This window comes from Meles meles, chromosome 7 (assembly GCF_922984935.1).
Source record: "Meles meles chromosome 7, mMelMel3.1 paternal haplotype, whole genome shotgun sequence".
In the NCBI taxonomy this organism is placed as follows: Eukaryota; Metazoa; Chordata; class Mammalia; order Carnivora; family Mustelidae; genus Meles; species Meles meles.
Window position 1 is genome coordinate 79,862,333 of NC_060072.1, and position 144,179 is coordinate 80,006,511.

Below are 144,179 nucleotides of genomic sequence, written 5' to 3' on the forward strand. Positions count from 1 at the left end.
AAAAAGAATCTATGATATCCAAATGATATTTACATAAATATGAAAGAGCTCAACTGTTAATCTCCTTTGTCAGGAGAGATTGCAAACTAAAGGTTTTAATAAAAATGCTCCTTAATATTATAGAACCAGGTATCTTAGACCTTTTTGAAAAGAGGCTATTTAGGTTTTATCTTTCAAATTTCTTTTCTCATTGTTATCAACTAGTTGCCGAAATTGACAGACACAGAACTCCCTAAGAATGTAATTTTAGAACTTAGGTTACATTAAAAATAAAATTACGTAAGTTGAATATACTTTAAATATTTGTTTTCATTTAGGGAGAAAATATTGCTGATATTTAAAAATACCACAAATACGGGGGTGGGAGGTTGGGGGAACCAGGTGGTGGGTAATAGGGAGGGCACGTATTGCATGGAGCACTGGGTGTTGTGCAAAAACAATGAATACTGCTACGCTGAAAATAAATAAATAAATAAATAAACAGTCAAGTTAAAAAAAAAAAAATACCACAAGGATACCACATCTGTTTAGGTAGAAACTTTTTGGTTTCCATTTCATGGAACAACAGTTTATGCCCTGATTCCTAAACAGTAAAGATATACTTTGTGTGAGGTTGGAGGCCTGGTCAGATCCTGTGAAAGGAGCAAGATAGTTTCTCTTGAAGAGAATGAATGCCAACTTTATGATAGAAAAAGATCTGGGACCAGGGGCCAAGGGACTGTGGAGTCCAGGGTTGGAGGACGAGTTCGAAGAGGCCAGGTCCCGAGGAATTAAACTGGCCACAGTCATACATCCAAGGCCTGAGGCTGAGAAGCTGGTCTGCAATAACTTAAAATTAGAAAGGCCAGGGTATTTGAAATCTAGGAGTGCTGATTTTTCTCACTGAACTCTGAATTTTCATATTGTTTCATGACCCTATTATGGAATCCTCAGATCTTCAGGGAAATTTTCTTAAAACGTCAGTTCTTAGTGTTGTGTTTGGTGGATTTATGGGAGAAGCAAACTTGGGATTCCTTAGGACAAAAGAAGGAAATAATGAAAAAGCATAAGCAACTAACAGTATTTGCCTCAGAACTGAACCACAAGCACTACTGTGGGGGGAAAAAAAGCAGTGTTTCTCTTGATGGTATCCATAAATATTGTTTTGCATTTCAAGTTTTGACAGTCTCCATTGAATTTTTCAAATTATGATCATATTAAGCCAAGCTGCCAAATGGATATGTTATCAGCTATGTAAAATCAAGAACACATCGTTTCAGAAAAAGAGGTAAGTATTGCAATTTGTTATACTTATATTGATAAAACAATACAATAGAAAATATACTCCTGTTCTTGTTTTAGAATTATGAAAATGAATAATAAATGAGCATAAAAGGGAACTCATAGCCATCTTATATTCATTATAAAACAAGTTGTTGCATATTTTGAGATTTCTGTTAAACTGAAACATCTTTATATTTGCAAATCAGGTTTTTTAATCTCTCGAAAATTATTTTAAGAATTCACATTTCTAAAATGTGACTCACTGGAACCGATTTGGAATTTTTACAAAGTCTTCTGCTATTAGACTTCAGAAACACATAATAATGTATTAGCTCATGTTATCCTTTAACCTGTAGGAATTAGGAAATTAAAATTTTAAGTGCACTCAGTTCAGTAACGTTTCAAAAGCTAATCAGTGCTTTCAACTCTTTTATCTTTCTTGGTCCTGTCATATAAATATATGTTATCAAGAATATTAAGGTCTCAGAGTTAAAATTCTGAGATGAATACAGATTTCTCAGGCTATGAACTCAAATGTGCAAATCATGTCAATTTAATTTTCTACAATTGTGCTAACTTTCTATTGAACCTCCTTTCTACCCAATGAGAGCAACTTAATTTTAGTCAATTCAGAGTAAAATAATAATAATAATCCAGAGTTTTCTCAGTCAATTTATACTTTTTCTCAGTCAAATTTATTTCCCTTGCAGCTCCTGTGGTGGTGTACAAGTTTCGAGAAGGTTCACACAATTGAATCTTACTCATGTCAGCTCCTCCAGCTGCCCTTGAGCCCGGATGGTCTCCAGGTTTTGGAGTCTGAAGGATATCTAATTTCTTATCCAATCTCCAATCACAGATTGAAGGCATTCTTGCTGCCACATTATTCTCCTAAAAAAAAGAATGCAATGCTATGGTCTATAAAATCTTCTTCCACTGCTGTTATATCACTCTCTGCAGCATGGGAAATATTCAGATGCTCTCCAAAACTCCTCCGGGTCCAAGAGAAACATAGTGAGCTATCTCCATCCTTCTTTGACCAGATACATGAAGGGTTAGCCCTTTGACTTAGGTTAGTCTTTGTGTGACTCCCTAAGATATCTGGGTAATTGACTGTGGTCTTCTTCCCCCAAGACCAGTTCAGGAATGTGCTCACAGGAGGCTGCATTCATGAGGAGAGGCTATGAGTGATGACTGAGAAGTATCAGACCTCAGGGGTCTGGGTACTGTTCTTTAATAACCATAAGTTCATTGTATACTCAAAACTCCCACGGTGCAAATCCAGGTGGATGGTTCGTTTTCTTGTACCTAGGAAAACACTAAGTTCTTCCTAGGTATTCACTAGCATCTAAGCCTCCTCTTGCTCAAGATTTGCATCAAAATTTAGACAAGTTTCTCCCTATAGAATTTCTATCATCTTGAGGGTAGGAGACATTGCCTGATATCACGTATTTCTCTTAGGAAAAAATTGTTAGCCATAGGGCTCCAGGACCATGGATTTTTGAAATCAGAAAGGAAAGGGTGCGTAATCATTGTGTAATGTATATGTATATCAAATCACCACATAGTACATTTTAAAGATACAAAATAATGTATTTGTCAATTATTCCTCAAGCAAATTAGGGGATGGGAAAGACAAAAGGCACTGAGACTCAAAAACGTCTTCTATCAAACTTTTGTCTCTGCCAGGATTCCAAAAATCATTAGATGATTCAAGGATTTATTAGATCATTAAAAAAGATTATAGAAGACCATAATTTATATAATTGAGCATTCAACCAATTTTGCTATCAGATACCCTTAGTTTAATAACCAGCAATTGTATAGATAATTTTCTCTGAATTACAAATAATTTCAACTTAAATATGAAGTGTGCTTACTTGATTAGAGAAAGTGTGTTCTTATTTTTAAAAAATTATTTTTTGAAGTTTGTTTTCAAACTCTTTCTCAGCATAAGCTGTTTGCCAGTATTTAGAAGAAATCTTTTTTATTTTTTTGGCACAGTAGATAGTTTTAATTATAGAAATCAGTTTTATAACACTGTTTGGAAAATGCTCTCTGGAATCTAATTTTTAGACCGTCTTCATGCAATTTTAGATTTCTCACATACACTTGCACCCTCCTTGGTGTTGCATTATTTCTAATAGTTTTGTATCACCCATACTTTCACTTCTCCAAAGGTTTGGGCTTATTTTATTTCAGACTAACTTTCACAGGGAAGGACTGAGCCCAGCTTTTCCTATTTATTAAGACTGGGAGTTAAGATTTCTCTCCCATGATATAAAAATTACTTTCCTAGATATTTTCTAGGATGTGGATCTTAGGTTGTTCTTTACTAAATCAGCAATGACTACAGATTTCTCAAAGTGCTCTTCACACAAATACTCTCCTCCCTGCAAAAAACAAAAACATGCAATTCTGATCTATACCAAAAAAGAGATTAAATGACTGTGGACGATCTATACTTTCTAGATGAAAAACCACTGATGATGAGAGTATCAAATAGTATGAACACAGGAATAAATAATTCAGCAGCATCTAGAAAAGTGAAAATGAGTTTACCTGAAGACCCAGCAAACCCATGTCTAGGTAAAATACCTTGAAGGGACTTACATATGTGTAATGGGAGACACTTACAAGGATAACATGGCAGCATTATTCCAATGGTGACACCTGATATATTCTGAATGACGTTCAATAGAGGAATAAATAGATTAAATATATCAATACTTCAAAGCAGCTAAAAATAAACTTGATTTCTCTCTGACATTGGTAGATCTCAAAAGAATCTTGCTGAGAATGCAAGAAGAAGTTTCAGATTAGTACACAGAGTGGGATACAAATTGCATGCATTTAAAAGCACACAGAAGGGGCGCCTGGGTGGCTCAGATGGTTAAGCATCTGCCTTTGGCTCAGGTCATGATCCCTGGGTCCTGGGATAGAGCCCTATGTTTGGGTTCTGGCTCAGTCTCCCTCTGCCTCTGCCTTGCCCCCTGCTCATGTTCTCTCTCTCCCTCTCTCTCTCAAATGAATAAATAAAATCTTTAAAAAGTAAGTAAAATAAGAATAAATAAGTAAAAACACACAGAAATATGCAACTAAAGAATCGTCGAACACTGCATCAAAAACTAATGATGTACTATATACTGGCTAACAACATAATTTAAAAAACCACACAGAAATAGGAATAACACTATTCATGTGCACATGTATTTATAGGCACAAAAATTAAAATTGGATACACATCAAATTCTTCCTCTAAAATGTAAAATATTCTTGGATAGAATTTTTTTTTAACTGATGTAATTCAAACATCTCGAACTCTGCCTGACACATAGTGGGGGTTCAATAGATACTTACTGAAAAATGCATTCATGATAGTGGTTGTCTGGAAGTGTGTCTGGGAAAGAAATTAAATAGGGAGTGAGAAACAAGCGTTATCAATTTCATCTGCAATGTAATTTTCTTCTTATTTAGAAAGGAAGAACAATACAGAAAGTGGGGTAGAGGGAAAGAGTGCGGTGAAGGGGAAAAGGGAGGGAAGAAAAGACTTGCAAAAGTGAAAAAGTCACCAAGTTTCAGTTAATCAATCTGTACATGTCTTTTATAACCATCCCAATGTTTTCCTGTATTGTTTATCTTCTTAAAAAATGCAACCTGTGCTTTTATTTTTTAAGATTTTATTTATTTTAGAGAGAGACCAAGAACACAAGTTGGGGCGGAGGGGAGCAGAGGGAGAGGGACAAGCAGATCTGTGCTGAGTGTGGAGTCAGATGAGGGGCTTGATCCCCGGACCCTGAGATCATGACCTGAGCCGAAATCAATACTCAGACATTCAACCAACTGAGCCACCCAGGCACCCCTGCAACCTGTATTTTTAGAAGCCATGTGACTTAAAAAGTAATAAGGAATTTAAAAAGAAATTCCATGAGAGCATCCTCACCCTTAATTCTAAACCCTTGTCACTCTTATATTTAAGTTCGTATAGTTTCATGAGTATTTATTTTGTTTTCCTCTTTAAATTGTGAGTAACTTGGATAGACTCTCTCAGATCTTTAAGATTATGTTTCTCCTAATCTCCTGATTCAAAAGTCAGAATATCTGGGATGCCAGGGGGGCTCAGTCAGTTAAGCGACCGACTCCTGGTTTGGGCTCAGGTCATGATCTCAGGGTCATGGGATCGAGCCCCATTTTGGACTCCATGCTCAGATAGAGTCTGCTTAGGATTTCTCTCTCCCTCTCCCTCTGCTCTTCCCATCTCCTGCATGTGCTCATGGGCACGTGCTCTCTCTCTCTCTCTCAAAATAAAAAATAAATAAATATTCTCTCAAAAGTCAGAATATTTGGCTTCTGGCTTCAGTTCCACCTAAAACAAGCTCTGTGACCTTTACCAGTTTCCTCAATTACTGGGGAACTTTGTTTCCTCATTTGACAATTAGAGACATTGCAAGTGATCTCTCTTAAAGCCCCACTCATATTTAAGGTTTAAGAACTTTATAATCTACATTTCCTTTTAGTTCTAAAATTTGATACTGATTTTCCCACTAAATTTTATTACCCGTATTTTGTACTTTTCCTCTAGCATCAAGTACCCTCCCCCTACAATGACTACACAGTACCCAATAGGACACAATAAATATTTCCTGTTTTAAGGTGAATAAGTCCTAGAATGCTAGTTAAATTTTTGAAAGAATCAAATCTAATATCAGTTTCGTGTTTTGGGTTCACAAATACTGCCTTAACTCAAGCCACAAAGTTATGAGAGAAGAGGCTGTCACTGGGTTGTTTGCTTACCGCCAGTCAGCGGTGGAATACATACAGTTTTTCTCTTAACGTTGCAACATGTTGATAGGAACTCACATACTGCCTTCCTCTTCCCCTGTGCCTTTGAGTAATCACAGATCAAATGGCGCGCCGCCCGTGAATCTTTGCCTCCCTCCAACATGATCCTTTTGAAGCCAGTGCAAGGTAGACCTGTTTCTGTGTGACTTTTAAGTTCCATTTCGACAGCCCTGCTTGAAAATCCAGTTACTATGGTGATAGGTACCACTGCAAATAATCTCCTTCTCAACAACTGAAGTTATACCCTCCTCAGTAAAAGCCCTATCTATGGCTTAATGGTTCAGCAAAAGGCCGACAGATCTATGGTCTTATTTCCAACTGAGAGGCTTTTAATAAGTAGTTTTGAGCTCCTGGAACCTGAGAAAACTGAGCAGGCTCTGTCTAAATTTAGCAGGGTCAGTCTTAAAAGACGTTGCCTCGACAGATCAAGTCCTGTATGAATTGGAATATGCTGCCTTGGCATACCAATGTTCGACTCTCTTTGGAGGCAATGGAAAGAGAAACAGACACTCCCCTTTCTTTTCAAAGCTAAACAGGGAGTACACAGCCGTCCTCTAGTGGGATTCTCCTGCCAAGAGCCCTCACTCAGTCCAGGGCTCCCCCAGCTGGACTCCCACCAGCCTCTTGGAGCTGTGGGTCTCCCTCTCCCTCTCTCAAAAGAGAAGGGGAGTGGAAGAAGAGCAGGTTTTCTATGACTGCAGAGAAGTGATCTTCTTGGCCTCTTCCTTAAATACATATTATTTCACATAAGGATTAGATCCGGTAACAGCCCACATCGCAGGTTTTACAGGCTTGTGACTGACTCGTCGCATAAACCAGCTCAGGTCCAATTTATACGGCAAATGACATTCTCAGTTCTGAACAACCGCCTCAAGTGGAACTTGGGGGGAAAATACATATTCTACTAGATACCTTCGTGCACTGCTACAGTGGGAATATCTCAAAGGTCCGAAACGGCTTTCTTCTCTTCACACACCCCCCCGGCAGTCTGCATATGTCGGGCGAGCATCACGGCAGGTACGTGGTGCTCAACAAGGTGAGGGGCTGAATAAGGGAAGGGGATAACACATGAATGAATTTAATCCAAAAATCTACTGATACAGGAGACATTTTCAGAGATGTTCCATATGTTTATCACTGGTCATCTTTAGCTGTTTTCAGGACAGATTTTTTTTTTTTTTTCTAAAGCTTCCGGCAAACAAGGAATGCAAGGAAGCTATGTGTTCATGAAATGAGCCAATAAAAATTATGATTATAATCACGGGCTTCAAATTAACAGGGTCGCAGTCTGTAAATAAGAACATCTGATGACATAAGCAGTAACATCTTAAATTAATGTCTGCTCTGAGAGAAAGACACAGCTTGAGGCGAAATGCAGGCTGCTGGCGATCCTCTAGCACGCGCTGGGGGCAATGAGGCCTGAATCAGCAAATATTGTTGTCATTAGATGATACCTCTACCTTGGAGACTACGGTTTTAATTGTCATCTCTAATTACTAATCAAAATGCTGGGAATCAAAAAGAGAAAAAAAAAGTCTCTTAACCATGCGGCACCGTTATTTTACTTTAAGAAAAGACATGTTCCTCACTCAGAGTGTGTGTGTGTGTGTGTGTGTTTTCCAAGGTTGGCTACACAGTTTCAATCAGCCACAACCCTATGTTTCTTTGAAACCCTTCCTGGGTTGGTAAATTGTAAATAACTCCAGATCAAAATGCTGAGAACCTTATTACCTAAGCACAGTGGCCATTCTCCCAGATAACTTAGTGATAATCAGTCTCTTTGAATCTAATTCTAAAAAAAAAAAAAAGATTTCTGAACACAAAATTCATGTATTGTATGATTTTCCATCAAATCATTTTGCAAAACATATTAAAAACAGGTTTCTAAAACACTGGGTTGATTTGGCTTCTCTCCTTCCTTAGCTTCCCAAGGAACCCACAATCTTAATTTTTTTCCTCTGTTGCTGTGATCCCTCTTCATACAGTTGCATTCATATAAGTGCTGTTCACTTTCCTGTCCCAGAGCTCAGCAAGCCACATTTTTTCCCTCTGCCATCTTGATTCCCCATCTCTTCAAGAATAATGCTACAGGGGCACCTGGGTGGCTCAGTGGGTTAAGCCTCTGCCTTTGGCTCAGGTCATGATCTCAGGGTCCTGGGATCAAGCCCTGCATCGGGCTCTCTGCTCAGCAGGGAGCCTGCTTCCCCCTCTCTCTCTGCCTGCCTCTCTGCCTGCTTGTGATCTCAGTCTCTCTGTCAAATAAATGAATAAAATCTTAAAAAAAAAAATAATGCTACAGATGCAGCTCCCTAAATCTGCATTCTAATCCTACATTTTCTTCAAATTCCAGATCTGCCATCTAGAAATCTTTATGAAAATAACATATCTGAGTGATATGTTATCTTCCCCACAAATAATCTCCTCTTGACATCTCCTTGCATTATTAATGCCTTTTCTAGGTGCTGAAGCCCCAAATTTCAGAATCATTGTTTATTCTTTCCCTTCCTTGACCCCCCCCCCACATCAAATTAGTTCATCCCACAGGCTATGAATTCAGTCTTCTATTTCTTTCTCCTTGATCATTCCTGGCCCAGCTGTCTTAGTTCAAATTATTAGCTTCCATATATGCTATTGCTGGTCACCCGACTGATCACTAGATTCCGTGCTCCAGTTAACTAAGCCAGGGTTACCTAAAGTAACTCAGCTACATAATATGTACTTTATATAAATAAATTATAATATGGAGTTATATAAAACATTGAATTTTTAAGTCATTCCCCCTATTGTAAGTGTGTGTGTGTACCTCTAGTTATAACAGTTGACCGTTCAGAGCTTTCATGCCATTCGCTGCAATAACTGGAACCGTCATACACTGCTGGTGGGAATGTGAAATGGTACAGTCACTTTGGAAAGCTGTTTGGAAGTTTCCTGTAAAGTTAGATGTACACTTACCATATGTCTCAGCCACTCCCTTCCTGGGTATTTATCCAAGAGAAATGATTTAAGTCATTTTGATAAGCTCCCTAATGTATCAGATTAATCAGGTTTTTTTTTTTTTTTAAGATTTTCTTATTTATTTATTTGACAGAGAGAGAGAACACAAGCAGGGAGAGTGACAAGCAGAGAGAGAAGCGGGCTCTCCACTGAGCAAGGAGCCCAAAATGGGACTCAATCCCAGGACCCTGGGACCATGATCTGAGCTGAAGGCAGACGCTTAACTGATTGAGTCACCCAGGCGCCCCAAGATTAACCAGCTTTCAAACCAATATTTTTCAATATATAACAGTGATGCACAAATGCAATTTTGGAATACTTTACAGCTTTCTAAATCAAGCATTTTAAAAGTTCTTGGAAGAAACAGGACTTCTCAGAGAATGGTATATTTGGAAGAGGGAAAGTTTATATCTTTTTAAACTACATTTAAAAAAATAGGCAGGAATATGGTGCTAACTTTATTATTTCTCCCTCCCAAAGAAATTGAACTTGTCTTCCGTTTAATTGGCAGACTTGAAATGGGTGAGTTTACTCACCAGCTCATTGACGTGAAAGGTTACATTTACGGCACGCAAAACTAATGAACACAGGGAAGGGGGAACAGTTGAGAAGTAGCAGACAGAACTTTCCAGTCATTAAACCTATATAGATGGTATCGAGCTCCTTTCTCTGGATACCTGTTTTACAACCATCGTCTAATAAATCCATCCAAAGCTGATGCAAGTCAGGAAAAACTGCAACACCACATCTTTTTTAGAGTTAGGAAAAAGAAAATACCTCTGGCAGGACAAAGAGGAAGATGCTTATTTCCTGAATGAGCTAAGAACAAGGAACAGCATGGAAGCTTGTGCCAAGACCTACAGCCTTCAAACCTCAGATGTGTAACAATGAATTCCGTTAGGGAGAAGGGGAAGGGAGTTAGTTCATTATTGAACCAAATTTTTATTTTTTCAATTATCGTATCTTTCTTTGCATCACCCAATATGTGGCACATGATAGGTACTCCTTTTTTAGGAGGAGATTATTACAGTTTTATTGAGGCATACATGATATATCATAAAATTCACTCACTTAAAATATATGGGATGATTTTTAGTACATTTACATAGTGACACAACTACCATTGCATTCCGGATTTAGAACCTTTCTATCATTCCTGAAAGTATTCATGTGCATTTGTAGTCATGGACGTTTCTTCCTTTTGTCCTAGGCAAACGCCGAGCTGCTTTCTGTTCTTACAATTTAGCATTTTCTAGAAATGTTAAATTGAATGATGCAATACAGAGTTTTAAACTGTCTGGATTTTTTTCACTTAGTGTGCATTTCTAGGTTTATCCATGTTTTTGCATGTCATGGTTTTTCTTCATTTTTATTGTTGAGTAGTGTTTGTACGAATATACCACATTTTGTTTACCCCTTTGCCAGTTGATGAACCTTGAATTGCTTCCATTTTTTGGTCTGTTAGGGATGCAGTTCCTATGAACAGTTGCATTACAAGTCTCATGGGTATATGTTTTTATTTCTCTGGAATGAAATCACTAGGTCAAATGACAACTGTGCTTTTAACATTTTATGAAACCGCCAAGCTGTTTTCCAAAGTAACCAGTAACCATTCTGCATTACCACAAGCAATGGATGAGGGTTCCAATTTCTACACATTTTCTCCAACACTTAGTATTTTCATTCTTTTTTTTTTAAGATTTTATTTATTTATTTGACAGAGAGAAATCACAAGAGAGGCAGGCAGAGAGAGAGGAAGGGAAGCAGGCTCTCCGCTGAACAGAGAGCAAGATGCGGGACTCGATCCCAGGACCCTGAGATCATGACCTGAGCTGAAGGCAGCGGCTTAACCCACTGAGCCACCCAGGCGCCCCTCATTCTTTTTTATTATAGTCATGCTAGTGGGTGGGTGTGGAGCTCATTGTGTGTGTTTTATTGGTAGCTTTATGGAGATATAATTAAGATACAATAAGTTGAACATGTTTAAAGTGTATAATCAGTTAAGTTTTGACATATGTATACAACCATAAAATAATCACCATAATCAAGAAAATGAAGGTGCCCATCACTAACAAATTTTCATTTTCCCTTATAATTCCTCTCTGCTGCATTGCCATCCATACTCCATGCCCAAAAAGCACTGATCTGTTTTCTGTTACTGTGAATTGGTTGCATTTTCCAGAAGTTTATATAAAAAATTAAACCATACAAGGTCTTTTTTGTCTAGCTTAATTCATTCAGTATAATTATTCTGAAATTTACTTTTTGTTGTAGATTCTATCACAGTTTAATCTTCCTTATTGCTGAATAATATTCCAGTGTGTGGATATCCCATAGTTTACCCACTTACCTGTTGATGAGCATTTGGGTCCCCCCCCCCAAGTTCTTAGCTATTACAAATACGGTTTCTATGAACATTAATGAATATGACTTTGTGTGGACATAGGCTTTCATTTCTCATGAGTAAATACCTATGCTTAGAATGGCTGGGTTGTACGGTCTGTGTATGTTTGACACTTCAAGCAACTGCTCTACTGTTTTTCAAAATGGCTACATCATTTTATATTCTCACACAGAGTATTAGAGTTCTAGTTACATCATTCTTGCCAACAGCTGGTATAATCAATCTTTTTAATTTTAGGCATTCTAATAAATGAGTAGTGTTACATCATTGCAGGGTTTTTTAAGAAGATTTATTTATTTATTTTAAAAAGAAAGAGAGCATGAGCACATCCAGAAGTGGGGGAAGGGGCAAAGGGAAAGAGAGAACCTCAAGCGGACTCCCTGCTCTCACGACCCTTGAGATCAGATCATGACCTGAGCCAAGATCACAGGTTAGATGCCTAACTGACTAAACCACCCAGGTGCCCCTACCATTGTGGTTTTACTCACATTTCCCTAATGACTAATGATGTTGGGCATATTTTCACATCCACTGATAAAAAATACTTGCCAATTAATATTTGAAGGATTTATATCTAGAATATGAAAAGAACTTTCAAAACCCAATAATAATAATACAATCCAATAAAAAAATGGGCAAAATATTTGAACAGACTCTTAGCCAAAGATGAAATACAGACGACAAAGAAGCAAAAGAAAAGAACTGGGTTCACGCAGATGATCTCCTTACCTCAAGATCTTTAAGTTAATCACATCTACAAAGTCTTATTTGCTGTGTAAGGTAACATACTGTTAGGTTCTAGGGATTAGGATATGGACATATCTGAGGAGCTACTATCTACACAAGTGGCATCTCGCAAATTTTGATATGTTGTGTTTTCACTTTCATTCTATTCTATTTTTTAATTAACATACAATGTATTATTTGTTTCAGGGGTACAGGTCTGTGAATCATCAGGCTTACACAATTCACAGCATTCAACATAGCACATACTCCCCAGTGTCCATCACCAAGCCATCCTCTCACTGCCTCCCAACGTCCCAATGACCCTCAGTTTGTTTTGTGAGATTAAGAGTCTCTTATGGTTTGTCTCCCTCCTGATCCCCTCTTGTTTCATTTTCTTCCTCCCTGCCCCCTCATGACCTGTCACCCTGCCTCTCAAATTCCTCATATCAGGGAGATCATACGATAATTGTCTTTCTCTGATTGACTTATTTCGCTTAGCATAATACCCTCTAGTTCCATCCACATCGTTGCAAATGGCAAGATTTTGGGGGTTTTGATAGCTGCATACTATTCCATTGTATAAATATACCACATCTTCTTTATCCATTTATCTGTTGATGGACATCTAGGCTCTTTCCATAGTTTGGCTATTGTGGACATTGCTGCTATAAACATTCGGGTGCACATGTCCCTTTGGATCACTACGTTTGTATCTCTAGGGTTAAATACCCAGTAGTGCGATTGCTGGGTCATAGGGTAGCTCTATTTTCAACTTTTTGACGAACCTCCATGCTGTTTTCCAGAGTGGCTGCACCAGCTTGCATTCCCACCAATAGTGTAGGAGGGTTCCCCTTTCTCTGCATCCTCGCCAGCATCTGTCATTTCCTGACATGTTAATTTTAGCCATTCTGACTGGTGTGAGGTGGTATCTTACTGTGGTTTTGATTTGTATTCCCTGATTCCCAGTGATGTTGAGCACTTTTTCATGTGTCTCTTGGCCATTTGGATGTCTTCTTTGGAGAAATGTCTGTTCATATCTTCTGCCCACTTCTTGATTGGATTATTTGTACTTTGGGTGTGAGTTTGATAAATTCTTTATAGATTTTGGATACTAGCCCTTTATCTTATAGGTCATTTGTGAATATCTTCTCCCATTCTAACAGTTGTCTTTTGGTTTTGTTGGCTGTTTCCTTCCCTGTGCAAAAGATTTTGATCTTGATGAAGTCCCAATAGTTCATTTTTGCCCTTGCTTCCCTTGTTTTTGGTGATATTCCTAGGAAGAAGTTGGTGTGGCTGAGGTCAAAGAGGCTGCTGCCTGTGTTCTCCTCAAAGATTGATTCCTGTCTCCCATTGAAGTCTTTCACCCATTTTGAGTCTATTTTTCTGTGTGGTGTAAGGAAATGGCCGAGTTTCATTCTTCTGCATGTGGCTGTCTAATTTTCCCAGCACCATTTATTGAAGAGACTGCCTTTTTTCCATTGGACATTCTTTCTTACTTTGTCGAAGATTAGTTGATCATAGAGATGGAGGTCCATTTCTGGCCTCTCTATTCTGTTCCATTGATCTATGTTCTGTTTTTGTGCCAGTACCCTACTGTCTTGATGATTACTGCTTTGTAATAGAGCTTGAAGTCTGGAATTCGGATAATGCCAACTTTGGTTTTCTTTTTCAACATTCCTCTGGTTATTCGGGGTATTTTCTGGTTCCATAAAAATTTTAGGATTATTTGTTCTATTTCCATGATGGTATTTTGATAGGGGTCGCATTAAATGTGTAGATTGCTTTAGGTAACATAGACGTTTTCACAATATTTATTCTTCCAATCCATGAGCATAGAAGGTTTTTCCATTTCTTTGTGTCTTCCTCAATTTCCTTCATGAGTACTTTATAGTTTTCTGAGTACAGAGTCTTTGCCTCTTTGTTTAGGTTTATTCCTAGGTATCTTATGGTTTTGGGTGCAGTTCTAAATGGGATCAACCCCTTAATTTCTCTTTCTTCTGTCTTGCTGTTGGTTTATAGAAATGCAACTGATTTCTGTGCATTAATATTATATCCTGACACTTTACTGAATTCCTGTATGAATTCTAGTAGTTTTGGAGTAGAGTCTTTTGGGTTTTCCACATAATAGTATCATATCATCTGCAAAGAGTGAGAGTTTGACTTGTTCTTTGCTGATTCAGATGTCTTTTATTTCTTTTTTTGTCTGATGGCTGAGGCTAGGACTTCTAGTACTATGTTGAATAGCAGTGGTGTTAGTGGAGAGCCCAGCTGCGTTCCTGACCTTAGGGGAAAAGCTCTCAGTTTTTCCCTATTGAGAATGATATTCACTGTGGGTTTTTCATAGATGGCTTTGATGATATTGAGGTATGTATCCTCTATCCCTACACTGTGAAGAGTTTTGATCAAGAAAGGATGCTGTACTTTGTCAAATGTTTCTTCAGCATCTATTGGGAGTATCATATGGTCCTTGTGCTTTCTTTCATTAATGTATTTATCACACTGATTGATTTGCAGATGTTTAATCAAACTTGCAGCCCAGGGATAAATCCCACTTGGTCATGGTGAAAAATTCCTTTAATGTACTGTTGGATCCTAACGGCTAGTATTTTGGTTAGAATTTTTGCATCTGTGTTCATCAAGGATATTGGTCTGTAATTCTTCTTTTTGATGGGGTCTTTGTCTGGTTTTGGGATCAAGGTAATGTTGGCCTTATAAAATGAGTTTGGAAGTTTTCCTTCCATTTCTATTTTCTGGAACAGTTTCAGGAGAATAGGTATTAATTCTTCTTTAAATGCTTGGTAGACTTCCCTTGAGAAGCCATCTGGCCCTGGGCTCTTGTTTTTGGAAAATTTTTGATGACTGCTTCAATCTCCTTACTGGTTATGGGTCTGTTCAGATTTTCTATTTCTTTATGGTTCCGTTTTTTTAGTTTATAGTCTTTAGGAATGCATCCATTTCTTCCAGATTGTCAAATTTGCTCATGTATAGTTGCTCATAATATGTTCTTATAATTGTTGTATTTCTTTGGTGTTGGTTGTGATCTCTGCTCTTTCATTCATGATTTTATTAATTTGGTCCTTTCTTTTTTCTTTTTGATAAGTCTGGCCAGGGGTTTATCAATCTTAATTCTTTCAATGAACCAGCTCCTAGTTTCGTTGATTTGTTCTACTGTTCTTTTGGTGTCTATTTCATTGATTTCTGCTCTGATCTTTGTGATTTCTCTTCTGCTGGGTTTAGGCTTTCTTTGCTGTTCTTTCTCCAGCTCCTTCAGGTGTAGGGTTAGCTTGTGTACTTGAGATCTTTCTTCTTTCTTGAGAAAGGCTTATGTTGCTATATACTTTCCTCTCAGGACTGCCTTTCCTCTGTCCCAAAGATTTTGAACAGTTGTGTTTTCATTTTCATTTGTTTCCATGATTTTTTAAAATTCTTCTTTAATTTCCCGGTTGACCCATTCATTCTTTAGGACGATGGTCTGTAGCCTCCATGTATTTGAGTCTTTCCAAATTTCCTCTTGTGATTGAGTTCTGGGTCCAGAGCATTGTGGAAAACATGCAGGGAATGATCCCAATCTTTTGGTACCAGTTGAGACTCGATTTGTGACCCAGGATGTGATCTATTCTGGAGAATGTTCAACATGCAGTAGAGAAGAATGTGTATTCTGTTGTTTTGGGATGGAATGTTCTAAATATATATGTGATGTCCATCTGGTCCACTATGTCATTTAAAGCCTTTATTACTTGTTGATCTTTTTCCTCAGATTATCTGTCCATTTCACTGAGGGGGGGGGGTGTTAAAATCCCTTACTATTATTGTATTATTGTTGATGTATTTCTTTGATTTTGTTATTAATTGGTTTATATAATTTGCTGCTCACATGTTAGGGGCATAGATATTTAAAATTGTTATATCTTCTTGTTGGACAGACACTTTAAGTATGATATAGTGTCCTTCCTCTTCTCTTATTATAGTCTTTGGCATAAAATTTAATTTATCTTATACAAGGATTGCCACCCCCAGCTTCATTTTGATGTCCATTAGCATGGTACATTGTTTTCCACCCCCTCACTTTAAATCTGGAAGTGTCTTTGGTTCTAAAATGAGTTTCTTGTAGACAGCATATTGATGGGTCTTTCTTTTTTATCCATTCTGATACCCTGTGTTTTTTGATTAGGGCATTTAGCCCATTTACATTCAGAGTAACTGTTGAAAGATATGCATTTAGTGCCATTGTTTTGCCTGTAAGGTGACTGTTACTGTATGTTGTCCCTGTTCTTTTCTGGTCTGTTACTTTTAGGCTCTCTTTGTTCAAAGGATACCTTTAGATATTTCCTGTAGGGCTGGTTTGGTGTTTGCAAATTCTTTTAGTTTTTCTTTGTCCTGGAAGCTTTTTATCTCTCCTTCTATTTTCAGTGACAGCCTAGCTGGATATAATATTCTTGGTGGCATATTTTTCTCATTTAGTGCTCTGAATATATCATAGCAGTCCTTTCTGGCCTTCCAGGTCTCTATGGATATGTTTCCAATATAATATTTCTACCATTGTATGTTACAGACATCTTGTCCCATGCTGCTTTCAGGATTTTCTCTTTGTAAATGAGTTTTGTAAGTTTTACTATTAGATGACGGGGTGTGGACCTATTTTTTATTGATTTCGAGGGGGTTCTATGTGCCTCCTGGATTTTGATGCTTGTTCCTTTTGCCATATTAGGGAAATTCTCCTTTATAATTTGCTCCAATATACCTTCTGCCCCTCTCTCTTTCTTCTTCTTCTGGGATCCCAATTATTCTTATATTGTTTCATCTTATGGTATCACATATTTCTCCAATTCTCCCCTCATGGTCCAGTAGTTGTTTGTCTCTTGCTCAGCTTCTTTATTCTCCACCATTTTGTCTTCTATATCACTAATTCTTTCTTCTGCCTCATTTATCCTAGCAGTAAGAGCCTCCACTTTTTATTGCACCTCATTAATAGCCTTTTTAAATTTTAACTTGGTTAGATTTTAGTTCTTTTATTTCTCCAGAAAAGGATTTTATTTCTCCAGAAAGGGATTCTCTAATATATTCCATGCTTTTTTTGAGCCCAGTGAGCACCTTGATAATCATCATTCTGAACTCGAGTCTGACATATTACTAATGTCCACATTGATTAGGCCCCTAGCCATTGGGTACTGCCTGTTATTTTTTTTTTTTTTTTTTTTTTTTTTTGTGGTGAGTTTTCCACCTTGTCATTTTATCCAAATAAGAATAGATGAATGAGACAACAAAACACTAAAAGTGTTGCAATGACCCCAGAAAAATGTATACTAACCAAATCAGAAGAGACCCAAAACCGGGGGGCGGGGGGGGATATATGTATATATATTAGGCTGGTAAATAGAACAGAGCCACACACTTCATTTTGGGTGTATTTTGGTCTGTTAGAAGAAACCACTTCCCAAAATTTTAAAGAAAGGAAAAGTTATATATATAAAAAGTAAGGGTAAGCATGATGAAGGAATAGAATATGACTATCAAGATGAAGGTTAAAAATGCTTAAAAAGGAATTGGTAAGATAAAAAGTGGGTTGAAAAAAGAAAAGGAAAAAAAAAGAGTGTAAAGAATGTGATCAGGCTGGAGACCAGAACAAAGTCATGCCCTAGATTTAATGTATATTTTGATCTATTAGAAGAAACTGTATCCCAAAATTGTAAAGAAAAAAACCCATATCTATACAAAAAATAAGGTTAAATACAATGAAGGGATAAAATATGAATATAACAATGAAAATTTTAAATGATTTTTAAAAAGTTGTTGTTAAGATAAAACAGTTAAAAATGTTAAAATAGGAAAGAGGAAAAATTTAAAAATAGAATAAGAAAAAAATAAAATTAAAAATATTTAACTTTGAAAGACTAAAGTATCATGGGGACAAAGCCATGAATGCTGTGTGTTGCTTTCCCCTAGCTCTGGAGTTCCACAGTTCTCACTGATTAGTGTACTTGGTCTTGGCTGGATGTTCTTGCTAATCTTCTGGGGGAGGGGCCTGTTGCAGTGAGTCTCAAATGTCTTTGGCCGAGGCAGAATTGCACCACCCTTGCCAGGAGCCAGGCTAAGGAATCTATGCAGTTTTGGTCTCAGAAGCTTTTGTTCCCTGAATGCTTTCCATACAGCTTTGGAGGATGGGAATGAAAATGGCGGCCTCCCAATCTCCACTCCCAGAGGAGCTGAGAGCTCAGGGCCCCACTCTTCAGTGCACCCTCAGAGAAAAGCAGTCAATCCTTCCTTCTCCCTGGTCTCCAGCCAGGGAGAGCTCAGCTGAGCTCTAAGCTCACCTGGCCTGTGAGGTGAGCATTTCTATCTTTGGCACATGCCCCGTTCAGAGTCTCCAAACTGAACAGATTCCTGCCACATGCTCCTGTGCCACTCCTCCCAGAGGAGGAAAGTGAATCTCCTGCCACTGCTGATTGTTGGGTCCCTGCTCAAAGAGCAGTGGCCTGTCTGTGCCTTGGATCATAGTTCAAGGTAACCCCAAGCTGAGGGCCCGCTTTACAGCTCTGTCTCTACAGCTGGTTTCCCCTCTCTGATACCTGAGTGCTCTGCCACACTCAAACACCCCCAGTCTTTCTGTGACCCTGCAAGTCCTGGTGCAACACTGTCATGGCAAGAGCTCCACCCCCTGCTTAGCCTCTGGAGCAATGTCCCTCAGCAAAGCAGACTTTTAAAAGTTCAATTTTGTGCTCTGCTGCTCCACCACTTTCCGGGAGCCAGCCCCTCCCCCAGCAGTCTGTCTTCCCAAATGTTGCCTCAGACTGACATCTCCAAATATCCTACCTTCCATAAAGTGTTGGGTTTTCTGTTCCTAGAATTGCTGCTCTTCTCTTCTTTCTCCTGTTGAGTTTATAGCTGTTCCGAATGGTTTGGTAACTATCTAGCTGAACTCCTGGGACATGATGCTATTTAGGTCTCCTACTCCTTCACCATCTTGCTCCTACTCCTTTCATTCTCTTCTAAATACTTTCTCATTTCCTTTTTGAGGTCTTCTTTGACTATGTATTCCTTAAAAGTATGCAGTTAGGATTCAAATATTTGTGGATTATACAATATATGTCTGTTATTGATTTATATTCAATTCTCTGTTTTTAGAGACTTTTACTCTATGATCTGAATCCTCTAAATTTTTTGAGACTTGTTTTATGGCCCAGAATTTGGTCCACCTTGTAAACATGGTAAGTGTGCTTTAAAAGGATATTTATTCTGTTGCTGATAAGTTTAGTGTCCTCTAAATGTCAAGTAGATCAAGTTGGTTGACACGGTTTTTTCAATCTTCGATATTCTTACTGATTTTCTGTTTACTTGTTTGATCAGCTATTGACATTGGGTATTGAAATCTCCAACTATGAATGTAAACTTGCCTATTTCTCCTTTCGGTTTTCATATCATATATTTTGAAGCTTTTATTAGCTGCACACATATTTAGGATTGTTACATGTTCATAATGAACAGATTTTTTTATTTATTTATTTGAAACAGAGTGGGGGTGGGTAGAGGGAGAGGGAGAGAGAGAATCTCAAGCAGGCTCTGCAATGAGCAGAACCTGACAGGAGGCTCAGTTCCAGGACCTGGAGACCATGACCTGATCTGAAACCAAGAGTTGAATGTTTAATCAGCTAAGCCACCCCGGCCCCTCCCCCAACAAACTGGTCTTTTTATAATCTTCCAGAGATTACAACTCTTAAAATATCTTTGTCTTGAAATCTATTTTGTCTGATAGTAATATGGCCACACTGGCTTTCCTCTCCTTCATGTTAGCATGCATGGCATATCTTTTTCCAGTCTTTTACTCTAAACTACTTGTGTCTTTGTACTAAAGTGTATTTCCTATGAGCATCACATAGTTGGGTATTCTGGTTTACTCAACTTGACATTCTCTGCCTTTTTATTGGAATATTTACACATTTACATTCAATTTTATTACTGATATAGCTGAGTTTAAATCTGTCATCTTGATATTTTTCATTTGTCCCATCTTTCCTTCATTTCCTTTTGCTCTTTATTTGCCTTTCTTTTGACTCAAGTAACTTTCATGATTTTGTTTTATCTCTTTTCTTGGCTTATTACCTAGAACTCTAGTGTTGCTTTAATAGGTTGCTTTAGGATTTATAATAAATTTTTAACTTATTAAAGCCTACAACAAGTGATGTAATATTACTTCACATTTGGTGTAAAAACACTAAAACAATATGCTTACATTTTAATCTCCTGATTTTTTGTGTTATTGTCATACATTTTATTCTTACACACCTATAAATATTACAGTATGTTATTGTTATTTTGGTTTTAAACTATAAACTATCTCTTAAAGATCTCCTTTATGTAGATCCATGTTTCTTATTAGGTTATATTTTTCTTGGGTTTAAAGGACTTCCATTAACATTTCTTGAAGGGCATGTCTGCTGTCAAGGAATTCTTATAGTTTTTCTATGTTTGAAAATGTCTTTTTATTTCACCCTCATTTTTTTTAAACAACATTATTGAGGTATAATTTACATAACATAAAATTCATCTCTCATATGTACTCAATTCAATAAATTTATAATTTAGTATGTTTATAAAATAGCCCAACTATTCTAAAACCCAGTTTCAAACACTTTGAGCATCCAAAAAGTTCCATTACTCTCCTTTAAGCCCTGCTCTAACCTTCAGTCCTAGGCGATCAGTGATCGGTTTTCTGTCTATAAGTTTGCCCCTTCTAGATATTTCATATAAACAGAATGTTACAATACAGTCTTTTGTATCTGCCTACTTTCATGTGGCATAATGTTTTTGTGGTTCATCATTTGTAGTAAATATAAAGAGTCATGCCTTTTCATTGCTAAATGTTATTTCATTATATGTATGACTATAATTCACATTTCCATTCACCAGGCTGATGAGCATTTGGGTTGTTTGCAGTTTTGGGTGATGATGAAGAATGTTTCTATGAGCATTGGTGCACATGGTTTTTTGTTGACTACGTGTTATTTCTCTTAGGAGTGTTACCTTCATTCATGAAAGGTATTTTTACTGGGAAAAGACTGTAGTTTGACAAGTTGGGTATTTTGCTTTCGTTAATTTGATGACATTGCACCACTGTCTTCTAGCTTTCTTCCTTTCACATGAAAAATCTGCTCTCATCCTGGCCTTTGTTTCTGTCTACATAAAGTGTTCTTTTCCCCCTCAGGCTGCTTCTATGATTTTCTGTCACTGGTTTTAAGCAATTTGATTCTGAGGCATCAGTGTGGCTTTTTCTTCATGTTTCTTGTGCTTCAGTTTTGGTGAGCTTCCTCCAACTGCCAGCTTATACTTTTCATCAAATTCAGAAAGTTTTGGCCATTATTTCTTCAAAAGTTTTCTTCATCCACACCTCTCATGCAGCTCCTTCAGTTTCTCCAAATACATGATTATGTGGCTACTTGAAGTTCTCTCATGGTTCATTGATGCTCTGTTAATTCTGATTCTTCTCTTTTCTCTCTTTGTGTTTCATTTTGGATAGTTTCTATTGCAACTTCTCAAGTTCACTAATGTTTTCTTCTTGAATGTCTAATCTGCCATTCACCCCACTTGGTATGTATTTCATATCACATACTGTTTTCACCTTTAAAATTTTGACATGGGTATGTTCTCTATCTCCCATGTCTCTACTGACCATATTCCATCTTCATGCCCAACTTTTCCTCTAATTTTCTGAATATTTAAAATGAGGTTAGAACTCCTTAATGATCTTGTCAATAGATTCTCATCTCTTTCATTTTTGGATCAGTTTGATTGATTTTTCTCCTCACCGTGTATTATATTTTTTCTGCTTCTTTACAAGGTTGATAACTTTTTATTGGATGCCAGACATTGTGAATTCTGTCTTTTTGGGGTGTTCCATAAATGTCAAGGAATATGTCCTTGAAATTTTGCATTTTTTTATCTCTATTACCTGGCACCATTGTTAATTTGTATGGATTAAAATATTTTGTTTTAAATAAAGATCATAAGAGAAAAGAATAAAGTTCAGTACTTAGTTATCTTTTCATTCACTCTGGGGCAAAAATGAATATTCCTTAATGCCAGGGCCATAATTCCCTATAGGGCTGAGACTGTCTTTGTTAGCACTGGGTTTAAATGACAAGACTCACAGCATGAGTTAACAGGAGACAATGCAATAATAGAAAGAGTGAAATTACTTTCTGCTATAAATGACCAGGGAATTTGAAGGTGGATTTGAAAGGAGAAGGAATAGAACAGGGGACAAAAGAGAAATGGAATAATTAGGAGTGTAATGTGTTTAAGTAACACTCAGGGTCAAGAATGACTAACATTTCAAGTTCTTTGCATTAATGAAAAGCAAATCTGCTCTTTCCCAACCCTCAGTAAATTCTGTAGATTACCTGTCTCTTGAAAGTGTTTTGTTTGTTTTTCCAATGAAATGAATTAAAGTTTAAGTCCTATATTTGAGATAATACCAAGACAGGGAGAAAGAAATAACCAGAAGGCATAGAAGAAAGCAAGGATTCAGTGGAGGCAAATAGTCAAAGCCAAATTGATCATGAGAATATCTTTTTTCTTCCTTCATTAATGTTCAGTAATCTTGGGGAAGGAACAGAAATGTCTATACAAAGACTAAAGAGATCTAGATGAAATATTAGTGGCACATAGATCTCTCTACTAGACTTCCTTATTTTCACCAAATATAAATGTTTATTTCTACTTCTATCTTGAAAACAACCACAATCATTAATTTACCCACAGTTTTACTTCTCAACTCTCCCAAAGTACACTATTCCATTCCTCCTCATTTTTAGACGCTGCTTCTACTAACTTCTCATCACAGACATTTATACCTACCAGATGGTGGTTTGTTCCTTTCCTTCTTTGCGTTCACACTCCCTACACTATGCACTGCATAAACACTGAGTGCAATAAACATTTCAGCTGCTCAAAAATTGTTCTGAAATTTATGGCAGAGTTAGCTCAATTTAGGAAAGGCAGCACAGATGCACCAGTGCAACAAAAGAAATATTAAAATAAAAATACCAATTAACAGAACTAAACTTAGCAACATCACTTCATGTTTTATTTTCTGTACCTCCTCCCACCTTCATATTAGTAGAAAAACCAAGGTTGTTGGAAATGTAATATGATTATTAACCATGCTGGTCATCATGAGAGGCTGAGCCTTGGTTAACCCCAATGACTTCTTCAATGATAATAAGCGATAACATCTTAAGAAAAGAAGTTAAGTACTTCAACAGAGTACTTACCATACCAGAATGAGTAACTCTGGGCATGGAGTTGTGTAGGATTTTCTTAAGGAAAGCTTCCTGCAAGAGGGGACACTGGCGTTGCATCAGGAAGGAAGGATAAGAGCTTATCAGACAAACAAGAAGGTGAATGACATTCCAGACAAAGAAAACACTTCATTCAAAGCTCAGAAAATGGGGGGAAAAAAAACATAAAAGAACATTTCATAAAAGAATGACTCAAAAGAATGTTCATAAAAGAACAGTGAGAAGTTAAAAAATTCTATAACACGTGGAGAGATTATAAGGCAAGTTGTTGAAGGACCTATTCCAAAAATGACAGTCATCTCAAATCCTTTTTCGAAAGTTTGTTCCGTCAATGGTGTGCTAAAAATCTTAAAATACACTGCGAGATTTGCGTTTTGTGTCTGGAGTTTCTCCAAACCACAATCTAATTGCCCACTAGAGATCATTGTTTCAGGATCGGCAGGAAAGCCAAGCCACTAACTACCTCCCTCTTTCAGACTGCCTTTTATCTAACAGACAACCTGTCTGATCTGATGACTCAAGCTCAACTCTGGTCTCTCTTCAGAACTCGACTTCAGATATATCTCTTCCAGTTCTTTACACCTTCTTCTTACCACTTCACCAACCCCCCCCCCCCACCACCACCACCACCACACCACCACCCTCCCCCCAAGCCTGGGGTTATATAGCTGCTACACACTAGCTCTCCACTTCCTCCCGTCATCAGAGAACGGAGTCAGGCAATTATCAATAAAAAGTCAAATCATGTTTTCAAGCAAAGGGAAAATATGTTTGAATTATCGAGATTATTAACACTAGACATTTTTTCTTATTAAATATAAAGGCAAGAACCATTAAAATGTTGGAGATCAAAGAAAACCAGGCAATGAAACTTTAGCATATTTGCTCAAGTGATCGGCCTATGAGTGGCAAGTTGTTACAAATTAATTGAGGGTATAAGAACACACATGAGCACCATAAAAGTAGTAAATCATTCTGATTTTTTCAGAATTAAATATTTGTCTAATATCCATCTTCTCCACCACCCCCTCAACCACCCATCTATATGAATTTTATCAACCAAAATAACAAGAGAAGTTAAGGGAAAGAGAGAAGGAAGAGTGTGGTGTAAGATAACAAACATGAGCATTCATTATTGGAATGCAATGCAAAATAATATTAAAATTTAAATCCCCCTTGCATGAACTTAGAGAGATTTGCATGATATCAAGAAGTCAATTAGGGCGCCTGGGTGGCTCAGTGGGTTAAGCCGCTGCCTTCGGCTCAGGTCATGATCCCAGGATCCTGGGATCCAGTCCCGCATCGGGCTCTCTGCTCAGCGGGGAGCCTGCTTCTACCCTGCTCCCTCTCTGCCTGCCTCTCTGCCTACTTGTGATCTCTGTCTGTCAAATAAATAAATAAAATCTTTGAAAAAAAAGAAGAAAAAAAAAAGAAGTCAATTATTATTAGTTTTCTGTACTTATAGATAAATGAAGCCAAGAAAATCTCCATTTCCCAGCTGCACATTTTTTGACTATGGTGTAATACTAAGCTACTGAGTTGGAGAGTGTTGTCCGCTTTAATGACTAGTTTTGAATATAACATGAGTAATCAGCATGAAATAGTATTCTTAGACCCCTCATTGTAATCAGCATGTCATTGTTACAATATTACAGTACCCAAATAAAGTAGATTTTCCTCATTCTTAATTTTTGAATAAGTGTTTAAGGAATAAATTATAATAATTTCCAAATGCATGAAGGACAGCATTGTAAGATTGCATCTTTCTCCTAAAAATGATAAGAAATTCACTAATGAGTCCATTAGACAGAGTCCATTAAAGGTGACAGGACAAAGATCTCTGGGAGACCTCATCAAGCAGAGACAATATGCAGGATTAATGCAGTGTCCATTCAGCTTCCCTGTGCTCAGGCGGGAAATGAGGTTTGAGTGACAACTTTATTTAGCAAGTCAAAGACTGCTGAAAATTTTATGAAATGATGCAACTCACATGCAAAACAGAGCAGAGTTTTATTAGGAGAGTTTGATGTGAGACTGTGAAAAATGTGAGTAATTCTCATTAGATATCAGTTAATAAAATGCTTGAAATATAAATTAGCTGCAAGCTTGATCTGAATGAAGCTGACTTTGTGTTTGCAATAGTAGCCTTATCATTATATGTTTATTAATAGGGATCTCATTTATTGTTCTGTCTCCTTTTATATTCAACTCATTTGAAATCATAATGGTTCCTATTAGTTAGGCTTCATTTAAAACTATCATTGATTGTTCAGACATCCATCCTTAGAAATTTATTTATAACTTCAATTTTTGGTGCTCAGAGAATTTACTGCCCTCATGAACAAATTTTTAAATTAACAAAATCAGCCTTACATATACAGACACACAAAGGAAAGGTTACTGATACTCAGACAACTCAGAAGATCGAATTTTAAATTTTTAAAGGGTTAGTGGAAACATTCCCACATCAAAAAGCATGAAGCTGTGGAACCTAAAATACAATGGGGATAATAATGCACACGTGTAAATTTTATGATACAAAAATATAAAACATATATTCTTTTATTACACTCATATTGTTAGAAAAGAAAGTAAATTTTTAAGAAGGTATCTGGAGACAAAGTCTAACTTTACCAAACCCCTTCTATTGTATCTTCCGATATCAGTCCGATGTTCCCACTTTGCTTTACCTGCCACTGGCGTCTTCTGCTCCTGTAGAGATCCAGACGTGTATAATTCTGATCTCAGGCTGATTTCATGGGTGGTCGGAGTTTTTTGGTAGGTAATCAGCTCACTTTAGGGTACAGGTTGAAACGGCGCCTCCTCCTACTTCCCCGCCATCTTGACTCCCCCCCAAACCCCTTCTATTGTAATAATGACAACAAAACTCAACATTCACAGAATTATAAGCATAAAACATAAAAAAAGTTTTACATTTTTGGGGCACCTGGGTGGCTCAGTGTATTAAATCCTCTGCCTTCGGCTCAGGTCATGATCCTGGGTCCTGGGATCAATCTCCGCATCAGGCTCTCTGCTCACCAGGGAGCCTGCTTCCCTTCCTCTCTCTCTGCCTGCCTCTCTGCCTACTTGTGATCTCTGTCTGTCAAATAAATATATAAAATATTTTTTAAAAAGTTTTATATTTTTAATGTCTTACCAGCATAGAAGTTCAACAGATATTTTCTATGTTTAAACATGTTTTGACAAAATAATTGCTCTTCTATAATCATTCTTGAACTGTCATTATGTTAACCAAAATAGCACCATTCAAAAAAAAAGAGAAGAAAAGAAAAAAAAAGAAAAAAAGAGAACAAAAGAAAGAAAGTTGTAGCTGTAGGTTTCAGTATACACTGATTTTTAAGAAAAGAAAGGCTTATTGTTAGCCCATTTTGGAGTATCTGAGGTTCTCTGACCACGCATTTTCTATAAACATGCAGTGTGTCCCAGGACATATGCCCAAGACGTGTGAGACTGTGTTCATAGTGGTATTCCAGTCATTGAGACTCTGACCCCACACCTGTTTAGCCATCACAAAGTTGACATCAGGCCAGTTGTCTGATGAATGTCCCATAGTCCGTACACGTTCAAGTATTTCCTGGGATATCATTTACTCATTCCTCTGGCCCGTATATCTTCTGTAAATAAGGTGTGAATTAGAGTTAACTATTTTGGCAAGAGTATTTTCTGAGTGATCCTCTGTACTTCATACTACACACAGTGGAAGGGCCATGATGTTGGCTTTTCCCCAGCAGTGCTGTAAGTTTGATCACTGGGTGGAGGTGGTGGCACTTGGATCTCTTTATTACCAAGGGAAGTTTCTCCCTTTGGGATTAGCGAGCCATCTATAGTGTAATGCTTTGGCATCATACGAAATCTTATGTCTCATGGTTTAGCATCAAGTAATAACGCTTGTTTGAACCAAATATTTTATTAGGGGTTTAAAAAAATGATTTTTTTTAATTGCATCATTCCTTCTGCATTTTAGTTGGCATTGCTCTGGAAACTTCTTGAGAGAATTTCACCTGAAGCTATTTGTTTATCCTGAACTATGGTCCTAGCCAAAAGGTAAGATAAATGCTTAATACTTTCCTTTTAATTACCAACTTCCAAAGTAAGGAGTGAATTTAATCGTACTTGCCAATGGGGACAAATGAGGGTTTAGTCTTCTGTTTTATTGTTGTTAGTCTCAATATAGACATAAAATTTTATATATTCAATAACTTTCAGTTAATTAATAGTATTCACGATGATCAAATTTGATCAGCTGGACTTCTTTCAAATTGGTTCCCATATCCTTTTGATATGACTTCTGTGCTTACTTTCTTACTTTCTGGCACAAAATATCTTAAACTTGGAAACAGCTATTTTCCAGGAATTTTTAGTACAAAAGGTGTTTAGAAACCACTGTTAAGACAGCAAGAGTTTCATCGCTCCTGCGTTATGATTCTAGGTTTTCTCAGTGGACAGAGCTAGAAAATATATGTATATTAACATCACTAGTTCATACCGATATTTCCCATTCAAGTTTAACATTTCAGAGTTTTTCCTTCATTTCTTTGATTCTATATTTATACCTCTTTTCACTTATATTTCAAATTCTGTTTCCTGCTGACCTTAATATTTTATTCTTGCTCTATCCTACAACATCAACAAAGATAGTTTCAAAATAACAATACCAATATTATTAATATTAATAATAAAACTGAGTGATGTTTAATATTTTTCATAGGTTTTATCATCCTTAGAATATATGCCAGAAAATGTAAGCAGAATTCTAAAGTCACTTGAAATCAATGGGGGGTTTCTCTGGGTGTGGTTATGTCTCTAGTCTGGCTTAGAAGTAGGTTCATTTGTTTCAATTTGTATTCACTTTGAAGGCTTACTTTAGTTATGGCTAAGGGCACCCCATTATGTGCTCAGACCCCTAATATCATTTGTGATGTTACCAATCTTCGGTTACTACAAACACTTTGCCTTTAATTCAAAAACCATAACACACCTAGGATACGATTACACCTACTTCTAGGTCATAAAAACAAGGTTCAGAGAATTTGAGTCATTTGTCCCAGTTTACTGAGCGATCTGAAGCCTAAATTTCACTGTCAGTTTCTAAGTAGAGTGCCTCTCAGGCAGCCCTCTAACCAGCTTCATTGACTGTTTCCCATACCTTATTGTATCCGGGTATCTTTGTGATCAAGAACAAATAAACAAAAAAGAGCAAGTCTCCACTAGCATGTTTGGATCCAAATGGGTATGTGAAGCTGTCCTGGGCGAGACTTACAGCGAGAACTAGCTGCACTTCTGCTCCTACACAGCCACATCCTGACACATAAGATCATGCATTACACACCCACACATTTGCATAACCAAATGCCATATCTAACTGCCAGAGAAATGGAATGTAACGCACAAATCTTTTGTGAGAATGGATAATGATCATATTTGCTTTGGGATCAGTGTACAGAGTCACATCGAAATAATACAGTTTCATTAAAACTGTCCCTGTTGGATAGTGTGAGATCATCAGTAAAATATCGGATTTGAGTCTCAGTACAATATATGAAAAGAGTGTATGATTAAGAATTTGGTTTTTAAGTCCTAATGAATTTCCTGAACATAAAGACAGAAATTAGACAGAACTTTGACATGGCCACTAAGATGTCATTGTTTCAAAAACAGCAACAAAAACCCTTCCCACTATATGGCAGTGGCTTGCTTTCTTGTAGGCGTGCCCCTCTGATGGTATCATGGAAGCATTCTGCAGGACCTTTCCCACTGACACTTTGGGGAAGGAAGTAGGGATGGTGAGCTGATTGTTCCTCTGCATATAGGAAAAAAAATAGAAATTCCTTTTAGTTTGAATTTTTATTTAATTTTCATCAAGCTCACTTTGTCCTAGAAGATATGTATGTTACAAAAGTTCACCTCTGGGACCCATGATGGCAATCTGTCTCCTTCTCACCTCTAAAGCAAGACTTGGCAGTATTCTCCTTATTCCATGAACTACTTTTAAATGACATGCAGGAGAAGAAAGACACTGTAGTTAAATATATAAAAATAAATTTTCTTGGCTTACTGGGGTAGCAAACAAATATCTATGAGTAATGCTCCTATATCGCCAGCTAGCAGGGCACTTAATAAAACCCAAACAACTGTCACACACAGGTTATAAGGTCATTTCTCACATATAAGATAAACTAGAAATCTATCCAAAGGATAGAACCAAGGAGAATGTTATGAAGTTTGCTGGAAAATAAAAAATGAGTTTCACATGTTATTTCATTTCCTAAGGGCACTTTGATAAGCATACACACATATTGTCAGTGCATACTGGGACCCCAGTGTGTGTGGAGGACACAGAAACAGCAAGTTCAAGACCATAAATGTCATTTAGTAACAAATTAAATATTTGCCACAGGTGACAGGAAAACAAATAAGTAAAATGAAGCTGTATTTTTTTTGGCTGCCAACAATGTGGAAAAAGACAGAAATGTAAAATATGAAGATACGGTCCTTCAGGAGGGTAATGATAAGGTTTATATTTATAACATTTCCATTTAAAGTAGTCACAGAAGCTTGTACCTGTCATTGTTGAATGAATGAATGAATGAATGAACGAATGAGTGAATGGACAAAATAAATGGTGTACGAAGGGGAGTTCATCTGGGTTCTGAAGAAGAAATGGGAATTCATGGACATGGATTCAGAATGGTTTGTGAAACAACCACCATATTTCCAAATGAAGTCTAAAATTAATGAAACAAAAAAAATGAAACAAAAAATTATTAAATTAATGAAACCATTACTTTTTAATTTAATGCTTTCCAGTACTGAGGACACCTGCACAACTGAAAAATTCTAGCCTGGTGATGTTTAAACTTTTAATGTGTATTAAGATTCACCTGGGATATTTGTTAAAAATGCAGATTCTGCTTCAGGCCCAGGAATCCCATCTAAATGTCACATGTGATTCTGAAACAAAGTGGTCCAGAGATTTTCTTTGATAGCAGGTATTGTTTTGTGTTTTATTAAGTCTGCACCACACCTCACTGTCCCAGTACCACAGTTGATTTCAACCTTCTTACAGGGAAATACTATATATTAAGGTCAGAATTCATACTTGGAATAAGTCCTAAATTAAAATCATTCCCACAAAACCAATATATAAATAAAGAAAATTAGAGGATCAAGAACTTTGATTCTATGTTAATTAAATGGAATTTGTAAGGTAGGGAAGGCAGAGAGCTAGAGGGGTAGAAAGATAACGCCTTAAGGCTTTTCTTTAAAGAAAGACACTGTAAAGAGGGTGGAAAATTTTAATACATGAAAGATATTCTTTGTGTTAAAAGCAAATTAAAAGTAATTACAATGCATATTAGATTAACCAGATAAAATTCAGAATGGCCAGTTCATTGAATTTCAGATAAACAGTGAAGGCTTTACCTGGACATCTTGTATTTTTATTTGTTAAATCTGGTAATTCTAATACCATGCAAAACTAATGTTAAGAATTACTTTTCTGAGCACCATACAGTGAAGAGCATGGATTATGTATCTTTGAGTGGATCACTGACATAATTAAGGTCTGACTTCCTCTCTTGAAGGAAATGTTGCAAGATGTTTCCCACGCTCTGGGAACTGCCATTTGTATCAAACATCTGAGAAATTTCCCCAAAGACTGTTTTACTCAATCAATATGGCAATTCTCTACCAGCAAGATCCTTTTAATACCCCCACAGACTTTTTAATGAGCGAGTGCAGAGGGCAGGTCAGTGCACATAACCAAGTTTATTTTCTAAACGTATGAAATTATCTGGTAACAATGTTGTATGTATTCTCTTCTTTCCCATAGAAAACTTGTTGGTGCCTTCCTGCTTGAAACATTCTTAAATTCTCTTAAATTCTGAGTCTTTCTTGTGTGTCTCTGGTTTTCTCAAGGCATTCTATTTACTTGTTTACAACAAGATTTTTTTTTTTTTTTTTTTGGTCAATTCACTATGATTGACATTTTGGGCACATAATCCTTTGTTATGGGAGCTGTCCTATATACTGGATGTACTATGTACTAGGATGGCCAGCAGTATGTCTGGCCTCTACCCATTCAACAGCAGAAGCACTCCCTGAGTGTGACAACCATGAATAGCTTCAGGCAGCCAAATGTCTCCTAGAGGACAAAGTCACCCCTAGCTGGTCACTGCTCTACATAGATAGGCTGTAATTCATTGCAACTTTTTTTCTTTCTTCTTTGTTTCTTTCTGTTTTCTTTCTATATACTAATTTCCTTCTAATGTTGTGAACCATATTGATTTTTTTCATGTTAAACTGAACCTGAATTTTTTTAGCAAACCCAACGTGGTCAGGATGTACTTTTCATGTAGATCTCGTTTCAATCTGACTATATGTTGAATGTTTACATCTATGTTGATGAATAAAACTGGCCTTTAATTTCCTTTCTTATAATGTCCTTGTGAGCGGTTTTGATATCAAGAACATGCCAGTCTCACAAAGCAATTGGAGATTGTTCCTTCTTTCTATTCTCTAGGATCATTTGCATAAAATTGGTGTTATTTCTTCTTTAATGTTTGTTAAAATTAGCCATTGAAACTATCTAGCCAGAATCAAATCTTTAATTATTGCAACTCTCTTCTCATCTTCTGTTTTTTCTTGCACCAATTTTCTAAGTTGTATTTTTTTACAAATGTATTTTACTAAAGTATTCTAATTTATTGGTAGAAGATTGTTCATAATATCTAATTAGAGTATTGATAATTTGAGTATTATCTATAGTAATGTCCTCTTTATTTTTTATTTCTGTTATTATTTGTTCCATCTCTGTTCTTTACTTCATCAGTGTAGTAGAGGGTTATAAATTTGATTAGTTTCTTCAAAGAGCCAACTGTGAGCTGTATTTTTCCTCTGTTGTATGTGTTGTCTATTCTAAAACTTTTTATTTTTTTAAAGTTTTATTTATGTAAGTCATCCCTACACCCAGTATGGGGCTCAAACTCACATGACCCTGAGATCAAGAGTCACGCGTTTTTCCAACTGAGCCAGTCAGGGAACCCTACAAATTTCTAATTTTTTTATCTTTTATTTTCTCTCTTCTACTTTCTTTAAATTTAGTAGGATAGTATTTCCCTAATTTCTTGTTTTAATTCTTATCTCATTGCTTTTAGTCTCTTTTTTACATTTTTGAGTATATGTTTTTCTTTAAGAAGTTTTAATATGTAGTATATTTTTTTCATTTTATTCAAAATATTGTCAAATTCCTATTCTAACATCTTCTTTAACTCAGCAGTTATTCATAATTGTATATTTTAATTCACAAAAATATGAGGATTTTTTTCATTATCTTTTATTGGCTGTTTCTCATTTAACATCATTATGGTCAGAGAACATATTATTTGATATTAAGCCTTAAGTATTTTTAAATGTGATTTATAGCTCAAACATAAGCATATTTTCATAAATGTTCTACATATACTTACCTTAAAAGAATGTGAAATCTTCACATTTTGTGATCAGTATTTTATGTATGTCAGCTTTTCTTATACTTTTTTTCAGATATTTAGTGTCCTTGCTTATTTTTATCTGATTATTCTACTATTTAATGAGAGAGTCACATATTTGCTATTTTCATTGCTTTATATTCCTTCTACCACTCCAATTCTCCATCTAAAATCATTTTTATTCTGCCTGAAGAACACTTTGTATTACTTTGTGAAGTGTGTATCTACTGCTAAATAAATGCTTCATAATTTGTCTAAAAATGCCTTTATTTCACCTTCTTTCTTGGAGGGTGTGTGTGTGTGTGTATTTGTTTGGTGGGCTGGATGACTGGTTTTTGGTTTGGGGGGTTTGCATATAGAATTCTTTCAGCATTTGTAGACATCACTCCATATTTTCTGCTTCCCATTGTTCCACTCAATGACAATTATTGATCTGAATATTGCTCCACTAAAGGCAGCCTGTTCTGTTTTGTTTTGTGTTGTTTAACTGCTTTAAAAATTTTGGATTTGGAGCACTTTTTCATGTGTCTGTTGGCCATCTGGATGTCTTCTTTGCAGAAATGTCTGTTCATGTCCTCTGCCCATTTCTTGATTGGATTGTTTCTTTGGGTGTTGAGTTTGTTAAGTTCCTTATAGATTTTGGATACTAGCCCTTTATCTGATATGTCGTTTGCAAATATCTTCTCCCATTCTGTCAGTTGTCTTTTGGTTTTGTTAACTGTTTCCTTTGCTGTGCAAAAGCTTTTGATCTTGATGAAATCCCAATAGTGCTCCACGTCACTTGGCATCAGGGAAATACAAATCAAAACCACAATGAGATATCACCTCACACCAGTCAGAATGGCTAAAATTAACAAGTCAGGAAATGACAGATGCTGGAGAGGATGCGGAGAAAGGGGAACCCTCCTCCACCGTTGGTGGGAATGCAAGCTGGTGCAACCACTCTGGAAAACAGCATGGAGGTTCCTCAAAATGTTGAAAATAGAACTACCCTATGACCCAGCAATTGCACTACTGGGTATTTACCCTAAAGATACAAACATAGTGATCCGAAGGGGCACGTGTACCCGAATGTTTATAGCAGCAATGTCTACAATAGCCAAACTATGGAAAGAACCTAGATGTCCATCAACAGATGAATGGATAAAGAAGAAGTGGTATATATACACAATGGAATACTAGGCAGCCATCAAAAGAAATGAAATCATGCCATTTGCGACGACGTGGATGGAACTAGAGCGTATCATGCTTAGTGAAATAAGTCAATCGGAGAAAGACAACTATCATATGATCTCCCTGATATGAGGACATGGAGAAGCAACATGGAGGGGGTAGGGGGATAGGAGAAGAATAAATGAAACAAGATGGGATTGGGAGGGAGACAAACCATAAATGACTCTTAATCTCACAAAACAAACTGGGGGTTGCTGGGGGGAGGTGGGATTGGGAGAGGGGGAGGGGGCTATGGACATTGGGGAGGGTAAGTGCTATCGTGAGTGCTGTGAAGTGTGTAAACCTGGCGATTCACAGACCTGTACCTCTGGGGATAAAAATACATTATATGTTTATTAAAAAAAAAAAATTTGGAAGGGGAGGCGAACCATAAGAGACTATGGACTCTGAAAAACAACCTGAGGGTTTTGAAGGGTCAGGGGTGGGATGTTGGGGGAACAGGTGGTGGGTAATGGGGAGGGCACGTTTTGCATGGAGCACTGGGTGTTGTGCAAAAAGAATGAATACTGTTACGCTGAAAAAATAAATAAAATGGAAAAAAAAATCTGGGAAAAAAAAATTTTGGATTTGTCAGTTTACAGAAAACTGACATTATCTTTTTAAATATTGCTACTGTTTAACTGCTCCTCTCCTCTCCACTTCAGGATCTCTAATCACATGTATACCAGACCTTATCACTTGCTTATCCATGTCTCTTAATCCTTTCTTCTGTATTTTCAATCTCTTTATTCCTCATTACTTGATTGTTATATTTTTCTGACTTATCTTCCCTTTCAATAAATATCAGTTCTATCTAATACGCTGTTTTTCTCAAATTTGTGCTCTTAATTTTGATTTTTGCCCTTTGTAGTATGAGAATTTGCATTTAATAGATTCCCATGGTTTCCAAATCTCTGATAAAATACTTGGTCATGTATGTTTTCAATTAAAATCACATATTTAAAAAAAAAATCACATATTTTTAAAAGTCTGTGTCCAGTAATTTCATCCCTCCAAGATCTGAAGCCCCTAACTCATCTGTCTCTATTGTTTGTTATTTCTGCTCTGTTGGTTCATGTTGCATTATCCCCTTGTGTGCCGATTTTTTAAAATTGTATCCCAGACATTGTATTTGCAAAATTATTTGTAAAATTAACTGGAGTCTAGAAATTCTATTATCTTTTTCTAAAGAAAATCTGTGTTGTTTCTGTCACCTCTCTGGGAGTCTCACAATCTAGGACCACCTTCCTTTCGGTCAGAAATAAAGAAAGATCTCCAGGAAATCCAGTCCCTATTACTATGCTCTATTTTTACTCCTAGAGTATGACCCTATGGAGTACGAGCCAAAGCCAGAGATTTTCACCAGAGCCCTTTACCTTCTTTCCAGCCCTGAATTCAAATTCATATTCCCTCTTTAAAGCTCATAAGGCCAGCAGACAGGCTCTCAATTCCTTGTTTCTTCTATCCAGAACCAACAACCCACCCACTTCCAAGGAAAGCAGCCATGAGCAGGGAACTCACTTCCTGAGGTCTCAATTCTTTCAGGTTCTAGTCAGATTTAACTCTGCTCTCTTGATGGCTCTCAGACATCTTCACAGAGAACTTCACTGCTGCTCTTTGGAGCTTCTGAGTGCAGCAGAGTAGGGGTCAGCTGTCCTGTGGGCTCTTAAGCAGAAAGCATCATTGAACATCAGTGACAGTAGAAGGTGAGGATGAGATGGCCTTCCTTAATTTGCCTTAACCATGTGAGCCTCCTGTTTTCTCCTTGTCTTTAATGGAAGAATTTCCTAAATGATCTCACAACACAATTTATAGTAGTGGAAGCCACCTTGTCTGATGTTGATGTCCTTTCAGTTCTCTTTCTTACAACACTTTTAGCTTTGTAAGCTGTTTTTAACAGATTGACTTATAAAATTTGACCCATTAATACTATTTCTTGAGAAAAAATAATATGTTTTGTAATATGTATTGTAGCGTTCTATACACAGCTAGAAAATCTACTGAGATACAAATGTGAGTCAAATTCTCAGAGGCCTTAAAAGAGTAACATATTTTTCCTTTCCCTCCTTCACACAAAGGACATCCATGCCTTTGTATTGCAAGTTCTAGACTCTTCTTGGGGTGGAGTTCCAAGTAGCTTAATAAGCTCTTTTTGGTTTGTTTATTTGTTTTTCGTTTTTTTATTTCAGAAGCTGCCCTACAGAAAGGTCTCGCTGAAGCCTTGGTTTGAGAGGTCTGACTTATAGCAGAAAGAAATTATAATTGCCTGACAGAGGACAGGAATGGAAGGCAGAACAAGCAGAAGAGTGAGTAAATGGCAGAAGACAAGACCGTGTTTGGGATTGTGGGTTTTTGTGTGGGAAACCATGTATATGATTGAGCACAGTGTTCCAGGAGGACCTGAGATCTTGGAAGAAGCAGAAGGGAGGGCGATGTTGCATATCAATTGCCACTAATGGGCGGGGCTTCTGAGAACAGACATCACTGCTGCCCTTTGGAGCCAACCAAACTACAAGATGGGGAGGACTAGCTCTCCACATTTGGAGTGTAAGGACCCAAAGGGACCCAAAGGGATCTGAGGGTGACGAGCCCTTTCCTAATTTTCTTGAGCCACATTAGCCCCAGGTCTCTGGTAAAACCAATGAAAGACACAGAAGCTGTTTCAAAAATGACTGAGATTGAATTTCTCATTAACCTTCACAGGTGGGAGCCCTAGCCAAATACCATTTGATTTAGAAAAACAAAGAAATGTGACCTTTCTTGTACTGGAGTGTCATGAAGCAATTCATTTAGGTTAGATTCATAACAGTAAAATATAGAAAACAACCTAAATGTCAGACAACAGGGCGAAGAGCAATCACAGTCTGACACCTTTATGTAATTAGATGAAGTTGTTAAAAACCACAACTACTCAGACTGTTTAACATTATAGGGGATGTTTACACAACACTTTAAATGCAAGGATAGAGGAAAACTGTATCTATATATGAGAGCAGTTTTACAGAAATTGTGTACAAAAAAGATGAAGTCTGGAAAAGAATAGAAAAAAATAAAAGATTTGATACTTGGGGTGATTCCCTTCAGTTAGTGCTTTTCTTTTCTGTTTCCTTTACTGTTATTTTTCTCTGAACCCAAAGTTAAATGATTTTTTATTAATACCTGATTGATTTGTTTGCAAAGATTCAGTACAGCTGAATGCTATTATTCAGTTGCTTATGAATCATTAATTCACTCAACAATTGCTTATCAAGCACTCACAAAGGTACCAAACACTATGGAAGCTGGTAGTTTTACAATGGTAAATAAAACTGAACAAATTTCATATGATATGGAAGGAGTATATAGAAACAAAGGCACAAATATGTTATTTCAACTTTTTTAATTGAATTTTATTTTTCTGTTTTTATTTTTTTTTTGTAATTTTATTTTTTTCAGTGTTCCCAGATTCATTCTTTATGCATGTATTTCAACTTTCAACCTCTGTTCTCTAAATTACTCCTTGCTAAGAATGAGTTATATATAACCCTCTCAAAGTAACTTTGGAACTAATATTCAAGCTGAGATTTGAAGATGGAGCCAGGTGAAAAGAAAAAGGAAGAAACATATCAGAGAGTATTAGGACTCATTTTGGGGCTAGGAGGAGCAGTTAACAGAATGGGACCTGCTTACTGGGTAGAACTTCTGGAGTGTGCATTAGGTTTTCTCTGATGAAGCATTAGTCAAAGTGTAACCTCCGTGTCCATATCCTGTCACACAATTTTACTTTTTTTCCTCTATAAGTTGGTCATTGGAATAGAGTTTAATAGTGGGACTCTGTGCAGGGACTCATAAAGATGGTATATAAGGAAATCACAGATATAGTGCCATGCTCTCACACAAGTAAGGTTTGGGGGCTGTAAGTACACCAAGCCTGAAGGATTAAGGGAAGGAGCAGTTACCCGAACCTGGAAGAAATGCTGTATGGAAAGAAGCAGCTGAAACGGGCTGTGGCCTTGGGGCCTGGGATCTGGCCAACTTGCTGCAACCTTGAAAGAAGGGAATAATTCTCTTCACCTTACCTTCTTTCTTCCTATTGTTCTCCTGATGGTGTTCCTTATTGGCCAAACCCAAGCTGACGCCAGAGAACAAGAGAGAACCTGTGCAAAGAACAGTGGGGAGAAGGGTAGAGAGTGAATCTGGAAAGGCAAGTGGAAGACAGGCAGCATGGATGGTAAGTTAACCCAACCTGACCCCTTAGTCTTGCTGTTTGATAGAGAACCTAGGGCAAGTGGTCCAGCAGCTGTGAAGCCAAGATCCAGAAAGAGTCATTGTCATTGTGCCCATTTCTGGCACATACAATCCAAGTTCTAACTGGTCCTGAGATGTTTCTGCTTTCAGGGGTAAGACATCAGAGAAGAGACAGTCGGTACCATATCTGCTTTTTATATGCTCTGAGCCCCTAGACTGCCTTCTAGTCTATGAACTTACTATTCGATCGGCCCACATGATAGGTTAGAAAGAATTAGGATTATCCCTTAAATCTTTCCAACAAAGGGCTCACTGGGAAACTCTAAATTCCTTTTTAAAGTTTGGGTCAGATATTACTTTAGTTTTCAAAATCTTCTCAGCAGTCCTTCTTTTGTCTAATTTTGGGTTTATTTTCCTTCCCTCTTCTCTTACATATATCCTGAAGTGTTTTTATTAGTTCATATCAGGGTACAGAAAAGTTCACTCAACTCTGAAATCAAGTTAAAGACTATATCTGTCCACTTTAAGAACTGATGTGACTTAATACACTGAAAATGAGTAGAATCTGCAATAAATACAATCACTGTGCCCCTTTTGGAAAGGAGCAAGAATGATCCACAATGCTGACAGAAAGAAAGAAAGAAAGAAGAGAGAGAGGGAGGGAGGGAAGAAGGAAGGAAGGAAAAGAAAAAAGAAAGAGAGAAGTGAAGAAAAGAAAAAAAAACACAAAACAGAATTTTTTTTCACAACTAAATGGAGGATTTGACTCCTTGAATAGGCTTTTGAGAATTAGCCACTCAGACTGCTTGTTCTTGAATGCAATTTACAAAACATCCAAGAGCCACAATCAAAAAACTAATCCATTCTTATAATGGGCAAGGATTTATTGAATAGGATGCAGAAAGCACTATCACAAAAAAGTGATAAATTTGAATTCCTTAAATAACTTTCATCATCAAAAGAAATGATTAAAAGAGTAGAAAGGCAAATAGGGGCACCCGGGTGGCTCAGTGGATTAAGCTGCTGCCTTCGGCTCAGGTCATGATCTCAGGGTCCTGGGATTGAGCCCCACATCGGGCTTTCTGCTCCGCAGGGAGCCTGCTTCCTCCTCTCTCTCTGCCTGCCTCTCTGCCTACTTGTGATCTCTGTCTGTCAAATAAATAAGTAAAATCTTAAAAAAAAAAAAAAAGAGTAGAAAGGCAAGTCACAGACTTGGGGGGAGGGGAACTGTGATACACAAAGCTGACAAAGGATTTGCATCCAGAATATAAAAAGAACCTCACACACCACTGCGAAGGAGATTAAACAAAAAAATTTTTCTAAGTGGGTACCAGGCAGATAGATAATTCATGTACACACAGCGCCCCCCCCACACCCACACAAATGGCCAATAAACATATGAGAAGGTGCTAAACAATATTCAACAGGGAAATGTTCCCTAAATGAAATTTAGGAATAGATCACCAATCCTTTGCCAGATAGTAAACTTGTTTAAAGACTGATAGTACCAAATGCTGGTGAGGATATGAAGCAGGTTGAACGCTTTTATACCATTCATGGGAATGTACACTGGAGCCATCACTCTGGAAACTTACTTGGCGGTGTTTACAAAAACTAACCCTACGCCTGCCCTATGGCCCAGCATTCCCGCAGCAAAGTATATATGCAAAAGAAATGAGTGCAAAGCTCCTCCAAAACATGTACTCAAGAATGTACTCAAAACATGTACTCAAGAATATCCATACCAACTTTATTCACGGTGCTTCCAAACTGGGTTCCAAACAACCCAAACACCCAACAAGAGAATGGATAAATAAGGTCTGGCATATTCATAATGATGTAATATTAACTCCTCAGTAAAACTAAGTAAGTTATTACCCGCAACAACGTGGATGAATCTCAGAGACATCATATTGAATGGAAGAAACAAAACACGAAAGAGTACACAGGACAGGGTTCATTTAGGATTCACTTCATGAAGTTGAAGAAGAGGCAAAATTAATCAATGGTGATAGCAACTCAGCCAGCGATTACCTCTTGGAGTAGGAGTATTACCTGGGAAGAAGCACAAGGAACCTTCTGGCACGCAGGAAATGTTCTCTGTCTTCATCAAGGTAATCATAATGGGTGAATATGTATGTAAAAATTCACTGAGCTATATACTTAAAATCAGTGCACTTTCTGCTTATTACTATGTATATGGTACGCTTCAGTTTTCAAAAGTAAAAATGATCAGGACCCACTCTCCAAATTTCCTCAATCAGGACAGCCTCATGTGGGTTTAACAAAATTAAAATGAATGCACTTTGCAGTTCCCTCGGGTGAAACTCTAACACGAGAGACCACCACAAATTCCAAGGGTAATTGAATTGACTCAATATTCTTTCATAATGAAATTCTGCAAGTTTGGATTTAGTTGAGAGCACAGAGAGACTCCAGAGGTGCTGTTAAGAAGGATGGTTGAACAAGCTGTTTCATTCTTTCTCAACATATTTTTTAATGAAATAGGTATTTGAGTACCCATTTTTAAATGAAATAAGTATTTAAATATGCCAGTTAGGTAGGTCAATGGAGATTCATTATTGTCCAATAAACTAAATCCAGGACTCAACAATGGGAAAGGATGAGAAAAAAATTTTTGAAGGTGCTCTGTGCTCATTTGCAGCCCAATTCAATAGCTTTCATGCAGAAACCCAGGGGAGTTTTTATTGAATTCAATCCCTGAATTGTTTCTAGCTAACGGCTCACTTCTATTTACAGCATTATTTTCTATTAAAGGACAAGCCTGGAAAGTCAAAGAATTTAGAGCTACTGTTTCACTTGAATAATCAACACTTCCTAGGCTTGCTTTTATCATTCTCTCATGAAAGGATGGAAATCAAACTGACTGCTTTTTATCAGCTGGCCCAAAACTTTCCAGGAACAGGGATTTACATACCTATATAGAGATGGTAACTATAAAAATGTCATCAGCCATGAGGGGAAGCCAGTTATGATCCTGTGATGGAAACAACTGGAACCACGGGCCTTTTCACACTGAAAGATGGTAAGAAAGAGGCTGTTACAAACCAGGCACTTGTCCATGTGAGAAGATTTCACTTGAAGCCATTTTGACTCTATACCACAACCAAAATATTTGATATGAAGTTACCTTCGAAATTCTGAAATAATTTGGGGTACAGTGAGCAAGGTAAACCACTTCTAGGCACCCGCTGATCTAGGAAACAACCAACTAATACAGTTTTTAAAAACTCGAAATGAGATTTTGTTAATTCTAGAATCCATAACCTCGATACTAAACTCTAAAGAGAGAAAAATCCTACACCATTACTTACTTTCGGAGAGGGTCATCTAGGCCTTTATACCAAAGCCTTCCTTTTTGTATTTAGGAGAATTACACCATTATAAATTGCAATCTAATCACAGGTTCAAGTGACCTTTCGGAAGTAATATTCAAAAGCCCCAAGAGGACATATATCAGGACTTCAAATCCTGTGTTTAAAACATACGATGGCTTTGGCATTAGTTAGCTGTCAAGGCGCTGGAACTAAAACTCAGATCTGATCATTCCCAGGATACTACTTTCTCTACTAACTACGAGGACCCTCCCTCCCAACTTCTCCACAAATGAACTTAACATTTTTTGCACGTTAAAGTGTGATGAAGTATCTGGGATAAAGAATTTCTCAAGCTATTGCCCATGGTTATACCTGATCACCCTAAGGAGAACAAATTGTCCTTGAGGTATTGAGAGCTATTGTCTCCAGAAAGTGGGTGTCTGCCCTTCTAGAGGGCAATGAGAGTGGCTGCCATGAGGAAGGTGACCTAGTGGTCAAGAAGTTCCATTGTCTGAGGGAGTTAGTATAATCAGATCTTTTTTTTTTTTTTTTTTTTCTGAGAATCTAAAAAGAGATACCACCAGGCACTCATGGAAGAAACTAGAAGGAAACACATCTGGATTCCGTTTAATCATGATCTGTGCTCTGAAGTCAGGGTGTGACTGTGGTCCTGAAGGTTCTATGTATGTAAAGAGAGAAGAATTTCTGTAAATGGTCACTGAGTCTGTGACAGTAGCTATATATTACCACTATTACTACTACCACTACTACTTGTTCTAGACGCTCTTCTGGTGACCTAGGATCACCACCACTTTCTTGGAAAATCTCAGTGGAGAAGCCAGGAGCCACATTTTCCAGTATCCCTTCCCTGTATGGTTCCTGGGTTAGCATCTACTAATAAGAGATATTTAAGATAAAGATTCAAAAGGTAGAAAAGGAAAAGCCACTATTCTCCAGAGGCAGCTGCTAACAGATCTGAGCTTCTCTAAGCAGTTTCCAAGGAAGCTTTTAAGAACTCCTTCTTCAATGTTTCAGACTGATAATCTTGCTGGAGGATTCCTTGACCTTTGTTCCCACAGTCTTTCTAAACATGGCTTACAACTTTAATTTCCTTATTCGTTGTTTTTGTATTTGAAATACTCCAAGTGGCTTATGTTTCCCTGACTGACCCTTAACATTGCAAAATTCTGAGATGAACTACCATAATGCTGTAAGATACTGATGTTACCACCTTCCCTTACAAGACAATTATATAATCTAATCACATTATTCATGGTAGTTATATTCTATAAAGTCATCACAAACACTGAATTTGTGACCCAGTGAGCCTGGGTCGTAACATTTTCACCAACCAATCAATATAAATTACTCTGTTTTGTGTGTGTTTCTGTTTAGAAACCTTATTGAATTCATATTGTGGCTTAATTAACATCGAACCCCCCAGCTGATAGCACTATAATCCACACCTGAATGAAATTTAACTAACCCACCATTTTCCTCCAGAAGGCACATCATAGCCTTCTGGCACTTAGCAACACCAGATAGCTCTTCAGAACTATACTCGAGGGCCATTTTAAACCACAAAATTACCAACAAAAATGCAAAAATAGAACAAAGAAAATGTGGCACTAATAGACCACGAAAGGACATTTGTTTCCATAATAAGAGACAGAACAAGAAGGCAGAGCATCACCTTTTGGATCCCAACTGGGAAACGTGCACTTAGGGTGATTCAAATTTTACAATGCTCTCTGCATGTCCACAAATAACCATAAAAGCACCATCAGCAGGGTCACCTGGGTAGCTCAGTTGGTTAAGCGTCTGACTCATGATTTTCACTCAGGTCTCCAGTTTGGGCTCAGTGGGGAGCCTGCTTGAGATTCTCTCTCTCTCTGCCCCTCCTCCCCCACCTCTGTCTCAAATAAATAAATAAATCTTCTGAAAAAAATTTTTTTTTATTTTATTTTATTTTTTTTTCATTTTATTTATTTTTTCAGTGTAACAGTATTCATTCTTTTTGCACAACACCCAGTGCTCCATGCAAAACGTGCCCTCCCCATTACCCACCACCTGTTCCCCCAACATCCCACCCCTGACCCTTCAAAACCCTCAGGTTGTTTTTCAGAGTCCATAGTCTCTTATGGTTCGCCTCCCCTCCCCAATGTCCATAGCCCGCTCCCCCTCTCCCAATCCCACCTCCCCCCAGCAACCCCCAGTTTGTTTTGTGAGATTAAGAGTCATTTATGGTTTGTCTCCCTCCCAATCCCATCTTGTTTCATTTACTCTTCTCCTATCCCCCTACCCCCCCATGTTGCTTCTCCATGTCCTCATATCAGGGAGATCATATGATAGTTTAGTCAGTGACAGAATTAGGTGCCTCTGCTTCCATCTGATTGTCTTCCTTTCATAATTCAAGTATGCACATCTAGATCCTCTCTTCTCTTTTTATTGCATCTTGTAGGACCAAAGAGCAGGGCTTACTGTGTTTCTAGCTTAAGACATGAATTTATAACTTAAAATTACTGTGAAAAACAAAAATAGGGAAAAAAGGAAGTCATTCAAGACACACTGGCTGGGAAAGCATGTGGAATACTATCCACAAGGCTACAATTTTATGCAAACTTCTCCACTATTCAGTCAGGAAAATAACAAAGAGGGGCACCTGGTTGGCTCAGTGGGTTTAGCCTCTGCCTTCAGCTTGGGTCATGATCTCAGGGTCCTAGGATCGAGCCCCTCATCGGGCTCTCTGCTCAAGGGGGAGCCTGCTTTCCCCTCTCACTATGCCTGCTTCTCTGCCTGCTTGTGATCTCTCTCACTGTGTCAAATAAATAAATAAAATCTTGAAAAGAAAAGAAAAGAACAAAGAAATCACAAAGAAGTATGAATGAGCAAACCAATCATAGACCCATTTTCTCAAGTGTCTAGTTTATTCTGAGCCAGTAATAAAAGATATACACGTGAGCCAGTTTTCCTAGCAAAAAGGGAGAGAACAGGGGCGCCCGGGTGGCTCAGTGGTTAAGCCTCTGCCTTCGGCTCGGGTCATGATCTCAGGGTCCTGGGATGGAGCCCCGTGTCGGGTTCTCTGCTCAGCGGGGAGCCTGCTTCCCTTCTGAGCCTGCTTCCCTTCCTCTCTCTCTGTTTGCCTCTCTGCCTGCTTGTGATTTCTCTCTGTCAAATAAATAAATAAAATCTTTAAAAAAAAAAAAAAAAGGAGAGAACAGACTAGAGGTTCCATAAGCCCATCCAGAAAAAAGGCTGGTGGACAGTGATTTCCCTTCACATCACATGTAAAGAATCCATACATTACACACCATACATGTAATGCCATGATGCCGCATCACCTTTTCTTTAGGTATAATGCCTCCCTCTTCCTACAATCAAAATAAAACTTTGTTGTTTATCATCAACTAATAACATGGTAGTCAACAAAGCATCTATTAATTTATCCTACATACTTCAGAATTTCAGGGAGCTATTTTTAATCTCTTGGGTTAATTGCACATATGAGCTATTTAAAACAGATTGTATTCCAACTCCCTGATACCTGAATACTAAAAGAGATCCTGTCTATTGAGCTAAAAGCATTTAAAACCTGTGAAATGTAATGGGATGAATCTGCCCAGAACCAAAAGAAAACCTATATTTATAGCACCTGAGTTATTTGGTTGATATACAGTATGTGCCGTGGTTTATAATTTTTTAAGGCATGTGAACTGGGACACATTAGATATTACAGAAAGAGTGAGTGGATGATTTACAAGACTTCATATCAGGCCTATTGACCTTCTCAATAAGAAAGGTTGGTGGTCGTAACAGCACTGAAAAATGCAGCCCTCGGGAGTCAATTTAATGTAGAATAAACTCTTTAACAACCAGCAAGATAGCCATATCAGCTGCCCCATCTGCAGATTATGCTGCTGTTGTAAAAAGCAATTTTTAATAAAAAATGCATAGGCTTTATTTTTTAAAACGTATGCTCCCCCTACCAAACCTGCAGTTTCTCCCACATAAGCACCCTTGTGTTATAATAGTAATATTAGATATAAGAACGACAAAATGGTGAAGCCAGGGCCCTTCCCTTTATAAAAGAACCCTGGCAGCGATTTGCTCAGCATCCTTCTAAAAATTAATCATGGGTCACGAAACAAAGATGTACCTGTGTACCCTTTGTTCTGGTTAAACACAGTCATCTCATCCTCGATGCAGGCAGTATTAGTGCATGTACAACCCAATCAATAAATGGACTTAGCAGCTGGTGATGCTTCATGTTAACACCCTCACGCTGAAGCTGATCTTTGAGAACTAGTGTCTCACTTAATTACCAGAGTCATATGTCAAGGGAATTTCCAAAACGGTCAATCTAAACATATCTCAAACACAGTAAATCAAGGTAGAAAAAAAATTCTACAAATGTTCTTCCTTATTAGCACAGATTTTCTGGGAAAGTAGTCACCTCTCCACCATTGGGATTGGAATATAAAAACGAATTGCAACTTGCTTGATTTTTGAAGCTTTTTTTTTTTTTCCACTTTGTATTTTTCCATGGTATTCCATAAGCAGTTAGCTAAAATCACTCAGGGAAAGAAGAAAAAGTCAAGCTCTAAAAATAAAAAAGTGTTGTATGTCTGAAATCTGATCTTATGCAGCAGATGAGTGAGAATGAATCTATAAACAACAGTAAAGGATGGGGCTGCAAAGTGAAAAACTGACGGATAAAGTAACCAATTACATGTCTGGCGATTAGTTTGGTTAAGTCTTCTGCTTTTGTTAATGGTTTTAATGAGAGAAATAAATCTTATTTTAGCTCCTCAAAGTTTTTCTTTTGCTTATAAATTCCTGTGTACATACCTCAATCCTAGAATTCATGCAAATGTATAGTATCATCCTTTTGTGTCCCTGTCTCCATATTACATTGGAGATCTACATATTACATTGTGAGATCTTTGACATTGTGGCCATTTCTCAGTGATCTTTGTGTACTTCGGACCTCACGTACTACCTGGCATACGTAGTAGTCATTCAATAAACATATTTTGGATTGAATTTACTGTACACACACCTGTCCTTTACATGCTACCGGTCTTATGTGGTCAAACTCACTGGTATTCACCAAAAGATTTCTGAAATTCAAGTCTCCTTTTACAAATATCCAATAAGCCAAAATTTAATCAACATCTATTCCTTCAACATATATTTATAGAGCTATGACTGTTTGAAGTCACTCAAACCAGTTATATGGAGGAGAAAAAAGAATCTTAAGATGTCAATGCCTTCAGTAAGGCTTCATTCAGAATCGGGATATAAAGTATAAAATCTGATAAAGTAAAGAATACAAAACACTTAAAGGTCACTCAAGAACACATGACCAAGTACTAGGTGAAGGGTGTAGGCAAGAGTCACCTAGGAGCACAAAAGAAACATTTCTGTGAGCTGAAGTTTGGATAATCAGGAAAAGCCATAAGGCAAGTGGATCTGAGGCAGCTCATAAGGGGGACGTTTGCTGAACTTAGTATTTAAAAAAAAAAAAAAAAGCCTGGGAAACAGCCAAGTCATTTGAAGGGATTGCATAACCTCTCCCCAACTTCCATTTCCCCTTCATGCCATTTCTGATCAGGACGGAAGTGGAACAGTGGCAGAGTGGGTATTCTAAAGAAATAATAAGTCTGGGGCAAGTGAGTAGAAAATAGGTGCCGTGCTGGTTGGGGGCCATGTCCCTTAACCCCAGGCACCAGGGTCAACTGTCTGCAATGGCTCTGCCTTCATGCTGAGTTCCTCAAGGTTGGAAAAGCAGCTGTGCTTAGCAGAGCAGGGCTTCCCTCAGCGCTGTTCTATAGCTCCCTGACAGCTCTTCTAAAGTCTACTTTTCCAGCATGAATTCTAATTACAGTTAAGCTTGCAGCAAGGCAAATACCAGTGACTTGAAAAGATAAAATATATCCTAACAATGTTTGGTTTGGTTTGCAACAATGCAGCCTTGTAGATGCATTTGTAACATTTTGTGTCCGAAAATAATGCAATGCACAGGAATTTTTCTCTTCTCAGTTCAACTGCCTTAAATCTCAATCTCTCTAAACACAAGCACACAGACAGATTTCCTGGAGCAGTCATCCAAGGATCTTCCACGAATTATTACGAATCCTTGATGAAACAGTAATATAAAAAAGAGAAGGGAAATTGACTTTATTAAGATGGAAATCTCCAAAATATTTTAATCCCCATGCACATGCAATATACTAATTGATATTTAAATACATGTTTAAGCTTGTTCTTAACTTGGATATTACCCAAGATGACCTGTCTGCCCAGAGAAGCCAGTCGATTTTCATGATGCCGGTTACTGAGCACTGCCTCTGGAAAAGTCTGCCTCTGATCTTACTTGATTATCCAACCCTGGGTTTGAAGGCAAGTTATCTTGAACTAGGGCTTCCTTAGTCTTTCCCCTTGAAGTAGCTCTAATGGCAGAGGGTGAACCCATTCCCAAAGAGAACTGAGGACACCCATGGCTTTGAAGTCTCCTTTTTCACACTAAAATTTCTCACTTAATATAAAATCAATGGTGTTGGAAAAGGTCTCACTCAAAATGAGCCAATTTCTGAGGCAGTATAAATGGGCTTAAGTAAAACTTTAAAAATAAGAAATCTGTGGCCTCTAGAATTGCAAAAGGCCTAAGAGACATTGGGTTTTTCTCAACATTAGGAATGATGAGAAAGACAAGAGTTGCCTTTTTTTTTTTCTTTCAGAGATGCTGCTAGGACAGATGGTGATATTTTTATTAAGCTTAGATTATTCACACAGAAGATTTCCTTACAAGAACAAACCAAAATAAAAGTCACCTCCCATATTTCTCCATTTTTGATGACCTCAGTTACAATCTTTCCATTACCTTTTTTGATATTTAGACTGGGGTGGCCGAAAGAAAAATCGTGAATCCATGAATAATGAATGAGATGAACCTTTGGGATCCTTGGTCTGAGAATCACTATCCCAAACAGCACTTAAAGAGGTGGAAATACTTAGGTCAGTACTGGATGGACAAGACATTTTTAGTCAAGAGACTTTTGCTATGCACTCAAGGACATGTGTCTCAGATCCCCCAGCAGATGGGACGGGGATGGCATATGGGGGATCCAGGATCTATTTTACCAGAATAGTTTTAGGATAAACCTTTCTCCAATAGCTTCGACAGTATCTCCAGTCCAGAATTCTCCTATCGTCTGCTCTCTACCCCACCCCTGAACTATGCCGTAAGGACAGAGGAACCCAGACATTTGCAAATTATTCTAAAATTATTAAATTTGATGAAACAATAGCTGTTCCTCGACAGTGTCAGGGATAGAACACATCAGGTATGACCAAATAATTAGCAGGCGTTTTACTGAGGTGTCTAAGTCTTATATTCTGTGTGGCAAAATGGCTCACCATTTTTGTTAGAACTCCTCTGTGAGTATTTTTAGGTCCTGAAAGAGTGTGTGCAATGAATCTCCTTGGAGAATGTCATCAGTATGATGTCTTACCTGTGTTCCTGGAGAATTTTAGATGTGCTTGAACTCTTGCCTGCAAAGATTGTATCCCCTGCAAGGCTGTTGAGATGCCCTACAGAGAGCCAGGTAAAGGTATATTGTGTCCCTTCAAAGGTGAAGTCGATCTGTAGCTGAGAGGCTGTTCAAATAGGTACTGAATAGAACATATTAGCCAAGTCTACAATAGCAAATATTTTCTAGTTGCTGTTTGGATGGAGTCATCATTTCGATAATACTGGGTGTGGGATCTTAATGGGATGCCTTGGCATAAAGGTTACAGTAATCCATTGTTGGGTGCCATTCATTAACAGGTTTGAGCCTTGGCCTAATTGTGCTATTAAAGGAGTAGGCAGTAGGAACAATGGCTCCTTTCCTTAGCAGATTTTGAATGATTGGTCTTAATTTCTGCGATTCTTGTTCTAACCTCTATTTTGTTTTAAAGATTTATTTACTTGAGAGAGCGGGGAGGGGCAGAGGCAGAGAATCTTCAGAGATGCCCCCATTGAGCATGAAGCCCCACACAGGACTCAATCTCAAGACCCCTGAGATCATGACCTGAACTGAAACCGAGTCGGATTCTTAACTGAGCCACCCAGTTGCCCCTTGTTTCAATCTTTAATGGGCCATATTCAGTATTTTAACAGGGTAAGGAGAACACAGGGGAAGATCTTTGGTGTCTCATTTTGTCAAGCTAATTATCAGGGCTAAAGATAAGTTTATTTCAGTTTACTACTCATTGGATCAAATCATCCATGCCCATCATGGGATATTTTAGAACACCAGGCACTATGACCATGAGGAATTTAGGCAAGATAATAGTTTCTATAGTTAAGGTGAGGCAATAACTATTTGCCCTCTATTTTATATTCTGTAATAACCCTATAAATTCAGGGGTGTCTTGCTTAAATGTAATGTGACCACTAGGTATAACTAGTTTGAGTCCCAATGTCAATTAAAGTACATCTGAGTAGATCTTAATTTAAAACCTACTTCGCAGGGTGCAAAAGCCAATTGGTAGCCTTTTTGTGTCCTTAGTTTTTGTTTCCTTCCTTTTTAAGTGTTTTAGTTTTGTTTTCTTTCCTTTTGCCAAGTTGGTTTTGTTTTGTTTTGTTTTTTGTGGTTACTGGATATGCGTTGGGATGTGGGAGGAGCTCTCTGTTCTGCACATTTACAAGTTTCTTCCTCCAGAAATCCTTGAATCAGTATCATCAGGGCAAGGGGCCTGGAAATTATTGCTTTAATAAATTTAGGGACCCTGAGCTTAAGTTTGGTTTAAATTAACCCCTTGTTATGTTGATACGGTATAGCATTCAATAGAACCCAGAGTCTTTGTCAGCCCATTTTGTGTTTGTTCAAGAGAGCAATGGTCTTCGGGCCCTTTAAAGACTGGGGGTGAAGAACTTTAGAACTGCTTTTCATAAGGGTCTGGGTAATATTCCTGTAGAATCCTGAGGATTGCCATCTTTTCTGGTGACAGAGGCATAGGCAGCCCCAGAAGCATGTATAGAGTCCTAACGAGCCACCAGCTTCTTGGAATGTAGACCTCAACACACCACATGGTAAGCACTCTTCCTCACATGAGCGATCACCTGGTGGGCCACATACACTGCCAAGAATAGTCTTTTTCCCCTGAGCAGCCTACAGAACAAAGGCCGGTGCCAATTTGAGACCTACAACCAACAATCGCAGGGTAAGTCGTCCCTCACGAGTCTAGCATCAGTCACGGCTTAGGCTGAAGTCGAGACACACAATTTAGCCCTAGACCCATACACAGGTCTTGGCCAAAATGCACAGCCCACCGCCACTTTAAGAAAGACCCCCATCTTATAACCCTCTCCCTAAGTACCAGTTACAAAATATTTAACTTGGGTCACTGAAATCTGTAACAGAGGACTGGTAGGACGTGGCAAATGTAGCATAAAGTCATACAGCTCAAAGTACACACTAGTGATCAGGCAGTTGCTCGGTGCACATGCTTGACAACAGGCTGCAGGGCCAGTCAGCAAGCTGAAAGCAAGAGATGACCCTCAAGGGGTGGCAGTCACCACCCAGACCATCCTGCTCACAGCACCAGTCATTCTGTGGTGGTTGCAGGACCACAGTAACAACCCGTCTTCCCAGGACTGGTTCTGATGTTGAGATTGTAGATGCAACGCTTGCAAAAAGGTGTGCAAGATTCATTATTTGCATGATATGGCTTTCTGTGGAGGGCAGGGCAGACACCCAAGCTGGTCATGACTGGCTTGAGTAAAGGGAGGAGTGACTGACTTTTACCAGGGTTGGAGAACAGAGCCAGAGCTTTCCTACTGACCTGCCCACATGTGAGGCAAGAGGAGAAGAAAGGGGCATGGCGTTTGAAAGCCATCGGTGGACAACGATCAAAAATGGGATCAGACTCATTACTATACCTAGTTTAAGAACCATGACTTTAATCGATTTTTAAAAAAACTCTCATTGGCACTTATATGATGAATTTGAGAAAAAGACAGAGGATCACAGGAGAAGGGAGGGAAAAATGAAATAAGACGTAACCAGAGAGGGAGACAAACCATCAGAGACTCTTAATCTCAGGGAACAAACTGAGGGCTGCTGGAGGGGGGGAGGTGGAGGGATGAGGTGGCTGGGAGATGGGCATTGGGGAAGATATGTGCTATAGTGGGAAAATAGATAATTTTTTAAAAAAGGGGGAAAAAACTTTCCTTGGTATATTTAATAATAAACAAAACTCTTCTCTCCTTACCTTGAAACGGAAATGCCTAAAGAATCTAGTCTTCATTTCCCTGAATATCCCGAAAGATTTCTAGTGCCAGGAGCAGACATTTGACTGTACAGTGCAAAAAATAAATGGTGCAAAAAAAATTGTAAGGCTTCAGCAGAATGCAATTCAGTGATTTAAAATGCCAGAGGTTGATTTATCCTATTCCTATGCTAGAAACAGAATGTTTCAGCCTTTTTTCCCAATCAACAATTAATACTTCCTTTTTATTTTGAAAGGAAAGGTTAAAAATCACAAATTTTGTGACCCCAGAATCTGGATTCAAAAGACTACAAAAACTTTCAAAGAAATGAAGCACATTGTTGTCATTAAAGCAATTACCTTTCTCAAGGAAACAAAGAAACAACACTCCAAATTAGACACATCAATAAAGATGGACAGTTCGGAAAGAACAGGAGTCATGTTTTTATGTGGTCACTGACTTCAGCTTAATTGTTTTGTTTTGTTTTTCCAGCCAACTTAAAAGACTTCCTCATAATCAATGAGATCAACAATGTGGTCAATTCAATTTAGTTATTAAGACAGGCAAAAACAATGGATTGACTATGTTTTCGATCCAGTTGTGTTATGGGAGATATTTCCGTCAGAGAGACATAGCAATAAATTTTCTTTGAGAGGAAATCTGGGTGGGGAAAGAAATGGCAGCGTTAGCTAATAAATGTTTCTTTTCAAACCCGCTAATGCTCTCAGATGATTTATCACTGTTTGAAAGCGTTGGGCTGTTTTCCCAAGAAAAATGCATCATCCCTGAAAATAGTGTAAAAATTTTTTCAAAGTCACGTTTATAAAACCTAATACCACCTGAAGCTGGCAAACTCCAAGTCATCCAGCCAGTCAATACCTAACGGCTTGCACCAACAAGAAAGCCTAAAGGATGTTCTACCCAACCCATTTCGAAAGGTGAGATTTCACCTATCACTTAACTCCAGATGTGGCTTCACATAGCCGTGGCTTCACATAGCCGTGGCTTCACATAGCTGTGGCTTCACATAGCCATCTCAGAATGGAACCCAACTGGTGATGGCTATTTAAGTGGTGTTCACAGAAGTCTCCCCAGAGGTGGCATCTGGAGTATTCACTCCTCTATGATGAGGAAAGATGAAAGAAGGACCCTAGGAGACAAGAGACTTCAGAAGACACTATTTTGAGGGCTTTTATATCAATGTCTGTGGTTCGCAGAGAGAGAACAGCTCTGATCATCTCAGCCCGGTCGCGTCCAAGCCAGGCCTCATGGTGTGAGGCAGCCCACTGCAGTTGGATAAGCCACGGGAGGGCAGAGGAGTATAAACAAATCCCTCAGGGTGTGTTGTAAAATCAAAGGTAAGACTTTCAAATGAGAAATGAGACAGTACAGCATCCAGCAGGCAGAGTTGGCATGAGTGGCAGCATCAGGTGCCCCTGAAAGTTCATTGGTATTTCACAGTTTACTGTTACCCCCTCTTATACCAGGTAGGAGTCATCAGAAAATACACTTGGCCTTCTGAATTTTATAGAGAGGCCACTCACTGGTCCAGGCTGCAAGAAGAGAAGTCCCTCAGCTAACAAGAGAGGAGCGGGGAGAAAGATACGAAAATCCCTTTCTTGTTTTGTCATAATTATTGAGCACCTACCACGGGAAAAAATGTGAGAGTGGGCTCCACGGGAAATACACAAACAAAATGAGAAATGAGAAATATATCAAGATATATCATGATCAAGTAGATCATGGGAGAGAAAAAGAGTACTGCTGGAGATGAGAAAAGTGATGAGTTGTACCATGCGAAGTGTTACTCCATTCGTTACAAATAATGACCCAAGGACTCGGGGCTCTTTGTTAGTTAATCCTAGGGATTAGGATCTCCTATTATTATCATTCATTTTTGTTGCTCAGACTGTTTCAGTTTTGGTCATTAGGAGCTCTTTCAGGTTGGCTCCCATGGTCTTTTAACAAGAACCACCACCTCCATCTGGTTTTGATCGTTTCCTTATTTTCTGGCACCACAAGACATCCCAGGCTCAGTTCGTATTTTCCCTGCCTTGCCTTGGAATCAGCCACTGCTCCAAGGAGCCCTGGCCCCTTTTACTGGAGAACCAAGACCTTGAGCTAGACATCAAGTTGTTTCTTGATCCTCTCAGCTGATAGAACTGGGAAATATATGTATGTATTCTCGTTCAGTCCCACACACACACACCTATATTTATGTATTTATTTCTCTGGGTGGACATTAAAAACCATGAGTGCATACTGATACCTCTGATTCCAATCCCACACCCCAAGATTCATTTGAGCCTTCCAGTTTCTTTATTCAGAACGATTTTCTCCAGTAGAGAGAATCCCATCTTTCATTATCTAATATCTATTTGCTCATTTATTCAGTTCTAGGACGCGCATGAAAGAGTTTCAGAATGCCAGCCCCTCCCCTCCTGTGGGGGAACCTCGAACGAGATTGTAGCCCGCACAGTCCGGCTGTTTGTGCTTTAGCCTCAAGGATTCAGTCCAAGACGCTGTTTACCACAGTAACGTAGGTCAGCTTTTTTCTTTCCCGCCACTCCTCATGGGGGTGTGCTATTCCTTTGTAACCCGGCAGGTTTGTTTGTTAGCGTCTGTATTCCATCTTGGGTTCCCCCCAGATCATGGCTGGTTTTCATTGTTTACTCTTGAGGCATGTGAAATATTGCTATGATTCTAAGAGCCAGAGCTGTATAAAAAGACGTCCTCAAGAAGTATCCTCTCCCCGCATCCCAACTACCCTCTTCCATTTTTCCCTTCTTTCTCACCCCTTTCCCTCCTGCCCTGTAGGTAACTGGTTTCTTCAATTTCGGGTTTCTCTTTCTTGATTTTTCCTTGGTAAGTATAAGCAAATACCTATATATGTCCTTACATCCTCTTCTCTCTTACAAGGAAGGCAGCATGCTGTCCATACACTTTTGTGCTTACTTGTTTCATTTAACACTAAGTTACTGCCACAACCTCTTGCCCAGGTTTCACTCCTGGCTGTATCTTCAGTAAAATGGATTCTGAATATGGAGTTTATGGGATTTCCCCCAACTCCTAGTTTCACTGAGAATGTACTTTGTGGGTTTTATCTTTGTATGGTCCTTGTTGCTCTAGGTGGCTTCCAAGGGCTGAAAAAAATTCAGAGCTAAGTTGTTACTATTGTCCCACTGAAAAAGAAATTTACGGTATTTGCATTTGAAAATGTTTCCCTAGAAGACTGAAGAGAATGAGTTTATAATGGAATTTTAAGCAGAGTTCCTTCATGGAGATGTTTGAAATTGGTGAGAAGGCAAAAGCCTTTATAAAAATAGTACCAGCTCATTATTCAGGCATAGTCATTTAATAAGTAGTCTTGAGGGCCTATTGTTCTAGGTGCTTGGGATAGTACATCAGTGACAAAAAGAAAGATCCCTGTCCTTGTGGAGTGCACATTCTAGAATTCCTTCTGTATGCAATATACCATACTAACAATTTAAAGGACATCAGGGGTGCCTGGGTGGCTCAGTCGGTTAAGCAACCGCCTTCGGCTCAGGTCATGATCCTGGGGTCCCAGTGTCCATGCCATGCAGGGAGCCTGCTTCTCCCTCTCAGTCTGCCCCTCCCCCTGCTTGTGTTCTCTCTCTCTCTCCCACTCTCTCTCCTCTTAAATAAATAAATAAAATATTTTTAAAAATAAATATTAAATGATAAATTATAAAGAGCTAAAGGACATCAGACACATTAAAAAAATAAAATAAAATAAATCCCTGCCTTACAGAAGTTTACATTCTTGGTAATAGATAATATACGCGTATGTTCTTAAATGGGAGGAAATGTGCACGTTCATGAAAAATACAGAGTGATTTATCCTAAATTCCAAATTATGAACACTAATTTATTTCTAGTTTCTCTTAAATCTTTACGAAGCACCTATATGGAGCGCACTGCTAGGCACTAGGGATAGAGCAGTGAGTGAAATAGAAAGATCATACCTGATTGCATGGAGCTTACAGTTTTGTGGCAAGAGGAAGACCACTGATCAATCAAAAAATAAAAAGTTAAAACATGTTAAATATCAGATAGCAGTACGTGCTCTGAAGACAGAGAAGTCGGGAAAGGGAGACAGGGGTGTTGGGATACAACTAACTGGAGTTGCACAGTCTCAAGAAGCTCATTTCTTGGGGCACAGTTCATTCATAGGGGCAAAGACCTACAAGATGTGAAGACAGATGACTGAGGGGAAGGCGCACCAGGCAGAGGGAGGGGTCTGCAGCAGTTGGGAAGGAAGGAAATCACCCAAGGCTTAGTTTCCAGGGAAACCTCCCCTGGGGGTGTAGCAGCGTGGTGGGGCTTAGTGAGATGACTAGTCTCTGGGATTTGGGGAGACTAGGAAGGGCAATTCTAGGGGAGCAGCAGTATAACTAGTCATGGAGCACAGGAAGGTCCAAACGAGTCAACCCATCTGGCTGTAGAAGAGTTTGGGTAAGGCCAGAAAAGCCAGCTGGAGATAGTACTGAAGGGTTTGAGTGTAAACCAAGGGGCGATTCCTTCTGTGGGCACTGGGGAGACCATTGAAAGAATCCAAAAGTGGGATACATAGTAGTCCATATAGTTTGACCCCCATTTTATTTTCAGATCAAAAAAGCACATGTATGTACCCACAGAGATAAAAGACTATAAGGAATACGCCAAGTGATAACATCAGTTACCTCTGGAAGATAGAATGCTGAAGCATTTTTCTTTTTCTTTATGGTCCTCTAGATTTCCTGAATTTTCTGAAAACAATAATTATTCCTTTAATAACCTGAAAAAAAAAAACAAGCTTTGGTATCATTACAAATGAAAGTTAAAATGGGAATGGCACAAAGGAATGTTTTAGAAAATTTAAAGTGAGCCGTGGATACAGATGGACAAGAGAGGAAGAAGATGGCTACTCAGTGGGAACATGGTTCCAGCCGCGAAACACCAGCTCCCTTCTCTTGCAAGGCCAGCCCTCGTTCTGTTTTTGAGAGTTTTAGAGACAGCCAAGTGGAAGGTGACATTTCTCAACATTTCACCCAGCTACAGGCAGCAGCCACACTTTCTTCCTCCCGTGTGCCGAGGGGGAAACTGCTAAACTGAAAAAAGAAAAAGTCCAAAATCCAAAAGCCACTAAAATACAGCCCATGGGTTTATTCTCTCTACATGTCCATGTTTCACAGCTCACATTCCAATCTAAAAGTGATGAAGAAAACATTCCTTGAGAAGCGAGGTGGAAGATTCAATTGATGAAATCCCTCCCCTGGGGAGTCCACGAAGCTGCCATGTAATTCTTCCTCCGTCTAATTCTGGGAAATGAGATGGCACGGGAAAGGATGTCTTTCGTGGGGTCTCTCAGGTATGGAGGGCACTATATGGCTAGGTCTTCATTCCCAAATTGGCAGTGTTAGAAGCCTGCCTTCTGCTATGGACTGAATTGTGCCCCCCTCAAAACCTTATGCTAAAGCCCTAACCCCCAAAGTGATGGTATTTGGAGATGGGGTCTGGGAGGTCAGTAAGGTTTGATGAATTCATAAGGTTGGGGTCCTCGTTATGGAACCAGTATCCTTATGAGAAGAGACACCAGCAAGCCTGCGTTCAAGTCCCCGCCCCCAACCACCATCCTTCACCATGTGAGAACACAGTGAGAAGATGGGCATCTGCAAGCCAGGAAGAGGGCTCTCACCAGAACCCGGTGATAATGACACCCTGGTCTCAGACTTCCAGCCTCCAGAACTATGATAATTCAATTTTTGTTCTTTAAGCCAACTGGTATATGGTATTTTGTTATGGCAGCCCAAGCAGACTTAGCAGACTAAAATGCCTTCCCTCTCTCTGCATTCCTTCTAGAGCCATTGTCCATACTGCTTCTTTGGCTATATCATAGTCTCCCTTATATTCTTAGGTATTTTAGAAATGGATCTAGACTTTCTGTTATCTTAGTATTTTGAAGTCAGCAGCTGTGTTCTTAAATCCTGCTACCTTTATCAGTAGCCAAAAAGTGTCATACATTTATTTATCCCTCAGTTAATAAATATTTATCAAGTAGCCTCCATACACCAACCATGTTTGGAAGCCCTCAGGAATACAGAGATAACAAATACACTGTCTCTGAGCTCAAGAAGCTCACAGCAGAGCAGCAGAGCAGATGAGACGAGGACATAAAGCTAACAAAGCACTGAGCACAGTTCTCGTAGCAGATGGAGGTGTGTGGGCACACCAAGGAAGGAGTTTTTACCTGGCAGCACAGACAGGTTGAGGAGACTTCTCAGGTGAGGCAGCACTTAAGTAGTAGCTTTGAAAACAGCATTCTACAGATAAGGAGAAGGAAGAGGCTTTCACTCCAGGGGCAAGGAACAGCAAGATGGCGGGGATGGGGGATGGGAGGACAGAGCTGGAGTCTGGCTTAGTGCTGTGTGCAGGGTGGAAAAGAGGTGAAGGGTGCTGCAAGTGTGCAGAAATATGACTAGACAGGTAGGTTGGGGCCAAATCGTGAAGGGTCCTGATTCCTGAGTGAGACACAAAGAAGTTTCTGCTGAGTATTTTAGATCTTAGGCTGCTCTCGGGGATTTTTAAGCAGGGAAGTAAGTGACTCAACTTGTATTTTGGAAAAGTATGTCTAGAAAAAAAAAAGATAATAGTGGAAGAAGAGATTGCAGATGAAAGGTGAACAGTGAGGAGATTGTAAAAATCCAGCTAAGAGGGAGGAGCAAAGGAAGAAACAGAGAGAACAGAGAGGAGGAAATCGTGATGGAACCACCTGAGTTTGGAAACTGTGTTTGTAATTTGAAGTCACCACTGTCATGTGGTTTTCTCTAACACATTCTGTCACCCTGAACAAGAGTGAGACCAACCAAAAGACAGGAGGTGATCCTGAGTACAGGACGAGAAAAGCAGGTGCTTTTGAACGCGGAAGGATCCTTGGACCTGGGATATTAGTGAGTATATCATGTAGGTAATTTCTCATGGATCCAAATGGGTTCAGGTAGGAGGGAAGACAGACCTCGGGAATAGCAAGAACTCACATCAAATAAGGTTAAAGAACTGGTTGCGGGGGTCTGGGTGGCTCAGTGGGTTAAAGCCTCTGCTTTCGGCTCAGGTCATGATCCCAGGGTCCTGGGATCGAGTCCCACATCAGGCTCTCTGCTCAGCAGGGAGCCTGCTTCTCCATCTCTCTCTGCCTGTCTCTGCCTACTTGTGATCTCTGTCTGTCAAATGAATAAATAAAATCTTTAAAAAAAAAAAAAGAACTGGTTGCAATGAGGAAAAGAAAGCAGAAGAGGGGGGTGGGAGTGCCGGAGTGGCTTAGTGGGTTAAGCTTCTGCCTTCAGCTTAGGTCATAATCTCAGGGTCCTGGGACTGAGCCCCATGTTGGGCTCTCTGCTCAGTGGGGAGCCTGCTTTCCCCCTCCTCCCCGCCTGCCTCTCTGCCTACTTGTGATCTCTCTGTCAAATAAATAAATAAAATCTTTAAAAAAAAAAAAAAAGAAGAAGAAGAAAGAAAGAAAGCAGAAAGGGATTTCCAGATTGAGGATTTCAAATAATGAGCAGTTTTATATGTGACAAGGCCCAGGATTTAGCCACTTATGAGGAAACGAACTCATTAATGTGAGAAAAACGTGAACAATACACACATACACACATATTCTCACATCCATTGCCAGCTACTAACCCATTCCTCTTCTCCACTTTGTAGCTAAATTTCTAGAAAAAGCAGTGTACAGAGGCTATCTCTACTTCATCCCCCATGTACTCCATAACCCACTACATACTATCCTTTGTCTCAGCTGTCCACTGAAACTGCCCTTGTTGAGGTCATCGAGGATCTCCATGTTGCTAGAACCAATGGAGATGTCTCTGTACGCTGAAACACCAGGTGACTCAATCAGTTCCATCAATGTATATTCTATCTGTATGCTGATGAATCCCATACTACATCTCCAGTTTAGATCATTTCTTTCAGTTCTAGAATTGCCTTTCTTATCACCTAGTTGATACCTTCCTTTGGATATCTCTTAGACTTCTAAACAACCCTCAAGGGCTCTTTCCCCACCCTAGTCTTCCCTTTCTCAGTAAATGGTACCACTGTCCACTCAATTCACAGGCCAGAAACCAACAGACATTATTTTTTTCATTGCTTCACCTTTCACACCAGTCAGTACTCTGCCAGCTCATAGTTGAAGTGTGTGTGGCGTCTGTGCTCTCTGCTCACCTGCACTGTGAGTGCAGCCTCTTCATCTCTGTCTTATGGGGCAACATCCACTTATCTGCTTCTTTCACTTCTTCTCATGCTCACCCCACTCTCTACTTGCCTACCAGGATGATCTTCTTAGGATAAAATCAAAATCACTCAAGTCCCTCATCTTCCATGGATTCCCATTCCTACTGCAAGATTCTGTCCTCACATTTCCCTGACTGCCTCTTGAAACCATGCTCACCATATTGACAGAGCTCCAGTCACAGTATTCTTCCAGTTTCTAGAACAGACTACGTTACCTCTCAGTTCAGGACCCTTACCCATATTGTTTCTTCTCCCCAGAATCCTTTTTTTTTTTCTCCTTTAAGTGGCCAAATTCTTTCTTGTGTCTTGTATCTTGGCTTTTGAAAAAAATGAGAAATCAATCTTCAATTTTATCGATTTAAGAAACATGTACACAAGATTTTTGTTAAGACAAGAATGTAGAATGAATATCAAGGAGGAGGAAGAAGAAAATAATTGGGGATAATGAATAAAATTAATCAACACGTATCATGTATCTTGGTGCTATCTCTTGACTGGATAACAGAGATGCAGATGCAGAACAAAATAAAACTTAGAAGGGGACCACAGGAAAGGAGGAAACGAGCAGGATCGAGGACACCTTCGCTCAGGGAGGTTCCACCTTATAATAAAAACAAAGATGGTGGCTGGGGAAGGTAGAAACTGGCCAATGAGCAAGAGAGTGACTGATATTACTGACCAGTCTTGGAATTTAACCTAGAACTTTAGTGGAGACTCATCATAGTTTCTTTCCAAGCATCAGGAGAGAACCACCAGGCTGAGCAAGTGTGTATACATACCATGGTCAGACACAAATCTAGGACGTGACCAGTGAGGAACCAGCACCCTGGCTGGGAGTGTACAAGGGATACATGATAGGACATGAAAACAACAGAGGGAATGGGTGAGCTAGAGGAAAAACATTTAAACCCATCCCAGAAAATTTAAAAAAAAATTAATAAAAGTAAACTCAACGCAAATTCTTTGGGCTAGGTAATACCCATTACGGGTACCTCCTCCATCCACAGTCTGAGGAACCGAGGTAATTTTGGTATGGTTGAGTTAACACCTGGAATAGAAAAGCCATTTTCACTGAAGTTATCTTTACAGTGTCAAAAACCTAATAGACATCATTCTTTTCTAAAAGAAGGACCAGCCATGGTAACTTTCTACTTAGAGGAAAATAAGAAAAACATTATTATGCTTTGGAGAGTAATTTGTGACCCTGCTTCTCTGAGTGGGATTTACCCAGGTTATTCTGTTCCTAAAAGCCACTAATAAACCCAGCTCTACTGGTTTGCTTTTCCCTGTGTCCCCTAGAGAGACGTATATTCGGTCCTGTCAGGTGTGAAATCAGAGGGACCAGAGCCTAAAAAAAAACAACAACAACAACAAAAAAAAAACACTCTGTTATTAACAGTGCTTCTGCTTTTGTGTGTCTCACCCTAGCGGGATGGTCTGTGGTTTCCATGGCAATGATATCTGGCAACAATGCTGGGCAGCCTTCCAGGAACTGGGGTTGGAAGCTGTGAGGCTAAAATACGCCTGTCAGAGGTAATGAAGAGTTCTCTGTGTAAACATTTCTATCTGACTGCTCCGCTCAGTCACCTGCACAGGTCCAGAAGGTAATGAGTATGATGCAGGGATAGGGATCTGGGGATGGGAGTGTCAGCCTGAGACCAATGTAACACAGATCACACAGGCCATCTTTATTGCAAGTATTGTGATAGAGCCAAGATTCCCACCCAAATGGATGGCTTATTTATCCAGATAATAAATTAAAAGCTGATGCCAGGTGACCTCTAGAAGCTTTGCAAAAGATTTGCAACAATTCTCAGGTTCAGCTTTAAAAAGCTCAATTCTTTATATTTGTACTCCCTGCCATCTCCAATAAGTTGCTTTTCCCAAATTTTCTGTTTGTGTTAATGCTATCACCATTTTCCAAAGCACCCAAAGCTTCAGCTTGAGCTGTTATAAACATCAAAGGATATCCTAGTAGGCTGCCCATCTCCTCCATCTCTATGGACACATGAATTAGCCATCACCGAAGATCCTTTCAGGCTTAACTATTCTGGTTGCCATTATGTCCCTATTGTTATCAACTCTTTCTACTCCGTTGATGCCTTATTTCTGGAAATAAGTACTAGAGCTTGACCTCTGCCACTGTAGGATCCCTTCATAATGGCATGTCCATCATAATGGTAACACCCTCACCATCACTCCAGCCTAAAGAGGCAGCCCCCATTGAGTTTTTCCAGAATGCTGGTGCTCCATTCTCTAGTTTATTTTTCAGTGTCTTCATGAAGTGTCTCATGGGATCACCAAAGGACATCCACTGCAGAAGAGGTTCTCAACATCCAGATATTTGTGGTGACATGTTGTGTGGCAAGGAGCCTCTCCCCGCTGCTTCAGGGTCATTTAGTGGCAGGGATGGAGGCTATGGAAGAGCTTCTCAACTTGCACTGTCACTCTCCAGGCTGAACTGGCGATTGCTACCATGGACTGTCTAACCTGCTGATAGCAGAGACCAAAACTGAGCCCACCGGGGCGCCTGGGTGGCTCAGTGGGTTAAGCTGCTGCCCTTGGCTCAGGTCATGATCTCGGGGTCCTGGGATCGAGTCCCACATCGGGCTCTCTGCTCAGCAGGGAGCCTGCTTCCCTCTCTCTCTCTCTGCCTGCCTCTCTATCTACTTGTGATCTCTCTCTGTCAAATAAATAAATAAAATCTTTTAAAAAAAAAAAAAACTGAGCCCACCAACAAGTTACCATATGCAAGGAAGCCAGAGCACTACCTAGCAGCAGAGTACCTATGTCTCAACTCGTCCTCATAGGGCCAAACCACTTACTAGAGCATGGACTTCTCGTTCCTAACTGCAGTGTTTTCCACATGCCATGAACCCTGGACCTACATAATAATGCCTTCCCCACCGTCATGGTATCCCACACAACATTGCTTCTAACTGATGAACTTATTTCATGACAAAAGTAGCAGAGAAATGGGCCCATGCCCATGATTTCTACTCGTCTTAATATGTATCACATCACCCAGAAATAGTTGCTCTGATCAAATGGTGGAATGCCAGTTAAAGGCCAGCTAGGAAAGAAAAACCTGGAAGACTGGAATCCTCTCTTATAGGTGAGATATATGCTTTGAGCCAGTGACCAACACATGGTGCAGTTTATTCTATACCAGAATCAAGGGATAAGATGTGGAATGGACTCTCCTACAGAGAGATAATTTTTGTTTCCCATCTCTACAACATTGAGCTTTGCTGATTTAGGGATCTTAGTTCCCAAGGAGAACAAAATGATCCTATTTAGGCTGAGGGGTTTCTCCTGCTACTGAGCCAAGAAGATCAAAAGGAGGCTTATATAATGTTTGAGAAATTTTAATAAAATGTTTGGGAAAATTGCTTCTCACAGAGAGGGACAGAAAGAACTGTGTCTGGAAGCTATAGTGTTCTATGGTTGTCTCCCATGCTTCCATGGACAAAACCTGTAGAAAACTACATTCCAGTAAAAGCAAGACTCTGGGGAATCAGACTCTTTTAAGAATGAAGGAGTGGGTTGTGCTACCAGTAAAGAAGCTTTGCCACCTGAGTTGCTATCTTAAGATGAAGGAAACATCAAATAGGTAGTGGAAAAGGAAGTTGTAAGTAGCAACCATTGCCTTCATGAACAATTATAGAAAAGTAGCTGTTAGACATTTCTGCAAGAAGACATCCAGATGGCCAACAGACACATGAAAAAGTGCTCCACATCACTCGGTATCAGGGAAATACAAATCAAAACCACAGTGAGATACCACCTCACACCAGTCAGAATGGCTAAAATGAACGAGGCAGGAAATGACAGATGCTGGTGAGGATGCAGAGAAAGGGGAACCCTCCTACACTGTTGGTGGGAATGCAACCTGGTGCAGCCACTCTGGAAAACAACATGGAGGTTCCTCAAAAAGTTGAAAATAGAGCTACCCTACAACCCAGCAATCGCACTACTGGGTATTTACCCTAAAGATACAAATGTAGTGATCCGAAGGGGCACGTGCACCCAAATGTTTATAGCAGCAATGTCCACAATAGCCAAACTATGGAAAGAACCTAGATGTCCATCAACACAGGAATGGATAAAGAAGAGGTGGTATACATATACAATGGAATACTAGGCAGCCATCAAAAGAAATGAAATCTTGCCATTTGCGACAACATGGATGGAACTAGAGGGTATTATGCTTAGCGAAATAAGTCAATTGAAGAAAGACAACTATCATATGATCTCCCCGATATGAGAAAGTTGAGAGGCTAAGTGGGGGGTTTGGGGAGTAGGGAAGGAAAAAATGAAACAAGATGGGATCGGGAGGGAGACAAACCATAAGAGAATCTTAATCTCACAAAACAAACTAAGGGTTGCTGGGGGGAAGGGGGTAGGAAGAGGGTGGTTGGGTTATGGACATTAGGGAAGGTATGTGCTATGTATGGTGAGTGCTGTGAAGTGTGTAAACCTGGCGATTCACAGACCTGTACCCCTGGGGCTAATAATACATTATATGTTAATAAAAAATAATTTAAAAAAAGAAAAGTACTGTTATGAGTATTTTCTAATTTGTATGTAATGTGTATTCTGTTTTTCCTTCCTCCTCCTTTCTCCTATTTTACTTAAGTACTACTGTTGGTTAAATCTATGACTTTGTCTTTGTATTATAGAATATTCAGATAGATACGGATGTGACTGCTGTGGGAAGCCTTCCCTTTTAGAGAGAGGGTAATGCTGTCTTCGTTTGTGTGAAAAATAACTGCATCTTATTAGGAAGATGTACAAAACTCTTAGTTGTTAGAAGGATAAGTATGGATGCTAATTAATGAGGGGATTAACTGTACTGGTTATTTACCTATTTTCTGTGAACTTCAGTCCATTCTGTACTCTGTAACTCTGGGCCTAGATTTGCATGCTACATTCCTCATTCTAGCTTGTCTGCCGATATTTTATTAGGTTCTGCTGGTGAGGGGCACCAAAGGATTGGAAGGTGGCAAGAAGAGAGACGAGACATTCCTCCTGTTTTCAGGCTCTATTAGCGTGCTCCAGCATGACAAATAGTTGACTCCAGCCTCTGGCTTCTTCACTACTCCTGGACCAGCCTTTCCATGCCCTTCCAGAGGTACTTGAAGCAGTGAGGCCCAGGATTGCTAGTGGTACCACTACTAACCATGCTATGCACCTTCTCCCACTGGGCTTGGCCAGTGGGAGCACTCACAAGATGACGCCCTCTCCTTGGAAGTCCAAGTACCACTAGGCCACACCCTGTCTTCAGAGGTTCAGTGCTCACCTAACTCTACTCCTCCTTAGGATTCTGAGCACAAACATTAGGGGGACAATGGGTTCTGAACACCCACCTCTTTCTTCTAGTCCCTAATCCTGTAGATAGCTGATTCCTACAGTTACTAGAACCACAGTTACCTCAACATGTCTTCCAATGCTGTGTAATTAATGACATCTACTTCTGTTTTAAATACCTAGTTTGTTAGGCTTTATGTTTTTTGTTTATCTCCTTGCCTTCTGACTGGAACTTGCTTGATAAAAAGAGGAGTAGTAGGTCTGGAGGGAAAATTAACAGATCCATACATCTGTGGTCACTCTGTTCATTAATCCTTCTACTCGTCTGCCCATTTGATATTTACTGAATACTTCTTAGGCACTCTACTAGACTTTGGGACTCTAAAGGTCAGGCAGGCATGGTTCATGCCAGCCACCAAAGAACTTATATTCTAGTGGAGGAAACATAAGTGAGAGCAGCTGGAACAAGAGAGTATAGTAGATGGTAGAGACGCACTTTCCTCAGTCAGGGGACTGGGGGAGGGTGGCGGTCAGCATAAGCTTCTAGAAGGAGTGACATCTGAACAGAAACATCAAGTGTGAATAGGAATTATCAAGGCATAAAGTGAAGACTGGGGAGTGGGGGGAAATGTTCCAGCAACAAGTATAAAGAAAAAGTGTTGAAGAAAATGTGGCAAGTTTAGTAATTTGATACTGATGGAGCTTAGATTGCACAGTGGGGCAGAGCAGAGCTTGAAGGGATGGAGGGAAAAGTCAAGAGGAAAAGCCAGGCAAGAGGACAGCTTCTGCTCTTCCCTGTCCTGTTCCATACAGTGTTCAGTGTTGCACACAAAGAAGTCATCCTACCCGTGCAACGCACTGTGGGTTTGTGTTCCCCCCAAAATTCTTATGTTGAAATCCTAACCCCAGTGTAATTGTATGAAGAGGTAGGGTCTTTGGGATGTGATTAGGTCATGAGAGGAGAGCCCTCAAGAATGAGATTAGTGCCTTTATAAAGGGGCCCAGAGAATATCCTTATCCACCCAGTGACTTGGTTACAGCAACCTGAACTAAGACAAGTGGAGTGAGGTGAGATCTCCTTCCCCAATTCTGCAGCCTCAAAGCAAAGCCCCAATAATGACACTTCCCAGGTAAGTCTTTTCACCCTCAGGTTACTTGGTTTCCTCCGAAATGTGGCTCTCCACTCCAGTTTCCTTCTAGGTCTTTCTCTCCTATGTCTTTCCCTCTCAGACTCTCTCTTCCTAATGCAAAGCAATCGTGTCCCCTCTCAGCTCTGCCAAATGTACTTCAACCCCCCCCCCATCTTTGCTCATCTGGTTACCTGGGCCCACGCTTCTTAACAGGCAGTCAGATTATATGTGACAAAGAATATTTTCTTGTCATAGAATGGAAAGAGTGAATAATTTAAGTATTAGAAGTGTGTTAGAAAGTTGTTTGAAGAAAGAAATACTGTGTAAATAGCTACCTCTTTTTGCTGGGGCCATAGTAAAGTTGGTGACGGAAGGAGGTACTCTGAATGAGCTGGGAGGAATTCGCAAATCCAGGAAGAGTGTGAACCCATCTAATTACTATTTAGTAAAAAATTTTTTGTAAACAGAATACAACCTAAGTACCTTAAATGGTTTTTTAAATCCGCTTCAAATGCAGCTATTGAAGTTACAGGATCCTTTGACTTATGTGAAGGATGTATTCCATGTATAATTAAAATTTGGTTGATGGGAGTCTACCTCCCACGGATTGCCACACTTAAGCCACATGCATATTCACACACTAACTACACCCTGGCACCAGCATTTGGATATTCCTGTCACACCATCAGAAGACACAGCAATCATTCTGTCATTTGAAATCTGGAGTGAACGCAGGACCGCACAACCACCCAGGCAACGTTACAAAGAGAATCACCAAAATAAGATGCAAAATTATGGGCATAAAAATAAATCTCTCTCTCTCATATGATTTCACTCTTGGACTCCCTCTTTCCATACATTCTGTATCATCAGGTGGGATGGGATCCTGAGCAAGTACATTTTTGCATCTTCCAAAAATTCTACGATGCAAAAGTACACCTTTTATAATTATGTAGTGGAGGCTTTGCATGAGGTATATGCAAATATCTGGGGCTCCCTGGCAAACCTGTGGGGTCAGACTTCCAATATGTGTTTACGCAAAGACTCGAGAAGACTTCTCAGAGAAAACAACATAAAACAGAGACAAGAATAAGTCTTGAGCCAGCGAATAAGCCACTGTCATTAGAACAGAGGGATGATCCTGAGTACAACCTGCTGTGCATTTTTTGGATGTGTCTGCCAACTTTAGCTTCATATCTGAGTTCTCTGAAGAAATGGTCACTAAAATCTCCGTGTTACTGAATATTCTTTATGATGTTGGGGCACGAGTCACCCAGATTCCTCATACTGGGTATGGCATGAAAGCAAATATTCTCCCCACATTTCCGATGCCACTGCCTTAGCCTCAGAAAAAAATCTAGGAGAAGACTGTAGTACCCAGCAAGAGGTAGTTGAGTCTGGAAGTCACAGGGAAAGATGCTGATCTGGGAAGAGAAGTGACTCTCCAGAAGCAGTGGTTTTGCACAATGATTCTCGAAGGAAAAGCGAGGGTGTCCACCAGCTGGGAAAGGCACCAGGTGGACGCAGCAGAGAGGAGTCCAGAAGCAGTGTCAGGTGCAGTGGTGTGGCCGGGAGACATGGTAAGCTGCTGGAGGGAGAGAGTGCGAGGACAAGACAAATAAAACCCCAAGCCCCATGGGAACATGGGACACACTCCTTCAGGACTCCCAGGAAAAGACAGAAAGAGTTTTCAAGAGACTGGAGCAAAACTCAGTGAAACGTAGAGGTGCGGAAGTATATCTCAGTGTCTCACACAGGGTAGGCATTCCAACTTTTTCTTATACAAGTGTGAGTGTGACTCCGGCAGGTATAGAAGATGACAGAAAATGAGAGAGACTCGTGATTATGAATTCTCTAAACAGTGTTACAATCTGTCGAGGACATTTCTGTCTGCTGATCCTTGCTGTGCTCTCTCTAGCAGTGATTTATCAAACCACATGTAATGGATTCCTGGGATTCAGCCGGAAACGCCTCAGAGGGAAAGTGAAGGTCTGTGGGAAGGGCTCAGGTGTGATCCCAAAGTGATTTTGCTGGAGGGGGAGAAAGATCTTCTCAACCTAAGACAAAGTCACTGCTGCACGGCACTATAATTCTAGATAACTCATTCTCCAAAACAATAACCCTTAAAATATTTGAAGACACTTGTCACATCTCTGCTTAGTCTCTTCTCCTGAGGCGAAACACCTCAGACATCTGCTTCTCAGATAAGGCGGTTCATCATGTCAGTTGCTTTCTTCCATCACCTTCTGGTTAGTTAACCCGTGTCCTTTTGAATATGTGTGCAGCTGAATCAAAATTCACAGGCTTTGACTTTGATGTGTGTTTTTTTTAAGTTTGTATTATCTACAATTAATTATACGTTACTTTAGAGCCCCTGTTCCAGATCACAAGGAGGAAAATTAAACCTTCCAGATAAATCAAACTATTTCTTCCAATTTAAAATTCTGCTCCAATACACATCTCTCTAACACATCTCAGCGATTATTGGTCCACAATTGGATGTCAGTATAATACAGAAGTCACTTTGGTGATACACACACGATTTCCACAAGGCAAGGAAGGCAAAATTAGCACTGTAACCATCAGCAGGAAGAGAAAATCCCCTCAGCTTGATGGGTGTAGAAGCAAGAGCCTTCTAACCTGCACTTTAAGAAAATTAAAAGCAGTTATCTACTAAAGAATTGTGGGGTCTTTTGTTTGTTTGTTTTTGATGAGTATCTCTACCCAGGACTCCTACCCCTTGCTCAGGACTCCAGTCCCACCTGCCTGGTCTCAACACAACAAGACTGTGCCTTTGCAATACTTTTTCCCAGAATTTTTACTCCCCGAGCCAGCCCACGGCCCCTGATCCACCTGCCTGCCTGGGCAGTCATGTTCACTATGAAATATACATGACTGTTACGTTAGTGCTCCGGTTTTGAGTCATTTAGCCCTAAAGTTATTTTTCCTACAAATCGTGCTGTTCTTCTTGAACAATTGTACAGATTGAGAGGTTTTGTAGGCACAGGTGTGTATGGAGTTATAACAAAAAGACCCATGTCTCATTCAATCAACTCCAAGTTTAAACTCTCCATATAAGGGTATTTCTCCCCTCTTGAAGGAATCCCCACCCCTGCCTTCTGCCCTTTCTGACTTGTCAGTTCAAAGACAGCTTTTGTATCCTAATGGCAGTGGAGATGGGCAGGGGCCTCTGATCTCATTCAGTGCTGTATCTGGGCCATCACGGTCCTCTGACGAGATGTTCTCTTCCACCTGGTTTCGGGTCCTCTCAGCTGGCCTAGGGTGCCCCATCCTCTTTCTAGATATCGTGCAAGCACCCACTGCTGAAAAACCTGGCAACCTCCTATTGTCTTCAGTTGCAAAGACCCAGCAGTATGCTCTCTGCCATCTGACCGCAGAGCTTGGCTTGTCTGTATGCCTCCCAGACTTTCTCCATTCCCCTACTAGCCCATGGCCCTCCACCTAGACGCCTCCCTCTACCACGCTGTTCTTCTGCTTTGCACTGTGTCAAACAACAGCATGGCAGGAACTTTTGTTGTATCTTACCTTCCACCTTCTCTTATAGCTCTATGGTCAGACTGCCACAGTCCACACTTAATACATAAAGGGAAACATCTGAATGTTTGAAACCCCTCTTGCGTCTCCACAAAGTTTGGCTTTCAAGATTATTATCTCTCTACAGGTTCAAGAAGACTCAAATTTGAGTCTTGATACTAAAAAATATTTCCCCATTTTTCTAGGCTGTGATTTTTCTTTCCCCCGAAATAATCAATATGACCAGTGATTTGGGGTGGAGGAGCTCTGGGACACTGAGAAACTCAGCAGCATCAGGAACCAAGATACTTCGGTTTGATACATTTCAAAAGTTCATCAAGGTTCCATGTGATGTCCACAACTGAATATGGAGGTCTGACCAACAGAGTTCGGTGGGACTAGAGCTGAGAGTGAACTGGCCTCTACAAAGGGTATTCCTTTTGGATCACCCATGTCATTTTTTTGGAGTCATGTGACTGAGTTCAGTAGCTTCTGGGAAAGGAGAGATATGACACACACACACCCCTTGGGTCCCCAGGATGGCCACACTAGATGTTTCCTGAGCCAAGGATGCTGCTGGGATTTCTCCATCTGCTATTTTCCTTGCCCTGAGCAATCGGCCTCTGCTGATCTGTGGCCCTGGGTATCTATTATTTTTATCTGCTCTGTTACCTTATGCCTTCATGTTCCTTTGTTCACAGAAGCTCCATGCAATTGCCAAGCATAGGAAACAAATGATATAGTCATCCCTGTTACAGAGGGGCCCAAGCCTCTCCACACTGGGCACCATGGTCAAGAAGCACCCGGCCCTTCAGGTGCTTCAAGGAAGCAGGGAGGGAAGCACCTGACCCTTCAGTAGGGAAGGCTGATAGACCACTCACTAAAGGATCTTGCCAGTCTGTTCTGCTCCCCATGGAGCACCTTCTAGCACCTGTGCCCACTGACCAAATACTCCCATAATTTGTTCTTTGGTTTTGATTAATAAACTTCTGGAAGAGGGTTTTGACACTAGAAAGGAATATACTCATGCAAACCTACAACACATAAAATTCTCCACCCTTGTGTACAAATTCCACAATTTCTTCTACATCTACATGGTCTTATGCCCAGTTGGTAAACATAGAGTAGCCAATACAGATGGATGGGAAAGATGGGGTGAAGGTTTACCCAGGTCTCTCAGCAAGCCTGGAGACTTTGTCTTCCACTCTTTGTAAATCAGCTTCGTGTGGTCAATTCTCTCCACACGAGATGGGAAAAATGAGTTTCATAAGAAAAAGCCGAAGCTGGAGAACCGAGATGAATCAGAACTCCTCACTGTTCTGATGGTTGGAAGGAACAAGCTTTTTCCAAAGAAGACAATCCCAGAGGACTCTTGGAGGAGAGCAGTTTTGCAACTTTGTTCCCAAAATATAGGGAAGCTTACTTGAAAGAGTGCTGGCCATTGGTACAGAAAGCCTTGAATGAACATCATATTAATGCAACCCTGGACCTGATCGAGGGCAGTATGACTGTGTGTACAACAAAGAAGACTTTTGATCCATATATCATCATTAGGGCCAGAGACCTAATAAAACTTTCAGCAAGGAGTGTTTCATTTGAACAGGCAGTATGAATTCTTCAGGATGATGTTGTGTGTGACATCATTAAAATAGGTTCATTAGTGAGAAATAAAGTTTTGTAAAAAGAAGACAACACCTCACTGGTCCTAAAGAATCTACATTGAAGGCTTTGGAACTCTTAAACTGTTATATTATGGTTCAGGGAAACACGGTTTCAGTCATTGGGCCTTTTAGTGGCTTAAAAGAGGTTCGAAAAGTAGTTCTAGATACTATGAAGAATATTCATCCAATTTATAACATTAAAACCTTAATGATCAAATGAGAGTTGGCTAAAGATTCTGAATTAAGATCACAAAGTTGGGAAAGATTTTTGCCACAGTTCAAGCACAAGAATGTGAATAAACACAAGGAACCAAAGAAAAAAACTGTCAAGAAAGAGTACACACCATTCCCACCACCACAACCAGAAAGTCAGATTGATAAAGAATTGGCTAGTGGTGAATATTTTCTGAAGACAAGTCAAAAGAAGCGACAGAAAATGGAAGCCATAAAGGCTAAACAAGCAGAAGCTCTTAGTAAGAGACAAGAGAAAAGAAACAAAGCTTTTATTCCACCTAAAGAAAAACCAGTTGTGAAACCAAAGGAAGCTTCTACTGAAAATAAAATTGATGTGGCCACCATCAAGGAAAAGGTTAAGAAAGCAAAGAATAAGAAACTGGGAGCTCTTTCAGCTGAAGAAGTTAAGCTTAAAATGGAAGCAGATGAAAAAAAAAAAAGAAGAAGAAGAAATAACATTAAAAAACAACCCTGGATGAGAACTCTTTAAGCCATCTCCTTTTTTTTTTACAGTATACACACACACACACACACATATATGTGTGTATGTATATATATATATATATATATATATATATATATATATATAGTTTTTTTTGGTTTTGGATTTTTAAAAATTTTTAAATTTATTTTTTAATTTTTTTATAAACATATATTGTATTTTTATCCCCAGGGGTACAGGTCTGTGAATCTCCAGGTTTACACACTTCACAGCACTCACCATAGCACATACCCTCCTCAATGTCCATAACCCCCCTCCCCCTCTCCCAACCCCCACCCAGCAACCCTCTGTTTGTTTTGTGAGATTAAGAGTCACTTATGGGGGCGCCTGGGCGGCTCAGTGGGTTAAAGCCTCTGCCTTCGGCTCAGGTCATGATCCCAAGGTCCTGGGATCGATCCCCACATCGGGCTCTCTGCTCAGCAGAGAGCCTGCTTCCTCCTCTCTCTCTGCCTGTCTCTCTGCCTAGTTGTGATTTCTCTCTGTCAAATAAATAAAATATTTTAAAAAAAAGAGTCACTTATGGTTTGTCTCCCTCCCAATCCCATCTTGTTTCATTTATTCTTCTCCTACCCTCCTAACCCCCATGTTGCATCTCCACTTCCTCATAAAAGGGAGATCATATGATAGTTGTCTTTCTCTGATTGACTTATTTCACTAAGCATGATACCCTCTAGTTCCATCCATGTCGTCGCAAATGGCATGATTTCATTTCTTTTGATGGCTGCATAGTATTCCATTGTGTATATATACCACATCTTCTTTATCCATTCATCTGTTGATGGACATCTAGGTTCTTTCCATAGTTTGGCTATTGTAGACATTGCTGCTATAAACATTCAGGTGCACGTGCCCCTTGGGATCACTACGTTTGTATCTTTAGCGTAAATACCCATTAGTGCAATTGCTGGGTCATAGGGTAGTTCTATTTTCAACATTTTGAGGAAACTCCATGCTGTTTTCCAGAGTGGTTGCACCATAAGCTGCCTCCTTTTGTAAAGGATTTTGAGATACTAGGGCATTAATAGCCTATGTGTGAGAAGGAATACTCTGATCACATTTTTCTGAATTTGTGTCATTCTTCAAAACAGTGTTTATATAAATATAAATATAAATATTCTTTATAAATATAAAAAAAAGAAGTGAATATATCTTTGGGGGGGCATTTTTTTCTACTTATCACACTTACTAGTGGGATGTGTATACCTTTGGACACTGCATAATTCCTTAGGAACTTGCAACCACCATAGGCCCTCCTACCCTCATGACCTCTTCTTAGTTTTTACTCAATACTTGATTTTAATTGTGTCAGCAGCTTAAAAACTCAGCTTTAAGAAAATAAGTCATCACTGAAGGAAGGGAGGGTGACGTAATGTTGAAACTGTGAGAACTACCGCAAGCTAGTAGCTCACATAGTGTCTACTAGATGTTGAATATTACTGTTTCCCTCAAAATTTGAATAAGTGTACTGTGACCTCACTTTGGAACACTGTGGGAACTGTGGCTCTAAGGTATTTCTTCAATGGTGTTCTTCAGAAAGACTGTAGCTTACAGCTGCCATCCTATCACCTATGAGTCATCATTCATCCCATTCATTCTACTCTATTTTTCTTCATAGCATTTAGCACCTCCTTACTTTACATTGTAAGTTTGTGATGCCTGGTTCTCTACTCTCTACTCTCTACTTCCATGGAACATGGAAGTTCCATGAGAGCCAAGACAGTGTCTGTTTTCTTCACCATGATGCCCTTGGCTCCTGTAGCAGTCCCTGGTGCAGACTTGGCATTCAAGCACTATTTACTGGCTGAATGAATGAATGAATGAATAGAAAATAGGAAAGGAGGGGCACCTGGGTGGCTCAGTGGGTTGAACCCCTGCCTTTGGCTCAAGTCATGATCTCAGGGTCCTGAGATCGAGCCCCACATCGGGCTCTCTGCTCAGTGGGGAGCCTGCTTCCCCCTCTCTCTCTCTGCCTGCCTCTCCCCTACTTGTCATTTCTGTCAAATAAATAAATAAAATCTTAAAAAGAAAAAAAAAGAAAGAAAGAAAATAGGAAAGGAGACCTGCATTCTCCATATGCCAACAAATAAATTACAGGTGGTAGGTTTTCTCCATGTGCTTTTCAGGTACATCTTTTCTGATTCTGTTCATTTTTATCTTTAAAAAGTATGTGAACCCTGAGGCCAAAGTCTCCATCATTTCCTCAACAATATAAAATCTATCTCTCTGAATTGTGACTCTATAAGACAGTCTGGTTGATCTCACAGTGACAAAGTAAAAATATACGAACATTCACTTACAGTTGCCCTGCCCATGACTGAAGAGTATATGGCAATCTAAGGGCTCAATTCAGCACTCCATGAAAAAAGAGTTGAAAGGTCATGTTACAGAGTAAACAGCGAAGAGATGGATGCTTCCATGAGAGGCTCTGCCTGATTTTCCCTGGTAGACTCCCTCTCTGTCCCTAAATACTGAGCTTTCTTCCTGAGGGCCCTGCCTATCAGAGAGTATAGGCCTGACATTCAGAGCTCAGTGTCCTCTGGAGCTAAAATGTGTTTTTATACAGCTTAAAAAACTATTAATATCCTATTATCTTCATTTTAGTAGGTGATTTCATTTCAAGTGAAATAAATGCCCATTTTTTGGTTAGCTTTAATTGGAACCAATATTACAGTAAGGATGCAGGGCCTCAGGGTGTAAAATGGCTGGTTTGTTCCCTCATCTGTTAACTCTTTTTCTCCATATCCCCTTGAAATGACAGATAAGAAACCTATGACAGAATGGATTCATTAGTGACAAAATGAAACCAAGACAGGATTTTGCCCTCAGCACTGAACTCTTGGAGCCCCGGAGCTAAACTCTAACAAAAGTGTGTGATCTGCCTAACAGGGAGGTAAGGATGCTTGGCAAGGGTGCCGGGACCTGAGAAAGAAACCAAGTTTGAGGTAAGCTGAACTCTGGGAAAGATATAGAAGGGAACTATAATGAGAAAGGAGAGGCAGTGAAACAGGAAAGGAGTGACACAGAATAAAGCTCTGCATTCCCAGAGTCAGGTTGTCCTGCTTAGGTGCCCTACCAGAAAATCTACTGTGGGGATGCATACCCTCAGCCACACAGAGTTCTCCTCAGAAGAGAAGCCTCCCGGGTGCAGGGCCATGCACACCAGCTACTTCTACTCACCAATACACCTCTCTACTTGGGGAAATGAATTAAAAACAAAAGAGCATTCGACACACCCTGAAATCCAAAAGAATAAAAGAACAAAGACCAAGAGGAACGAAAAGAACAACTAGTCTAAGAAACAATGAAGGAATCAGACTTTACAAATAATTAGCATTCTAAAAAATTTTCAAGAAGATACTTCATCCTTAATATAAGGACAAACTGCCATGAGAAAGGGACAATCCAAGAACAAAAATGATTAAAGTAATGGATGGACTAAATGATAATATCCAAGTAGTAAAAGATAGGGACAGAGATATATGAAATAGAGCAATCCTCCAGAATGTAGAACAAAAAGACAAAATGTGGAAAATATGAGAGAAAAATGACAAGGGTGATACATTTTCGAAGTTCAAATCACAACACTGAAACATCAGTGTGGAAAAATATATATATATAAAATAATGATGATAATATATAATCATAATAACTATTAAAATTATAAATAGTAAAATAAGGTAATAACATATTAAGAATAGTAATAATTAAAATATAATAATAAAAAGATTTGTGTTAACTGAAAAGACCAGGGCTCTAAGATTCACACAACCAGTCATTTCCTGCTGAAATTTCAGGCTAGGAGAAACTAAAGTTCTGAGAAACTTCCAGAAAGAAAAAGAAAACAGGCTGATTGCAAAGGAGGAGTCACAGTTGATACTACAAAATATGGAGCCACGTCTAGAGAGGAAAGTTCTCTTGACTCCAGAAATGTATATATACAGCCAAATGATGACGTGTGAGGATCTATTTAAGTGTCTATGATATAGGATACCACAAATTTTAAAACCCATGTTCCATATTTGTAAAAAACATTCAGAAGTATATACCAGCATAAGTAGAAAACGGGCAAACAAAAAGCATCTGACAAAGAAATTGCATAAAGTATAAGGAACAGGAGCAACACTGACACAGAAATAGGAAAGGAAATGAGATGGAAAACAAAAGAAATTTCTTAGGCTGCCAAACTTTGAAGATTTCATTTCAAACGGCAAAAATTTAATTTGCTAAATTATGTTTTCATCCACCTGCATCTAATTGTACTTAGTTCTGGAGTAAATAATAGTTATATGATTATAGTATTAAAATGTTAATTATCTTTCTTGTTTTAGAATCAGCCTATAGACAGAATATAAAAGGTTTAATTATAAACACAGAACTGCAGGACAGAATATAAATGTTATAAATAATGTACAGTAATGAAAATCAGGAAGTAGATGGGAAAAAATGTAGAGAGTAATAAAAGTACACTAAATTGCTCATCTTTCATAGGAAAGTCAATATGTAATGCTTAAAATTGATAAATCAAGAAATAGAGGTATAAGAGTATGATTTGAACACACAATGGGAAACTCCAGAAGCACTAAAAAACAAATCTACCCACCATAGTTGCCTATAGGAACTAAGAATGGGGACAAGGGCACAGGGCTACAAGACAAAGAGATTCTATTTTTCACTGTATATGGCCATGTCCTGTTTAAATCATTTGCCATTTGGATCCATTCATTCTATTACTTAGCACAAAATTATGAAGAAGGAAACATTATACATGAAAAGCATACTCTTAGTTCTAAGTGTAAATATTTTGGCCAATTAAACAGAAAAATGAAACAAGTTCCACTATATTTTTAAAACTCTGTTTTGACAAATCCTGAATTTTCAGAATAAAGTCTAGGCATCTTTCCAGTGGTATCCCAAGTAGCTAATCCCAACCACTGTTTGCTGCTCTAGACTGAGATAAGGAAGGCCTTGGCTAAAAGATACAGTGGTCTACCAGAGCAAGGTCATTGGTAGCTAACCCTTTTTTCAAGGATTAAGAATCCAGCATTCATTGGCCAAACAGATGAGCGGGTGAGTCACAAGGATACCCAAATTAATTGGGTTTTGATTTGGAGACAAAAGAAACGGTAAAAAGGAAGAGCCACCCTAAAGAGAATATCCCATTAGTGACCAAGAGGGTGCCATAACAACATTTGACACCTAAGAGAGAAAAAGATCAGGAAGAAGTGACCTATTTCTCAGTAGTGCTTTGGGTCAGCCCTGACTGTAAACCTTGACAAAGCTAAAGTCTTGTGCAAGGTTTCAATGGCACTTTTAGGTCATTTCACTAACAATATCATTGACTGTACTCCACAGGCTTCATCCATTCTCAGACACATTCTCAGACAAAAGTAATCAAGCTCTTTAGGCACAACAGAATTCATAGTGGCCAAAAGCAAGTATATTTTGTAAATAGCAAAGCTGGCCCAAAAGCACATTCAGCAATGAAACTTTTACAAGAATGAAGACTATCAAAGGTCCAGTACCAGGTATTGAAACAATATTAACACAATATTAGGTAATTGTGATTAGAGCCTTGAGGGATAAAAATTTTTACCAACTTGCCGGTATGTTGGTTTTTTAGTGTAATTGTGCAAAAGGTCATTTGCATAGAGCTCTTTTAGTTTATGGCCACCACATCTTTTTTTTTTTAATTCTTTTAAAATTCATTTTGACTGTATAACTGAGAGACCTCTGCTGGATACAAGTAACTAAGGCAGTCTAAGGGTGACACTCCACGTGAGAAGAAAACAGGTGACAAACACGCATCAAAGGTGTTAATATAAATAACATGTGATCACTTGAATGAGACAATGTGTTAACAAATGGACTGAAATTTTCATCGTTCATATTTAAGCCAATGCATGAGAAGAAGTAGGTGTTGGAAGAGTGTGATCCTGGAAGGCCTCTCCAGAAGAGCTGCACACTGACTTAATGGGCCAGAGAAGAACAAGAAAGACATCTTGCTAGAAACAAAAAGACTTTCCCTGAGCTGTCAGTCAAGTGAGAACCCTGCCACCTGCAGCCAGCTCCTTCTTAGGTCCCATGTTGCCCCGAAAGACATCCTCCCAGCACTTTCCAGTTGCCTCTACAGTTTACCAAATAATCCTATTTTCTTTGCATGATTGGGAAATCCTCAGTTCGACTTCAGGAACTCACCTGTAACTCAGGTTATCCAGAGGAATTCTTAGAGAATAAATCGCCAAGAAAATAGAATATCTGGCAGACTCAAGAAATATGACAGAATTTAAGGAGAGAGAAGCTCTCGGCCCTCTATTGTCCCTTTTGATTTTCATGGTGAAAGCAAAGGGGACTTTTTTTATATGTGTATCTATATATTAGCATATCTTCTTTATGACAATGATGGCATAGCTTCAGAATTGGCTACAGCTGGATTCATATTTGCCCATGTTTCTCTGACTCTTTCCCTGTATAGTTCCCTGCATGGGGGCTAAATTTCTGTATCATATTTATTGAATAATTCACCACTCACCAACGCCAGCATCTCGTGAGCACATGAGAGCCCTGTTAATTACAGATCTAAAGCATTCATTAAACTATTCTGAAACATGACAAGCACCACTCTGTCACATAAAATAAGGCACAGGGTACACATGCATGCCTGCTTGTTTAGTAGTAATATGGATTTTAGTGTGCACTTGTCACCCACTTTAGCTTCTCATTATTGTCCTGCGCACCCTAATTCAGCGATGTATCATCTTCCTGCATTTGTCTAAATCAGTTCAGCGGCAGATAAATCAAAGCTTTTCTTGCCCTTGCCCTTCCTAGCTGTTCAAATCATCCATCTGACCATGGAAGAAAGGAAATCATCACTTGCCCGGGAGAAGAAAACACCTGCATTAACTCTATAACAAACCCCCTCAGCATCAGTGTGTGCAAATACGCACGTGGTGTGCAGGTGTGTACACGTGGGCACGAATCCTGAAGTCGCACATCTTGGGGCTGGGTTCTGAAAGGAAAACATCAAAGCCTCAAATGTTGCACTCTTTTTTCCCCCCTTTAAGGAAAGAGAAAAGCCAGTTTGAATTCTCCTCTTTTAAGACGAGAGTATATCCAACATTTCAAAAGCCACAGAAGATCCTATTTTTATGTCCTTGTGAGCTGTAAGAGCTGGAAATTAATTGGTTCTTTAACTGGGAAATCCTTTGACAGACAATATACTCTGGCATTCGGGGGCCTAATACATTTTTCTCTTTGTGGTTCAACAGAGGGAGAATCATAAACCAGGAAAGGCGTCCTGGGTAGACCTAAGGCAGGCGGAGCCCCTCTTGTCCCTTTTATTCCCTTTCTCCAACCCACTTGCACTTTTTGATATTTTATTTTACTTTTTCTTTTCTTTTCTTTTCCCTCCCTTCCCCCCCCGCCACCCCCACTGGGGCTTTGACTTCTTTTTCTAGGAAGTAAATTACAAGGAAAAAAAAAAAAAAAAAATATATATATATATATATATATATATGAAAAGCCAGGTCTGGGACTGTGACAAGGGAGATGAAAATGCAACAGCTTCCACCATGCCTCCAGCTGCCATCCAGGAAGGTGCCGCCAAGGGATGGAGTATCTGCTCCATTTCCAATGTCTCCGTTAGGACAGGGGCTAGAGCAACTGTTCCCTCGCTAGCACAGTGAAATCCGCTGCTCTTGGAGAATTTGCTGGCATGTCAAAAATGAAAGCAGGGCATTTGCCTTCTTTCACCTTCTGCAGAGCAGCCTGTGAAACCCCATTTTTCCAGAAACAATAGAGCCAATAGACAGGAGACTTCCTGTGTTCTCTAAGTGACTCAACCATGCTTCTCAGAACTGGCTTCTCTTGTCACTGGTCTGCAAGGTAGAATCGAGGCTGAACTTTGTAAACTAGAATCTGGGATTTCTTTTCCTGGAGGCAAAAGTAGCAGAATGTGGTTGTGCGTTCTATTTTATTTCACATTATACTTTTGGTCAAAATAGCACTCTCTCTGCACCCTGCCTATTCTTTTTGTTTTTATATTTTTATGCATATATTCTCTCTCGTTTTTTCAAGATTTTTAAGAGCAATTTTGGTTCAGAACAAAAAGAAGAGGAAGGTCCAGCAATCTCCCATATGCCTCCCTCATGTGCACCGCCCCTCATTATCAGCATCCTCCACCAGAATGGTGTATCTGTTACAAGTGATGAAACCTACATGGACATGAATTGCCCAAAGTCCACAGCTGAAACTACAGTTCACTCCTGATGTTGTGCAGCCTATGGGTTTGGGCAAATGTGTAATGATATGTGTCCTTCAGTATGACATCACACAAAGTATCTTCCCTGCCCTAAAAATCCTGTCATCTGCCTTTTCAGACTGCCCCTCCCACCCCCAGTCCTGGCAACTGCTGATCTTTTCACGGTCTCCTTAGTTCTACCCTTTTTCAGAAAGTCTAATATCGTTGGCATTACAGAGTAGGTAGCCTTCTCAGATTGGCTTCTTTCACTTAGTAAGATGCATTTACGTTTCCTCCATGTCTTTTTATGGCTTCATAGCTCATTTCTTCTTAGTTCTAAATAATACTGCATTGTTTGGATGTACCGCAGTTTATTGACCCATTTACCTACTTAAGGACATCTTTGCTTCCAAGTTTGGGCAATTATTTTTTTTTTCTTTTTTTTTTCCCATTTTATTTATTTTTTCAGCGTAACAGTATTCATTCTTTTTGCACAACAAGTTTGGGCAATTATGAGTAAAGCTGCTATAAATACCTGTGCGCAAGTTTTTGTGGGCACAAAAGTAAATACCAAGGAATGTAAATGCCAGATCCTGTGGTAAGAGTATATCTACTTTTGTAGTTTTGTAAGAATACTCCCCTCTGTCTTCCACCATGGCTATCTTGTTTTGCATTCCCACCAGCAACAGATGAGACTTCCTGTTGTCCCACATCCTCACAGGCATTTGTTCTCAAGGCACCCTATTTACCTGTTTTATTTTTGGTATAAATGATTTTCTCAGCTATGGACCTAACTTTCTGGAAGTTAACTGATAAAAGTAATGTCATATACTTTTTTTTTTTTTAAGGTTTTCATGTGACGTGTCTACAGACACAGCGTTGTATACACACAAACGCAGACATTCTCTCTCATCCTGCTTTTGGAAGGGCTTCTTGCTTCTTTATAATTTCAACATCCCCAGGCTCATCGCCTCTGTATTATTCCCTTTGTATACTAATTCTGTTTTTTCTTTCTTGTCCTAAGAAATTCTGTTACATTTCATTAAACATCACTTGGAGGAGCAAAAGCCTGGATAACCTTGGAGGTTTATTTCCTCCTTTGATTTGGTAGTTAGGAGAGAGTCAGCTCAACAGATCTGAATTATCCTGGGGTCACGGCTCCCATCTGTGGGGCGCTGACCGTGGCCCATGCAGCCCATCGCTGCTTGGCCATTAGCTATGGGATAAAAATATTTTGATGGACTGTGTGTGTGTTACTTCTCTGCTTCTAAGTTTTTCCTTAATAAAACCTGTTTTGTATCTGCATCCCCAGTGGCTCTGAGGGTCTATTTCCTGACTCCCTCCTTATATAATCACTCCATTCTCTACCTGTGGCACCTCTTTACCTGGCTTTTCATGAGGCATCCCTCACAGTCAAGAGGAGTGATTTATAAACTATCTTGTGCAAATTTCTCAGGCTAGTCCCATGCAAACATCTTAATAGAATGAATGCTTATTTCACACAATGACCTTGTTTCTGATTCCAGCAATTTCTGACAAGGTCCTTCACAAGGGAATCATCAAGGCAAGTCGAATTCTTACAAGAATCTGGCGGTTGTGAGCCCAGAACTGAATGAGTGAGTGGTGCGGGTCTTGTTCCGCCATGCTTATCCACAGATTAAGAACTTTCGACTCTGTCTATACCAATTTCTGCCCTTTTTCTCCCTGTACCAGTTAGCTTATTCTGTTGACATGGGGCAGGTGTATGTGTTGGGAACAGCATGGGATGATAGTGTCTGCTAGTAATGATATTAACATTTTTCAATTTCTTGAAGCTGGTATTTAGAACATTCACTGGTTGTAGCCTGTTGCCTCTAAAAATATGTAGAATTTTTCAAACCAGGCAGAACAGAGTCACAAAGTTATCATGTATTCTCCTTTATATAAAAACTCCAATTAAAAATTGTAGCTAGAGGTGTCAAACATAAAGATAAAATCAACTAATAGACTGTAGCTGAAAAAAAGTTTAAATAAAGATATCAGCAACTCACCAAATATTTTATGTACAAGAGGGAATTTAAGGAAAGAGAATTCTTTCTTCTTTATACATTTCAATGAAATCTTATAGCAGCACATGTTCTACACAATTTAGTCAGAGATCCCAGAGGATTCAGAAATGTAATCACGGGAAGAATGCTGTTCCAGAAGGAAGGCTCAACAAGAAGTGAAAAGAAAATAAATGGATTACAACAAGCATACTAAAAAGGAGAAGACATGTTAGAGAAAATTTCCCAAGAAACTAGTGATAAAGGAATAGATTTTTGTCCACTTTTTTAATGTGCTTTGTTTTTCATTTCCAAATAACATGTTCCATTCAAAAAATAAGATAAAGTCAAATGAAATTACTTTGCGGTTTATTTCAGGACAGCTTAGCATTTTCAAATAGCAATAACAAACAATGATATATTTCAGGGCTTAGGGCTGATTTATTAAGAGATTCAAGTTACAGGAATCTAAAAGGAGGGGTGGGGACAAAGAGTATGGTACATTAATAATTCTTTGTAAGTAGCAAGCATTCCTAATGGGAAAATAATTTAATTAACACAAAAGCACTGAACAATTAGTGGTCCTTATCTGACTCAGGACCCATGAACTCAACTATCACTAGTCATCGTGTTACTTAAAATTAAGTTTTTAAAACTTTGGTAACCATTTTTTTTAAGATTTATTTATTTGCTTTAGAGAGAGTGTGAGCAGAGGGAAGGGGAGAGGGAAAGAGAGAATCCTCAAGCGGATTCCACAGCAAGCACAGAGCCCAATGTGGGTCTCATCCCAGGACCCTGAGATCATGACCTGAGCTGAAATCAAGAGTCAGACGCTTAACTGACTAAGGCACCCAGGTGCCCCACCATTTAGTTTTTAAGTTAGATAGAAGGGGCAGTCTATTGTGCATAGTAGAATATGTAGTCACTCCTTGACTACATTCTACAGAGAGGAATGTGGTTGAACTTCAGGATCCACCAAGTGTGAGCACAAAGTACCAGCTGAGGGAGAGCAGAATGCCAGCCCACATTTCCACTTCTGATGTTACAGCTAAAATGTAGCATTGATGCCAAGCAAACTGCTGATGCTATTGAAGTGTCCAGTGAGGGCTGAAATGTGTGTGGGGGGGGGGGGGGGTGCATGAATTATTTTACTTTGATGGGTGGAGTTTTGGGAGACAGTCATGATAGGCTTGAAAAATTATTCATCAACATACATCACTGCTACTTCCTCTTAGTCCCTTTGAGAGCCAAACCTGAAGACCCTTGGGATCTCTGTGGTGATACTGGCTTAGAAATCCCTGGTTGAATAGCAAGAGCAAATGGAGAGAGCGTCATGGATGGAGGTGTAAAAGGATGGCTAACAGACATATTTCTAAAACCTTCTGCTGAAGAAAAAAATATGGTGTCACCACCCTATCATATAAAGAGCCTTATGGCCAGGTTAAAGCTTTTGGTCATCCTCCTAAAAGCATCAGGATTTATGTAATATGATTCTGTCTCACTGATGATTCATTGGGTGTGAAAATAAGTCAGATACTTGAAAGCATAAAGTCCGTCCACAGATGGGCCATTGGAATTCTGCCATGCTTTGTGGATAGCCAAGAAGGCCAGACTGCCATCCCTTTAGGCTGTGTGACATGTGCTGCCTGGGCAAGATAACACGCCCACAATAGAAGTTAGCAAATACATCAGTGCTACAGAAATGGAACCAGAGGAATGGAGTCCATCTGGAATGTCATTGCTGCACGTGATTCAGAAAATAAAACAAAACACAATAATGGCCACTAAAGTACTTTAGAAGCCTATCTGCAATAAGACCACTTTATAGGCATCACGCATAGTGGGAGGCATGTCCACAGGGATAATTCTGGCCACCCTGAAACCTTTTTATTAACAGAAATGTGTACAGGATCTTCTTAGCACCTCAGACATGGTTCCCCCATTTATTCGTGTCCAGAAATAGGTTTCATAAAAAACTGATAATCACTTATATGAAAAGTGGAAGGATCAGGGGAGTAAAATTCTTAAATCACAGGGCTTCATCTTTCAGATTTGAACAAATGGGCATTTTGGAATGAAGTTGCTTTTTTTAAAATTTATGATTTTCCTATACAATTTGTATGCTTGGATTAGTAGTGGGTATTGCTTTCATTTTAGCTTGCCTGTTATAGATTTTCTTGATCATCTTTCCCTTTACATTAATGATATAAATTGGTGTCCTTCAGGGTTTTTTTTTAAATTAATAGTCAGAAAATTGTAAACTGCCTTAAGCATGGGATACTGTATTTTAAAAATAACTACCAAAGGCCAAGGTGGCATCTTGAGCATAAGTCCCCAAAGACAAAGATGCTCTTCTTGACCAAACCTGAATCACGTTCCTCTGAGCCTTCTTCTAAACTAAGTCATGACATTGGGCTTTGTTGTTGGCCTACTTAGTCCAATTTTAACAAGAATCCTACCAGGACAATTTAATGGAAATCCCAATATCTTATCAAATTCCTTATTCTCCACCCTTGATACCATATCACCCCATCCTGCCTTCTAAGAAACCTGGCAAGTTGGTTAGCCAGAATCCTTTCTTACCCATGAAACTTCCTCTTAGTAATTTTCCCTCACTGGCCCCACCCTATTCCTTTGGTAAATCCCCACTTGTCGTCATTACATCTGAAGTTCAACTTGGTCCTCCCCTCTACTGCAAAACCCCCATGGAAGTTCTCCCTCTTGTTATAAAGTCTTCATTACCATTTTTAACAAGTGTCATAAGTAAGTTTTTCTCTAACACCAGGATTCTCCAAATTCCATACAAAAATAATCCAAGAATGTTCAGAGAGAAAAATCCCAACCCTTAATCCAAATCAGGAATGACATTTCTTTTTTTTTTTAAGAGTTTATTTATCAGAGAGCGAGAGAGAGAGATCATGAGCAGGGGAGGGGAACAGAGGGAGAAGCAGACTCCCCACTAGGCAGGGAGCCTGACACGGGACTCGATCGCAGCACCCTGGGATCATGACCTGAGCAAAGGCAGATGCTTAAACGACTGAGCCACCCAGGCAACCTGGATGAATTTCAGTTAGATGCAGTCCCTGTGGTGTGAATTGGTGGAAGACAAACCACCATCTTTGGCAGCCCTTAGAGAGAGCAACATCGGAAGATAAGCCCAAAGCAACACTAATATTTGCAAAAGCCAGACTTGGAGAGAGGATGAGATCAGAGTAATGAGAAGGGCATGAAGGAGTCTAGCATTCTGGCTTCTAAAGTCATGTGAGCTTACTCGTCAGAGAATTAGGCATAAAAGAATATTTCTATGGACATACCATCCATGTTAATGTCTTGGGAAACCTCTCAGCTATGAATGGTTCAGCTGGTTACCTAACCCTCAAAACTGTGACACCTGAGATGGCTGTCTCCTGGTGGCTTTTTTTTTTTCTTTCTCTACATTCTGAATCTACAAATCTTTCTATAAAAGTCATTGGCAGAGAAATGTACATCCATTCATGTTAAGAACCCAGCCTAATCCCACTTACCAAAAGGTCAATAAGATAGTTTCTTATAAAGTTAAACACCTACCTTGTACGTCCCAGGTGTTTGCCCATGTATTAATCTCCTATGATGGCTGTGACAAATTATCATGACTTTAGTGACTTTAAAAAACCCAAATTTATTATCTTGCAGTTCTGTAGGTCAGATTCAGCACAGGTATCACTGGGCTAAAACCACAGTGTTAACAAGGCTGCATTTCTTTCTGTGTTTCTAGAGGAGACTCTTGTTTCTTTGCTCTTCTAGCTTCTAGAGGATGCCTGTCTTCTTGGCCCCTTCTCTCTTCAAAGCTAGTGACAGTGGGTCAAGGACTTCTCAAGCCACTGTCTCTGGTTCTTAACAGTTAGGGGAGAACCTCAGCTTTTAATAACTCGTGTTGAGTTTGAGAATCTAACCTGTACTTTCCTCTGACGCCCCTTTCAATGCATAAGCATAGCTGCCTTCATAGGCAACCTTTTGGAAGTTGACTAACATGATTACAAGATTCCCCTTCCTTTTCCTTCTTGAGTATGATGTCTCATCTCCCCAGTGTGACTATCTTCACAGCAGAGTGACTGCATTCACAGACCCCTCCTCCCCTGCTCAGTCACAAAGCAGTCTTGGATCAAGCTGAGTGTACTTTGCACTTGGCTGTGAAGGAGAGCCTGCAGGTTTGCTAAGTTACAAAGTTGTGGTGATGGCTGGCTGCCAGCTTCCTTCCTTCCTCCTACAGGGCTGTTCTTAACACGTAATATCTTACTTAAACTCTTAGATTGTGCTCTTATTTTCTACAAGAGTAGCTATTAAGATAATACTTATAAAAAATCTTTCATAAGGAAAAATCTCATGATGTGACAAACTTTTAAAAGCACCAAATAGGGGCACCTGGCTGGCTCAGTTGTTAAGCACATCTGCCTTGGGCTCAGGTCATGATCCCAGGGTCCCGGGCTCCCTGCTCTGCAGGAAGCCTGCTTTTCCCTCTCCTACTCCCCCTGCTGTGTTCTCTCCCTCACTTTCTCTCTCTCTCTCTCTCTGCCAAATAAATAAATAAATAGTCTTTTTAAAAATAAATAAATAAATAAATAAAAGCACCAAATAAAAATGCACAGCAAAATACTGGGAAAAAATTAACTACATGCAAATAATTATTTCTGGATGGTGGAATTGGGGCCATTTGAATTTTTTATCTTTACACCTGTTTAGTGGTTTTTTCCCTGCATTATTAAAAAAAATGAAGTAAGTGGTAAATGAAATAATATAATCTAAATGAGGCGTGATCTACAAAAGAATATCAGTACTTTTCATTTTTTAAAAAATCTTGAGCACCAGCTATGTTTAAACCCTGTGGACTCACAGTCCAGAAATGTGTCCACAAATACACATTTATACCTGCAGTGATAGGTAGAATATTTTAAGTACAGCAGATAATACTCCAAGGATGTTTCAACCAGGGAAATATGAATATGTATGTGAGACCTTTTAAGACAATATTGAGAATTGTATACTTGACATGGAAGAGAGGATAAGGAATTTTTATGCATTCACTAAAGTACTTTGGAGACTGGGAAGAGAAGTAGAAAGGGACCTAGAGTTCAACCAGTGGTTTTCAACTAGGGATGATGGTTCCCACCCTCCCCTGCCCAGGGGACATTTGGGAATATCCTGGAGACAGTCTGGGAGCTCACAACCAATGAGGAAGCATTCTGGTATGTAGTGTGTTGAGCCCCGGCAAGCTCCTGAACATCCTGCAATGCACAGGACAGTCCCCTACAGCAAAGAATTATTCAGCCCAAAATGCCAGCAGTGCTGAGTTTCAGAAACCCTGAGTTAGACAGACAATACAGAGCAGGCATGTATTTATATAATGAAAATTCATTTGGGGGCATTTCTAATTTGTTGACTATATAAAACCAACGAGTTCATCATGAGCTCACTAGGGGGCAGTTGAATAATACTGCCAACACTTACACATTTTCCCAATGACCATATCCTAAAGAATTCTGAAGGACTCAAATTCCTATATTCACATCAGATTAAAACATGAAAGATTGCTTAACCCAATGTCATGGATATTGGCTGGAAATAACATACCTAGATATGCAAACACGAACAGAAGGGAAGGAAGATCTGATTTGTCACAGATAGGATATTTATCCTACAATTATAGATTAGGAGGTGAAAGAGGAGAAAGTTCATCATTGTCTACAGACATTTTTCCAAATATTTATAGTTCACTGGGAGTAACCTTTGGGGGGGGGGTAGATAGCAAAGTTTATGCAGCTTGCTGAGTCCGTCATTAAACATTTGCCTTTAGATCTGAGTGTTAGCGTCAATGACAAGGTTTCCTAAACATGTCACATTTCCTCTGGCTGTCACGAAGAATTATAGCTTATGTGACTCACACTGTAATCGCAGCTATTTGTGATATTTTAACCTAATGTACAGCCCCAGAGGAGAAACAACGAAAACAATAAAACATCTGCCGGGGACTTGCTGAAAGGAAGGGATCCCAAATTAAAGAGGAAAAGCTTGGGTGTCAAATCCTAAAGGGTCTGTGTTCATTAACTTCCTTATAATGTATGTCTTGATGGTTCCCAAAGGGGAACATTCTAATTCACCTCTGTTGGCTTTATTTGATAAAATTATCAGCAACGCCAGAAAATCTAAGGAGCCTAATTTTGTTTTGCTACCTCCACGGGCTGTGGTGGAGAGGACCACTAACATCAAATACAAAAGACTCCCTTCAGTGAGAATGGATTCTTCTGTGTGGCTTCTTGCCATGGATTTATTTCTGTTTTGTGGAGGGGGAGCTGGCTGTTTTCTTTTTTAATGAGAAAGCTGGTGTGTCAAAACTACTGTCAGGATTTCTCCTTTCTTCCTCTCCAGCCTATCAGAGTCAAATGTTCACAACAGGCCCGGGAGAAATGCACACCAGCTTTGGAAAGACCCGATCTACTAAACAAAATAAACCGTGTCATTTCATGCTAATTCAAAGACTCATTCCAACTGCTGTGTGATGAGGAAGCCAAGAACTGAACTGTAACCCAAACACAAACACACCACATTGCCAGGAAATGGCTAAGGCGTCCTCCCATCACACAGAGCTTTCAAAATGTTTTAAGTATTGCTGAATACATCATTTTGGAAAGAGCTCAAACATATGCAGCATTAATTCTACAAATGTATCTTTCTTATAAAAATAATCCCACTTGCCTTGGAATGTGAATGGGGAAACGGGTCCTTTGACTGCAGGCGTGGAGACGGGTGCCTCCTTGTCATTTGCTCATCCGTGCTACTGCACACAGTTGCTGCTGCCTCATTAGAGCATCTCTCCTTCATTTATCTCCCTTCCAGAAAACGCAACCGTGCTAGAATCTCACCCTTCGAGGACAAGAGAGACGATAAAGATCTCTTTACGGTGCTCTGCTTAATCACAAGCTTCAGGAAGAAAGACACAGGGGCGCCTGGGTGGCTCAGCGGGTTAAAGCCTCTGCATTCGGCTCAGGTCATGATCCCAGGGTTCTGGGATCAAGCCCCGCATCGGGCTCTCTGCTTGGCTGGGAGCCTGCTTCCTCCTCTCTCTCTCTCTCTGCCTGCCTCTCTGCCTACTTGTAATCTCTATCTGTCAAAAAAAAATAAATCTAAAAAAAAAAAAAAGAAAGACACAAGTGTGTTCACTTAACATCCGTTTTTGGAGAGAAGGAAATGTGAGTTTGCTCTCCCATAAAAGGAGCAAATGGAGATTGAGCATTCCCTCTGTACCCATCTGTAAGAAAGTGTAGCAAAATCCACAGAGGCCATGGAACGTAGTGACTGGGCGGCTGGTACCATTTGCGAAAATAAAGCTGCCCCTGCAAGTAGAGTTGGCCATCCAAGTTCTGGCAGAGCAAAAATACTCCCTTACTGAAGCCCAAACTCATTCATAGCAGGCCAGTCTGAAGCCATTTCAAACTGAGCTGAGCCCTGGACTTACTTTAGTCTAGACCTAGTTAGCTAGAGCTGCTTTCAAAACTCAGATGAACCCAAGAGGTCCTTCTTCCGAAGGGCTCTAACTAGGTACCACCAAAGCCAATGGCAAGACCACACCCAGGACCCCATGGCCGGACCAAGGGAGCCATCCAGGTTAAGTTAAGGAGTGCTTATGCAGAAGGAAGGGCAAGCATTTCAACTTGCCAATGCCAGTTATTTCCCTGTTTTTTTCCTCCACGCTCAGTCTACCCTCTGTCCTCTGCTCATGAACCTAAAGATGGAATTCTGCAAACTGGCTTCCATCAGGACAGGTGAAGTACGAGTGTGAACACGGAAGGTGGGAGGAGGTAAAAAGACTTCTTCCATCCCATTCGTCCTGCTGTCAGGTCACTCTAGCAGTGCAGATGGGCGCCAGCACCTGACTTTGGCTACAGACCCCAGACCAGCCTCGGCACGGTCCCTTATAGGTGCAGAAGCATCCAGGTGGCTTGTTCGAAATCAGAATGCCATCTGGATGGGGCTTCTCTTCCAGGCCCCGTGTTTCTGGTGATTTTACGTCTTTACTTTCCCTCAGTTCCCAGGATGGTAGCTGTTTGCTATTACTATCTCAGTATTCTCTCTCTGCTCCTTCAGCCTGTTAACACCTGTGTAATGAACGCTCTGTATGAAATCCTATCTGTTTGCAATACCTTGTACCACCCCAGGTATTCCATGTTTCTGCCCGGATCCTGATCTATACAGCAAAGCACGGGAGGGTGAGGTTTTGGAAGAGAGGAAGGGAGGACGGTGAAAGAAACCTGGGGATATGGAGTGGTCTATGTTTTCCGCTTGTTAGAGGATCAGCTAAATGTGAGGTTCTATGTCTATGGAGTCCAATAGGGTCGCCTTTGAAATATGGCTGGTGTGATGGAGGGACTGAATGCTAATTATTTTTTTGTATTCAATTTGGTTATTGAATACCTTTTTAGTATGTTTGGAACAGCTTAGCTAACTGAATCTACTTTTTTACTGTAGCTTTTCTAAAATCTAAAGAGAGGTCAATTACCTCCGATGAAAAGTTAGCATAAGACCTGAAACACGCTATAAGGGTAACATGCTGGATTTTAGGGGCTTCAGATTTTAAAAATGTAACCATCTCATCAATCATTTTGCAAGGTGATTATATGTTGCAATGACACAATTTGGGATATATTGAGCTAAATTTAATATACTATTAAAATTAACTCCAACTGCTTTCTTCTTTTTTCTTCCTTTTTTTACAATGCCTTCTAGAAGTTTCTAAATTACATATGTGGCTAGTGTTGTATTTCTGCCACACAGTGCCACTCTAGGCTCTTATTCCTTATACCCTCGCTGTCCAAGTTCTTCATCCAAACACATGGTGTTAGTTGTTGTTCATTTGGTAGCATACAACAGAAACCAACCCTGGATGCTTTAATAAAAATGAATTGCTAGATAGACACAGCAGCAGAAAACAGAGTGGAAACCTGAAGTAAGAGCAGTAATATTAAAATGTCTGAGGAACACAGCACTAGCCTGAGTTTGACACCAAAGAACTCAGCCTCCGTATACATCCTAACTTCCCAATGTGTTATCGTTGGGCCAGATGGCAAGAAAAACAACAGAGACACATAAACAGCAAAAGCCAGATAAAAGAATATCCCTCTAAATTCAATCGAACAGTTGCAGATAATTAGCTTATGATGCCTGAATCATTCAATATGCTTTCAAATTTCACAACACAGTCATTCAAATGATTACAACTCATTTGTTATGAGTCAGGGATCGCAGGTAAAATGGAGTGACGATTCTGGGTTTGGGGCTGCAGAGGAAAAAATATAGTGAGATAGCATCAGCAATTATACCATCCACTAACATTGTACATTTCTGCGGATTTCCACAAGACAGGCTTCCTATTAATGTCTCCTTTCTAATTAGAAGAAAACTAGTTTGCATACAGAAGTTTTCCATGTTATAACCAATATGTCTCCATTACAATATTTTAAATTCTGTAAAAACCTACAGACCAATCAAATAATATGCAAATGCTTATTAAATGTCTACTCTGAAACAAAGCACTGAGCGAGGAGATATGTGTGTTAAGGGGCGCCTGGGTGGCTCACTGGATTAAGCCGCTGCCTTCGGCTCGGGTCATGATCTCAGGGTCCTGGGATCGAGCCCCGCGTCGGGCTCTCTGCTCCGCGGGGAGCCTGCTTCCTCCTCTCTCTCTGCCTGCCTCTCTGCCTACTTGTGATCTCTCTGTCAAATAAATAAATAAAAAAATCTTTAAAAAAAAAAAAAAAGAGATGACAAAGCCTTCTTGGCAAGGAACTTGCAAACGAGAGAGAGAGAAACCACAGAAAACTTTAACTTTGGCTTTCGAAGGACTTTGGAGGTCACCTAACACAATCTTTTAGTTGATGGGTAATTCAGCTCCTGCAACTCTCCCTGCGAGTGCCCAGCTGCTGCTTAAAGCTGCTTAAGCAAGAACAGATAATTCACTCTCTCAGGAGCCTGTCTACTCCATGTTTGCACTGCTCTGATTTTTAACAAGATCTTTATGCTAAATCAAAGAATGCACCCTAATAAATTTCTATCCACTGGTTCTTTTGTGTCCTCCTTTACAAACAATAGCCCTTCGTGTATTTAAAGCCCTCTATCATAGACCCTGTCCTTTTTATTGGCAGCGATTCCCTCAGATGCTTCGTGGAAGGGGGAAAACAAGCATTCCATGGTGAGATATGCTGTGAAAATAGAAATTAGAAAATATCCTAATATTGTCTTGAAAACATGCTTTTTTTAGAAAGTTCTGAGATTTCCAGTAATAAGGAAACCCACCTAAGCCTATTTTTCAAGCTTATTTGATGGCAGAAATCTAATTTCTCCCCATTTCACCCTATTAACATCACACAGATTTATGGTTCAATGGAAAATTTGTCTATTCATTCACCCATTCAACAAATATCCATTAACATCTGTTTTGCACCAGGCATTGGGATACATGCTGGAAACACTATAGAAGACGTAACAGATATGATTCTTGCCATCCCAGAGCTTAGAATCTAGTATGGAAGATGAATAATTGAACAAACAATAACATAAGTTAACAGGAATTGTTGGGGAACTATATTTCCATGAGAAAACACTTTGGGTGTTGCTGCTCTGGGCTGAATTGTCTCGGATCTTTCGATGGCTTTCCTTACAGTTTGCAGACTTGGTGCCTTCCTGATCACCATCCTTAGTGCATGCTCTAGCTCGTCAGTGTCCTTCAGAAAGGACCCAACTAAACCTCATGCTCCAGTAATGATCTGACCAGTTGAGCCAAAGGCAAGATAATACCCTTTGCTCTGGGAATTGAATTCCTATTAATGCAGCCTGCTACACAAATGTAAAACACTAAAACAACAATGAAAGAGAGACGAGCTGATTGCAATAAAATGTGAGAGAGGTTTTCCAAGAAGGTCCTTTGTACTAATCAACAATGAAATGGTACACCAAAATGACCATCAGAGAAGAAGCTCATCTCCATTGTGAGAGACTGAACATGGCTTCAAGAAATACTTGAAGTGAATTGTGATATGAGAGTAGAATTTGGATGAGGAATGCCATTAGAATGTTCACAGAAACATACAAATAAGATCTGGGAAACTGAAAGCTTAACCAGGAGCCTCATAAGCTGCTTAGAAATACTGAACACAAACTCGGAGTTCAAAAGCAAATTTATGGCATTTAATCATAGATTCAAAGCTTTATGATGACAACAGGTAGCATATCAGGCAAAACATGTTTACAGAGACATTGACAAAATTTTCAGATTGCCCAGGAGACCAAAGAATCTGCCTCTCCTTACTTCCCGGAAGCTAACAGTAGGAACCAACCAGGGCTCCTCATCTCAGCAGGGGTCAGAGTGAGACAGGAACACTCAGAAATCACTGGAACCAGCATAACTAGGAGAATCTGTGCTTGAGCAAAGATCTTAAAGGAACCTTAAATAAGTGACCCTGTTGTCTATTAGGATGGCATCTTAACTAACATCTCACTGCTACCAGTAAGTAAAAATAGCCCTGAAAGTAAAACAGGAAAGAAGCCCAGGCAAGGAAAGTCACAGAAGACTTCCCCATTGCACACATACTCCTCTAGAACTTTTGGTTCTACTGTGCTTGCTAAATCTTACCCAGAATTCCCAAAATTATCCAACAGATAATTCAACCTATTGGAATCCTTTTTTTTTTTTTTTTTTTAAGCTCTGGTTAAATGGTAGAGGATATTCAAAGCAATAGTTGGGGATGCATTTTTTATTATCACTATTATCTTTCTGATTTTTCATTACTCCATGCCTCCCATCTCCCTGATTAGCATGGATAGTTGAGAGTGGGATGTAGTACTCCACATTTAAATCAGTAATATTTAATACTAATAGCCTGATCCTACTGCTATCTCCTGACCTCACACCACCTGACTGCACCTAGCAACACTGAAGGACATGAATGTCCTGATGTCCTAATTGGCTACAACTCATTGGTTACACATGAGAAGCCTACTCTGTTTACTTTTAATTTGAGTTTCAGAAATTGTCCTATTCATCATCATCAATGGAGAATGCACAAGGGCAAACTGAAAGCTATATGCCAAACACCTTGAAGAATGAAAATTTCAAACAATCACCTGGAGAAGTTTTGGTGTTTTGCTTTGGTTTTTTAACCCAATAAAACCTTCAAAAATGTGGATACTTCTAGATGGCTGACCAAATTTTTCATATTTAATTCATTTGGTTGGCCTCTGGGTTTATTTACGTTTCCCTAGTTGAATATGCCAATGATCTAAATTAGCCATGAAAACAACCAGTAGCAACCAGAAACACAGATATTTCCATTCAACTGTTCTATACACTGAGTCAAAATATAGTTGGGAAAAGGAAGAAAGGGAGGGAGGGAAACAGACAGGGAAGGAGGGAACAAAAGAAAGAAGGAAAGAAGGGAGGGAGAATTGATGGAGGCTGATGAACAGAGGACCATGAAATGGAAGAATGAGGAAAGGGGAGAAAGAAAGAGCCATCAAGCCAAGTGCAGAGAAAAACATTTGCCATGGGTCTGACATGTGCATGGTAGGTACAACAAAACTTTCATTCATTTTTCTATGTGTTTGCTCATGTAATTGATGAGCCTGTCTGTTGGTCTCTTCCATATGTGAATTAGTAATATTACGAATGGATACAAAAGAAAACGAGAGTCACTGTCTTGCACTTAGATAACTGAAAAGGAAGTGTTGGGATTTTTATCACTCTGTGGTAGGCTGAGTAATGGACCCAAAAAAGATCCAGGTCCTCATCCCTGGGACATGTGAATGTTACCTTATACGGCAAAAAAAGGTTCTCTGTAGATGCAATTAGTTAAGAATCTTGGTATGGGAAGAATGTCTTCATGGCCCCTAAATGCCATCATTTGTGTCCTTGTAAGATGGAGGCAGAGGGAAGCTTGACTATAGACAGAAGAGGAGGAGGCAGTGTGACCCGAGGCAGACTGGAGTGATGTGGCCATGAGGCAAGGAGTGCCAGCAGCCACCAGAAGCTGGAAGAGGCAAAGAAAGTTTCTCCCCTAGTTCTTCCGGAAGGAGCATGACCCTATCAACACCTTACTTTCAGTCCAATGAAACTAACTTGGACTTCCAACCTCCAGAACTATGGTATTTTAAGCCATCAAGTCTGTGGTTAATCTGTGACAGCAATACTATACACTCCACATTCAAAATTAAAAGAAAAAAAAAAAGGGAAGCACCCAGTAGCTTCAAAAACCATTCCAAAGTACCAAGTATCCCTTGGCAAAGACGCTCCTCTCCAGGGTCTCAAGCCCCAGAACCCAGAGATTCTCCATGCACCTACTTGAAGATCCAAATGACCACTGACCTCCTGGGAAAACAGCCGGTGCAGGCTGCCCATCAGCAGTGATAAAATGATAAAGGGGAGCTGAAGATAGAAACCCTGAGATTATACAGAATACATTTCCAAAGACGCTTTACAAGTCAAGAAAGATAAAATGCCACTGACAAGTCATGAAATAATGAAACTTCACAAAAGGATAAAGAAATGAGAGGAGTAAGAAAGAAATGTCCTGTGAATGCATAAACAAGGAAAAGAAAACATTTGAGTATAATTATGCACAGGACAGGTCCTGATCAATAATTCTAAAGAAACTTCCAATTTCCTTATGAAATCCTCCCCAAGGGTGAATCAGATTTTCCCTCTTATCTCCTGCGCAAGGCACTGGAACATGTAAGTCAATGATTAAGAGGGAGCTCAATTAAAATGCACAACGAAAAGTCAGAATGCTGTGCGTCTCGCCACTGGAGTTTTCAGTAGGAGTAAAGATGCCTGGATTTGAAACAAATCATTTTACAGAAAAGAAGGGTTATTTCCTGCAATAAATCCCCATCAGGACAAATTCTCACTGGTGCCAGCCTGGTGATGGACAACGTTCTCTAGGCCAGCTGTGTGGATTGGATTTGGATAGGCCACCAAAAGTGCAGATGCTTATCTAAAACTTATCTGAACAAGCCAAATCTCACAGGCCTGCAAAATTATGCCGGCGCTCTTTCAAGATGAGTCTCTCTCTCTTGAGATTGCTGGCACCAGAGCTTGGAAACTTAGCTGCACGTCCAACAGGGATGGATTATTTTCTTTACGCTTTCTGGCATACCTGGCACAGGAAAAATAAAGCACCTTTGTCGACAGACATTCAGAGCAAAGCCAAGTGAAAACTACATTGCTAATGTTTTAGAACTACCAGCATTTGCTTATTGGGAGTCCACTGGGTGCCTTATGGTTCCTGCTTGAAAGTTTCTAATCAAAGTGGGGCAACTAGAGTCACTACCAAATATTGGAAGAAACTCCTCAATTACAAATGGGAATGGGGAGGAATGATCAATACGGGTTATTTGAGAAGTATTCTTCACAACATACAATTTAAACTGACTATAATCTAGAGTAAGATTCAGTTGTCAAAAATAAGAAGGCTCACTTATACAAAAAAAGTATCAGTATCATTCTATGAAAGGCTACTCTGCGACAAGCACTGTTTGAAAGCACACATTTCTTTCTGTTATTTCAACACTGCTGTGCAGGTGAGAATCTGTCTCATCACCTCACCCACGAAAAGACCCAAGACATGGAAAAGCTACACTTCCCAAACCCACTAAGCCAATAAGATGCCGAGTCAGGATTTAAATCTAAGACTCAAAAAAACTCTCCATCAATCTTCTCCAGGATGCAGGGTCATACTAGGAGGTTGTTTCTGACAAACCAACCATGAGTGCCGCACAGACTAGAAGAAATGGGGAAAGGGGACTTGTTTTTGTTGTTGTTTCTGAAATAATAATCACAATCTCCATTTGGGAAGTATGATCTTTGGAGAAAAATGAGCTTTTCTTAAATATACTTTTTCTCACTAAGTAGATAAAACTTTTTCTTCCCAAAGATACACAGAAAGCCCAGCTTTACCACTCTGCTTCTGTGTGGGTTTATTTTAGGTTTTGTTGAATCAGAATGCTTTCAGGATGTTCTTTGAGCATCTCCAATGTGCTAAGAGAGAATTAATTTCCTAGTATGAAGTTCCTTCGCATTTGTATTCATTTTCTGTTGCTGCCACATGTCATCACAAACCTAGTGGCTTAAGACAACTTTATTATCTCACAGTATCTGTGGGCCAGAGGTGCAGGTTGACTATGCTAGTTCCTGCTCAGGGTATCACAAAGCCAAAAATCAAGATATCAACGGGATTTGTTCCTTTCTAGAGGCTCTGGGGATGAATGCTTTTTCAAGATCATTCATAATGTTGGCAGAATTCAGCTCCATTTGCTGTAGGAATGAGGCCACCACTTGCTTGCTGTTTGTTGAAGCAGGAGGAGGGTCTTCCTCAGCTTCTAGAGCCTGCCCACATTCCTTAGCTCTTGGCCCAGGTCCTCCATCTTCAAAGGTCAAGGTCAAACCCATCTCACACGTATCACCTCTGGAACACCCCCTCTTCTGCATCATTGCCCTGCTACTTCTTTTCCCACCATATCTAACTCTTCTAGTTTCTCTCCTTCCCTGTCTACCCCCCTTGACAAACAAAATGTTGTACATGCTTAATGTATGCATATGTACCCATGAAGCCATCACCACAATCTCTGCCATAAACCTATCCGTCATCGCCAAAGTTTCCTCCTGCCTTTTCATCTTCCTCTTGTGCTGGGATTGCACCAGGCCCACCCAGGTAATCCAGGATAATCTCCTTATTTCAAGATCAGCTGATTAGTAACCTTAATTCTTCTCAATAGTACCTAGGTTCGAGTTTGATTGAAAAATCAGGGTGGCCAGAATCTTGTGAGGTAATCTTTAGAATTCCAGCAAGGCACTTAGCAGCTATTTTTCTCAGAGCAAAAGTTCTGTTTACCTGATAACACAAAAGTAATTGTACTCAGCAACTTATGTGATTTCTACTTCTTTCTACTATACACTCTACCATTGTCCTGCCTTCAGAAAGACTGAAACCCCTTCTATGAATTAAGGATACACATTTTTTTTATTCGACAGATGGAGATCACAAGTAGGCAGAGGTGGGGGGGAAGCAGGCTCCCCACTGAGCAGAGAGTCCGATGCAGGGCTCCATCCCAGGACCCTGGGATCATGACCTAAGCCGAAGGCAGAGGACTCAACCCACTGAGCCACCCAGGCGCCCCAAGGGTACATTTTAAGAAGATGGGAAATCCTCAAAAACAAGTCCATTCTATCCAATAAAAAAATTTTTTAAAGCAGATCATTCTCTAGAGAAAATATGATTTCAAAAACCATATCCTACCTTCATTTCCAAGATATCCCTCTTCGAGGTCATAATTATCAAAATAACTCAGATCTTCACTGTGTTCTTTCTGAAGCCCATTTTCATGCTTCTACTGGGGAAAAGTGCTGGTTGTATCGAAAACCCCTCATACTAAATCTATTAGTTTATTTCCCAACAGGAGGCCAGAGGATATTTCTGTGCTTAAAGTGCCTAGTATTTGAATAATCCTCCTTCGATCCTTCCTTCTAAAGTTATTCCAGATAACAGTGGGGGGGAAATTTTATCTGGAAAAATTTTGCGAAGTTTTAATTATTTATTGGAGTACAGGTGGTCCTTACTAATAGAGTGTAGAGACTTTTCACATGTTCATTGTTCTTTGAGTAGAATATACCTATCTTCACCCACCTCACCCCCCCACTGAGCAAGTATTCCTGAAATAACCTCAGTTCATCGCTCTAAAAGGACTTCCCTTCAGCCACTAATCAGTTTAGCATATAATTAAAAGAGCTTTAGAAATCATCAGTCATCTTGCTTAGAGTAAGTAATAATTTATGCCAAGGGAGTTGAAAAGAATGCTGATTTCATTTATTTTATCTCCTTGGAGGGAAGGTAGACTGATAAGACCATATACGAGACAGCAAATTGTTAGACTTATTCATAAGACTAAAACAGCAGACCTATTGATGATTTCTGAATTCTTTAATCTCTCTCTGTGCTCCTTTTGGGGAAAAAGGGTTTTACAAAAATATAACAACCCCTCCTAATTCTCCATCATTTTTGGTGATGGCCTAGTTGTTAAAATTTTTCTAAACTACCATCTTCTTCTAAACCAGCATCGTCTACATTCTTTTTTTTTTCATTAATGAACAAGTAATATATGTATAACAGATATTTGAAATGTGGATACTTTCAGACTGGATAAGTGCTGGTTTGCCCATATATATTCCTTCTAAGAAATAATGCTACAGCCCCACTTAGGAGAAACAAGCTCTCTCTGCTGTTAACCGCTTGTGCAAGTATAGGTGTGGACCCAGGGATAGGACACACAGGCTTCAGGATCCTGGCAACACCGAGGGAAAGCACAGGCTGAGGGTTATTCATTTGCATGGAATACACAGGGAGTAGAAAGGGCCTACCTAATGAAACCATCTCACCAAGGTGGACTCCAAATTGGCCTACTTTAGCATTAACATGAGCTCTCCCTATCTTGATAAGGAGTATGTTCAGAGATCACTTTTGCTATGTTAGAAATATACAGATATCAGTGGTGTGGCAGTATCTGCCTTTTTGAAACGAGCTAAATGGAAATCTTTAAATTAAGATTAAAATGCGTTCTTTTGTTCATTGAACAAATATAAACTGAGTGTTAATGAGCAAGGAACTGTGTGCTATGAGGTGTTCAGAGATATGGAAACAGGGAAGGACTGAAAAGCCAGGTTTCCCCGCTGTGGGTTCTTGGACATCTGATTTCCTCACATCTCTCTTTTTCCATCTGTAAAATGAAAGTGTTTGCATCATAACAGGAGGAACAGGCTTCAGAAGCCTTGGAAAATGGGTTCAGAAAAATGACGGAAAACCCAATTCTAAGAGGCTAAAGCAGGAAAGGAGGCTAGCTGTTGAGAAGCCCTGGCACCATTCCAGCGGGTTCAGTTTGGGGCAAGAACTTGAACAGTGGTCACCAAGATTTTCCGTGGCTTGGCACTGCCTTGTGCCCTGTTAGCTTCATTCTTGGGCACTGCACGGTGACCCCTGGTTTGGCTCACGTCATCCTCGATGCTTGCAGTATCTGCAGAGAGAGCACCTGCGTCTTTCAATTTCCGGATATGTCTCTTTGCATCTCATTGCTCCAATAGGATCACATGCTTTTCACTGACAAATCCCTGTATGGAGAAAGCGATGCACACGTGTGATGTTAAGGACGACACCCTCCCCCCCAAGAGAGTGGGCCAGAGTTAGTTCCAGAGAGAAAAACCAGACCAGTTGTGGCAATAAGAGTGAACAAATGCTGGCTTTGCAGAATAAAAGGTTCAGACTAGATCATCCCAATTATTCCTTCAGTGCTACTCTTTGTTAGGAGCTGAACTAGTCTCTAGGAGACTAGTTCTCTCTAGGAGCTAGACACTAGACTCTCTAGGAGCTGTTCTAGTCTCTTCTCCACTAAATTCACGTTGAAACCTGAACCACCTCAGGATGGGACTGTATTTGCAGGAGGGTCTTTAAAGAGGTAATTAAGGTTAAATGAAGCCATATGAATGGGTCCTCATCCAGCCAGCTGTCATTATGAGAAAAGATTAGGACACAGAGTGACACTGGACGTGCGCAGAAAGGAAGACGATGTGAGGACATAGCAAGGAGGTGGTCGTCGGCAAGCCAAGGAGAGAGGCCTCAGGAAAAAAACATGTACCAACACATGGATCTTGGACTTAGAGCCTTCAGATTTTAAGAAAACCACTTTCTGGTGTTTAAGCTACCCAGTCTGTGGTACTTTTTAATGGTACTTTTAATGGTAGCCATAAAAAACTAATACAATCTTCTGAATAAGACATGATCCTTTGCTGCCAGATCTTCTGTTCTATTTTAGGTCTGTTTTTGAAGAAAATAAGTGTATAGGCCCAACCTTCCCCACCACACACACACACACACACACACACACACACACACACTATCCATATACAAGGTAGTTTTTTGGCTTTTGTGCTTTGACAAATGCCATGTGAGTGATACAACAGGCCAAGAGAAGGCACAGTCCCTCCTTCCAGGGGCTGATTCTTACAAGTTGACCTTAAGGAGAAGATTTGGCTAGGTATACGGATTAAAGAAGTAGTTCTCAACCTTCTGGGGCTCAAGGCACACTTTCAAGCACTCGAATTTTGGCAACTTCATGATATATGTGATATATTGCACTCAAAGTCATCACACTACTTCCTTGGGTTCCCCTTTAGCCCAAGTCCGCACAGTGGACGTCCGACCACCCTGCACCTTGAATCTTCTATTTGGAGAATTGTCCCCCTGGTAATCCCACTAGAGAAGATGATAATGCTGGATTTTTGCCTTCTCAGCCTTTCTTGAGGTTGGATGTGGGAAGAGACCCAAGTTCAACTCAGCAGACACACCTGCAAGGACTACATCTACAGCTGGTGATGTGAATAAGACAGAACTGGAGGAACCTCTTTGGAAGTCATGTCAGTTACAGGCGGTAACAGGGGCTTCCTGGGGCAAACAATGGCAGCATTGCCGCCGGCACTGGGGAGCCAAACATCAGCAGTACCTTGCCTCTGTCCTGACAGGATCAGCTCTGCTGTGTGATTCCAGAGAACATTCCTAGCCGCTGCCCGGTGTCTCACCTTAATGCCCAGCTTTCCATGTGATTGTGTGAGCCACTGCAAATTCTTTTAATAAACTCTTTTTCTGTGCAAAATCAATAGAGTCCTTCTGTGATTGAACTAAAAGCCCTGACTGACAACATTGCTATTTGAGGAGCGCTCCTTCCTGCCCCTACTGTCCAAAGTTTTCAGCTATTCTGAGAACCAACTTTCCATTATTTCTATGTATTTTTCTTCTTACCCATAAGGTGCCTCACCCTAATCAGGACTGTATTGGCTTGATGTTACGCTGCCATGGAACTATGTATCTTACATCTTACGTATCTCTTCACTTAAAGCAAAACAAACAAAAAAATTTTATATGTGTGTGTGTGCGTGTCTTCATTTGAGGTAAAAATGTATCTTAAATACGTAGCTGAAGGATTTTAAATGCATTGTAAACACTGATCTGGGTTGCATATCTATGAACTGTACGGCGCGCACAAACCTAAATCAGTACTAAGTTAGAACGTGGAGAAGCAAACAACTCAATTTCCAGGGCAAGAGAAGATTTAACCCGGGGCGGCGATGGCTTCCAATAAGATTATCATTAGAATCTTCTGAGAGCTTCTGTTTTTAAATATAGATTTCCGGGGCGCCTGGGTGGCTCAGTAGGTTAAAGCCTCTGCCTCCGGCTCAGGTCATGATCCCAGGGTCCTGGGATCGAGCCCCACATCGGGCTCTCTGCTCCGCGGGGAGCCTGCTTCCTCCTCTCTCTCTGCCTGCCTCTCTGCCTAGTTGTGATTTCTCTCTGTCAAATAAATAAAATATTAAAAAAAAACAAATAAATATAGATTTCCAAAGCCTCAAAAAAAAAAAAAAAAACCTCAGATAAACTTATTTTGCAACTCTGGAGTATAGCCCAGGTACTTGAGTTTTTATGATGCTGAGCAGAGTCAAAAGAGACTGTCCAAACTGTCAAAATATGAAAGGAGGTTTCAAGATAAAAAGGCAAATAACTAAAGGACAAAAGTCTAATGTAACTAGCAAAACTCGGGAGAGATATGCTAGAGTAGGGAACTACAGTAGAGCTAAATACCTCAACTTTCATGATGAGGCATCACTCGGTAATGACTAAAGGTGAGAAATTAAGAAACGAAGCATTATTAGCATCCAGAATTATGGCAGCAACCATTATGGAAAAAATAAAACTGAAACTTCTCAAGGTTCTGGCTTAATTAGCTCCCTCTATCCACAGTCACTTCATGCCCATTATGCTCTTTTATTTTTCTGTAACTATTCATACTTTCTACTTTCTATCTGATTATATCTTTTCATTTATTTCCAAAGTTATAGTAAGTCCCATTAGGCAGAAATCTTGTCTGGTATGTTCATTGTGTCTCCACAATTGAAATAGTGTCTGGTATATAGTAGGTGCTTAATAAATATTTGAGGAAGGAAGGAAGGGGGGAGGAGGAAGGAAGGAAAGAAGAAAGGAAGGAAGTGTGGAAGGAAGGAAGGAAAGGTGGTTTAAGTAAAGGTAAACACCCCTGGGGAATGGAATAAGAATGGCAGAATTTTACATTTTACTTAATGCTATTCTAAATCACTTGAACATTTTTTTTTTTAAAAAGACCCCCGGGCATTTTTTTTTTTTTAAAGATTTTATTTATTTATTTGACAGAGAGAGAGATCACAAGTAGGCAGAGAGGCAGGCAGAGAGAGAGGAGGAAGCAGGCTCCCTGCGGAGCAGAGAGCCCGATGTGGGGCTCGATCCCAGGACCCTGAGATCATGACCTGAGCCGAATGCAGAGGCTTAATCCACTGAGCCACCCAGGCGCCCCGAACATTTTTTTTTACCACGAGGGCACGTATCGCATGGAGCACTGGGTGTGGTGCATAAACAATGAATCTTGGAACACTAAAAAATTAAATTAAATTTTTAAAAATGCATAATTTTCCAATAAAAAATTTAAATGCCCCCCTAATAGTTCTGATGCGCAGCCAGGTTTGAACAATGGGCTAGGGTATGAAAGGAAATACCTATAAAGATAGAGGACAATTTAGAATCAGCTACAAATACATGGGGAAGGTTACTGATTTTATTCGAAGTCTTTTTTGTTTTATTGTTTTTCCATTTTTCATTTTATTAATGTTTTAGTACTCATCTCTCCCCTCTATCGTGTACTATGAAAAGTCGTGTCCAATCTTTGCTTAGCACTTTACAAATATCCATTCCTTTATTCAAAAAAAAAAAATTTCCAGATTGCTTACTTTAGTTGGATGCCCACCTCAGCCCCCTTTTAAAATGCAAACACTCTACAGAGGAGTAACACACTACATTATGTGATCAGTATCTTAGCATGAATTTCTTACATTGTTTAATCACTTCCTCACTCTGTTTAAATCCCAAAACACAGAAAAAGGAGATAAATCTCTCTATAGGATTCTAGCCATGAATGTTTTGTGTGATAAATGATGAACTTGATCTTCTTCTTCATCATTTATAATTATACACAGGCTGAAAGTAAAAAAGCAAACTTCCCACTCCACCTTCCTTTCTCTTTCCAGAAACAGATTTTAATATCAAGGTGGTAAAGATCTTCACAAAGTTTGCTTCATATTCATGTAGTCCCAGTTTGGAGCTAGTGTCACGTATTCAAGTGTGCTGATGAGTCGGTATCTTAAAGGGAAAAGAAAATAAGTGAGTGTTATGCTTTCTTCTGCTGGAGCACTCTCATATCTACTTTGCTCTGAGAGAGATGAAGGTTACCTTCTACTGAAAATCCTACCATGTGTGTTGATTTGTAAACTGGGCCCTAAACATGCAGGGCAGGGAGAGACCAAAGAAAGAGGTGGACCACTCCAGATTGGTGTGTGGCGTGTTTAATAAGCAAGGGCAGGCTTGTCTTGAGCAGCCACAAGAAGAGATCTCTACACCTGCCAGAATCTTGAAAGGTTATACAGAGGGCTTAACTGGGTTCAGTCATATACACTGTCCAGACGACCTCAATGACACATCACTATCTCAAAGCTATGTTCTTGGAGCAGGTTCTGGGAGTGAGGAGCAGAATGCACACTCCGTGGACAGGAAGTGGGTAAGGAGCCTCTAATTATGCAGCTCCAGCTCATGGGTCAACTGGCAGTCACATCCTCTCGAGGACCTCCGCCAACATGTGCAGAGACTGCTGTGGTGCATTCTCAAAATCACGTGCCTTCCAAATGAAATACCAGGAACCTCTTCTGCCCACAATACCGATGCAGGGCTAAGGACTCAGAGTGATCTGAGGAAGTAACAACAGCACATCACTTCTGTTTCCTCTGTTTTCAGTTGAGCCTGTTTATTGTTCTTTCATATATGCTACTACTTCTCACTTTCCAGTGACAACACAAAAGACCTGATCTATACACTACAAGGATGATTCTTTCATTAAACATACCAGAATTCTCTATCTCATATCAGAATATCTATCATATCAGAATTCTCTGTTGAAATTAGGTTTACTCACTTAAATCTCTATCTTGGAAAGCCAAACATTCATTCTATTGATGTGCCATATCTCAACACATTTTCAGAAGCTCTTCTTGGAAATTGTCTTCAGGGCCTGGAGTACATTTTCTTAAAAGTTCACAATGGCAGCAAAAAGGTCTTTAGGAACATAATGGACTTAGAACAGCAATTCTCAAAACTTTTGATCTCAAAAAAAAAAAAAAAAACTTTTGGTCTCAGGATCCTTATACACAGGTAAAAATTATTGAGGGCCACAAGGAATTTATTTATGTAAATTGTTTTGTTAACATTTACCATACTAGAAATTAAAATTAAAAGTCTAAAATTTTTCATTCATTAGCTTATTTTGAGATAACACAGATCCATTAACTATCAAAATAAACGTTATTTTATGAGAACAATTACGATGTTTTCTCCAACAAAAAAAAATTTTGTGACAGAAGGAGCATTATTTTACATTTTTTAAATCATTTTAATGTCTGGCTCAATAGAACACAGCTGGATTTTTATATCTCTTCTTGCTTACAGTCTATTGCTATGTTATTTTAACTTAAGTATTTGAAGAAAATCCAGACTCATACATATGTAGTTGGAAAAGAAGGGTTTTTAAAAGAATTTTTTTCAGATAATTGTCATATTCTTCTTTGATACTATGCCAAAACTCAACAAGTAGCAGTTTCTCAAAGGTTAGTTGCTAAGTGAAATCTGAAATATCAATAAACTTTTCATATTCTGCTACATTAAAATCCATTGGTCTTTCTTCCACTTTGAAAGAATTCTTTTCTTTTTTTTTAAAGGAAAATGAATACTTTTTTTTAGGGGGGAAGCGCAAACACAATTCCCTGCTTCCACAAGTTATGCAATTGAGTTTCCCACGTTTGGGAAAATCGCAGGGGTAGGCACATCCAGAGTGCAATGGATAATCCTCGCCTTAGGAAAACCACCTTCGTGATCATAGTATCTCCCCTGCCAGGTTAGTATGAAATAAATCCTTTATCCATGCATAATTTTGCAATATAATGCATTGTTATTCAGAAAATTTTAACTCACTTAGTTCTGCAGATCTTCCAAATATCAGTACATGTCACTACAAAGTAGTGTCATATGCCCTGAAACCTCAGAAAAATTCCACTCTACTCTTGTGACAGAACAAGAATTAAAAAGGCAAGTAACATCTTAGCATTATTATAAAAAATAGCTTTCACTTCATAGACTCCCTGAAAGAGTCTTGGGACTCCCAGGGTCCCCAGATCACACTTTGAGAACCAGTGACTTAGAAGATTATTTACAGACTTTCAGAGTCAAGTCTTACAAGGCGTGTTTCCAAATTATGCAACATGAACCATGAGATATAGGAACTTGATAAACTTTCAACAACTTAAGCAACTTTTGTGGGAAAACATATTTCAATAAATTTTTGTTGTCATTGTCCTGTGTTTTGATTAATGTCAAGTTTCATCACTTTTATCACATCAGAAAATTCATGATGTTGGCCCACTTTAGGTACTAGAATTGCCCCAATTCACACAGCTGGTTAGAATTGAGCTGGATAAGGGGTGCCTGGGTTGTTCAGTGGTTAAAGCCTCTGCCTTCGGCTTGGGTCGTGATCCCAGGGTCCTGGGATTGATCCCTGCATCAGGCTCTCTGCTCAGCGGGGAGCCTGCTTCCTCCTCTCTCTCTGCCTGCCTCTCTGCCTACTTGTGATCTCTGTCAAATAAATAAATTTATTTATTTATTTAATAAATTTAAAAAAAAACGAAATTGAGCTGAATTAAAGTCCACAAAGCTTAGCCCTGTCACAATGAAAATATTTTGATTTCCAAAACCCTAGATGATGACCTATTTCCTTCAAGCAGTATTCAAAAGGACCATGTTTAGTTTAAGGAATCATTTGGTTATCCCACGGGGTTTACTGGAAAAGGATTTTCTATAGCTATAACGCAAATGTTAATGTTTTCTCTTTTGGAAACTGTGATTTCTGATTATAGAATTTAATAGCTATGAAGCAATCCAGTTCAATAATCTAACTGTACAAATACTGAGGGTGAAACTCAGAAAATCAAAAGTGGATAGCTGGGGCGCCTGGGTGGCTCAGTGGGTTAAAGCCTCTGCCTTCGGCTCAGGTCGTGATCTCAGGGTCCTGGGATCGAGCCCCGCATCGGGCTCTCTGCTCAGTGGGAAGCCTGCTTCCTCCTCTCTCTCTGCCTGCCTCTCTGCCTGCTTGTGATTTCTGTCTGTCAAATCAATAAAATATTTAAAAAAAAAAAAAAAAAAGTGGATAGCTACTTGGAGGCTAAGCTAAAACCAAAATCTTGCCCAGCTTTCTCTGCATAGACTGAGAAGGTTCTCAAAGGAAAATATTTCATCTTATCTCAGCCTTATATTTCCCATTTTTTACCCAATCCAAATTGGAAATGTGCAAAAATGTGTCCACTAATTCGGAAATATTTTGGACTCTTTTCTTTCAAAGCCAAGTACATAAATTTTTTAAGTTATATTCTTGTAACCCACCTAAGAAGTCACAAGTGACATTTTATTAGCAAGGGATAGAGAAATATGAAATAACTTAGTGAAATGCCCATACACCGCAAAGCTAACCACAATCAGAAAATTATTATCTATTTTATCTGCCTTGGTGACATTCTTCCAAATGTAATAAACTAAGGTTCAGGGTCTTAAAATAGGCAATAAAAATTATACTTACAAAAATGACTAAGGATAGGTAGAGTGCCATTAATTAAGCAATAATCCCTTTGAAATCAGTCATTACCAGCAGTTTTTTGCTATGGGCCATTAACACTCTAACTAGCAAGTCATTAATAGTGGTAATAACCAATTCTGAGGGGATTATTGCTCGAATAAACTATATCTAATGATTTTTAAGCTTTGTAAAAATTTTCACACTTTTATATTAATCTTTGAATGATAAGCAAGTATGGGCAGAATTAGCTGAGAATATTATAAGCTCATTTTTTAAAACATAACCATTTATCTCTCTCTGTCTATTCCAATATATTTGCCCATCATGTCCTTCAAGTTCATGGGTGGTGCTCCTGATACATTAGTATGTAGAGGGTTTTCTTATCTTCTTTTCACACAATACCCATAAAGACTGTGTGGTAGTTTGCAAACACCTTCACTCATTCAGAGCCCAGCATTACCACTGACTTCTTCATCAGTAAAAGTCCAATCCCACCCGAGGTAATTTTTGTCTGATTTTACCTAGGTCACTTTGATGATTTTTTTGTTTTTTGCATGCTTATAACATTGAGTATCCTCTGTAATGTAGATAATCCCTGTAAGTTGCTCTAGATGTAAAAGGCCACATCCAAGATAGAAACAGACTCAGTTTAGGGGAGGGGATGGATCAAAGTGTTCCTGATTATGGAATCCACATGCTAGGCCACAAATACAGCTTAGGGAATACAGTTAATAATATTGTAATAGTATCATATGATGACAGATGGTGACTGTAGTTATTGTGGTGAACACTGAATAATGTAGAGGATTCTCAAATTACTACTTTGCATACCTGAAACTAGTATCACATTGTATGTCAACTGTGCTTCAATAATAAAAGTTAAAGAAAACCAGGGCACCTGGGTGGCTCAGTTGTTAAGTGTCTGCCTTCAGCTCAGGTCATGATCCTAGGGTCCTGGGATCAAGTCCCACATGGGGTTCCCTGCTCTGTGGGAAGCCTGCTTCTCCCTCTCCCACTCCCCTTGCTTGTGTTCCCTCTCTCTTTGTGTCTCTCTCTGTCAAATAAATAAAGAAAATCTTTTAAAATTTTTTGAAGAAAACCACTGAAAGGGTAGCCCAAAGGTAAACCCCTGGCCCTGGCTCCCTCCTGTGTCCCCAGGCTGCTGGAACTCCAGCAGGGATTTTGGTGGTAGCTTTTACCATAGTCACATAGTCATCATAACTTTTTCTTATTTTTTTTCTTCTTCTTATTTTTTTTTTTCTTATTTTTTTCCCTCACTCTGGATCTAGGGCTGGGGTTGGGGAATGTTGGACCTCTCTGATATATTTGGTTAACATCACAACTTGACTCCTAGATAATGTTACAAATTATAAAGCAATATTGGGTAAATGTAGATCTCCTCTAAAAGAATAAGCCATATAAGGAAAAACCATAGGATACTGGGGGGGGGGGAGAACATGAGAAGAAAAACGGGGTTCTTAAAAAGAATTTTTAGGGGCACCTGGGTGGCTCAGTGGATTAAGCCACTGCCTTCGGCTCAGGTCATGATCTCAGGGTCCTGGGATCGAGCCCCGCATCGGGCTCTCTGCTCAGCAGGGAGCCTGCTTCCTCCTCTCTCTCTGCCTGCCTCTCTGCCTACTTGTGATCTCTCTCTCTGTCAAATAAATAAATAAAATCTTTAAAAAAAAAAAGAATTTTTAGAAAATTTCCTTTGCTCAAAATAGTACTAAGGCATATGAATATTTTATTAAGTGAATTAATGTTGCCTGTAATACTCAAGGGGTACTGTCTTTATGAAATTGATAAAATAAACAAGAATGCTGCAAAATGCAGACTGCCAATTTAAAGCCACAATAAAAGCAATGAAAAGCAAAATCGACACTAGAGAAAACTAACAAATGAACTAGAAGATAACTTTTTAAAGTTTCTTAAGTCAAGGGGTAAAAATGGTAAGACAAAAAGATAAGACTGCATAAAAACTGGACACTTTTGTATATAACCAAACTTCATAAATTGAATTTTTTAAAAACTGGGAAAATACTTATCAAATAAATTCTGACAAAGGGCCATTTGCATTAATTTTAAGGAACTCACACCAAACAATTAGAAAATGCTGGCTAGAAATGAAATCTTGCCATTTGCAATGACATGGATGGAGCTAGAGTTATTACCCTAAGCAAAATACTTCAGTTAGAGAAAGACAAATACCATATGATTTCACTCGTGTGGAATTTATGAAAACAAAACAGATGGTGGTGTGTAAGTGGCTCAGTCAGCTGGGCATCAAGTTCAGGGTTTCAGCTCAGGTCATGGTCTCTGGGACATGGGATGAGCCCTGGGTCAGGCTCTGCATTCATCAGGGAGTCTAGTTGGGATTCTCTCCCTCTCCTTCTGTCCCTCCCCCCATCATGCACTCTCTCTCTTTCTCTCTCAAATAAATAAATAAATAATCTTTTTTTAAAAAGAAAGAAAAGAAGCAAAGCAGATGAACAACATAGAGGAAGGTGGAAAAAAGAGAGGGAGGCAAACCATAAGGAAGACTCTTAACTAAAGAGAACAGAGGGTTGCTGGAGGGGAGGTGACGGGGACTGAGGAAGACACCTGTGATGAGCACCGGGTGTTATACACAAGGGATGAATCACTAAATTCTGTTCCTGAAGCCAATACTGCACTATATGTTGACTAAATAGCATTTAAATAAAAACTTTAAAAAAAGAAAAAGAAAAAAAGAAAATGCTGGCTGTATGTTAGTGGACAGCAAACAATTTAGAAAAATGACAAACATATATAAAAAACAATTCTTTTCATTAGTAATCAGACATACAAATGAAAACAAATATGATGTTCATTATCAAATTAGAGAAATCTCAAAAACCAACTAGCAAAAATGCAGAGTCAGGAATGGCTGTGTCCTCCTGGAGAAATAAGAGAAACCAACATACTTGACCTTTGCTCAAAAAGCAATTTGGCAATTTAGGAATACAGCAATATATGGTGAGATCTGAGGATCTACAATCTCTATGAAAGAAATATATTGGACTGACACTCCTGCTGAGAGATGAAGCCTATGAATCCATGTTGGAGCATGTCACTACTCTGGCCATTGAAGAATGGAAGAAGTGATGCTCGGTGACTTCTCTAGCTAAATCATAGAAAGGACATAACTTCCTCCCGGTGCTGTCTCACACCTGAGATGCTCACTCTAGACATGATGAAGAAGCAAAGCAGCCACATGAAAAAGCCATGTTCCAGCTACAGCCTCAGCCGTTTGAGTCTCCCCAATCAGCCACCAGCCTCAGCTGCCAGATATCTGTCTAACAAAGCCAACTGTAGCAGAGATGAACTTCCCCTACTGAGGCAACCCCAACCTGCAGATTCATCAGCAAAATAATGCCTTCTTCCCATCCCTATAACTTTTATTCTGTGTTGATTGATAAGTCTCGATCCCCAAAAAGAAATGCTTCCAACAGGAAAGACAACGATGGTCCCAAGGAACTGAAGTTAGCATGATCACTTAGTCATTTTGGCTTCTCCACCTACTGAATCAACTGTGGAGGGGGAGCTACTGTACTAGCCTGGAAGATTAATCTGTGTTAATAAGGGGGAACTGGGTTACTTCTTCACTTTGCAGGTAGGACAGACTATGTCTAGAACTCAGGGGATTCTCTGGGGTACATTTTAGTGCCTCCTGAGTAATGTTTAGGATTATGGCTCCTGGAAGTTTATGAAATTCCGAAGTAATATGCTAAATCTTTTGGTCTAAGACAAAGACAAAAGTGACAATCTGTCATCAATTTTATACACATAGCCAGGAACACAAAGGGCCAATTCATAAGAGGGGACAACCCAGACCACCTAGGTCCTGGAAGAGTGATTTCTCAAACTCAGAAGAAGATTGCTCTCTAAAGCACTGAGTTCCAAAAACTCCAAGTGGCCAGATTCAATGGAAGGAGAAAGAGAGACAACGTGAATTTGTAACATGCCACTATACACTTCCATATGTTATCAGTTCTATTTCCAGTGATGGAAACATTTTTATCCTCCTTAATCATAATAGTTCAATATTATTTAATAAACCATCTTATATGTCATTTTGCTCACATATAAAAACTGAATATATTTCCCCTTTCTTTATGAAGACATTCAACTATTCAGAATCTGCTTTCTAAACAGAATTTCATTACTAAAGAAAAGAAACTCGTTTATGTTTCCTGCAAGTTTTAAGGATAGAAGCTGAATAGATTTTTAAATAGAAATTCTTCCTCCATTTGGATTCAGCAGGAAAAAAAAATTATTTGATTTCCCAATATGCCTGAGTGCATCATTTAAAAAAATCAATTATTATATTACCATCTATTAAAAAACAATAATAATGAAACCTTATTTTCTGAGCTGCAAGAATTTTGAAAACTCAGTCAAAGCCATAGCTCAATACAAGATTGCTTAGAAGTTCAAAGACAATATCATATTAAAAATCAAAGCTTCAGACATTTAGCTTTACTTAAAAGTCACCCAATATTAAACTGGAATGTTTCACTTATTTAAATTCCCTTTAATGAAGATCCTTTTACATCTTCTCATCTATATTAGTCCCTGATGATTATACCCAAAGGATATTAAAATCCCAGTCTGTCAAAATCACCAGAAAATATCTTCAAATGTACACTTGGCAGTCTTTGCAATATTGAGTTGGTAATGTGAAGGATTATTTATAACTAGGATGCTGCATTTTCTACTTTGCAAATGAGTTTTAAATTAGTAGTCCATTTGCTGACTTGAATTGGGTGACTGAATCTAAGGAAAAGTTAGAATCATCAAACTAGAGTAACTGCTAAAGATGTTAAAAGATGCAGAGGGTCAAGCTCATGTCAGAACAGCAACAGAAGCACAAATGGAAGTTGACAAAAACACACAGAAAGTGAGACAGTTTAGAGAAATGCAGGAAGGAAAGGAAATATTTGGCTGAATATATGCATTTCCTTCATCTGAATTTGTCTGAATTCTCTTCATATACCTTGATAATTGATAATTCATCCTAACCTTGCAGTCCCCGACCAAAAATTAATTGAAATATGTAAATAGTATTTTTTTTAAGATTTTATTTATTTATTTGACAGAGAGAGAGAGAGAGAGAGAGAGATCACAAGTAAGCAGAGCAGCAGGCAGAAAGAGAGGGGGAAGCAGGCTCCCTGCTGACCAGAGAGCCTGATGCGGGTCTCGATCCCAGGACCCTGAGATCATGACCTGAGCCAAAGGCAGAGGCTTAACCCACTGAGCCACCCAGGCGACCCTGTAAATAGTATTTAAATAAAATACCATGTCACTCAATTTTCAGTCTTTCCTCCGTTCATGTGTCACCTTCTCTATCAGAGTGCTCTCAACATTTTTTTGCTAATTGGTCCTTTAAAGGAATTTTGTACCACCTGACCTATTTGTTTAGTTTAAAGTTAATATTTTTCTAACTTTTTTGGTTTCAAAGGATTTACTTTCTATTGTGTTTGAACTAATAACATTTTTAGATACAATTGTTACCACACTCTTAACTATACCCAACAGTTTCTAAGTATTGTGCTCTGGTTTTTTTTTTCATATATTAACATCTCAGAAATGAGATGAATCTAATTACTACTCTGGCCAGGTTGTAAGAATGCCTATGGGTGTCAGTCACTTGGAAGAAAATACTAGTCTATAGCCATACCACCCTGAATGGGCCCAATCTTGTCCAATCTCAGAAGCTAAGCAGGGTTGGGCCTGGTTAGGACTTGGATGGGAAGAAAATTTAAGAAATAACATTTAAGAAATGTTAGACCAATGCTTCTGATGACTCAGAGGAAAATAGAGTATGGGAGGGCACTGGGTGGCTCAGTCAGTTAAGCATCTACCTTTAGCTCAGGTCATGATCCCTGAGTCCTGGGATCAAGTTCCACATCCAGTTCCCTGCTCAGCTGAAAGTCTGCTTCTCCGTTTGCCTTCACCCTGTTCTTGTGCTCTTACTCCCTCGAAAATAAATAAATAAATAAATAAATAAATAAATAAATAAAATATAGGAAAATCCCAAATACTCACAACTGAGCCAAAAAGTGCATTCAAAGACTGAGACTTTGAACATTGAAAAGTTTAAGCAATAAAATGTTCTGGTATCAATTCTAACATGTGTGTTGGGAGGCAGTATAGGGCACCATCTGGGTGTCCAACAATTCAACTCAGTTCTGACACTATGTTCCCAGAGATAGCATCAGATCCCATACCTTAAGAGTTTAGCCCTATAATCTTTATATCAGATAAATTAGATTTTAAGCCAAAGACTATAACAAGAGATGAGGAAGGACACTATATCATACTTGAAAGGTCTGTCCAACAAGAAGATCTAACAATTTTAAATATCTATGCCCCTAACATGGGAGCAGCCAATGATATAAACCAATTAATAACAAAACCAAAGAAACACATCGACAATAATACAATAATAGTAGGGGACTTTAACACCCCCCTCACTGAAATGGACAGATCATCCAAGCAAAAGATCAACAAGGAAATAAAGGCCTTAAATGACACACTGGACCAGATGGACATCACAGATATAGTCAGAACATTCCATCGCAAAGCCAACAGAATACACATTCTTCTCTGGTGCACATGGGATATTCTCCAGAATAGATCACACCCTGGGTCACAAATCAAGTCTCAAGGGGTACCAAAAGATTGGAATCATTCCCTGCATATTTTCAGACCACAATGCTCTAAAGCTAGAACTCAATCACAAGAAGAAAGGTGGAAAGAAGCCAAATACATGGAGGCTAAAGAGCATCCTACTAAAGAATGAATGGTTCAACCAGGAAATTAAAGAAGAATTGAAAAAATTCATGGAAACAAATGAAAATGAAAACACAACTGTTCAAAATCTTTGAGACACAGCAAAGGCAGTCCTGAGAGGAAATTATATAGGGATAATGCCTTTCTCAAGAAATAAGAAAGGTCTCAAGTACACAACCTAATCCTACACCTAAAGGAGCAGGAGAAAAAACAGCAAAGAAAGCCTAAACTCAGCAGGAAAAGAGAAATAATAAAGAGCAGAGCAAAAATCAATGAAATAGAAACCAAAAGAACAGTAGAACAGATCAACAAAACTAGGAGCTGGTTCATCAAAAGAATTAAGAAGACTGATAAACCCCTGGCCAGACTTATCAAAAAGAAAAGAGAAAGGACGCAAATAAAGAAAATCATGAATGAAAGAGCAGAGATCACAACCAACACCAAAGAAATGCAAACAATTATAAGAACATATTATGAGCAACTATACACAAACAAATTTGACAATCTGGAAGAAATGGATGCATTCCTAAAAACATATAAACTACCACAACTGAACCAGGAAGAAATAGAAAACCTGAACAGACCCATAACCAGTAAGGAGATTGAAACAGTCATCAAAAATTTCCCCAAAACAAGAGCCCAGGGCCAGATGGCTTCCCAGGGGAATTCTACCAAACATTTAAAGAAGAATTAATACCTATTCTCCTGAAACTGTTCCAAAAAATAGAAATGGAAGGAAAACTTCCAAATTCATTTTATGAGGCCAGCATTACCTTGATCCCAAAACCAGACAAAGACCCCATCAAAAAGGAGAATTATAGACCAATATCCTTGATGAACACAGATGCAAAAATCCTAACCAAAATACTGGCCAAGAGGATCCAACAGTACATTAAAAGGATTATTCACGATGACCAAGTGACATTCATCCCTGGGCTGCAAGGTTGGTTCAACATCTGCAAATCAATCAATGCAAGAACCATATGATACTCTCAATAGATGCTGAAAAAGAATTTGACAAAGTACAGTGTCCCTTCTTGATCAAAACTCCTCAAAGTGTAGGGATAGTGGGTACCTACCTCAATATCATTAAAGCCATCTATGAAAAACCCACAGCAAATATCATTCTCAATGGGGAAAAACAGAGTTTTTTCCCTAAGGTCAGGAACATGGCAGGGATGCCCACTATCACCACTGCTATTCAACATAGTCCTAGAAGTCCTACCCTCAGCAATCAGAAAACAAAAAGAAATAAAAGTCCTCCAAATCAGCAAAGAAGAAGTCAAACTATCACTCTTTGCAGATGATATGATACTTTATGTGGAAAACCCAAAAGACTCTACTCTAAAACTACTACAACTCACACAGGAATTCAGTGAAGTGTCAGGATATAAAGTCAATGCACAGAAATCAGTTGCATTTCTATACACCAATAGCAAGACAGAGGAAAGAGAAATTAAGGAGTTGATCCCATTTACAATTGCACACAAAACCATAAGATACCTGGGAATAAACCTAACCAAAGAGGCAAAGAATCTGTACTCAGAAAACTATAAAGTACTCATGAAAGAAATTGAGGAAAACACAAAGAAATGGAAAAATGTCCCATGCTCCTGGATTGGAAAAACAAATATTGTGAAAACATCTATGCCACCTAAAGCAATCTACACATTTAATGCAATCCCCATCAAAATACCATCATGGAAATAGAACAAATAATCCTAAAATTTATATGGAACCAGAAAAGACTCCAAATAACCAGAGAAATGTTGAAAAAGAAAACCAAAGTTGGTGGCATCACAATTCCAGACTTCAAGGTCTATTACAAAGCAGTAATCATCAAGACAGTATGGTACTGGCACAAAAACAGACACATAGATCAATGGTACAGAAGAGTGAGCCCAGAAATGGACCCTTAACTCTATGGTCAACTAATTTTTGACAAAGTAGGAAAGAATGTCCAATGGAAAAAAGACAGTCTCTTCAACAAATGGTGCTGGGAAAATTGGACAGCCACATGCAGAAGAATGAAACTGGACCATTTCCTTACACCACACACAAAAACAGACTTAAAATTGGTGAAAGACCTCAGTGTGAGACAGGAGTCCTCCAGAATTCTTTTCCTTTCCTCTTCCTAACAGACTGTTCTAAGAAACAGTAGTTCTATATCACCTCTCCAAAAATGTAGAAATGCCCCATGTAGCTGTGTAACCAACTGGATTTCTTGTGAACCTGTGGCCTGTGAAACAATGCACCACCCTGTATTGGCTTTCTGTCCTTTGCTGCCTCACTTCCTGTAGGTCCCTCACTCTCAATGAACTGGAATTTGCACAGTCACCAAAAAAAAAAAAAAAAAAAAAAAAAAAAAAAAAAAAAAAAGTAAAGTCTAATCTCTATTTTAGACCTTCTCTTCTAGAGAACTTAGATGTTGATAGAGGTAAGCAGAAGAGAATCCAACCAGTTCTTTTCTAGTAACTTCACTCAATATTTGAAACTCTTAGCTGGATATCAGCCAAAAATAATACAGTGGTTTTGTTTTTAATGTTTATTGTCAGGCACTTAAAATAGGCTTTCTTCCAGTGCTTTTCAAAGCAAAGATTAGATACAAACTTAAAAAAAAAAACTCACAAAATTCATGTTATTGCCATTCGATTTTCCACTTTCTCAATACCTACTCCAATATTTCAAATTGTTTCTTTGTGTGGTGACCTAAAACTTTAAACACCCAAGGACAATGTTCCAAGCAATGCATCACGATAAGATTTAAATGGATGAGAGATTTGACTTTCTTTTGTAAACTGGGAGGAAGAAAGTTCATGGCTCTGGTAAATCTAGGAGAAAATGGTATTTGTCTCATATCCACCAGAGGCTCAGCCAACAGTTATTTCTCCTCATCCTCTCAGGTCCTCCTTGGGTGTCTGCCAGTTTCATCACAGTTACACTTTGAATCCCCAATCTGTGCTTATCCTTGATGGTGCTGCCTTCACTGGAGGGCTGATATGGGAAAGTCCTACACTTTCTTTTGCAGTCTAATCCCAAATTCCTTTTAACTATGCCAACATAAGGCTTTATAATAACAGATTTTAGGTACTGAGAGGCTATGGCCAACCACAGAAATTACAAAACAGAAGAACAAACTTAGAACTGTGCTATTCCCACAATCCCAAAGAAAAAGAAAAAGAAAACAAGACAACAGCCAGAACCTTCCCCAGGTGCCATAATGAACACATTTGCACCTGTCTCAAGAATCAACCTCCTCTCATGTCTGAAACAATCCACCCTTCCTTTTTCCTAATACAAATCTCCATTCATTACTACACTTGAAAATTCAATCTTCTACCCTGAAGGGATAGCTATGTTTTAGTATCTGTCCTCTCTTCCTGAGGGGCATTCCAAGGCAAAAAGTGCCATCAACAATATCTTTCCCCAAGGATAAGTTAGTCAACTGAGAATAACATCATGAAAGCTTTCAGTTAAACAGTCCAAGTTGGCTTTGTTACCTAAGTTTTGCACCATTCACAATCTCTCTGAAAATGAGATTATGTTTATATTTATCCTCGTTCTTATACTCTTGTGGACCCAGCATGCCTACATACATACATATACATCCCTCCTAAAGAAAAAAAATTATTTCCAGAGAAAGAACAATCTAGATCCATATTGAAATGGTGTATCCATTAAAATAAGGATTGGCTATATATAACTAAAGGCCCAAAGAAGTGGCTTCAATAAGGTAGGAATTTATTTCCTTACCACAGTAAAGAAGCCTGGAGGTAGGCAGTCCTGATTTGATACGCTTAGGGCCCAGGCTCTTTCTAACTCTCCGCCTCCCCAAGGTCTGCCTTCATCCTTATGTTAACAAAATAGCTGGCAGAGCGACAGCCATCACATCCAGGATCCTGGCCATAGGCTAGTGATAGGTCTTCCCTTTGAAAAGAGACCTCTGGGAAATCTCACATTAGACCTTCACTTCTGTGTCATTGGCCAAAATCTTCACAGCTTTTCCTCTGCCCATAAAAGAAATGTTTTATATTACCATACCAATTATTTTATCAATACCTGAGGCCTTTCATAAAAATAGTCCATAATGGTGTCTTGCCAAAAGCAGAAATGTTTTATCTGATGACCATTTTAAATTATACCTAATCATTAATTTTCCTTTTAATGAGGGTCCAAGTTAAATTCCAATGTTAAGCATCCTTCTCTCACTAACCTTTATAATCTGAAAGGATTCATTATGTTCTTTTACAAAGAAAATCCTCAGTGGTCAGAGACAAAGGGGAATGGGGAAGCTCATACCTTGAGCTTTACTTTGAGATTACTCAGACCTTGCCACTCTCTTAATTTTACTTAGACTGTGCAAGTCTAATGAGAAGCATTTTTTTTTCTGATATGGAATATCCCAAAGGCAACACCCAAATAAGCAGTTTTGTTTTATTTTGTTTTCCAAATAAGCAAATAGTTAAATAGTTCCTCAGGTAAATTTCTGGCTAGTAAGGATGGGAGTTGAGAGAGAAGTTTTAATAATGCAACAGTGAGTCAATGACTTCTTGCAAAAAAAAAAAAAAAAGACATTTTCTGTTAGCCATCAAACTAGAAGATTTCTTTTTTTTTTTTTCAATGGTGTTATTGAGCAGTTCTTTTTTTTTTTTCCCTTTTTATTTATTTTTTTTTCAGCGTAACAGTATTCATTCTTTTTGCACAACACCCAGTGCTCCATGCAAAACGTGCCCTCCCCATCACCCACCACCTGTTCCCCCAACCTCCCACCCCTGACCCTTCAAAACCCTCAGGTTGTTTTTCAGAGTCCATAGTCTCTTATGGTTCGCCTCCCCTCCCCAATGTCCATAGCTCGCTCCCCCTCTCCCAATCCCACCTCCCCCCAGCAACCCCCAGTTTGTTTTGTGAGATTAAGAGTCATTTATGGTTTGTCTCCCTCCCAATCCCATCTTATTTCATTTATTCTTCTCCTATCCCCCTACCCCCCCATGTTGCTTTTCCATGTCCTCATATCAGGGAGATCATATGATAGTTGTCTTTCTCCGATTGACTTATTTCACTAAGCATGATACGCTCTAGTTCCATCCACGTCGTCGCAAATGGCAAGATTTCATTTCTTTTGATGGCTGCATAGTATTCCATTGTGTATATATACCACATCTTCTTGATCCATTCATCTGTTGATGGACATCTAGGTTCTTTCCATAGTCTGGCTATTGTAGACATTGCTGCTATAAACATTCGGGTACACGTGCCCCTTCGGATCACTATGTTTGTATCTTTAGGGTAAATACCCAGTAGTGCAATTGCTGGGTCATAGGGTAGTTCTATTTTCAACATTTTGAGGAACCTCCATGCTGTTTTCCAGAGTGGTTGCACCAGCTTGCATTCCCACCAACAGTGGAGGAGGGTTCCCCTTTCTCCACATCCTCTCCAGCATCTGTCATTTCCTGACTTGTTAATTTTAGCCATTCTGACTGGTGTGAGGTGATATCTCATTGTGGTTTTGATTTGTATTTCCCTGATGCCGAGTGACGTGGAGCACTTTTTCATGTGTCTGTTGGCCATCTGGATGTCTTCTTTGCAGAAATGTGTGTTCATGTCCTCTGCCCATTTCTTGATTGGATTGTTTGTTCTTTGGGTGTTGAGTTTGCTAAGTTCCTTATAGATTTTGGATACTAGCCCTTTATCTGATACATCGTTTGCAAATATCTTCTCCCATTCTGTCAGCTGTCTTTTGGTTTTGTTAACTGTTTCCTGTGCTGTGCAAAAGCTTTTGATCTTGATGAAATCCCAATAGTTCATTTTCGCCCTTGCTTCCCTTGCCTTTGCCGTTGTTCCTAGGAAGATGTTGCTGCGGCTGAGGTCGAAGAGGTTGCTGCCTGCGTTCTCCTCAAGGATTTTGATGGATTCCTTTCTCACATTGAGGTCCTTCATCCATTTGGAGTCTATTTTCGTGTGTGGTGTAAGGAAGTGGTCCAATTTCATTTTTCTGCATGTGGCTGTCCAATTTTCCCAGCACCATTTATTGAAGAGGCTGTCTTTTTTCCATTGGACATTCTTTCCTGCTTTGTCGAAGATTAGTTGACCATAGAGTTGAGGGTCGATTTCTGGGCTCTCTATTCTGTTCCACTGGTCTATGTGTCTGTTTTTGTGCCAGTACCAGGCTGTCTTGATGATGACAGCTTTGTAATAGAGCTTGAAGTCCGGAATTGTGATGCCACCAACTTTGACTTTGTTCTTCAATATTCCTTTGGCTATTCGAGGTCTTTTCTGGTTCCATATAAATTTTAGGATTATTTGTTCCATTTCTTTGAAAAAAATGGATGGTATTTTGATAGGGGTTGCATTAAATGTGTAGATTGCTTTAGGTAGCATAGACATTTTCACAATATTTATTCTTCCAATCCAGGAGCATGGAACATTTTTCCATTTTTTTGTGTCTTCCTCAATTTCTTTCATGAGTACTTTATAATTTTCTGTGTATAGATTCTTAGTCTCTTTGGTTAGGTTTATTCCTAGGTATCTTATAGTTTTGGGTACAATTGTGAATGGGATTGACTCCTTAATTTCTCTTTCTTCAGTCTTGTTGTTGGTGTACAGAAATGCAACTGATTTCTGTGCATTGATTTTATATCCTGACACTTTACTGAATTCCTGTACAAGTTCTAGCAGTTTTGGAGTGGAGTCTTTTGGGTTTTCCACATATAGTATCATATCATCTGCGAAGAGTGATAGTTTGACTTCTTCTTTACCAATTTGGATGCCTTTAATTTCTTTTTGTTGTCTGATTGCTGAGGCTAGGACTTCTAATACTATGTTGAATAGCAGTGGTGATAATGGACATCCCTGCCGTGTTCCTGACCTTAATGGAAAAGCTTTCAGTTTTTCTCCATTGAGAATGATATTTGCGGTGGGTTTTTCATAGATGGCTTTGATAATATTGAGGTATGTGCCCTCTATCCCTACACTTTGAAGAGTTTTGATCAGGAAGGGATGCTGTACTTTGTCAAATGCTTTTTCAGCATCTATTGAGAGTATCATATGGTTCTTGTTCTTTCTTTTATTAATGTGTTCTATCACATTGATTGATTTGCGGATGTTGAACCAACCCTGCAGCCCTGGAATAAATCCCACTTGATCGTGGTGAATAATCCTTTTAATGTACTGTTGAATCCTATTGGCTAGTATTTTGGCGAGAATTTTTGCGTCTGTGTTCATCAAGGATATTGGTCTGTAGTTCTCTTTTTTGGTGGGATCCTTGTCTGGTTTTGGGATCAAGGTGATGCTGGCCTCATAGAATGAGTTTGGAAGTTTTCCTTCCATTTCTATTTTTTGGAACAGTTTCAGGAGAATAGGAATGAGTTCTTCTTTAAATGTTTGGTAGAATTCCCCTGGGAAGCCGTCTGGCCCTGGGCTTTTGTTTGTTTGGAGATTTTTGATGGCTGTTTCAATCTCCTTACTGGTTATGGGCCTGTTCAGGTTTTCTATTTCTTCCTGGTTCAGTTGTGGTAGTTTATATGTCTCTAGGAATGCATCCATTTCTTCCAGATTGTCCAATTTGCTGGCGTAGAGTTGCTCATAGTATGTTCTTATAATTGTCTGTATTTCTTTGGTGTTAGTTGTGATCTCTCCTCTTTCATTCATGATTTTATTGATTTGGGTCCTTTCTCTTTTCTTTTTGATGAGTCTGGCCAGGGGTTTATCAATCCTATTGATTCTTTCAAAGAACCAGCTCCTAGTTTCATTGATTTTTTCTATTGTTTTTTTTGGTTTCTATTTCATTGATTTCTGCTCTGATCTTTATGATTTCTCTTCTCCTGCTGGGTTTAGGGTTTCTTTCTTGTTCTTTCTCCAGCTCCTTTATGCGTAGGGTTAGGTTGTGTACTTGAGACCTTTCTTGTTTCTTGAGAAAGGCTTGTACCGCTATATATTTTCCTCTCAGGACTGCCTTTGCTGTGTCCCACAGATTTTGAACTGTTGCGTTTTCATTATCATTTGTTTCCATGAATTTTTTCAATTCTTCTTTAATTTCCTGGTTGACCCATTCATTCTTTAGAAGGATGCTGTTTAGTCTCCATGTATTTGGGTTCTTTCCAGCTTTCGTCTTGTGATTGAGTTCTAGCTTCAGAGCATTGTGGTCTGAAAATATGCAGGGAATAATCCTAATCTTTTGATACCGGTTGAGACCTGATTTGTGACCCAGGATGTGATCTATTCTGGAGAAGGTTCCATGTGCACTAGAGAAGAATGTGTATTCTGTTGCTTTGGGATGAAATGTTCTGAATATATCTGTGATGTCCATCTGGTCCAGTGTGTCATTTAAGGCCTTTATTTCCTTGTTGATCTTTTGCTTGGATGATCTGTCCATTTCAGTGAGGGGAGTGTTAAAGTCCCCTACTATTATTGTATTATTATTGATGTGTTTCTTTGATTTTGTTATTAATTGGTTGATATAGTTGGCTGCTCCCACGTTAGGGGCATAGATATTTAAAATGGTTAGATCTTCTTGTTGGACAGACCCTTTGAGTAGGATATAGTGTCCTTCCTCATCTCTTATTATAGTCTTTGGCTTAAAATCTAATTGATCTGATATAAGGATTGCCACCCCAGCTTTCTTCTGATGCCCATTAGCATGGTAAATTGTTTTCCACCCCCTCACTTTAAATCTGGAGGTGTCTTCGCGTCTAAAATGAGTTTCTTGTAGGCAACATACTGATGGGTTTTGTTTTTTTATCCATTCTGATACCCTGTGTCTTTTGATTGGGGCATTTAGCCCATTAACATTCAGGGTAACTATTGAGAGATATGAATTTAGTGCCATTATTAGCCTGTAAGGTGACTGTTACTGTATATTGTCTCTGTACCTTTCTGATCTACTACTTTTAGGCTCTCTCTTTGCTTAGAGGACCCCTTTCAATATTTCCTGGAGAGCTGGTTTGGTGTTTGCAAATTCTTTCAGTTTTTGTTTGTCCTGGAAGCTTTTGATCTCTCCTTCTATTTTCAATGATAGCCTAGCTGGATAGAGTATTCTTGGCTGCATGTTTTTCTCGTTGAGTGCTCTGAATATATCATGCCAGCTCTTTCTGGCCTGCCAGGTCTCTGTGGATAAGTCTGCCGCCAATCTAATATTTTTACCATTGTATGTTACTGATTTCTTTTCTCGGGCTGCTTTCAGGATTTTCTCTTTGTCACTAAGACTTGTCAATTTTACTATTAGGTGACGGGGTGTGGACCTATTCTTGTTGACTTTGAGGGGGGTTCTCTGCATCTCCTGGATTTTAATGCTTGTTCCCTTTGCCATATTAGGGAAATTCTCTCCAATGATTCTCTCCAATAGACCCTCTGCTCCCCTCTCTGTTTCTTCTTCTTCTGGAATCCCAATTATTCTAATGTTGTTTCGTCTTATGGTGTCACTTATCTCTCGAATTCTCCCCTCATGGTCCAGTAGCTGTTTGTCCCTCTTTTGCTCAGCTTCCTTATTCTCTGTCATTTGGTCTTCTATATCACTAATTCTTTCTTCTGCCTCATTGATCCTAGCAGTGAGAGCCTCCATTTTTGATTGCACCTCATTAATAGCTTTTTTGATTTCAACTTGGTTAGACTTTAGTTCTTTAATTTCTCCAGAAAGGGCTTTAATATCTCCAGAGAGGGTTTCTCTAATATCTTCCATGCCTTTTTCGAGCCCGGCTAGAATGTTCAGAATCGTCATTCTGAACTCTTGATCTGACATAGTACCAATGTCTGTGTTGATTAGGTCCCTAGCCTTCAGTACTGTCTCTTGTTCTTTTGTTTGTGGTGATTTTTTCCGCCTTGTCATTTTGTCCAGATAAGAGGATATGAAGGAGCAAATAAACTACTAATAGGGTGGCAAAGACCCCGGAAAAATGCGCTGTAACCAAATCAGAAGAGACCCCAAATTGTGGGGGGGGGAAGGGGATAAAAAACAGGTTCTGAAAAAAAAAGAAAAAAAAAATTTTTAAAATAAAACAAATAAAAAAATATAAAAAAGAAAGAAAAAATATATATATTTAGGTGAACTTTCAGAAAGTGGTTGATTTTCTGTTTCTAGAGTTGCTGTTCTTCTTCTCTTCGCTCTCCCGTTGGATTTGTAGGTGTTTGCTATGTTTAGATAAGCTATCGAGCTGATCTCCTGTTACCTGATGTAGTCTCAGGCTGCTACTTCTCCGCCATCTTGACTCCTCCTCGCAAACTAGAAGATTTCTACTTCCCATCAAAAGCAAAGAATATCTATGTAACCCCTCCCACTGAAGCAGCACAGAAAATAAGATAAGAAACTCTCTTCAGGACTGAAGAACCTACATAAGGCATTTTTCAGAAAGCTCACTAAAGGGGCGCCTGGGTGGCTCAGTGGGTTAAAGCCTCTGCCTTCGGCTCAGGTCATGATCCCAGGGTCCTGGGATCGAGCCCCGCATCGGGCTCTCTGCTCCGCAGGGAGCCTGCTTCCTCCTCTCTCTTTGCCTGCCTCTCTACCTACTTGAGATCTCTGTCTGTCAAATAAATAAATAAAATCTTAAAAAAAAAAAAAAAAAGAAAAGAAAGCTCACTGAAGTGGCCTTCAGCATTTCAGCGTTGCATAAATCCACAGAGTAGCAAAATGGAAAACTTGGAAATAATGTTAATAAATTCCCCATAGGTAAAGTGTGAGTTTTAACAAATAAATGTAGAGTTTCTGCAACTTTGTGTCCAGCAATGAGTGAAATTTGGACCAGCATGAAAGGAAGAGAAGTTAACTGTCAGATGATTAAAAAAAAAAAAAAACTTTTTTGAAAAAAAAAAAACAAAAGAGAAACCTCTAAAAGGGTTAGAACACCTATATTTCTCTTAAATGTAACATACTTCATGCCTAAGGATTCAGTGAAAAAGATTAGGGTTAATTAAAAATAACAACATACCCCACTGTATTTTATTTTTACTTTGTTACATGTGAATCAATTTGGATCCAGTGGATAAACAGGACCCAGAATAGGCTGCCCTACTCAATAGTAGATTTTTTTTAAAGATTTTATTTATTCATTTGAGAGAGTGTGAAAAAGCATTAGAGGGGAGAGAGTCAGAAAGAGAAGCAGACTCCCTGCTGAGCAAAGAGCCTGATGCAGGACTTGAACCTGGGACTCCAGGATCATGACCTGAGCTGAAGGCAGTCACCCAACCAGCTGAGCCACCCAGGGACCCTCAGCAGCAGATCTTAATCTATCTTTCTACATCACAATGGACAAAAGCCCAAATCATATGTGGGGGAAGAAGGGAATTTGTTTTAAAATATGCTGGGGAATCTCCTACAAATGCAGGAAGGACAGGGTAAAGCTGGGGCTGAGAGACATGTGCAATGCTGCCTAGACTCTCCTTGTCTTTGTCCTTCACAGCTGCTTCCCCCTTCCTGGAAGCGAACTTCTTCCACACGGTAGAAAAGGTGGCGACCAGAGCTCATGCAGCTCGCACAGACAGAAAGGGGCTCTCTGTCCTCCGTTACTATATGAAAATGCATGCAAGGACAGTGATTGGCAGCACTTCTGCCAGGTGCCTACCCCCAAGTCAATCAGCAAGGCCCACAGGGCCTGGATCCCAGGATGTAGACACTCTCGCCAACCAGAGACAATCCAGAGAGGGGGAAACTGTTGATATCTGTTACAAAGATACATTTTGTCTAGATGTGGTATAGTTCTCTTCTGATTATGACATTCACCGAATGCAGGGGGTAAAGCTAACAGAATAAGTCACAAAAAAAGCCAAAATCAGGACCTAGAAGTAGAGACCAATAAGTGGTTTTCTCAGTGAAAATAGCCAGACGTTAGGTTTAAATCAGAGTTGGATTGAATATCACAGCAGTCTGAGAGTGAGTGAAAGGAAGTTGTTTGTGACAGTCTGATGGCTCCCCATGATAAGGCACTGATCCCCATCTTTAATAATAACCAATAATAAGCACACTGCACGACTTTCTTCTACTTCTAATATTATGGGTAAAATTGTGCAGGCCGAATCAAATGCAATTACTGCTTAAGGCAGAATGGATGAAAACCCACAGCTCCTACACATTAAAAAGATTCACTGGGTAAAAGACCTAAAGAAGAAAGATGTAATAATGTTTTTTATGATTATTACTTCCATTCTTATTATTTTGGTTTGGGTTATTATAATTATTATGATAATTACTTTTTTATTGATACTTCTTGTTACGTTTATCTTGAGACGGAAACAATTACTGCCCAGCTCTCCTTGTAAAAGTGCCAAGGGAGTAGTTGGAAGTAATGATGAAAAAGTCTTTTTCTTTTATATGAGTTCTGCTATAAAAGGGGTGGTTACTCTTTCTATAAAGGTAGCTTATGTTGCATAAAATAAAGTCATATATTTTTTCCAAAGCTCCTCACTCAAACCTGGAAGTAACTTCTTCCTTGTGAAATGGCATACTTGAGTGATTATCCATCAAATCTTCTGAACTTCCCTTCCTCATGTAATATGCAGAGTTAATAAAGAGGCATGGCCCCCGTTTCTGTGCCCAGGTCTCATTTTCCCCCATGTTCCAGTGCTCCATTGACTCTGTTGATTAAAGAGCTCACATAGAGCTCTTGTGATTGGTGTTTTTCAGGAGGAGAAGAACGGGGATTAATTGATCTTTTGTCCCTGAATAATACTGTATGATGGAAATTTAATAGGAACTGGTAGATTTCAATATCACCAGGAAGCCATACAGAACTTGACATTTCAATTTGTTTCTGAATCATTCATATAGGAGAAAAGCCAGGAATATACATACGTTAATAAGCTTTCTGACAGAGCAATGAGGAGGAGAGAAGGAAAGAAAGAACTGCATGGATCATTCATCCATAGGAGACTCAGCAAGAAATGAGTTTGAGCTGTATATAGAGATTTCTTTTCAGTTGTGTTTACGAGATGGGAATAAATAAATGTATTACTCTGGGGGATTATAGCACTGAGGCCTTAAACTTAAGGTAATGAAGATCTTAGGGGATTTGGGGAAGTTCCTTGTTCCCTCCCTCCCCCTCAACTAGGATAGTCCCAGCCACTGCATTTTGGGGACGGGGGCCGGGGGGGGGGGCCCACAATGAAGCTAGTCCTGGGCAGTCCTCCCCACATCCTCCTCATTAACTCCAGCCCATTTCCAGCACTTTTCTTCTCCTTAAACCTCAAGGCAATCTCCATGCCCAGTCCCTCTGGTCACAGCAGGAAGCAACCTATATAACCCTGTCTCATCAAGGCAGTAGGGACTGAATGTGTGGCCTCTGGAGTATTTGCGCTCTAAACAGGGAGAACTGTGCTTAATTATTAGGAATGATTTAGTCACGGATTTTCGTTCATCATACACCCTGATACCTGACAGTTCCCACCACAGAGGACACTGCCTCCCACAAATCAAGGTGCCATAGAGTGTACTCTTTAGAAAAATGTAGCTTCTAATCTGAATAAAGAAATAGATTTTTCCTAATTTACTTTTCAGGGCACCCAGATGAACCCTCCCTAACTAACCTTGATAACTGACATTTTAGAAAAAATTTGCTTCAAGGTTGTTAAAGGGTGACAGTTAAGAAAGTTCATTTAAGTATTCTGTTTATTAAAAAAATTAATGTGAACAGCGCTTTCCAAAAAAAAATCTCTCATAAAGAGAGCTTTGCCAAGCATACGTGCAAACAACCACGCTTGTTAAACCCAAAAAGATAAGAAATGGGCAATTAGACCACATCCATTTAAGATGTCTCCATCACGGAAACTAATAAAGCGTTAGATGCCATCTCTGGCCTAATGAGATCTTTATACCTGGGACAGCCTATGTGGATTGTAATTAATCATTATATACCACAAGCTCTATTCACTATGGAACAGATGCACCCTCTGCAACCTTCATGGTTTCCCAACATTTATTCAACTGTGGATTCATTTGTCCTTCAGAATATTCTATATCAAGTGGGTTTGTATCTCAAGTAACTTTTCTTTCAGTTTTGCCTTTTTGTTGAAAATAATATTAGCCAACTTAATCCAAGTTAAAATAAAGGCTCTGATGAAGAACTTACTATGGACCTAGGCAGTATTATGCTAAGTGAAATGAGTCAGAGAAAGACAAACACCACCTCTAACTTACATGTGGAATACAAACAAACAAATAGACTCTTAAATACAGAGAACAAACTGGTGGTTTCAAGAGGGGAGGTAGGTACAGGAAGGGGCGAAATAGGTGAAGAAGATTAAGAGGTACAAATTTCCAATTATAAATAAGTCATGGTGGTGAAAAGTACAGTATAGGGAATATAGTCATAATATGATAACATTGTATGATGACAAATAGTGACTACACTTATCCTGGTAAGCACTGAGCAATGCATAGAATTGCTGAATCACTGTATTGTACATCTGAAACTAATATAACATTGTATGTCAACTCTACTTCAATAATATATTTTTAAAAACTTATTATGTGCTAAACACAATTCTAAAGACTACTAATTCATTTAAGGCATATGCTATTATCTTCAATATATAAACAAGTGGCACAAGAACATTCACAGCAGCATTCTTTATCATAGCAAAACCCAGAAGAACTCATAAGTTCCCCCACAATAGGATGATTAAATAAGCCCCATGAAATTGGATTGTGTAAAGTAGTCCCAAAAATAAATGGGAATAAGTGGGGGGGGGGGGGGGACTACAACAATGCTGAATGAAAAGAGTCAGACAAAACTGGACACGTTATTTGAATCCAGAACCATTTATTTTATGTTAGAAGTCAGAGTAAGGTTACCCCTGTGGAGAGAGAAAGGGTAGTGACTGGAAAAGAAATTGCAGGAGGAGTTTCTTGGGTGCTAAATCCCGTGAATGGTGTTTAACCCTATAGATATCCATTTTCAACTTGTTATATTCTTATATTTTTGAAGTGTACCTACTTTCACATACTTTGATATAGTTCAACCATTTTTACCTGCTGTATGATATTCCATCATATGATTATACTGTGTCATACATATCCATTGCCTGTTAAAGGAAATTTATGATTTACCAGTATAATCCCTTTGTGCTCTAAAATAGCCACCAGAATGGCCTTTCTGCACTTAATTACACAAGTCACTACTTAAGCACTTTACCATTTATAAAAATGTAAGTCACGGGGTGCCTGGGTGGCTCAGTGGGTTAAGCCGCGGCCTTCGGCTCAGGTCATGATCTCAGGGTCCTGGGATCGAGTCCCGCATCAGGCTCTCTGCTCAGCCGGGAGCCTGCTTCCCTCTCTCTCTGCCTGCTTCTCCGTCTACTTGTGATCTCTCTCTGTCAAATAACTAAATAAAATCTTTAAAAAAAAAATGTAAGTCACTCTCTGCTTGCCATGTAAATTCTTTCAGGAATTGCTCTTTGCCCAGTCTTATTTCCTGCCTATCCAGCTCACCTCCCAGGCTCCCTGCATGTTGGCCATGACACACTTCTGCAGATTCCTAAAGGCGCCATGCTCTTGTTTAGCCCTTACCTTTGAGTTCTATGCCTTTTATTTCTTAGAAAGTCTTCCTCCTTTTTCTTTTCTTCCTTCCATTCTCCCTCCTTTCCTTCCTTCTTTTCCACTCTAGACTGGAAGCTTCCTCTATCCTGTCTGAACAGAAATATATTCTTCCTCTTCTCTGCTCCCATAAGACATTGTGTGTAACTCCATTAAAATGCTTCCTCAGTGAACTGTCATTTCTATATACTCCTGGGAAAGAAGGATTATATTCTAGTCATCTCTGTATCCCCAGCACTGGTGCACTGGAACAGAGTAAGAATTTAGTAAATGTTGATTGAAAGAATGAACTGACGGATGGAACTTATTCTATGGCAATCGAGAACACCTGAATATTTGTGAGAGAGAGAGAAAGAAAATCTGGTGTCTGTGCCTGAAATTGCTTAATATGGAGACTAGAAGCAGGAAATCGAGTTAAGAAAGGTATTGTAATGTTCTAACTATGGTTTCTAACTCAGGTTTCATTATGTGTTGTTGTTTTATATCAAGGGATATGATTTAAATGGTGGTATGTCTTAACGTGTGTAACGCTAACCAAGCTATCACAGGTTCTAATATACTTAGCCAGGAGTCTGATTGCAATTGTGTTCAAGTATAATTTCCTCTCACATGGTACCGTGGTGTGCTCCTAAGACCCATCTTCATTTCCACCACAGGACATATGTCACTTATGGTTTCCTGAACCTTCAAAGAGCTATTCAGTGGCAACAGACTGCGAGCTTCTAGGAAGGGCCTTAAGGCACTCATTCAGGGACTGCTGTGTGCCAATAAGTGTTCCTTGAGATGACATGGAAGCTATGTATTAGATGGATTGTGAGCTTATTCATAAAGAGATCATTAATGAAGTCTTCCTAAAAACAAATGTGTCCACATGTACAATATTAACTGGGCAACAGCTCAGAAATCTTGTTGTTCATGCTGCTCATTTTGAGGAACAGGCAGTGACAGATGACTGCAGATTTCAGAGCTGACAGCCTAACGAAGTTTTAGTAATAATGCTGGCACCTACGGATGGTGCTTGAGTAAGTCCTTCATGCACGTCATTTCATATAATCTTGACCACCAATCTGTGAATCTCTATTCTTACAAAGTAAGAAACTGAGCCTTAGATGGGTCGAATGACTGCTTTGGCTCACACAATCCATGGGATGGAACTGGATTTTTCACCCGGTTTTTCTGACTCCCAACACCTTTGTCTAAAGCTGGTATTATGACATTATGTTGGCAGCTGTTTCCACCACAAGAGTCTGCCTCAGGTAGGGGGCCAAATCCAGGCTAGTGTTTTTCATTTTATCCATTGCTCAATTAAGAAAATTACTGAAGCATGCTTCAGATGCCCAGGCTTCATTTCCTCCTTTCTAATCATATGCTGGTTTTCCCATTACTCAAGCCAAGAGTTCCTGGATGTTTCTTGCATTTGAGTCTCTCTACTCAGTATAGTCAGGGGATGGCCATAAGCAGAGCTCAGCTCAGTCAATCTCTCTCCTGGGATCTGAATTGCCACAAGGCCTCAGACCCCAAAGAAACCTCTGAGTTAATTCATTCTAGGCCCCAGCAGGGAAGACAACTGATCAGGTCTTACTAAAGACACCCATGGAACTGCCCGGCCTATGCTGGTTCTTGATTCTTCCTGTCAACCTTGTAAGACTGTATCTTCTATCTTTGCTTAAAATATCCAGATATTTGATTATTATCCACAATAATAAGGAGTCATCAGTCCAACCAGTATAGAGAATGGAATAAGGCAGACTCCAGAACTCCAAGGGAGCCCCTTCAGAGGAACAGTCCATCATGTGTCAGGGGCTACAAAGGTGACCAGGTCTCAATCTCTAGCTAGAAGAAGGGCCCAGTCTGGCAGGAGAGACCAGACAAGTAGATGATTATGATAAACAGGTGCTATAATAGTACTGTATCAGGTAGTAAGAAAGAGCCTAGGCTTTCCTGCTGTCATGGTCTTCCATCTTTGTAGCTTGTCAAGGTATACTACCTGGGATGGGCAGACTGTTCACTGTAGTCACAGCTGGCCCTGTTTTTAGAATACATAACATTGGGGGCATTTTTTGGCATGAACCAGTTCCCCATGCTAAGTCTTTTCTGTCTTTAACTTCCCCCTGACACCTGGGGGAGGACATAGCTATATGAGGATGTGCTGCTTGAAATCATGGCAGCTCGGCTGTGAGCCGAAGAAAAAGTCCAGAGAATATCAGAGACACCAAGCCAAGGTCTAGACTTGACAGACCTTGGTTTGGTGTCACCATTTTCCAGATTTCGTATGTGAAACAACTGTCTCTATTATTTAAACTTGAATTCTGGATCTCTAATTTACTAATGGTGTGACCTTGAGCAAAGCACTCAACCTCTTGGCACCTATTTCTTTATCCAAAAAATGTCAATAGTAATAATACTTCACAAGGTGGTTGTGACCATTAAATAGATGTAAACACAGTGTATTTCTTAAACCACAGTTAAATAATCAACAAATATCAGTTTAACATTATTTATATTATCAGTTGGGTATTTGGCTGCTTCTAGGCATAAATTATTCCCAATACAGATATTTACTTAAAGATGTAAATGACTGATGGTAGCCCCCAACATTATTTTGCAAGCTTCTAAGATTCTTCTCTTTAACAGAAGGCGATGAGTATTGATTGAGCCCTTTTTAAGGGCAAGACTCTGTTCTAGACACCTAAGGAATGCATATATAGAACTGGGATTTGTAGACTCCTTGTATCAATGGGAGGGACATCTGGGAGGGGCAGGGGATTACTCCTGCTAGATCCTGGTATCACAAGATATATGCACTTTCCTTTGGACATATGAGTGGGTATATGCTTTGCCCTCTATTTGGCTATAAGAAGGTAATGACAAGACTCTCCATTGACGCATAGCACTCCACTTAAACACCTAAGTAACGATGATACCTCTACAGCATATTTTGTATATTCGCCTTTTTCTATCTGAAGTTTTACTGTGATCTTGGCACCTTCTACCGTGGCATCACCGTGCCCCCACAGGCTCCACTCTTGGCCTCTTCATAATGCCTTCTTTCTTTCCAGCATACGTTAGGAAGCATTGTACATCAACATCCAGTCAACTCAAAGAGCTTTGTTCTCTGCCCTCAGGCTGTTCAATTTTAACCACAGCATATGGCTTTGGATCCCCTGCTAGAAGTTGGACAAGGAGATACTGGCCTTCGAGTCAATCTGCTTTGGGTTCAGCTGCTTTACCAGAGGAGCAATTTAACATCCTGGGCCAAATGTGTATCCTCATTCTGTTTTGGAATCATAGGACTTAAATGTTTACAGGCTGAGATAAAGCAATGGAAATGACAGAATATCTTAGCAACTGTTGGTGCTAGATTAGATTTCTCCCAACTTCTGATGATGTGTCAATATGTCTTACCTAGGAGGCCTGTTAATTTTCTTCCTCTTCATCCCATGTCTTTAGAGTCAGCAAAACAGCTCTCCCTGATATTCTTTTTTCTTTCTTTCCTTTATTTGAAGAATCATTTTCCCCCTGGTCATTTGCTTTCTTCTAAATAGTGACATTTTCTTCGGCAGCTACAAGAATAAATCTACTGGCTCTTGTTTACTCTCAGTTCCTCCCATGGGATGGTCACTTCAGGAAGAAGAGCAGGAGGTGTTCCTCTAAGTACAATGAAGTGTCACGTGGGGCTGCTCGCCTCTGATTGTCCCATAATCAGCCCAAGGCTGCAGCTTCCCTCACATGCACCTGGAATGGGTAGCACTGCTGCATTTCACCGCAGAGGAGGACAGAGATGACTCCCGCATGGCATGGGCTTCTTTCTTTCGAGCCCTCCCCCCTCACCGGTTCCTGAGGGCCCTCATTCTTCCCTGTTGACCATGCTGAAGGCTGAACTGCAGCAGATTGATGACTGGTAGGAAGATTCCTGTACATTCTACAGATTCCAAAGATAAATTATGAGGTTGTTAGCTAATTGCCTGACAATCCAAAAAAGCAGGATTCCAGGCAAATAATAATTTTCAGAGAAATGATCCAACTCCAGAGTTGGAGCCCCTAGTTTCCAGGAAGTGAGAAAATGCTTAACACCAAACTGGAAAATGACTTCTGAGTCTGTTTTTTCTGAGTATTGATTTTGTCTTGTTTTGTGTGGAAGTTGCAAATTTGGGATAAAGGTGGAATTTGTCCTGTGTCTGTCTTGCTTGCTCTGCAAGCCCTGATCCAGAAGACAGGCCCTGGGCTGGGGGAGCTGTGAGCGGGCCTGTGGGCCTGGGGCCTCTGTGCCTAGAATGGTCTAACAGGGTGGTGGGAAATCATGTGGGGAGGAGACAACGGAAACCTGGGTAGCTGCAGGCACTCCCAAAGGACTGAAGATGCTCTGCTGCTGGGCCCTACAGCAGTCTTCCCTAAAGCTCAATAAATGCACTAGTGGATTAAAGCCAATTGTGTTTGCGCATTTGACCATCAACTTGAACTTTTGTCCACCACTGTGGAGAGTGAAGAAACAATTCAGCTATGAAGTACTCTACAGGTAGGAAACTGTCTGTATTAAAAAAACAATGGAACATCGTTGACATAAGAACACCCTGGTTATAGCTATATTCAGGGTCTATTGTCCTGGATTTTCGCCCTTTACCCTGGCCTCACTGCCCTGGTCTCCACACATGAGGGGAGGTTCTCTGTCAGCCTTCTGCAAAAGCCAGCTTCTCAGGGCTCCCTAGGAATCTGACAGGTCCTGTGTCGGTCCTCAGGGGCCAAAACTCACACACAGGGCCTTCTCTCCTTGCCCTGCTCATTCTATCTGGATCCCAGTTTCTTGACCTTCAAAATGAAGAAAGGAAAAATGATAAAGAAAATAACACAGAACTAGAACTAAATTATTTCATCACTTGTTTTTTTTTTTTTAATTCTTTATTTAATTTTTTTTTTTTTTTCAGCGTAACAGTATTCATTGTTTTTGCACCATGGGGGGTTAGGGGGATAGGAAAAGAATAAATGAATCATCACTTGTTTTGATCAACTTTGATTCATAGAATTCTTTCAGCATTTCTAAACTCTGATTTGACATTTGTAGAGAGTAGGTGCCCCCCAGGCAGTGACCCTGTATTTTGTATTTTGTATGAATCAAACACCTAAATCAGCTGGTACTAAAATAGTGGTGGGGGCAGAGGGGAGGCAAGGAAAGTGTTGCTTTTGAGGTCTTTTTTTGTCCTTGATGGTGTTTGGAGTGAGCTTCTGTTGTTACCCTGCCAGCAGTCTTTAGAGAGTCAATAAGATACTTGTCTATGGCTGAGGGGAGCTTCCCCACCCCCCCCAAGATTATCAATATAACGAAAAATAGTCAAGCGGAAATGATTCTAGATAATGACTGAGCTGGAAATACTGGTCTCAGTTAAACAACATCAGAAAGGCTCCATTTCCGCTTCGTCAATAGCAAGTGAAGTAGCCGACCCAATACCATTTATGCCTGTAAAGAAAGAGAACAAAAGAAGGAAGCACCCACCAGTTAGCTCACCTACTCTGAGACCTGCTTGCCATCCATCACTTTTACCAGATGCCCACATAGATCAGAACTGTTCGTGCCTTTCCAACTTTTTTAACTACAATCAACTAAAAAAGATTTATTTTATATCTTGACTCAGTACGTTATATTTTCCATTTTATTTTTGAATGCAGGCTGTGACCCACTAAATTGATTTCATGACCCCACAAATAGGTTGTATCCTACAGTTTAGAAGTCGCTGAACCAGACCATGTAAGAACCTTCCAGGAATTGCATTAAATTTTATTAATTATCCTCACCCAGGATTAGTTTAGATGACTTAGCTGATTGGCCTCCAGGGGAAACTCAAGACCCCTACTGTCTCATTCTTACCCACTCCTCCTCCAAGAAGGAGGATCTTTCTCTGGATTGATCTAATTCCAGGACAAGGCGTGAGGACTCAGTCTAGTGAGTGGAACCTTCTAAGGGATGGAGAGGTTAAACACAAAGAGAAGAGGCACTTTCCCTGGGAAGGTCAGAGACAGGCAACAGGATACCTTCTTCTTCACTCTTGGGAACTAACTCTCTCAGTTTCCCTCTGCTCTTCTCTCTGCTGGGGGATATTGTGGGTGATTCTTCCCAAAATTTTGGAGTGGCAAAATCCAATGGAATCAAGCAAAGTAGTTTTTTCAGCCCGCTTGAGCTTTAGACATCAGCAGGGCCAGAGTAAGTGTTGTTTCTTTCTTTCTTTTTCTTTTTTTTTTTTTTTTTTTTGCAGCAAACCAGGTCATCTTTATTAAGCTCTGTGTGTGTGTGTGTGTGTGTGCGTGCGTGCATGCCTGCATACACGCATGTGCAAACACACACATGCAAGCACATATTTCAGGCCTGGGGCACCCCCCCATATAGCTGGTGTGGAAGCAACTTCTGCTTCTCGTTGCAAATGTAGATCCACCGGGGGCGGACAAACACCAAGGAGGGGTTGTCCATCAGGGCCTCCTCAAAACTGGGGTCCCACTCCTGTGCTGTGATCACAAACTGGACCCAGTCACTCATGTAGTCCTCAAGCTTCCCGTTGAAGGCTGTGACATAGCGGCTCAGAGTCCGCCGCTCATCCCCAGGGAACTCTCCGTACAGAAAGAAGTGTTTGCCCTGGAAGTAGTCTGGGAGCTCGGGAACTGGCAGTTCGGGAGACGCTGGGGAACCCTCATTGTCTGTGTACTCATCTGTGGATCCTGCATACGGGTCCTCGCCATTCTCCCCCTGGTCGGGGGCTGCTTTTGCTCCCTCTGCTTGGCTACTCTTCTCAGCTCATCCTCAGTATCCCCAGAATCTTCTGCCCCATTGCCCTGTTCTTCTGACTGCTCCCCATCAGTGTCGGTGTCTTCCTGGGGTCCTGGTGAGGCTGGTTTGGTCTCTTCTGGGGTTTTGGGTCTCTGAGGTGAGCTGGGTCCTGCTGCCTGAGGGGTCTTGGTTTTGGCCTGGGGGTGCTTCTGGGGAAGCTTGGGGGCTTCATCCCCGCTGCTGCTGCTGTGAGAGCCCCCTTCGTCCTCGCTGCTGGAGCTTGGTCCTGCCATGTGGTACCTCCAGGAGGGCAGTTGCTGCCGCATCCGGTGACAGTCCAGCACCCACTCTTTCCGCACAATGCGGCCTCCGAGGCCTAGGACCCGGCTGTACTTGGGGGTGTTGGCAAAGGCGCAGATGAGGTGGGTGCTGTCTGGAGTCCAGTCCGGCCGATACCTGGCCCCCAGCTCTAGGGCCTTGTCCCGGAGCTCCGAGCGGAAGGGGTTCTGGAAGCCACTCAGCACCACCACGACACCCTGAAGGATCTTCCCCAGCTCCTGTGGGCCAGCTCGGGGTCCCCTGGGCTCGGTGCCTTCTCGGGACTTTCCTGGTACTGTGCCTCGTGCTGGGGCAGGGACTGGGGTGGTGGCCGGGGTGCGGGTGGGCGCTGGCAATTTGGGTCTCTTGACAGCAGGTGGTGAGGGCTGGGCTGATGGGTGTCTTCCTTTCTTCTTGGTTCAAATCCAACTTTCTCTTCCCTTTGGGGGACTCCTGAGGCTTGGAGGTGGCGCCTACTGCCCTGGAGACGGGAGAGGCTGAAGAAGCGGCACTAGAGGCCTGCAGGGTGGCAGCTGCGTAGCTGGGTCCTGCTGGGTCACTGGCTGTGGCTGGGGGCGTCTTATTGATCCGGCTGAAGAAGAGGGCGCCGGGTCTCAGGGAGTTGGCACCCTCATCCTCCTCCTTCATGCGGAACTGGCCAAGCTTGGTCACCTTCTGGGGTGAGGCCTCTGCCTCCTCTTTGTCTGGGGGGCTGTGAAACCGTATAAAACTCAGGCCGTAGGGGGAGTCCTTGCTGTAAGGCTGGCTGCAAACGATTTTGACGCGGTCCCAGTGCTTCTCCGCTGCTGCCCGGACCAACTTGTCGGGCCCGAAAATGCAAACCCGGTTGGGGTTTGAGCCACTGCGGCTCTCAGAAGGGGACATGAAAGACGAAGTGACCAGCAGGACCTTGTAGTCTTGCTCCCCAGCGCCTCCGGCTGAGCTGCCCACCAGCACCTACACAAAGGCTGAGCCGTCATTGCCGCTGTCCACACTGTGTATCTGTTCCTCCTTCTCCAACTGGAGCACCACCAAGATGGTCTTCTCGCCTGCCTTGGCTGCTCGCCATTTTCGGTAAGTGTCCGCCTTGAGAAGGTTTTCTGCGCAGTGGGTCAAGTCCTGGCTCCTGCAGGACACCACATGGCGGAGACAGATCTCTGGCATGTCAACGCCTTGGGCTTCGCCTGGCGCAAAGGATGAAAGAAGGTCTGAGTTTGGGGGCATAAGTGTTGTTTCTTAATGTGGTAATGAAGTACCTAAGAATTCTCAATAATGTTATAAACTACTAGTTCTAGAACTGGCAAAAATTCCAGCAACTAAAGAGGACTTAAGTTCTGAGTTTTTAGCCTCCATCCTATCCCATCCTCAAGAGCTTGAAGGTTGCAGAGACAGCATTATTGGTAGATAGGTGTGTCGGGCTGGGAAATCATTTTTAATTATCGTCTGTGTCATTTTTAGTGAAGAAATGGTTATTCTTAAGGGAGAGACAAAGACAAGCCAAAAAGAATCTTTTTTTACCTCCTCAAATCTGACGTCTGTAGATTCTTGATTTACGTGGTCTACTACCTAAAAATTAAAGATTTATAGGTAAGCCTGTTAGGTCTGAACTTGTCTCTGTGAACATATCTAAATATGAGACAGCTATCCAGGATAAAATACTTTTCAATCTAACCCTATTCCAAGGTATACATGGCTGAATAATCCTCTTCGGTTCTGCTGAAATAAATTTCAAGACCCAAGATGGAGCTGACCTCACCTAGCATGCCATGTCAGCAAACAAAAGCTGAGAGAACTTTCATGTCCTTGTAAATGTTCTGCTTGACCAAAAACACAGTAGATCCAGTCCGTCAATCCCCAGACACCAAGGCAATTCTGAGCTCCATACTTAACTTCTTTATTCCTTTGTCATTTTCTGGTTTTCTCTTTCTTGCTCCTTAATCTTTGTCCTATAAATGCTTCCTGCCTTCCATCCCATTTTGCTCTTCTCTGGAGCCTTCAATGGAGACTGCCCACTTCATGAAGTATTAAGTAAAGTGTTTTGTGTCACCTAAATGTTTTCTTTAAATCATTTTTAATAGTTCCAATTCATCCTTGGGAGAAAAAGCAAGCTCCATGAAGACAGGAAGCATGTCTGTACTCTTCACCCCTGAATGATCCACTCACCACACAGCGTCTTCCTTAGAAACCCCACTAAGTATTTATTGAAATGAATAAAAACAGGATAAATAAAATGTAGCTCAACGGTGCTGAGAAGGAAGGAGAGGAGAGGAGTTGGCTCCATCAAAGTGAGACAGTATGCTGGAGATCCAGGGGCCCTGAGGATTTGTTAGACCAGGACCCATAGGCGGTTTCAGAGCAGACACTTCCACCTGCTGCCGTCACCCGGGTGGAACTTAGCAACTTGGAACCAGACGGTGAACTGGGTATCCTGCCAGCCTTCACCGACCGCACAGTCCTCTAAACAACTGCGATAATTGCAAACATTTGTCGAATATTAATGACATATCGAGCTCAGCTCCAAACACGGAATGAGACTCGGTGTCTCCCCATAAAACAAATCCCAAGAGCTACCAAAACACCATCAAATAATGACTTTCAGCTCAATATCTGGAGACAAATATGTATATGACCACAAAGGTTAAGAGCTCTGCTCCCGATTACTTAAGAGTGCCAGTCTTCTTCATTTTTAATCATCTGTTTTATTGCTACTATGTTGTCACAGCCATCACCATGGTGCCTAGCACATTTTTTATACAGTTAATGCAGATCTTTATCAAGTGTGAGAAGTGTGCTCATTTCCCCTCTTAATGCCAGGTTCCCTCCATGAATTGTCTCTGACGGCTGCAATGGGATGAATACTGTGTGGGATTAATGAGAAGCCACTGGCCCCTCTGAAGTCCTTTCATTCATGGGCCCACTTGAACATTAATATGATCAAAGGATTTCAAAGAGGCCAGGGCCACTATTCACACTAAAGCAAGAAATCCATCCAAGAAAGAACGGCTTTTAGAAACAAATGTATAAAGTTTAAAAAATAAAAATAAAAAAATAAATTAAAAAAATTTCATAAAAAAAAAGAAAATGTAAAAGCCAGTTCTCAAAATTTAAATGGAATGGAGAATCTTAAACAGCTTCACATGCAACTCTGTGTTTGTTAACCAAAGGATAAAGATAAAAAGATTAAAGGGGAGATTTGTTCATCCAGACTCCCTGGTTTTCTCCCGCCCTTCCCCAGCAGCCCAAAGACCATTTTCGCTGGCGGCACTTTGACATGGAGCTCCATGTCACACTCAGAACACAGCATGGTGATTTCAAACTGATAAATCATATGCATGTATTGGTATCTGAAGGTATTAAATCATGAAAGCAAGGTGATATTTCAACACAAGCACATGAGTGGGTTTTTGCATAAAACTTCCAGCAATCAGTACTACACACAAAAGGTAAATGTCAGGGACAGAAATTTTTGCCCTTCAAATAAATAAAAGAACTTTAGTGATATAAGCCACATCTCATTTCTAGCTTGACTTCTGGCTGCCTAAAGGCCTCTGTGCATCTTCTGGGTTTTTGCATGGAGAAAAGCCCACTTTATTTAACAGGGTGAGGTGACTCTGAATGGAGCCCATGATTTTTTTTGGTGGGTGAAGTATTGTTCACCGAAGGTAAAGGAAGATGTTATTTTTAAGTCTGCAAGCAATTTTTCTACTTTTTAGGGAAGAAGTCTTAAATTCTTTGGGTAAAAATTCTCTTATGATTTAAGAAAATCTTTTCAATGAACTTTTTATTCCTACAAAGATAAAGTGAAGATCTTATTCTGGAATGGAGACGACAGACTCAGTGCTGCTAAGCAGCTCGAGCCGGTTGTTGTGATCAGTATCTTTAGAGGAAGCAGCCTAGTTTAATGGTTTACACGAAGATCATGGAATTATACCTAGGTTCCAATCTGAGCTTCCTCCATTTACTAGCTATGTGACTCATCACAATTTACCAACCTCTTTGTGCCTCCGTTTTCTCATCTGTAAAACTGGAAAGCAGTCTTCCTCATGGGGCAGCAACACACAGTACCACTGGGAGCCCAGGCTGTAGTGCTTCTGGCAACACCGTCCCCTGCAACCTATTGCAAGGTATGACTTTGGCGATGGTCCTGGTTGCCAGGCCTCCATATATTCCTGTCCTTGCCCAAAACCTGGATCTTTAGATAGCCTACATTTCTGAGCTCTACCCAATGTCTTTCAAAGAAATTTCCTTATCAGGGGTGCGTGGCTGGCTCAGTGGTAGAGCATCCAACACTTGATCTCAGGGTCATGAGTTCAAGCCCCATGTTGGGTGTAGAGATTACTTTAAAAACAACAACAACAAATAAAAGTCTCTGGGTGGCTCACTTGGTTAAATGTCAGACACTTGATCTCAGCTCAGGTCTTGATCTCAGGGTCATGAGTTCATGCCCTGTGTTGGGCATGGAGCCTAATTAAAAAATAAAATAAAAGCATTTATCTACTTAGTTAACACAAGCTGGGTTTTGTTACCTGTAGCCAGGAATCTTCACCACTACAATCTGGTCACCTGGATTATATTTGAAACATGAAAACAACTTAAGGTGGCTCTTCCTCAAAAAAATGAAAAATAAAACACTAATAATAGAATACTTTGAAAAGAACAATTTAAATTTGGTTCAAAAACACAGTCTTACAGAGAGGACCAGAGAATTATCCCCCTAGTTGGATTGCCAGGTCCTAAATATTTCTCCAAGTTCAACAGTTTTCACCAGACATTACCTGCCCATTGCAGGGTCATTGTGATGACATCTCTAATTGGAACAACATATGCTCAGAGAAGCATTGTGCAATGCATCAAGTCCATAATTATGTACAAATCCCTGTTAGCTTAGATGGCTGGCTGACTAACCACACACCCCCATCCAAAGGATGTCCCGTGAGCCCTAGAATCTCTGCCCCAGTATGCCTCCCAGCCAACCAGTTCAACACTGGAGGGGTTGCCCTATAGTTACTCATCTAAGCCAAAGATTTTGCTGCAGTGAAATGAAAAATAAAAAAGTGATGTTCTCATAAAGCTGAATTTATTCTGTTTAAAGAATTGGTCTTTATTAAAATAATTATGTCCTACATGACTCTTTATATAAAAAATGTCCAATTCTTTGTGAAATAATCATGAATGAAAATCATAATTCAAAGAGGATTTTAATCTCATTATTTGGCAAAGTAAAAAGTTGAAAACCAATTTTTTTCATTTGTTTAATAAATGAGAAAACTTGGAGCCTCTGACTGAAGGACACCCCGACCCCTCCCAGGGTACTCTATTTATTATCATTATTCACACTCCACTGATTCTCTGGTAACCAACACAGCTGAAGAGTAGGACTTACATTAAATGGAGCAACTGCACTAGACTACGGCAAAGATGATAATTGGAGACCCTCGCCATAGAGCATCAGAGACCTCAAAAGAAGAGGGCAGACATGTTCACAACGACCAGAAGCGGACTCCTGTTCTCCTTCCAAGGAACAGTCACAGAGCACTTTGTGTCCGGTAGTGCTCTATACAGGATTTTTTTTTTTTTTACTACATGACTTCATTTGTGATTTTTTTTATTAATTTCTTTCCATTGCAAGGAAGAGGCATTCAGTTCACATCTGTCTTAGCTCTATCTCCAGTGCACTGAGAGGCTACATGTTATGAAAATAAACTTCTTTCATCAAGATTTTTTCCTTCCTGGCATAGGCCAACCAGATTCTGCTGCTTTCCCATTATCCCAAGTGCCTATAACATGTTTAAGACCTTGTTCTTGTCCTCATGAATACAAGTACTTGTGTAGAAATTTTCTTTTGCCTAATTTTTGCATTTATTCATTTGACATTGAGCACCTACCATGTGCCATGCATTGTGGTGAAGAAGGCATATAGGACACAAAGTCCCTACTCACCAGAGTCTTGTAACTACTCTAAGGGCTAATTTGACCTTCTTCGA

The 144,179-nt window shown here is 39.8% G+C and overlaps 1 protein-coding gene, 1 non-coding gene and 1 pseudogene across 2 annotated transcripts; 1 reads left to right on the top strand and 2 right to left on the bottom strand.

The window, feature by feature from the left end:
* The first annotated feature begins 667 nt into the window (after nucleotides 1-667).
* Nucleotides 668-72,715, top strand: LOC123946380 (annotated as a pseudogene).
* Nucleotides 72,716-106,915: 34,200 nt separating this feature from the next.
* On the bottom strand, nucleotides 106,916-107,079 carry LOC123947675. The gene has a single exon (XR_006819775.1). It is a non-coding gene; the product is annotated as a U1 spliceosomal RNA (small nuclear RNA).
* Nucleotides 107,080-137,475: 30,396 nt separating this feature from the next.
* Nucleotides 137,476-139,359, bottom strand: LOC123946931 (DNA repair protein XRCC1-like). The gene is given in 3 exon segments (XM_046012811.1): nucleotides 137,476-137,861; nucleotides 137,864-138,594; nucleotides 138,596-139,359. Coding segments are annotated over 3 exon segments (1,881 nt in total).
* Nucleotides 139,360-144,179: the final 4,820 nt, after the last annotated feature.